Raw genomic sequence first — 121896 nt, forward strand, 5'->3', positions numbered from 1 at the left:
GTTTGATTTACTTGTTTTAAGGTGAAGGAGGTCTTTTTATCGTTACCTTACGGAGTTGGTGAGTTGAGGACAAAAACACTCAAAGTGTCCTTAGCTAAAATGAGATGTCTTCTCTTAAGCTATAACGATTATAGTTTGTAAAGATACAAGTGTTTAAGGTGTATGGTTTAGTTTTAATTATTGAAACAAATAAAAGGTATAAAGGTAAATCTTTACTCATTGAAAATGAGATATTAATAACGAAAGTGAATGAGCTTAAGGAAAGAAGAATCGAGAGAGAGAATAGATATTATTATATTATATGATCCTATTTAATTAGATAAGATATATATTTCAAATTGGATTGTGTGGACATTATTAGATCGGATACGATAATGGTGTATTTATAATATCCCGATTTTAATATATCATTATTTGATTTTAATTTTGGTATTAATTTTTTTTCTTTTATAACAGTAGCACCATTGTAGTTTTATATTTAGCAATAGCAAATGGATACAATTTTATATTTTTATACATAAATTAATATCATTACACTTATTTCCAAAATAATATTAAAAACATGCCAAATTTGAATAAAAATATTTTTAAAATTCGAAATTCACACAAAAATTAGAAAAATTATTGATGCATTACTTGAATGTTGTTGCCATATTGTAGTGAAAATCTAAGGTAAAATACATGATATTTATATTATTGCACTCATAATTTTACTTTTATAATAATTCTAAAAATATGATAAATCTGAATATAAATATTTCTAAACTCACACAAAAGTAATAGAAAAATAAGGATTCACAATTTGAATGTTGTTGCCCCGAACGACGTAAATATTCTATGATGAAAGTCTAAGGTAAATGGATAATATTCAGGTCATTGCTCATAAAATGAATTTTATTACATGCTTGTATGATCATAATGAAAAATATGGCAAATTTGAATGTGAATATCTCTAAATTCACACAAATATACTATTTCGATGGTGTTGTTAGTTGTTACTATATAGTAAAATTCTAAGGTAAAATGAGTAAATTTGTCCTTAACACTAATATATAAATGTTGTTATACTCATTAAGAATCATATTGAAAATATGACAAATTTGAATATAAATATTCCTAAATTCATTGAAATTTTTTTATAAATTTAAGGATGTTTTTAGCCCTGTTTGCAGAAAGCTTTAAGGAAAATTGACAATGTTTGTATCATTTCACAAACATATGAGTGTCTTTACACTCATTTTCAAGGTCATTTCGGTAATTCAAAATGGACAATTTTTATGTTCTTACACTTAAAAATGAATGCCATTACATCTATTTTCAGAATGTCCTTAAATTGACACAAAAATAAAAAATATCGATTCATTATTTCATTGTTGTTTCCCTCTATGATGAAAGTACGTACGAGGTAAATAGGTTCTGCTACATTTGTCCTAATATATCAATAAATTATAAATAATTATTTTATTTAAATTAGGAATATAGTTATTTAGAAATATAATTATATAGAAATATAACTATATTCTAATTCTAAATACAACCTATATATAGGATTACAACTTCCATATTCTACCAACACTACTCAAAGGGCACTCGTTCGAGATTCTCGAAAAGGTTGTACTCTCAGGTGAAATCCAAAAACCTAAGGCTATATATCTCCCCAAACTTTGGTCTTCGGATCATATTTCATGTTTCTACATGGATGAAAAACTTCGAAAGGATGGAAACAAACATAGAGCTGATGGCAAAGAAGAAGAAGAAGAAGAAGAAGAAGAAGAAGGGGAGAAAGTTGATTGGTTGAATCTTCATGTTGATATGCAGGAACTCATCGCTGATCGACTCACCATTGACATCATCGACTATATCCGCTTTCGTTGTGTATGTAAGGCATGGCGCTCTACCAACCACTGTAGTCGCACATACCCTCCCCAACTCCCATGGCTCCTTTTGAGATATGACGATGACATCGATCGTCTCTTCTTCTACTCCTTATCAAGTGCAAAAGTCCACTCAATTCAACTTCCAGTAATCGATGGAGAAAAAATCAGCGGCTCATTTGACGGATGGTTAGTTCTTGAGAATAAACTTTCTTGCACCATATCTATCTTAAATCCTCTCACGGGTGTCCATATCCATCTTCCGATGCTCCCAAGATATCTTTGGAACAATAAAAATTGCCCATCGCTTTGGAGGATGGCAACATCTTCGAACTCATCGACGTCCTACAAAGGTTGCATCATCGTTGTTATCCCCACCCAGTTCAATTTTCTCCTAGCTATCAACGAGGACCATAAATGGACAAAGTTGGACAACATGAGCGACTATACAGATGTTATCTACTTCAAAGAAAGCTTTTATGTTATAGATAGATTTGCACGAGTTTCCATTTTTGACTCATGCCTCAGGAAAGTGACTGTCATTAGTACTCGAGGGAATTTGAGATACGGGGCTTGTCAATTGGCAAAGTTATCTGAAGAGCTTATAGTCTTTAAAACCAAATATGTTAAGAACTCTGCTAGTCAATTAGTTTTGAAAAGGATCTATATCTTGAAGATGAACCATCGACTTCTATCATTTGAGGAGGTAAAGAGCTTAGGCGAGCACATGCTTTTCATAGGCAATACTTCTCGCTCAATCTCATGCTCAACTACTCGATACCCTCTTGGAAAACATGACACTATCTATATGTATGCTCAGCCTACTTGGAGGTACATCGAAAGTAAACCTATTTACATTAAGTCGGGTGTATATAACTTAGAGGATGGCTCTTTGAAGCCCCTACCATTCGACATCGGTGATAAAAGATGTAATGGCTATTTACCTTTGTGGCACGTACCATATCTATCTTAATATATTTCTTTTGACTATTTTTTGTGTAAACATTATTTACTCGTAATGAAGGGATTTAATAAAGGTAATCATTTGTGTTTTTATATTAAAATATTGCATGTGTTGAACATAGCTTCATGAGATTGAAACCCTTCAGACTCGGAATCTAATTTCTCCATTGTTGGCATCCCAAGCATCGCCTTGCAAACCCCAAAAAGCTGCTGCAGCTGCAGTTGCAGTAACACCGCATGTTGTAAGCTAAAGCCCAAAGAGCTATCGAACTATAATTGCATTAACACTGCATCTTGTCAGCATGATCCACCGATTGATTTGTTTGCGAGTCACAGCATGCTGTGGAGGACATGGTTGTTATAAGCACTATAAGAAACTTTATGGGATCGAGTCGTAGAAGGATGCCGGAACTCATGATCCCACCGATCAATTTGGGATGATACCTTCGAACTAAAAAAATACCAAAACTCTTGATCTCCGTGACCTATTTTGAGAATTATTTTTATTCGAGCTAATTATATGTTATCTGTTATAGTTATACCTTTTTAGCATCTCGATTTTTAATTTAAAAAATTTATATTAGAATCTTTATACGTATAAAATTAAAACACTTAACTTCATTTATCATAGTGTTATTGATTTTATCGATGGTAATATGAAAACAATAAGCAAAAATATAATTTTAACGTCTCATGTATGTTTTTGGTAGTAGCGGATGATAGTATTGCTGGGGGCTATGACAATTTCATCGGTGTCAATACAAAATGTAGAGCGACTAAAGGGAGATGGTCTACTACGAGTTGGACATGACCTTCCTTTATTCGTCTTGTGATATGTTTGTCTACGATGTCAACTTCCTCATGACTTGCCATGTCCACTAGGTCACTTGTGTTGCCTGCCATTCCCTTGAAGTTGCCTTCGCATCTCTGGCACAAGTCCGTGATGGATCCACCTTCTATGGGCTTCCTATAATCCCGATCCTCTTGCCACCCCTTCGCATTTTTTTGGCCTTCTTGTTGTCTCGCTCTTGCCTCTCCATCTCTGAATCCATGACAATGTCTTGGGTGAAGAAGCCCTAGGATCCTTGGTGGACGACCACAAAGCGATAATGCACAGTAGTTATAGAGAGGGTGGAGGCTACCATACTAGGATAGAGTCAAATGGTGGGGTTGCAGAGTGAACGATGGTGCGTGGAAGCAACGGCCCACGTGGTTGGCCCGCAGTAAAAAATGACAACGACCCTATCACTACGGGTGGCCCTTGTGGTTGGCCTGTAACAAAAAATGACAACGACCCTACCACTACAGGTGGCCCTCGTGGCCACATTGTGGTTCAACATCAAGCTCTAAGAGCATGATGTGACAACAAAAAGAGGTGGGTGCGCTTCGGCGATTGGAGGCGTGCTCTGGAGTGTCTGTGAGGCTAATCACCATCACCGCGTCGTGGGTCACCGAGCACAAAGCCTGAGTCACCAACGTAGTTATCGATTGACGCTGACATAGATACAAAGCGTCGGCATTTGCATCATCCTCTTCTTATCTCAACTCTCATCGTCAATCTCCCTCCTCATCCACAATAGTCACCCATGACCCCCCAACGACATCGTCATCTGTCACCACTAAAAAAATATATATATAATTAAAATTATCTTTTTACTCATCATTTTTATGTTTCTGTCAATAAAATCGATCAAGTTAGGGGAAATATAGCTAGATGTTTCACTTTTATAATTATTAGGAATTTTAATATAAAATTTTTAAATCTAAATATCGAAATGCTAAAGAAGTCTAACTAATATATAATTAGCCGTTTCTATTTTTATGCACACAAAATCATATTATTATACTTAAGACAAATTCTACATATAAGAAACAAACCAAACTAAATAGACAATATAATTAGCCCTTTCTATTATAATAAATGGATGTCTTTATACTCATTTACAATCATACTTGAAATATGATAAATTTGAATGTAAATAATTCTAGATTCATACAAAAATAAAAAAATAAATTAAAGATATTATTATCCTGTATGCAGAAATTTTTAAGGAAAATGGACAGTATTTACATCATTTTACAAACAATCGTACTCTCATTCTCGTGGTCATACCGATAATTTATAAATTTAAATTTAGATAAACCCTAGATTCACACTAAATAAAATAAAAACTATGGATTCACTATTTAAATAAAATTATTTGAAATGTGAGTTTGTGCAGTTTAGATTTTAATGTACTTAAATAACTATTGATTCACCATATGGATAGTTTTTCCACTATAGTAAGAGGCAACATGGATGGAATTTTGTGTTATCCTCACAAATGAATGTCGTTATATATGTTTTTAGAATCATGATAAAAGCATATCAAATTTGAATTTAAGTATCTCAAAATTTATATTAAAATGAAAATATTATCGATTCACTATTTAGATGTGTCCTTTTAAGGTGAAAGTATCAGTAAATACATAATATTTATATTGTTACATTCATTTTCAAATAAATAACTGAAGTAGAGAATTTCTATCCAAGGTTCGTTATACCGTATTGTACCGACGTTTCGATCCGGGCTCGATACGATACGATACCAGTGTACCGGGCGGTACATCAGAACGTACCGAGCGGTATGCCCTAATGTACCGAATAATTTTATATTTTTTTTCATGATGTAATATACTGTAGCACTGTAGTGGTACTGGACGGTCCGCGTACCGGTAACCTGTCGGATCGGTACGTATCGCCCGATACAGGCGGTACGCTTCGGTACGACAAATCTTGTTTCTATCATATTTGTTGTTTGTTTGCCAAGGCTTTTTTTCTTTATGCACACAAGTGTCTGATTAGAATATACTTCTTATAGAATAACTTGTTTCCTTCGTTACTTCATCATGAATGAGTATTCTAATTTATAGGAGGTATGTAAATCCAAAAAAAACAAAGAAACAACTACCAATGTTAGGTATAATGCCACACACGTTCTAATATAATAGTAATACAACTATATTATAGTTATCCTAATATATAGTAAATACTAAAAAAATAAATAATTTAATTTTAGAATATAGTTATTTAGAAATATAACTATATAGAAATACAACTATATTCTAATTATGAATACAAAAAAAGATGCTTTTTAGTAGTTTCTTTAAAAGGGGGGCACTCTCACATAAAATCTCATAACTTAGGGCTATATATATCATTGGATTTGGGTCTTACAACCATGTTTTATGTTTTAACATGGGTGGAAAACTTTCGAAGGATGGAAGCAAACAAAGTGTTGAAAGCAAAGAAGAAGAAGAAGAAGAAGAAAAAGAAGAAGAAAAAGGGGAGGCGATTGATTGGTCAAATCTCCAAGTCGACATGCTTGAACTCATCGCTGATCGACTCACCATCGATATCTTTGACTACACTCGCTTTCGTGGCGTCTGTAAGAAATGGAACTCTAGCATCCCTCATGATCGTGCGTACCCTCCCCAACTCCCATGGCTCCTTCTCAGACATGACGGCGACATCAATCGTCTCTTCTTCTACTCCTTATCAAGTGCAAGAGTCCACTCAATTCAACTTCCAGCGATGAATGGCGAAAAAATCATTGGCTCATTTGACGGATGGCTAGTCCTCGAGAACAAATTTTGTTGGACCATGTCTATCTTAAATCCTCTCACGGGTATTCATATCCATCTTCCGATGCTCCCAACGTATCTTAGGAACAATAGAGAACACCCATCGCTCTGGAAGATTGCAACGTCTTCGAACTCATCAAAGTCGAACAATAATTGCATTATTATTGTTATCCCCATCCAGTTCAGTCCTCTCCTATCTATCCGTTTCGGCGAGGATGATAATTGGACCAAGTTGGATGACAAGAGCATCTACACAGATGTCATCTACTTCAAAGAAAGATTTTATGTTCTAGACAGATATGCCCGAGTCTCCATTTTTGACTCATACCTTAAGAAAGTGATTGTTATCGTTCCTCAAGGGGATTTGAGACATGGGCCTAATTGTTTTGCAGAGTTATCCGGAGAACTTGTAGTCTGTACAAGCAAATATATAAGGAGTTCTATCAATATATTTCAGTATGATCTAAAAAGGATCGATATCTCTAAGTTGAATCATCGACTTATGTTGTTAGAGGAGGCGAAGAGCTTAGGTGAGCACATACTTTTCATAGGTAATACTTGTCGCTCCATCTCGTGCACAACTACCCTATACCCTCGTGGAAAACATGACACTGTCTATATCTATCCTCAGTATGCTTGGAATGGATATATTAGATCGGGGGTATATGATTTAGAGGATGGCTCTTTGAAGCCCCTACCATTCGACATCAACGTCGAGACTTGTAATGGGCATTTACCCATGTGGCATGTACCACATCTATCTTAATCTTCTGAGTCTGTTAATGTGTATATCTTTTAAGAGTAGTAATAATGAAGGGATATTAAATCTTGAATGTGTTTGCAAGTCTTCGAAGCCTCTCATGATATCGAAACCTTTTAGACTTGTAATAGAATTACTCCGTTGTTGGCATCGCCTTGCGAACCCCAAAAGCTGCTGCGTTGCAATTGCATTAACACTGCATGTTGTAAACAACAAAAACACCGAAAGCTAATGTACCACGATTGCATTAACATTGCATGTTGGCAGCAGGATCGGTCAATCGATTTGTTTGCGAGTCACAGCATGCTGTGGAGGACATGGTTATTGTAAGCGCCAAAAGAAAACCGAAACCCTCGGTCTCCTCCACCAATTTTGAGGAGCATTTCTATTCCCATTGCACTCCGATCGATTGAAGAACGTTACTTGTACAAAGTTGGCAATATGTATTATGTTGAAAGTGAAGGTAAATTTTCGGTAAGCAAGAAACAAAAAAGAGACAGCCACTTGTGTCTCTGCTATGTGAGACTATGTTTCTTCTGTGAGTTCATCGTCGCCGCCGCTACTGGAATTGTCATTGCTGCGGCTGAAGACTGGATTGCTTGAAATCAGCTGTGCTCTTGGCTTTCGCTCCCTTGGGTACGGATGAATGGCAGATATCTCCCTAATGCGTCGCATAACATATTGTGGTATGGGGAGTGTCACATGTTTCTTGTGTGGCCCAACCTAGAAAGATACTGTGTTAAGGATATCTCTAATGATATCAAAACCTCCACAAAACTGTAGCAAATTGATCATATTCTCGAACCAATTCAGAAAAATGATCTACTTCACCAGTAATTACGTTCATGAAAATTTTCCACCTGATTCAAATGCTTAACAATGACAGCATACATAATAGTGTCAGACGACATATAATTTATTAACACCAAAGCGCAAAATGATTATAAACAAATTGATGCCCAGAACGTAAAGAATAAATTTAAGAACTCGCAAGAAATTTTGCAATGCTTTGACGAATATAGACAGACAAGTTTCCATCAACAAATATCGGACACCTCCAAAGTGACGAGTCATTGGGGATAAAATGCAACTGGACAGTGTTACACTAGGAGATAAAATGCAACTGGGGTAAACTTCCTCGTGACTTGTCATGTTCACTAAGTCACTTGTGTTGCTTGCCACTCCCTCGAAGTTGCCTGTTGCATCTCTGGCACAAGTCCGTGATGGATCCACCCTCTCTGTGCTTCCTATCATCCCGATCCTGTTGCCACCCCATTGCATTTTTTGGCCTTCTTATCGTCTCGCTCTTGCCTCTCCACCTCTGAATCCATGATTATGCCTTGGGTGAAGAAGCTCAAGGATCCTTGGTGGACGACCACAAAGTGACGATGCACAGTGGTTGTGGAGAGGGTGGAGGCTACCATGTTAGGATAGAGTCGAATGGTGGGGTTGTAGAGTGAACAGTGGTGCGTGGAAGAGATGGCCCACGTGGTTGGCCCGCAGTAAAAAATGACAACAACCCTACCACTACGGGTGGCCCTCGTGGCCACATTGTGGTTTAACATCAAGCTCTAAGAGCATGATGTGACAACAAAAAGAGGTAGTTGGGTGGCGCTCTAGCGATTCGAGGCATGCTCTGAAGTGTTTGTGAGGCTAATCACCATCATCGCGTCGTGGGTCACCGAGCACAAAACATGAGTCACCAACGTAGTTTTTGATTGACGCTGACATAGATACAAAGCGTCGGCATTTGCATCATCCTCTTCTTACCTCAACTCTCATCATCACTCTCCCTCCTCATCCACAACAGTCACTCGTGGCCCCCTAGCGACATCGTCATCCGTCACCACTAAAAACATATCTAAGACATTGAAAGTACCTTTTTACCCATCATTTTTATGTTTCTGTCAATAAAACTAACAAAGATAGGAGAAATAGAGCCGGATGTTTCACTTTTATAATTATATGGATTGCAATATAAATTTTTTAAATCTAAAGATCGGAAAAGTCTAACTACATGGGAATAATATATAATTAGCCATTTCTATTCTTATGCACACAAAACCATATTATTATACTTAAGACAAATTCTACATATAAGAAACAAACCAAACTAAATAGACAATATAATTAGCCCTTTCTATTCTAATAAATGGATGTCCTTATACTCATTTACAATCATACTTGAAATATGATAAATTTGAATGTAAATAATTCTAGATTCATACAAAAATAAATTAAAGATATTATTATCCTGTATGCGGAAATCTTTAAGGAAAATGGACAGTATTTGCTTCATTTTACAAACAATTGTACGCTCATTTTCTAAGTCATGCCGATAATTTATAAATTTAAATTTAGATAAACCCTAGATTCACACTAAATAAAATAAAAACAATTGATTCACTATTTAAATAAAATTATTTGAAATGTGTGTTTGGGCAGTTTAGATTTTAATGTACTTCAATTGACACAAAAATAAAAGAACTATTGATTCACCATATGGATAGTTTTTTCACTATAGTAAGAGACAACATGGATGAAATTTTGTGTTATCCTCACAAATGAATGTCGTTATATATGTTTTTAGAATCATGATAAAAGTATATCAAATTTGAATTTAAGTATCTCAAAATTTATATTAAAATGAAAATATTATCGATTCACTATTTAGATGTATCCTTTTAAGGTGAAGGTATCAGTAAATACATAATATTTATGTTGTTACATTCGTTTTCAGATAAATAATTAAAGTATCAGCAAAGGCTTTTTTCTTTCTTTCTTTTTTCTTTATTATGCACACAAGTGTCTGATTGGAATATACTTCTTGTAGAATGACTTGTTTCCTTCGTTACTTCATCATGAATGAGTATTCTAATTTATAGGAGGTATGTAAATCCAAAAAAACAAAGAAACAACTACGAATGTTAGGAATAATACCACACACGTTCTAATATAATAGTAATACAACTATATTATAGTTATCCTAATATATAGTAAATACTAAATAATTAAATAATTTAAATTTAGAATATAGTTATTTAGAAATATAACTATATAGAAATACAACTATATTCTAATTATGAATACAAAAAAAGATGCTTTTTAGTAGTTTCTTTAAATGGGGGGCACTCTCACGTAAAATCTCATAACTTAGGGCTATATATATCATTGGATTTGGGTCTTACAACCATGTTTTATGTTTTAACATGGGTGGAAAACTTTCGAAGGATGGAAGCAAACAAAGTGTTGAAAGCAAAGAAGAAGAAGAAGAAGAAGAAAAAGAAGAAAAAGAAGAAGAAAAAGGGGAGGCGGTTGATTGGTCAAATCTCCAAGTCGACATGCTTGAACTCATCGCTGATCGACTCACCATCGATATCTTTGACTACACTCGCTTTCGTGGCGTCTATAAGAAATGGAACTCTAGCATCCCTCGTGATCGTGCGTACCCTCCCCAACTCCCATGGCTCCTTCTCAGACATGACGACGACATCAATCGTCTCTTCTTCTTCTCCTTATCAAGTGCAAGAGTCCACTCAATTCAACTTCCAGTGACGAGTGGCGAAAAAATCATTGGCTCATTTGACGGATGGCTAATCCTCGAGAACAAATTTTGTTGGACCATGTCTATCTTAAATCCTCTCACGGGTGTTCATATCCATCTTCCGATGCTCCCAACATATCTCAGGAACAATAGTGACCACTCATCGCTATGGAAGATTGCAACATCTTCGAACTCATCAAAGTCGTACAATAATTGCATTATTATTGTTATCCCCATCCAGTTCAGTACTCTCCTATCTATCCGTTTCGGCGAGGATGATAATTGGACCAAGTTGGATGACAAGAGCATCTACACAGATGTCATCTACTTCAAAGAAAGATTTTATGTTCTAGACAGATATGCCCGAGTCTCCATTTTTGACTCAAACCTTAAGAAAGTGATTGTTATCGGTCCTCAAGGGGATTTGAGACATGGGCCTCATTATTTTGCAGAGTTATCTGGAGAACTTGTAGTCTTTACAGGCAAATATTTAAGGAGTTCTATCAATATATTTCAGTATTCTCTAAAAAGGATCGATATCTCTAAGTTGAATCATCGACTTATGTTGTTAGAGGAGGCAGAGCTTAGGTGAGCACATACTTTTCATAGGTAATACTTGTCGCTCCATCTCGTGCACAACTACCCTATACCCTCGTGGAAAACATGACACTGTCTATATCTATCCTCAGTATACTTGGAATGGATATACTTGGAATGGATATATTAGATCGGGGGTATATGATTTAGAGGATGGCTCTTTGAAGCCCCTACCATTCGACATCAACGTCGACGAGACTTGTAATGGGCATTTACCCATGTGGCATGTACCACATCTATCTTAATCTTCTGAGTCTGTTAATGTGTATATCTTTTAAGAGTAGTAATAATGAAGGGATATTAAATCTTGAATGCGTTTGCAAGTCTTCGAAGCCTCTCATGATATTGAAACCTTTTAGACTCGTAATAGAATTACTCCGTTGTTGGCATCGCCTTGCGAACCCCAAAAGCTGCTGCGTTGCAATTGCATTAACACTGCATGTTGTAAACAACAAAAACACCGAAAGTTAATGTACCACGATTGCATTAACATTGCATGTTGGCAGCAGGATCGGTCAATCGATTCGTTTGCGAGTCACAGCATGCTGTGGAGGACATGGTTATTGTAAGCACTAAAAGAAAACCGAAACCCTCGGTCTCCTCCACCAATTTTGAGGAGCATTTCTATTCCCATTGCACTCCGATCGATTGAAGAACATTACTTGTACAAAGTTGGCAATATGTATTATGTTGAAAGTGAAGGTAAATTTTCGGTAAGCAAGAAACAAAAAAGAGACAGCCACTTGTGTCTCTGCTATGTGAGACTATGTTTCTTCTGTGAGTTCATCGTCGCCGCCGCTACTGGAATTGTCATTGCTGCGGCTGAAGACTGGGTTGCTTGAAATCAGCTGTGCTCTTGGCTTTCGCTCCCTTGTGTACGGATGAATGGCAGATAACTCCCTAATGCGTCGCATAACATATTGTGGTATGGGGAGTGTCACATGTTTCTTGTGTGGCCCAACCTAGAAAGATACTGTGTTAAGGATATCTCTAATGATATCAAAACCTCCACAAAACTGTAGCAAATTGATCACATTCTCGAACCAATTCAGAAAAATGATCTACTTCACCAGTAATTACGTTCATGAAAATTTTCCACCTGATTCAAATGCTTAACAATGACAGCATACATAATAGTGTCAGATGATATGACAAAAAATGGCAGACCCCACTCCCGGCAACATCCCCCGCACGTGGACAGGCGCGGCGCCCCAGGGGGAGCAATGAGGGTGACGGTCTGCGTCCGGACGACAGCCTCACTGAGCCCACAGTCCTCTCGGTTGACCCCGCACAGTCGGACGAGACAGAAGCAGGTAACGGTTGAAGCTCGCCCATACCCTGTGATCCCCCGATCCCCCACGCAACATCCTCGACGATGTCAGACGCCATCAGAGGTACGGCCCTGACCGACGGGATGGCGCGCCCGGTGATGCCGAGCCCCCCTATAAACGTCCGGGAGCCAGAGAGAGAGATGGGGGAACTCGGGCTCCTCTAAAAACTGCCCCCACATCATTATCTAACAAGATCATCGGAGGGGTCGGGTCGAGCACCCCGACCCGACCTTTGTGCAGGTACCAAGCCGAGCCCCCCCCGTCCGGACGTGCAGGCGAGAAGTCCCCGCCCGGAAGAACTCGCAGCATAGCCCCGAGTCCGAGGCCGCCCCCGACCACCTTAGTAGAGACGAGCAACGCCCCAGGGAGATTCCCGCCATTCGGACCCCCGAACGAGCCGAGACGACCCCCCGGGTCACGGCTAAGAAAAAGGTGTTTACATTAACATATTGGCGCTAGAAGGAGGGCCGGTCCGAATGTCAAGCGATCAACAGGCTCACTCCGACGAACCCCCAGCCGTCAGGTCGCACCCGACCGACGCAACGGAAGAACATCCCCAACAGGAGGGGGTTCGGGACGAGCGCCCCGCTGCGATCTCGGAGCGCTATTGGCGATTGTTCAGCGACCCGGGTCTATCGCCACCCATCGCCAATCCCAGCGGCCCGTCACCTATGCCGCCCGAAGCCTTCTACGACCTCACACACCAGGTCCGGGCTCTTACGGGGGTGATGCAGACCATCATCCCACTCGTCTCTCATCCAACGTCTTCACACTCAGCCCTACCTCCACCATGGCAACGGTCCGTCGCTCAGACCCCCGCACCGCTTCCCGTGTCCCCCGCTTCGCCTCCGGGATAATCGACCCGACCCGGGAGCCGAGGAGCGGAGGATCCAGCGGCGCATCCGACGCCCGTGGCCCCGCTTTCAGACTCGGCGGAGGGCTTATGGGCCCAGCTGCGCCTCGTAGGCCACCGACTGGACGAGGTGCAGCGTGAGGTTCGCCGGACCAGGGGAGACCCGGGGGCCGAGCAACGCCAGGGGTCCCCTTTCACCCCCGAGATTCAAGAGCAAGCGATCCCGCCGCATTTTCGGCTCCCTTCATTGGATGCCTACGACGGAGCCACCGACCCGACGGACCACGTAGCTGCTTTCCGCGCCCAGATGGCGCTATACGGGACGTCCGACGCCCTGATGTGCAGGGCATTCCCAACAACCCTACGAGGCCTAGCCCGAGCGTGGTACAGCAATCTGAAGACCGCGACCATCGCCTCTTTCGACCAGTTGGCCAAAGACTTGGAGCTTAACTTCCTGGCTCACGCCAGGCCGAAGCCGTCAGTGGCAATGCTCCTCGGGCTCAACCAGAGGGAGGACGAGCCCCTTTCTCACTTTGTGAACCGCTTCACCACACAAATTCGCGGGCTGCCTGATGCTCACCCTTCTTTGATGATGCAGGCATTCATGATGGGCCTGCGGCCTACTCGATTCTTTTGGTCTCTGGTGGAGCGACCCCCCACTTCGGTACCCGAAATGTTGCAGCGTGCGAACCAGTTCATCGCTGCTGAAGCATGGATGGTCGGGAGGCGCGACGAGCGCAAGAGGGTCAAGCCGGAGCAGTCCTGACAACAACAACCCACTACCTCCCGGCGTAGGGCCAGCGGCCTTAATGATGCGGTACCTAGGTCCCCCCCCCCCGGGCCTGAACTCCTCTCGGACCGAAATATTTCTCCACATTAAGGAGAAAGGCCTTCTCAAAGACCCCCACCCGATGAGGAGCCCGCGCGAACTCGCGGACCGCTCTAAATACTGCCGTTTCCACCGACAGCCCGGTCACGACACCGAGGAGTGTCGAGAATTAAAAAGGCAAATTGAGGAGCTCATCCGCCGAGGAACTTTCACCACGCCCGGAGGATCCCATCGAGCGGCACATAGATGTCATAACCGGCGGGCCCGCGTCCGGAGGAAACTCCATGGCGGGCGGAAAGGCACGCGCCAGGGCCTCCCGAGCCGAAGCTTCCAAACATGCAAAAGGACCCGAAGTCACCTTCCCGACCGGGGGACATGGGCTAGCCGAACATGATGATGCGTTGGTGATATCAGCCAGAATCGCCAACGCGCGAGTGAGAAGGATCATGGTCGACACTGGAAGCTCGGCCGATATACTTTATTGGGACGCCTTCCAAAAGCTCGGCCTGGTCAAGGAGAACATGAAGCCGGTATGCTCGACACTCACGGGGTTCACCGGTGCCTCAATCTCGTCACTAGGGGTTATCACCCTGCCCCTGACTTTGGGAGTTTTCCCGAAGACAAAAACAGTGATGACCTCCTTTCTGGTAGTCGACCTCCCCGCGGCATACAACGCCATCCTCGGACGACCAACCCTCAACAAGATCCGAGCTGTCATCTCAACTTACTACCAAACCATCAAATTCCCGACCCACGATGGGGTCGGGGAAGTAGCGGGGAACTCCTGGGAGTCCAAGCGTTGCTACTTGACTGCCATGTCGCTAAACAAGAGAGCGAGGGTCCAATCCCCGCTGGAAGACCCCCGGGAGGGAAAAAAACTGACTCCCCGCCCCGAGCCGAAGGAATCCACCATCGACTTGCCGCTGATCAAAGGCAGCCCCGACCAAACAGTCAAAATCGGGTCAGGACTGCCCGAACAGGAGCAGCGGCAGCTCGTCGGCCTTCTGCAAGCCAACGCCGACATCTTCGCTTGGACGCCATCTGACCTAGTAGGAGTCCACCCGGAAGTCGCGCTGCACCACCTAAACATTTCGTCCGACGCCCGTCCGGTGAAACAAAGGCCCAAGAGGCAGGCCCCAGATCGGAAACTAGCCATCCGAGAAGAGGTAAACCGACTTCTGGCGGCCGATTTCATAGAGGAGGCCAAGTACCCACAATGGCTCTCCAATGTAGTACTTGTCAAAAAGCCTAATGGAAGCTGGCGGATGTGCATTGACTACACCAGTCTCAACAATGCTTGCCCAAAAGATTGCTACCCCCTACCGAAGATCGACCAGCTAGTCGACGCCACGGTCGGCCACGCCCGTCTCTCGTTTATGGATGCCTTCTCCGGGTACAACCAAATTAGGATGGCACCCGAAGACCAGGAACACACAGCCTTCCTCACCGAACAAGGGGTATATTTTTACAAAGTCATGCTGTTCGGGTTGAAAAATGCTGGGGCCACCTACCAGAGGACGGTGAATAGGATGTTCGCCCGCCAGATTGGACGAAACATGGAGATATATGTCGACGACATGATCGTGAAGAGCCGAACAACGGAAGCTCATTCTTCCGACCTGGCTGAAACATTCGACACCCTGCGAAGGTTCGGCCTGCGCCTCAACCCTGCCAAGTGCGCCTTTGGCGTTACCTCGGGGAAATTCCTCGGATTCATCATACACGAGAGAGGGATTGATGCCAACCCGGAAAAGGTCCAGGCTATCATTGACATGCAGCCCCCTCGGACGATCAGAGACCTGCAGCGCCTTAACGGGAGGCTAGTCTCCCTATCACGTTTCCTTTCCCGATCGGGAGATCGTTGCCTCCCCTTCTTCAAGGCCCTGAAGGACCCGAAGAATTTCCGATGGACGACAGAATGTGAGAGGGCCTTCGAGCAGATGAATCAACACCTGGCCAACCTCCCCCGACTCGCTTCAGTCTCCCCGGGGGAGAAATTGAGTCTCTACCTCGCCGCCTCCCAGCATGCGGTCAGTTCGGTTCTGGTCAAGGAAAACTTCGGCGACCAACTGCCGGTCTACTATGTCAGCCACATGCTGAGCGGGCCAGAGGGACGCTACCCGCCAATCGAAAAGCTGGCGCTGGCGCTCGTCCTGTCAGCACGAAAGCTCCGCCCTTATTTCCAGGCCCACCCGATAGAGGTAATAACTGACCGGCCGCTTCGGCTTGTTTTGTCTAAATTCGACGTTGCAGGGCGTCTCCTCAAATGGGCAGTGGAGCTCGGCGAGCATGACATACAGTACATACCTCGGACCGCCATTAAAGCCCAGTCCGTGGTAGACTTTATCGCGGAGCTGACCCCGAGCACAGGCGAAGAACTCGAGCCACCGCGTGACACGTGGACTCTCCACGTGGATGGTTCGGCCAACGCAAAGGGCGCCGGAGCAGGGCTGGTGCTGGTGACACCTGACGGCCGCTCGATTGAGCGCTCTTTCCGCTTCGAGTTCAGGGCCACCAACAACGAAGCAGAATACGAAGCTCTCCTAGCGGGGCTCCAATTGGCACTGGAAATGCGGGTGACCGACATACACGTCATCACCGACTCACAGCTGGTGGCTAGGCAGCTCGACGGCGGATACGAAGCCCGGGACCCGACCATGGCGAAATATCTGGCACGGGTAAAAGGCCTTGCCACCAAGTTCGCCCATTTTGAGTTGTCGAATGTTCCCAGGAGCGAGAACCAGCGAGCCGACGCTCTGGAAAAACTGGCGTCCGGCTCGGCCCCCTGCGCTCGACCCGAGACCAAAGAGCTCCCTCACCGAGCCATAGAGGTCGTCGCCACAGTCACGGGTGGCGCGCCGACCACTTGGGTACAGGAGATGCTACGCTTCAAGCGGGACGGAACCCTACCCGACAATGAAACCACGGCTGTACAAGCGGGACGGAACTCTAAAGTAGGAGGAAGGCTGTACAAGCGATCTTTCTCGCGCCCCTTGTTACGCTGCCTAGAGCCGAACGAAGCCCGGACAGTTCTGTCCGACATGCATGAAGGGGCCTGCGGGAAACACATAGGCGAACGAACCCTGGCGCACAAGATACTCCGACAGGGATACTACTGGCCGACCATGCGCCAGGACACGAAAGCTTTCGTTCGGCGATGCAGCTCATGCCAGGAACACGCCCGCACCGCCCGACGGCCGGCGGTCCTGTTCACCCCTGTCGATTGCGCTTGGCCATTCGCGCAGTGGGGACTGGACATACTCGGACCTCTCCCACCCGCTTCCGGGCACCGAAAGTACATCATCGTAGGAGTGGACTACTTTACCAGGTGGGTCGAAGCCGAGCCCCTAGCAACCATCACGGAGTCACAAGTGGAAAAGTTCGTGTGGAGAAACCTCGTAACTCGGTTTGGCCTGCCCCAGTCCATCGTCACCGACAATGGACCTCAGTTCGCCGGCAGGAGGTTCCAAGAGTTTTGTGCCAAGCACAAAATTCAGCTGAGGTTCAGCTCGGTGGCTTACCCCCAAGCGAACGGACTAGCTAAAGTAACCAACCGGTCCATCATCAACGGTCTCAAGAGAAGAGTGTCCGCTGCCCGATCGGCCTGGATCGACGAGCTCCCGAGCGTCCTATGGGCGCTGCGCACTACCCCTAAGACCCCAACGGGGGAGTCTCCCTACAGCCTCACGTTCGGGACCGAGGCCGTATTGCCATCCGAAGTAGCTGTTCTGACTCCGCGGATAGCAGGCTACGGCGAAGAGGCCTCGGGTGAAGAGCTCCGATCCAACCTGGATTTGCTCGAAGAAAGACGGGCCGACGCGCACCGGAAAACCCTTTTTTACAAGAGAGCCGTAGCGAGGGTCTACAACTGGAGGGTACGACCCCGATCGATAAAGCTAGAGGACTTGGTCCTGCGCAAAATCGAGGTCAGCCACCCGACCCGAGCAAGGGGGAAACTGGCCCCGAAGTGGGAAGGACCCTATCGAGTCATCGGAGTGTCCCGACCAGGGACGTTCCGACTCGCAACAATGGATGGCGACCCCGTACCCAGGACTTGGAACATACAGAACCTTAGGAAATACTTCATCTGAAGATGTAGACACTACGCAAACACAGAAATCGGAAGAAAATATCATTTTATTTTAAAGGGGGGTACAGAAGCGTAACAGTGAGGAACAGACAGACCCCTCACACCCTCGACCCCGACTCCGACATACAAAAACCAAACTCATCACTCTCCTAGAGTCTTTGGCCGATCGTCGAATGGCACGTCCTCCGGCATGTCCACCTCCAGGTCCACGGCATGAGAAGCGAACGGGTCCCTTTCCACCTCGGAGCCAGGAGGGCATGAGCCAAAGCGACCTAGGGCGATTCTATATCCATACTCGTAGGATACTCGCCCCATTCGGGTCAGTCCGAGCTCGAAGTTCTCGGACTTCTTATAAGCTTCGACCGCCTCTTTATCCTTTGACGGGCGAAGGCGAACCTCCTCGGCTAGCGCATCGGAAGCAGCGCGGGCTTCAGCCTTGGCCTTCTCCGCCCTCTTGGTAAGGCCAAGCGCCTCCGACTTCAATAGGCGAAGCTCGGCCCGATCCAAACGAAGAAACTCTTGGAGTTCCTTGACCGAGTTGCCCGACTGCTCGAGCTTTGCCTTCAGACGCGCCACCTACTCCTCAGATTCAATCGCACGCTTTTCCGTGGCCGCTACCGCCTCTGGGCCCGACCCGGCCCGAACTTTCTCTAGCTAGCGGCACAACTCGAAGTTGTGCTCGCTGAGGTTCCAGATTACCTGGCCAGCGTCACGCACCCGGTCCATCAGCGCCGTCGAGTAGTGGAGGCCCTGCCACAGAGAAAGGAGGGTTAGCGCGCAGTCACAGGGACGCCCGAAGTTAGCAAAACACTCACCAGTGTCAGAAACCTCCCCGCCTTGTTGAGCATGGCCTCCGAGGGCAGGGTGTATAGGTCTCGAGCCAGGTCGGGGTGGAGCACGCCCCGAAGAAAAGCAGCCAAGGGATCTCCCCCGGCCCACACCTTGTCCCCTCGGGACAGCCCCTTCCAGCGAGCGACTAGCGGGTCGGAAGCCTCCCCCGGTGGAAGCTCGCCCATCACCGACGACCATAGGGGCTCATCGGCCCCCGTACGTAGCCCGCACAGGTCATCCACCGTAGGCAGGCTCGAGCTCTTCCCGGCCGCCACTTGGCTAGGCCCATCAACTCGGGAAGGCCCTTCGTCCCAAACGGTCCGCTTTGCGCCCACGGTTGTCGAAGGGGTGGCCCCCGCCTTGGCTTTCCCGGGACCAGCCGTCTTCGCCTTCTTTGACGGGCGCCCCTCTGGAATCTCTAACGGAGCACCCGCCAAGCCGAGTAATGGGTCGGCTGAGGGGCGCGGAGAGGAAGCAGCGGACGGGCGTGGGGAAGAAGCCGACGATGAGCGACCACCGCGGAGTGACAGAAGCTTCATCCCTACAAAGGAAACAAGCAGACCATCACAAACTGTGGAAACAAACAAGACACGGGGAACACCCGCTGTAAACATACCCCCGAAAGCCGGGCTAAGACCCGCCTCGGCCAGCCACTCCTCGGTCATAGCTCGGATGGCCTGAGAACCGGGAAGGGTTGCCCGAAGCCTCTTCAGGTCCCGACGCTCCTCGTCGTTCAAATCCGGGACTGTGTTATCTATCACCCTCGCTGCCCACCAAACTCCGAAGCCCCAATCCTTCGACCAGCTTACATAGAAAAACCGCCCCTTCCATCCTTTGTTGTTCGAAGGGGCTCCCCCGACGCGAAAGCCAACCCGAGCTGACACGAAATAGCCCCCCAGCCCCTTGAGAAGGCAGAAACAAAAGAGAAAGAGGCTTCGGGTAGGGGTGATATTAGCATAATAACATTCCCCTAAGAACGCTACTAGGTAACGCCATGAGTTAGGCGCCACCTGGGAAGGTGAAATCCGCCACAAAGAAAGACAGGAGACAATGATAGGGTGAAAGGGGAGGCGCAACCCGGCCTCTAGGGCATCTTGAGTCAGCGCGAAACCTCGGGGGATCGGGTCGTAGGACCGCTGCCCCGGATCAGGCGCAACCAGGACAAACTCCTCCGGGATGTGATAACGCTCCCGGAGCTTCTCCAGCAACGACCCACTCACCACCGAGTCAAGGTCGTGCGGCCACATTAGAGCCTCAAGGGCTCGCGCCGCCTCCTTGTCTGGGGAGGGCGGAGGCGTGCTCTCCCGGACTCTATCGAGGGACAAAGATGAAGAGACGGACAAGAGGGACATCCTTACCGGCTTTGAAACGAACAAGAGAGACGACGAGGGAGCGACTGGGGAATGACGGCACAGGAGAGGAGAAGGTGCGATGACAGAAAGGACGACAAGGTCCAAGGCTCAGCAGCAAGATTCATGAAACGGGCCGAGTGCGCCATTTATATAGGAAAAATCCCGCCAAGAGAGACGTCGCTTCATCTCCCCATAGCGGCCGACAGCTCATCCGCACCCTCACTCGTCGCATCAGGGAAGGCCAACGAACACCCTATCATAAATACGGACCTAAGGTCACGGCAAGGGAAGGCCAGCCCGCCCGAGACGTGCTCCTCGGCCGCATGTCCCCGAGACCACCTCCTCGGCGCGGCCAGCCCGCCCGAGACATGCCCCTCGGTCCTTCGACTTTACGCCACCCGAGACCACGCCTGCGCGGCCTGCCCGCCTGTGTCGTGCTCCTCGGCTCCTCGACTTTACGCCTCCCGAGACCACCTCCTCGGCGCGGCCAGCCCGCCCGAGACGTGCTCCTCGGTCGCATGTTCCCGAGACCACCTCCTCGGCGCGGCCAGCCCGCCCGAGACGTGCTCCTCGGCCGCATGTCCCCGAGACCACCTCCTCGGCGCGGCCAGCCCGCCCGAGACGTGCTCCTCGGCCGCATGTTCCGGAGACCACCTCCTCGGCGCGGCCAGCCCGCCCGAGACGTGCTCCTCGGCCGCATGTTCCGGAGACCACCTCCTCGGCGCGGCCAGCCCGCCCGAGACGTGCTCCTCGGCCGCATGTTCCCGAGACCACCTCCTCGTCGCGGCCAGCCCGCCCGAGACGTGCTCCTCGGCCGCATGTCCCCGAGACCACCTCCTCGGCGCGGCCAGCCCACCCGAGACGTGCTCCTCGGCAGCATGTTCTGGAGACCACCTCCTCGGCGCGGCCAGCCCGCCCGAGACGTGCTCCTCGGCCGCATGTTCCCGAGACCACCTCCTCGGCGCGGCCAGCCCGCCCGAGACGTGCTCCTCAGCCGCATGTCCCCGAGACCACCTCCTCGGCGCGGCCAGCCCGCCCGAGACGTGCTCCTCGGCCGTAGGTCCCCGAGACCACCTCCTCGGCGCGGCTAGCCCGCCCGAGACGTGCTCCTCGGCCGCATGTCCCCGAGACCACCTCCTCGGCGCGGCTAGCCCGCCCGAGACGTGATCCTCGGCCGCAGGTCCCCGAGACCACCTCCTCGGCGTGGCCAGCCCGCCCGAGACGTGCTCCTCGGCCGCATGTTCCCGAGACCACCTCCTCGGCACGACCAGCCCGCCCGAGACGTGCTCCTCGGCCGCATGTCCCCGAGACCACCTCCTCGGCGCGGCCAACCCCCGCCCGAGACGTGCTCCTCGGCCGCATGTCCCCGAGACCACCTCCTCGGCTCAGCCAGCCCGCTCGAGACATGCTCCCCGGCCTCATGCCACCCAAAGCGCTTCCGCAGCACGGCTTTTTCGCCCCGGACATATGTCTCAATCATGAACCGCGAAGAGAACCACCGCTTACCGATCAAAGCCACGCCTCGAATCCCCTCCATCCGATGCCGAGCCATGGCTTCCTTTGGGGGGGGAATATGATATGACAAAAAATGACAGACCCCACTCCCGGCAACATCCCCCGCACGTGGACAGGCGCGGCGCCCCAGGGGGAGCAATGAGGGTGACGGTCTGCGTCCGGACGACAGTCTCACTGAGCCCACAGTCCTCTCGGTTGACCCCGCAGAGTCGGACGAGACAGAAGCAGGTAACGGTTGAAGCTCGCCCATACCCTGCGATCCCCCGATCCCCCATGCAACATCCTCGACGATGTCGGACGCCATCAGAAGTACGGCCCTGACCGACGGGATGGCGCGCCCGGTGATGCCGAGCCCCCCTATAAACGTCCGGGAGCCAGAGGGAGAGAGGGGGGAACTCGGGCTCCTCTAAAAACTGCCCCCACATCATTCTCTAACAAGATCGTCGGAGGGGTCGGGTCGAGCACCCCGACCCGACCTTTGTGCAGGTACCAAGCCGAGGCCCCCCGTCCGGACGTGCAGGCGAGAAGTCCCCGCCCGGAAGAACTCGCAGCATAGCCCTGAGTCCGAGGCCGCCCCCGACCACCTTAGTAGAGACGAGCAACGCCCCAGGGAGATTCTCGCCATTCGGACCCTCGAACGAGCTGAGACGACCCCCCGGGTCACGGCTAAGAAAAAGGTGTTTACATTAACATCAGACGACATATAATTTATTAACACCAAAGCACAAAATGATTATAAACAAATTGATGCCCAGAACGTAAAGAATAAATTTAAGAACTCGCAAGAAATTTTGCAATGCTTTGACGAATATAGACAGACAAGTTTCCATCAACAAATATCGGACACCTCCAAAGTGACGAGTCATTGGGGATAAAATGCAACTGGACAGTGTAACACTGACAAATGATTGAACAAAACATGAGCAAACAAGTGTCTGCATCAACACTTTTGGGGTTCGTATTATAGATCATGAATGTATGCCTTACATATATGCAATGACAAATAATTGTGAATTCAGGATCTATGCAAATAGGACCATCTCAGAAAGAAACTTATACACAGTATTGAAATATAGAGACAGATACAGATACTCAGCTGTAAGCATAATAAAGCTCAGGTTATCAATATAAGCTCAATGTTAAGATACAGGCCTTCTACTCGAACCACCAATAGGTGCTTAGTGCAAGAATATTATTCCTTCTACCTAAAGCAACTATAAAAGTGAAAATAATGCTTAGACAATAAACTGAAAGAAGCAAGAAAGTTCGAGGAACATGTACAACAATCATCTTCCTCAAGAGTATAAATGAAAATAACAAACAGAATCTACCCAACTCTTTAGGATTGGCCACATGGGAGCAAGATGCGATTGTAAAAGAACAGCTTTCAATATGCATACACTGTTATGATTTTACAATTGCAATATACCAGGTTATAATTCTTATAGAGTGAGTGCCTCCAGAATTACACTTAACATGTTACAGTTGTTATGATCTAATAATATCTTTGTATGATACATTTAACATTTTTCTACTAAATCTATCAAAGGTTTTTTTAATTAACTGTTCCAACTATTCTAACTGTTACTTGTACATAAATCATATCTTTTACATTTTAGTATCATAATTCTCTGTGAAAAGTTTAACATCTTAACATGAAAGTAAAAGTATTTTTTACAATATAATACTGTCATTTTTTTCTTAAATTCTGTTCTTTTTTTTATTTTTCCAAGTGTTTTACTTCTATGATAATTTATATCTTAAAATTTTCAAATTATTTTTTCATTGACCTGATACTGTCAATCTCAATCCCAACCATATTAATCCCTAGGTGATCTTTTATCCCAATCTTGCAGACTCTGAACTTGCATCAATGTACATAATCTAACTGCAAAACATGCTTTTAGCAAGCCATGCTATCATCCTCTCTCCAAGAACACAAGTACAATTAACTAATAGATGTTCATAATTACCCTTTTAGTACTTAATTCAGTTTACTAACTGCTTATTTATTTCCAACCAGATAGTTCACAGAGACCAAACAACTTTGATCCCTCGTCTATGTAAATCATAAGTCTCTATAGTTGCAGAAGACACGCAAAGAGAGAAGTTAAGCACCTCTTATAAGCAAGGAACATTTATGTCATAAAGCATAGTTTTAGATCTCTTCTCAGACATTGGAATAAAAAACACAACTCATACCTGCTTTCTGTCATGTAACTGAGCAGCACTAGCTCTCGAAAGGTTTCTCCATTTATCCTGTAAAGTGAAGCAATTCTAAAATCAACAAAGATTTTCTTTTAATCAACAAAAAACTTTTCATTAAGAAGAATTGATCATATGATTGATTCATAAGGACCTTGAGATCCACAGATGTGCGGAAAGCAGATGTTGCGAATAGGAGCCTCTTGATATCTGTCCATCTGCCAACTCCATAATGGGAGACACCTTCAATGAGCTTCATCACTTCTGGAAGTGTCCAAAGTCTATGATGTTTCCTTCTAATCCCACTTTTCTCATTTCTAACTGTTCTGGTCCAGTCTTCTGATGCATTATTTCGTAACTCAGACTTTGGAAACCTTAAAGCATATGTTGCTCTAGATTCATCGGCAGTTAAGAATTCACCCTTGCTTATTATAGTCTCATTTCCCTGGATGGAAGGTTCTGATTAGTGGCCATAAAATAAAAAGCTACAAATAACAAAGGTACTTAACAAACAAATGTTTTGATTTCTGAGACCCCAAATATATGACATTGCGTATCTTCCAGTGCATATATATATGCAATTCAAAAAAGGTTGGGGTCTTGGGATCTTCAAATGCTACATGGTAATTAATATATATTGGATATAATGATTAGTAAATTTTGTGCTTAACTAAAAGCTTCAGAAAATAACTGCAATGAAATGAAGCATACTGCAAACCATGAGAGTTCAAGAGAATCACTAGTAATGCAGGAAGACTCGGCAGAGAATTTACCACTTCATGGAAAGGATATCTCACCATAACTGCAGCATTTTTCCGACGCTGAACTCTGGAGGCATGCAGACCTCTTTGTTTCTGAATAACTAAACCTGCATCGGACTCTTTGGTCAAACCATTGTCCTACCAGTTTCTACCAATAAATGATCAACTGTTCTAGCACAAGAAATTTTACCTCTAGTTTCTCTGCAGCATCTGGATTTCAAATCTGATGTTTCTTCAATATATCTTCGAGTAGGTTTGCGTAATCTCTTATTTGTTATAACTGCACTGTCTTCATCTCCCAAATGAGTCTTGTGTGCCTCAGAAAAATTTCCCACTCGAACATCCCTACCACACTGCACTGGCTTCTCAGCACCTATTCCAACCACCAGTTTGGTGGTATCAAATATACTTCCGAATGGACTAGACACTTCTTCAAAAAGATTTTTTGGAATCCATATTGTTTCATCATCAATCTCATTTGGCATAGAGCTGCATTGCGAGGGACTGGAAAATTTGTTAATTTCAGTCAGGTTCTGCAATTCAAAGAGTATATGATGCTCCAGAGACTGCTTGTCCTCCACTGATGTATCCCATCCCAAAGTGCTTCTGAACACATCAGGAAGTTGATCGGTGCTTACATCATCGAACAAAAATGCATCTCGATCAGGTGTAGCAGCATCATATGGAGAATTAAGAGCATTTGACAAGTCTGAGAATTCTCCAGCATCACTATGTATTCCAATGCTTTTGGTTTGCAAATCTGATCTGAAATTTCTAATACATGATGTGTTCTGGGAAGCACATTTAACCTCAAGGCTTTCTGCACAGTCATTATCTGAATAAACAAAAAAAGATAAGGGGGAAAATTATAAGCAGCAGCCTAATTTAAGAGCTCCAATATAACAAGAAATGTACCAAAAGAGAGGTACCCCAAAAAAGTTCAGGACAGATGCTGCAGAAATTGCTTTGTCCATGAAGATTCCCTTCATTAACTTCCTGGAGCATGCTATCAACAAACTGCAAAAAACACACTACCATGTATCACAAAATTTAAAATGTACAAGTGGAAAGATTCCTGGAACAATTAAAGTAGAGCAAAACCCAAGATTGCAAACTAATACAAACAAAAGGTATTTGCACTTCATCTCCCACAATTCTTAATCTTTATTCAAGAAAATAGTCTCAAGTGTAAACATCTTGAGCTAGGATGAACACTGAACACTTCACCTCATGTTTCTGAATCAGTGCAGCATCAGAATAAAATTTTCCTGCAAGGAAATTGCATATAAGTACACTGTACACATACATCAATACACATATAACGGAACTAGAGAAGAGAATAAACAGCAGAAGGGACTTTATTCGAGTGTTTCATCCTTAAAGCATTGATAACTAAAACCGTGAAGTTGGAGGAGGCACAGATTCTTGTTGCAAATTGTCACTGTGCAATGAAGAGATTGCCGACATCATGTAAAAAAGAAACAAAATTAAAAGGAAAAGGCAATTTAGAGCAGAATATAAGATGTAAAGTTACTTGCATCTACGCAGCAACTCAAAGCTAAGAAACCACATATAAAAACCACATGAAGTCACATGATTACAGGAAAACATAATAATTTACAAACACACAAAAATATAGAACAAACTGAAAAAAAGACTACTATTTAATAAAAATTTTAGCAATCACAAAAAAAAATCACTCCATCAAAACATAAACTAGGAGATAAATAAACTTTTAACACATCTAGCAATAATCATACCAAAATCTGCTTTTAACACATCAGCATTTCAGAATATATATATATATATATATATATATATATATAGTTGGATACCTCTGTCAGGAATTTTCCTTGAAATCTTTGAAGAAGTAATCGAGTTTGCACAGAATCAACACCTAAATTTGACAGGGCACTTTCAGCCATTATATACGAGAGAGAAAAAAAGGATTCGAAATGTTTGTAAATATGGACAATTAATAATTGCATGGAAATATTTCGATTTGATCCAAAGATAATATTTTAAGGAAATTAAGCTTAAATCCATTAATTTCCCAACAAAGTGGCCATGGAAATTATGTGTTAAATGCAAGATCTATCATACCGTATCGTACCGGAGTTTCGACCCGGGCTCGGTACGGTATGGCACTGGTGTACTGGGTGGTACATCAGGGTGTACCGCTTGGTGTACCGAGCGGTACACCCTGGTGTACCGAGCGATACACCCTGGTGTACCGAGCGATACACCCTGGTGTATCGATAATTTTATATTATTTTATATTATAGCAGTGCTATAGTATAGTATTATAGTACTGTAACACTATAGCGATACCGGACGGTCCGCGTATCGATAATCTATCAGACCGGTACGTACCGCCCGATACGGGCGTTACGCTTGGCAGACCTTGATTAAATGAGTTATCCAATGGGTCCTGATATTTATTGTTTTACTAAAAGTAAAAAACTAATATTATGTTAGAAAATCTAGTACAATATTCTCCTTTGATATTATAGCAGATTAACTTAAAAATAATCTGAGTCATTCTTTCCTCAAAAAAAAAAGAAGAAGAGGATTTTGATATTATAAACCTGATTATTTTCCCTATAAACCTATGTAATTTTTTTTATATGAAAAAAATTACCTGATATTTCAAAGATAAAATGTTTCTTCAAGTAGTAAAGTCCATGATATTTTAAATATATATTTTTAAAAATAAACGATGAAGACAGGTCTAATCATATGATCTTACTATATTATGATGAGTCAAGATTTTTACCAGATAAACTGGTTAATATTTTTAAAAATTTATTAGCTGAAATTTTAGATTCTCAATCTTTACTACATTAAGACTAATATTTTGAGTGTTAAAATTTGTAATATAAGATTTGGAACTTTCATCTTGAGACAATGGAGCACATTAAATAACTATTAGATGAAGTTTTTGAAATGATGTTGCTGTTCTTAAAATTTTGATTTCTTCTCCTACTATTTTATTATTCTTCAAATTTTTTTATTTCCTCTTTATATTTTATTTCATGATAAAGCCAACTGAACATGATGGATGGATGAATTATGCCTTGTCCTTGTAATATTAAATGGGAAAAACCAACAACAGGTCAGTTCAAACTAAATTATACTATTGATCATAGTTATCAAGATGCTAAACAACAATTACTGTAAAGACAAGACTATTCAAAGCATTTTATTTGACTCTTGATAATAATTTTCAATGTGTCCATATCAAATTAGACTAAAATAATGATTGATAACATTAATAGACAATCACCTCCCCAATAGTTAATTTAAACATGCTTTTCACCTGTTGCCTAATATTAGCAAATTCACTCGATATCTAAAATAATGCATGCATTCTCATAAGAAAATCATATGATATCTACTACTAATATACTTTTGGTTATCTTTAATATCTCAATTCTTATATTTTAAAAAATTATATTGAGATATCTATATTTTAAGAAAGTGAAACATTAATATCTCTGAGTTAAAAAGATAATTTTATAGAATTAAAAATCAAGAAAGAAAAAGAAAGTTGGAACGACGAATTAAATGTTTCAAAATATAAAGATGTAAAATTTAAAAATATAATGATGGGATGTTAAAGATAATTAATTAAATAAAAAAATATGTAATTAATATTAGCAAATCGTACGGAAGATCGAGATATAAACTTCGTCACGGAAGACGCAAACCCTATTCTAGGAAATTACGTAAGTGCATGCACGCATCGCTTACTTTATGCTGTGCCAAATGCTGACATAGCTGTGGTATTATATATGGGTAGCTAAATATGACCAACATCCGTCTCCGTGTAGCGCTTCACCAATGTCATCGCCACCGCAACTCCATCTGCTTCAGACATCTCAAGTCTCTCCCCCGCCCGGGACAGTATCCGAGTCCATTTTGCCCCTCACCTTCTTCGACATACTATGGTTGCGAGGTGGAGCCGTGGAGCGAGTCTTCTTCTACCGTCTCCCCTACTCCACCTCCTATTTCTGCGCCTCCGTCATCCCCGACCTCAATTCCTCCCTCTCTCTCGCTCTGCAGCAGTTCTACCCTCTCGCCGGCAAGATCCGAAGGTCCCCCGGGCCCGATGACGACAAGTACTAGATCCGTTACGTCGACGGCGACTCCGTGTCGTTCACTGTGGCTGAGTACGACGCCGACTTCGATGAGGTCTCCGGTGACCACGCACGTGATGTGGGCTCGCTGCTACCGTTGCTTCCCCGGCTATCGGGGTCCGACGACGACGGCGTGCCGGTGCTGGCCTTGCAGACGATCCTTTACGAGGTGTAGAGACATGGCCGGAGAGAATCAAGTCTATCGTGCCTCGACAACCATTAAGCGTGGCGGGATCACCCAGGTTTCGGGTGTACGATCTGGACTTTGGATGGGGAAGGCCGAAGAAGGTGGTGATAACCTCCATCATGAGGTCAGGAGCCATGTCTATGGCGGAGAGCAGAGAAGAAGAGGGTGGGGTGGAGATTGGTTTGGTGCTACCCAAGCATGAGATGGACCAGTTTGGGACTTGCTTCTCCGATGGCCTTGAGCAATTGCACTAAACCTTGTTCTAAATAGCAAATAAAGAACAGCATACAGAGTATAATGAGAGTTCTTGCCAGCCTTTTTTGCTGGGAAAAGAAAATTGCAGCTGAGAATAAATTAAAAGGCAAAATCGTGTAGGAATTAATATGAGTCTATGTTATGCTTGTTTGCATCAATGAATTTATCCTGCTTTAATAACAGATGAATTTTACTTTCTTTTTTGTTCTCTACTGACCGAACTTGATATTCTTTTTGGTTTTTTAAGTTAAATATTATATATTAAGATGAAAAATTCTATGCTCGACGAAGTAGCGCTTTGGTCAAATTGCAACTCTCGATCGAATCCAATGACATTCTTACATAAATTCAAACTTGCGACCTATCAACTATCAACTAATCGCTAAGTTGACTTAGAAGAAAAAGACAATGATACGATCATAAAAATAGAATCCTACAGGCGATGCTTGTGGCCACCATACTATTCCCAATACCTCTTTGATACGTAACTGACCAAGTCAAAGGTGTGCTGGACTAGTAGATATCTCATTGATTTTTTATTGGAGGATTCCATTCCCACTGATATTTCTAAGCTCTAGAACTTTGGACAGTGCCTATCATTTTGATTGGATGCTTGTTGATGAGCATGTCGACTTCTTGATCAATCTAAGCACTACAACTTTGTCGAGGAGACCGTATGTTTCAGCCAAAGTCACACCCGTCCATGAAGGGCGACGTGACAAAAAGGAAATTATTTGCCTAGAAGTCACCGATTCTTCCAGCTCCGATTGAAGATTTCAAGGTAGCTTTCAGAGAGATATGGAAACGCAATATTTCTTGATCCTCGCACCTCAAATTATGCATCGTTCCCAACTCATCCTACGATAATACTGGTGCATACCTGCAGGGACGTGGCCGAGGCAAGGATGAGGTTGCAGCGGCGCCCACAGTCAGTAGCAAAGCTTTGGACGGATTCTGAGATGATCCATCCATCGCAGGCCGGGAAGAGATGTCACACCAACCATATATAGATGGGGGGAAGCCAAACAAAGGTTAGAAAAACGTCGGGCTTCAATATCTGAAGAGTTTGACAGGTTGACTATGCCAACTCTTCGGAAGCCGTTCTCTCGGTCAGTGACTGAGACGGATGATAAGAAATCAACGACGCAAACACCTCTCTCAGTGCAGTGTGAGGCTTTGGTTGCCTTCGAAGACAATGATGCTCGTAGAAAAGGAAGATTCATTTAGTTTTCAGGACAGAAGGGTCGTTTGACTTGACAACACAAAGTATGCGAAGGAAAGTACTTACAATCGGTATTGTCATCTCAACCAAATAATTATTTAAACAACTTTGATTTTTTTTTGTTTGACGAATTCTTAAAAAAAATTATTCTTTTTAGATTATTTCAATAAATATTATTCGTTTAACAAGTTAAAAGGATCGATCGAAGAGCCGAATGATTGATCAAGACCTTTGTTAAGTAATTAGGCTATAATTAAGTTACAATTCGGCTAAAGAAGACCTTTAGTAGGTTAACAAAAGTGTAAGATAGTAGGCTATTTTGGACTCTTACTACTTTACATGTAACCTAGATGATGGTGCTACTTTGCATGTTTTAGGTGGCACTATTTCGATGATCGTACTAGTACTATTTGGAGCGATAATTGTACTGTCAATATCCATATTCTCAAATATTTTTGGTTTGATTTACTTTATGTTTTAAGTTGTTTAAGGCATTTTTATCATTACCTTACTGAGTTGGTGAGTTGAGGACAAAAACACTTAAAATGTTTTTGAGCTAAAATGAGAAGTTTATTTTATAAGAAGTCTTCTCTTAAGTTATAACGATTATAGTTTGTAAAGATATGAGTATTTAAAGTATATGGTTTAGTTTTAATCATTGAAACAAATCAAAGGTGTAAAGATAGTTGATCTTTACTCGTTGAAAATCAATGAGCTTAAGGAAAGAAGGATCGAGAGAGTAGATATTATTAGATTATGTGATCCTATTTAATTAGATAAGATATATATTTCAAATCGGATATCATCATGGTGTATTTATAAATCAAATAAAGGTATAATATCATGATCTTAATATATCATTATTTGATTTCAAGTTTGGTATTAAATTTTTTTTTTGCATAACAGTAGCACCATTATAGTTTTATATTTAGCAATAGCAAATGGATAAAATTTTATATTTTTATACATAAATTAATATCATTACACTTATTTTCAAAATAATATTAAAAACATGTCAAATTTGAATAAAAATATTTTTAAAATTCGAAATTCACACAAAAATTAGAAAATTTATGGATGCATTACTTGAATGTTGTCGCCATGTTGTAGTGAAAATCTACGGTAAAATACATGATATTTATATTATTGCACTCATAATTTTATTTTTAGAATAATCCTAAAAATATGATAAATCTGAATATAAATATTTCTAAACTCACACAAATGTAATAGAAAATTAAGGATTCACTATTTGAATGTTGTTGCCCCTAACGACAAAAATATTCTATGATGAAAGTCTAAGGTAAATGGATAATATTCAGGTCATTGCTCATAAATGAATTTTATTACATGCTTGTATGATCATAATGAAAAATATGGCAAATTTGAATGTGAATATCTCTAAATTCACACAAATATACTATTTGGATGGTGTTGTTAGTTGTTACTATATAGTAAAATTCTAAGGTAAAATGAGTAAATTTGTCCTTAACACTAATATATAAATGTTGTTATACTCATTAAGAATCATATTGAAAATATGACAAATTTGAATATAAATATTCCTAAATTCATTGAAAAAATTTATAAATTTAAGGATGTTTTTATCCTTGTTTGAAGAAAGCTTTAAGGAAAATTGACAATATTTTTATCATTTCACAAACAAATGAGTGTCTTTACACTCATTTTCAAGATCATTTCGATAATTCAACTATGAAAGTGAGGTTAAATGAATAATTTTTATGTTCTTACACTTAAAAATGAATGCCATTACATCTATTTTCAGAATGGTTTTGTAAATATATAAAATTTCAATTTTAATGTCCTTAAATTGACACAAAAAATAAAAATTATCCATTCATTATTCCAATGTTGTTTCCCTCTACGATGAAAGTGGGAGGTAAATAGACTATGCTACATTTGTCATAATATATCAATAAATTATAAATAATTATTTTATTTAAATTAGGAATATAGTTATTTAGAAATATAATTATATAGAAATATAACTATATTCTAATTCTAAATACAACCTGTATACAGGATTACGACTTCCATATTCTACTAACACAACTCGAAAGGCATTCGGAGATTCTCGAAAAGGGTGTACTCTCAGGTGAAATCCAAAAACCTAAGGCTATATATCTCCCCAAACTTTGGTCTTAGGATCATATTTCATGTTTCTACATGGATGAAAAACTTCGAAAGGATGGAAGCAAACATAGCGCCGATGGCAAAGAAGAAGGAAAAAGAAGAAGAAGAAGAAGAAGAAGAAGAAGAAGAAGAAGGGGAGAGAGTTGATTGGTTGAATCTTCATGTTGATATGCAGGAACTCATCGCTGATCGACTCACCATTGACATCATCGACTATATCCGCTTTCGTTGTGTATGTAAGGCATGGCGCTCTACCAACCACTGTAGTCGCACATACCCTCCCCAACTCCCATGGCTCCTTTTGAGATATGACGATGACATCGATCGTCTCTTCTTCTACTCCTTATCAAGTGCAAAAGTCCACTCAATTCAACTTCCAGTAATCGATGGAGAAAAAATCAGCGGCTCATTTGACGGATGGTTAGTTCTTGAGAATAAACTTTCTTGCACCATATCTATCTTAAATCCTCTCACGGGTGTCCATATCCATCTTCCGATGCTCCCAAGATATCTTTGGAACAATAAAAATTGCCCATCGCTTTGGAGGATGGCAACATCTTCGAACTCATCGACGTCCTACAAAGGTTGCATCATCGTTGTTATCCCCACCCAGTTCAATTTTCTCCTAGCTATCAACGAGGACCATAAATGGACAAAGTTGGACAACATGAGCGACTATACTGATGTTATCTACTTCAAAGAAAGCTTTTATGTTATAGATAGATTTGCACGAGTTTCCATTTTTGACTCATGCCTCAGGAAAGTGACTGTCATTAGTACTCGAGGGAATTTGAGATACGGGGCTTGTCAATTGGCAAAGTTATCTGAAGAGCTTATAGTCTTTAAAACCAAATATGTTAAGAACTCTGCTAATCAATTAGTTTTGAAAAGGATCTATATCTTGAAGATGAACCATCGACTTCTATCATTTGAGGAGGTAAAGAGCTTAGGCGAGCACATGCTTTTCATAGGCAACACTTCTCGGTCGATCTCATGCTCAACTACTCGATACTCCCCTGGAAAACATGACACTATCTATATGCATGCTCAGCCTACTTGGAGGTATATCGAAAGTAAACCTATTTACATTAAGTCGGGTGTATATAACTTAGAGGATGGCTCTTTGAAGCCCCTACCATTCGACATCGGTGATAAAAGATGTAATGGCTATTTACCTTTGTGGCACGTGCCATATCTATCTTAATATGTTTCTTTTGACTATTTTTTATGTAAACATTGTTTACTCGTAACGAAGTGATTTAATAAAGGTAATCATTTGTGTTTTTATATTAAAATATTGCATGTGATGAAAATAGCTTCATGAGATCGAAACCCAAAAGCTGCTGAAATCGCAGTAACACCGCATGTTGTAAGCTAAAGCCCAAAGAGCTATCGAACTACGATTGCATTAACACTGCATCTTGTCAGCATGATCCACCGATGGATTTGTTTGCGAGCCACAGTATGCTGTGGAGGACATGGTTGTTATAAGCACTAAAAGAAACTTTATGGGCTCGAGTTGTAGAAGGATGCCGAACTCATGATCCCGCCGATCAATTTGGGATGATACCTTCGAACTAAAAAAATACCAAAACCATTGATCTCGGTGACCTATTTTGAGAATTATTTTTATTCGAGCTAATTATATGTTATACCTTTTTAGCATCTCGATTTTTAGATTTAAAAAATTTATATTAGAATCTCTATACTTATAAAATTGAAACACTTAACTTCATTTATCATAGCGTTATTGATTTTATCGATGGTAATATGAAAACAATAAGCAAAAATATAATTTTAACGTCTCATGTATGTTTTTGGTGGTAGCGGATGATAGTATTGCTGGGGGCTATGACAATTTCATCGGTGTCGATACAAAATGTAGAGCGACTAAAGGGAGATGGTCTACTACGAGTTGGACATGACTTTCCTTTATTCGTCTTGTGATATGTTTGTCTACGATGTCAACTTCCTCATGACTTGCCATGTCCACTAGGTCACTTGTGTTGCCTGCCATTCCCTCGAAGTTGCCTTCGCATCTCTGGCACAAGTCCGTGATGGATCCACCTTCTATGGGCTTCCTATAATCCTGATCCTCTTGTCACCCCTTGGCATTTTTTTGGCCTTCTTGTTGTCTCGCTCTTGCCTCTCCATCTCTGAATCCATGACAATGTCTTGGGTGAAGGCTACCATACTAGGATAGAGTCAAATGGTGGGGTTGCAGAGTGAACGATGGTGCGTGGAAGCAACGACCCACGTGGTTGGCCTACAGTAAAAAATGACAACGACCCTATCACTACGGGTGGCCCTTGTGGTTGGCCTGCAGCAAAAAATGACAACGACCCTACCACTACAGGTGGCCCTCGTGGCCACATTGTGGTTCAACATCAAGCTCTAAGAGCATGATGTGACAACAAAAAGAGGTAGTTGGGTGCGCTCCGACGATTGGAGGCGTGCTCTGGAGTGTTTGTGAGGCTAATCACCATCACCGCGTTGTGGGTCACCGAGCACAAAGCCTGAGTCACCAACGTAGTTATCAATTGACGCTGACATAGATACAAAGCGTCGGCATTTGCATCATCCTCTTCTTATCTCAACTCTCATCGTCAATCTCCCTCCTCATCCACAATAGTCACCCGTGACCCCCTAACGACGTCGTCATCTGTCACCACTATATATATATATATATATATATATATATATATATATATATATATATATATATATATATATATATATATAATTAAAATTATCTTTTTACTCATCATTTTTTATGTTTCTGTCAATAAAATCGATCAAGTTAGGGGAAATATAGCTAGATGTTTCACTTTTATAATTATTAGGAATTTCAATATAAATTTTTTAAATCTAAAGATCGAAATGGTAAAGAAGTCTAACTAATATATAATTAGCCGTTTCTATTTTTATGCACACAATATCATATTATTATACTTAAGACAAATTCTACATATAAGAAACAAACCAAACTAAATAGACAATATAATTAGCCCTTTCTATTCTAATAAATGGATGTCTTTATACTCATTTACAATCATACTTGAAATATGATAAATTTGAATGTAAATAATTCTAGATTCATACAAAAATAAAAAATAAAATAAAGATATTATTATCCAGTATGCGGAAATTTTTAAGGAAAATGGACAGTATTTACATCATTTTACAAACAATCGTACTCTCATTCTCGCGGTCATACCGATAATTTATAAATTTAAATTTAGATAAACCCTAGATTCACACTAAATAAAATAAAAACTATGGATTCACTATTTAAATAAAATTATTTGAAATGTGAGTTTGTGCAGTTTAGATTTTAATGTACTTAAATAACTATCGATTCACCATATGGATAGTTTTTCCACTATAGTAAGAGGCAACATGGATGGAATTTTGTGTTATCCTCACAAATGAATGTCGTTATATATGTTTTTAGAATCATGATAAAAGCATATCAAATTTGAATTTACGTATCTCAAAATTTATATTAAAATGAAAATATTATCGATTCACTATTTAGGTGTATCCTTTTTAAGGTGAAGGTATCAGTAAATACATAATATTTATGTTGTTACATTCGTTTTCAGATAAATAATTAAAGTATCAGCAAAGGCTTTTTTCTTTATTATGCACACAAGTGTCTGATTGGAATATACTTCTTGTAGAATGACTTGTTTCCTTCGTTACTTCATCATGAATGAGTATTCTAATTTATAGGAGGTATGTAAATCCAAAAAAACAAAGAAACAACTACGAATGTTAGGAATAATGCCACACACGTTCTAATATAATAGTAATACAACTATATTATAGTTATCCTAATATATAGTAAATCCTAAATAATTAAATAATTTAATTTTAGAATATAGTTATTTAGAAATATAACTATATAGAAATACAACTATATTCTAATTATGAATACAAAAAAAGATGCTTTTTAGTAGTTTCTTTAAAAGGAGGGCACTCTCACGTAAAATCTCATAACTTAGGGCTATATGTATCATTGGATTTGGGTCTTACAACCATGTTTTATGTTTTAACATGGGTGGAAAACTTTCGAAGGATGGAAGCAAACAAAGTGTTGAAAGCAAAGAAGAAGAAGAAGAAGAAGAAAAAGAAGAAAAAGAAGAAGAAAAAGGAGAGGCGGTTGATTGGTCAAATCTCCAAGTCGACATGCTTGAACTCATCGCTGATCGACTCACCATCGATATCTTTGACTACACTCGCTTTCGTGGCGTCTGTAAGAAATGGAACTCTAGCATCCCTCGTGATCGTGCGTACCCTCCCCAACTCCCATGGCTGCTTCTCAGACATGACGACGACATCAATCGTCTCTTCTTCTTCTCCTTATCAAGTGCAAGAGTCCACTCAATTCAACTTCCAGTGACGAGTGGCGAAAAAATCATTGGCTCATTTGACGGATGGCTAATCCTCGAGAACAAATTTTGTTGGACCATGTCTATCTTAAATCCTCTCACGGGTGTTCATATCCATCTTCCGATGCTCCCAACATATCTCAGGAACAATAGTGACCACTCATCGCTATGGAAGATTGCAACATCTTCGAACTCATCAAAGTCGTACAATAATTGCATTATTATTGTTATCCCCATCCAGTTCAGTACTCTCCTATCTATCCGTTTCGGCGAGGATGATAATTGGACCAAGTTGGATGACAAGAGCATCTACACAGATGTCATCTACTTCAAAGAAAGATTTTATGTTCTAGACAGATATGCCCGAGTCTCCATTTTTGACTCATACCTTAAGAAAGTGATTGTTATCGGTCCTCAAGGGGATTTGAGACATGGGCCTCATTATTTTGCAGAGTTATCTGGAGAACTTGTGGTCTTTACAGGCAAATATTTAAGGAGTTCTATCAATATATTTCAGTATTCTCTAAAAAGGATCGATATCTCTAAGTTGAATCATCGACTTATGTTGTTAGAGGAGGCAAAGAGCTTAGGTGAGCACATACTTTTCATAGGTAATACTTGTCGCTCCATCTCGTGCACAACTACCCTATACCCTCGTGGAAAACATGACACTGTCTATATCTATCCTCGGTATACTTGGAATGGATATACTTGGAATGGATATATTAGATCGGGGGTATATGATTTAGAGGATGGCTCTTTGAAGCCCCTACCATTCGACATCAACGTCGACGAGACTTGTAATGGGCATTTACCCATGTGGCATGTACCACATCTATCTTAATCTTCTGAGTCTGTTAATGTGTATATCTTTTAAGAGTAGTAATAATGAAGGGATATTAAATCTTGAATGTGTTTGCAAGTCTTCGAAGCCTCTCATGATATTGAAACCTTTTAGACTCGTAATAGAATTACTCCGTTGTTGGCATCGCCTTGCGAACCCCAAAAGCTGCTGCGTTGCAATTGCATTAACACTGCATGTTGTAAACAACAAAAACACCGAAAGCTAATGTACCACGATTGCATTAACATTGCATGTTGGCAGCAGGATCGGTCAATCGATTCGTTTGCGAGTCACAGCATGCTGTGGAGGACATGGTTATTGTAAGCACTAAAAGAAAACCGAAACCCTCGGTCTCGTCCACCAATTTTGAGGAGCATTTCTATTCCCATTGCACTCCGATCGATTGAAGAACATTACTTGTACAAAGTTGGCAATATGTATTATGTTGAAAGTGAAGGTAAATTTTCGGTAAGCAAGAAACAAAAAAGAGACAGCCACTTGTGTCTCTGCTATGTGAGACTATGTTTCTTCTGTGAGTTCATCGTCGCCGCCGCTACTGGAATTGTCATTGCTGCGGCTGAAGACTGGATTGCTTGAAATCAGCTGTGCTCTTGGCTTTCGCTCCCTTGGGTACGGATGAATGGCAGATAACTCCCTAATGCGTCGCATAACATATTGTGGTATGGGGAGTGTCACATGTTTCTTGTGTGGCCCAACCTAGAAAGATACTGTGTTAAGGATATCTCTAATGATATCAAAACCTCCACAAAACTGTAGCAAATTGATCACATTCTCGAACCAATTCAGAATAATGATCTACTTCACCAGTAATTACGTTCATGAAAAATTTCCACCTGATTCAAATGCTTAACAATGACAGCATACATAATAGTGTCAGACGACATATAATTTATTAACACCAAAGCGCAAAATGATTATAAACAAATTGATGCCCAGAACGTAAAGAATAAATTTAAGAACTCGCAAGAAATTTTGCAATGCTTTGACGAATATAGACAGACAAGTTTCCATCAACAAATATCGGACACCTCCAAAGTGACGAGTCATTGGGGATAAAATGCAACTGGACAGTGTTACACTGACAAATGATTGAACAAAACATGAGCAAACAAGTGTCTGCATCAACACTTTTGGGGTTCGTATTATAGATCATGAATGTATGCCTTACATATATGCAATGACAAATAATTGTGAATTCAGGATCTATGCAAATAGGACCATCTCAGAAACTTATACACAGTATTGAAATATAGAGACAGATACAGATACTCAGCTGTAAGCATAATAAAGCTCAGGTTATCAATATAAGCTCAATGTTAAGATACAGGCCTTCTACTCGAACCACCAATAGGTGCTTAGTGCAAGAATATTATTCCTTCTACCTAAAGCAACTATAAAAGTGAAAATAATGCTTAGACAATAAACTGAATGAAGCAAGAAAGTTGGAGGAACATGTACAACAATCATCTTCCTCAAGAGTATAAATGAAAATAACAAACAGAATCTACCCATCTCTTTAGGATTGGCCACATGGGAGCAAGATGCGATTGTAAAAGAACAGCTTTCAATATGCATACACTGTTATGATTTTACAATTGCAATATACCAGGTTATAATTCTTATAGAGTGAGTGCCTCCAGAATTACACTTAACATGTTACAGTTGTTATGATCTAATAATATCTTTGTATGATACATTTAACATTTTTCTACTACATCTATCAAAGGTTTTTTTAATGAACTGTTCCAACTATTCTAACTGTTACTTGTACATAAATCATATCTTTTACATTTTAGTATCATAATTCTCTGTGAAAAGTTTAACATCTTAACATGAAAGTAAAAGTATTTTTTACAATATAATACTGTCATTTTTTTCTTAAATTCTGTTCTTTTTTTTATTTTTCCAAGTGTTTTACTTCTATGATAATTTATATCTTAAAATTTTCAAATTATTTTTTCGTTGACCTGATACTGTCAATCTCAATCCCAACCATATTAATCCCTAGGTGATCTTTTATCCCAATCTTGCAGACTCTGAACTTGCATCAATGTACATAATCTAACTGCAAAACATGCTTTTAGCAAGCCATGCTCTCTCCAAGAACACAAGTACAATTAACTAATAGATGTTCATAATTACCCTTTTAGTACTTAATTCAGTTTACTAACTGCTTATTTATTTCCAACCAGATAGTTCACAGAGACCAAACAACTTTGATCCCTCGTCTATGTAAATCATAAGTCTCTATAGTTGCAGAAGACACGCAAAGAGAGAAGTTAAGCACCTCTTATAAGCAAGGAACATTTATGTCATAAAGCATAGTTTTAGATCTCTTCTCAGACATTGGAATAAAAAACACAACTCATACCTGCTTTCTGTCATGTAACTGAGCAACACTAGCTCTCAAAAGGTTTCTCCATTTATCCTGTAAAGTGAAGCAATTCTAAAATCAACAAAGATTTTCTTTTAATCAACAAAAAACTTTTCATTAAGAAGAATTGATCATATGATTGATTCATAAGGACCTTGAGATCCACAGATGTGCGGAAAGCAGATGTTGCGAATAAGAGCCTCTTGATATCAGTCCATCTGCCAACTCCATATTGGGAGACACCTTCAATGAGCTTCATCACTTCTGGAAGTGTCCAAAGTCTATGATGTTTCCTTCTAATCCCACTTTTCTCATTTCTAACTGTTCTGGTCCAGTCTTCTGATGCATTATTTCGTAACTCAGACTTTGGAAACCTTAAAGCATATGTTGCTCTAGATTCATCGGCAGTTAAGAATTCATCCTCGCTTATTATAGTCTCATTTCCCTGGATGGAAGGTTCTGATTAGTGGCCATAAAATAAAAAGCTAGAAATAACAAAGGTACTTGACAAACAAATGTTTTGATTTCTGAGACCCCAAATATATGACATTGCGTATCTTCCAGTGGATATATATATATGCAATTCAAAAAAGGTTGGGGTCTTGGGATCTTCAAATGCTACATGGTAATTAATATATATTGGATATAATGATTAGTAAATTTTGTGCTTAACTAAAAGCTTCAGAAAATAACTGCAATGAAATGAAGCATACTGCAAACCATGAGAGTTCAAGAGAATCACTAGTAATGCAGGAAGACTCGGCAGAGAATTTACCACTTCATGGAAAGGATATCTCACCATAACTGCAGCATTTTTCCGACGCTGAACTCTGGAGGCATGCAGACCTCTTTGTTTCTGAATAACTAAACCTGCATCGGACTCTTTGGTCAAACCATTGTCCTACCAGTTTCTACCAATAAATGATCAACTGTTCTAGCACAAGAAATTTTACCTCTAGTTTCTCTGCAGCATCTGGATTTCAAATCTGATGTTTCTTCAATATATCTTCGAGTGGGTTTGCGTAATCTCTTATTTGTTATAACTGCACTGTCTTCATCTCCCAAATGAGTCTTGTGTGCCTCAGAAAAATTTCCCACTCGAACATCCCTACCACACTGCACTGGCTTCTCAGCACCTATTCCAACCACCAGTTTGGTGGTATCAAATATACTTCCGAATGGACTAGACACTTCTTCAAAAAGATATTTTTGGTATCCATATTGTTTCATCATCAATCTCATTTGGCATAGAGCTGCATTGCGAGGGACTGGAAAATTTGTTAATTTCAGTCAGGTTCTGCAATTCAAAGAGTATATGATGCTCCAGAGACTGCTTGTCCTCCACTGATGTATCCCATCCCAAAGTGCTTCTGAACACATCAGGAAGTTGATCGGTGCTTACATCATCGAACAAAAATGCATCTCGATCAGGTGTAGCAGCATCATATGGAGAATTAAGAGCATTTGACAAGTCTGAGAATTCTCCAGCATCACTATGTATTCATTCCAATGCTTTTGGTTTGCAAATCTGATCTGAAATTTCTAATACATGATGTGTTCTGGGAAGCACATTTAACCTCAAGGCTTTCTGCACAGTCATTATCTGAATAAACAAAAAAAGATAAGGGGGAAAATTATAAGCAGCAGCCTAATTTAAGAGCTCCAATATAACAAGAAATGTACCAAAAGAGAGGTACCCCAAAAAAGTTCAGGACAGATGCTGCAGAAATTGCTTTGTCCATGAAGATTCCCTTCATTAACTCCCTGGAGCATGCTATCAACAAACTGCAAAAAACACACTACCATGTATCACAAAATTTAAAATGTACAAGTGGAAAGATTCCTGGAACAATTAAAGTAGAGCAAAACCCAAGATTGCAAACTAATACAAACAAAAGGTATTTGCACTTCATCTCCCACAATTCTTAATCTTTATTCAAGAAAATAGTCTCAAGTGTAAACATCTTGAGCTAGGATGAACACTGAACACTTCACCTCATGTTTCTGAATCAGTGCAGCATCAGAATAAATTTTTCCTGCAAGGAAATTGCATATAAGTACACTGTACACATACATCAATACACATATAACGGAACTAGAGAAGAGAATAAACAGCAGAAGGGACTTTATTCGAGTGTTTCATCCTTAAAGCATTGATAACTAAAACCGTGAAGTTGGAGGAGGCACAGATTCTTGTTGCAAATTGTCACTGTGCAATGAAGAGATTGCCGACATCATGTAAAAAAGAAACAAAATTAAAAGGAAAAGGCAATTTAGAGCAGAATATAAGATGAAAAGTTACTTGCATCTACGCAGCAACTCAAAGCTAAGAAACCACATATAAAAACCACATGAAGTCACATGATTACAGGAAAACATAATAATTTACAAACACACAAAAATATAGAACAAACTGAAAAAAAGACTACTATTTAATAAAAATTTTAGCAATCACAAAAAAAAATCACTCCATCAAAACATAAACTAGGAGATAAATAAACTTTTAACACATCTAGCAATAATCATACCAAAATCTGCTTTTAACACATCAGCATTTCAGAATATATATATATATATATATATATATATAGTTGGATACCTCTGTCAGGAATTTTCCTTGAAATCTTTGAAGAAGTAATCGAGTTTGCACAGAATCAACACCTAAATTTGACAGGGCACTTTCAGCCATTATATACGAGAGAGAAAAAAAGGATTCGAAATGTTTGTAAATATGGACAATTAATAATTGCATGGAAATATTTCGATTTGATCCAAAGATAATATTTTAACGAAATTAAGCTTAAATCCATTAATTTCCCAACAAAGTGGTCATGGAAATTATGTGTTAAATGCAAGATCTATCATACCGTATCATACCGGAGTTTCGACCCGGGCTCGGTACGGTATGGTACTGGTGTACCGGGTGGTACATCAGGGTGTACCAAGCGGTACACCTTGGTGTACCGAACGATACACCCTGGTGTACCGAGCGATACACCCTACTGTATCGATAATTTTATATTATTTTATATTATAGCAGTGCTATAGTATAGTATTATAGTATTGTAACACTATAGCGATACCGGACGGTCCACGTATCGATAATCTATCAGACCGGTACGTACCGCTCGATACGGGCGTTTCGCTTGGCAGACCTTGATTAAATGAGTTATCTAATGGGTCCTGATATTTATTGTTTTACTAAAAGTAAAAAACTAATATTATGCTAGAAAATCTAGTACAATATTCTCCTTTGATATTATAGCAGATTAACTTAAAAATAATCTGAGTCATTCTTTCCTAAAAAAAAAAAGAAGAAGAGGATTTTGATATTATAAACCTGATTATTTTCCCTATAAACCTATGTAATTTTTTTTATATGAAAAAAATTACCTGATATTTCAAAGATAAAATGTTTCTTCAAGTAGTAAAGTCCATGATATTTTAAATATATATTTTTAAAAATAAACGATGAAGACAGGTCTAATCATATGATCTTACTATATTATGATGAGTCAAGATTTTTACCAGATAAACTGGTTAATATTTTTAAAAATTTATTAGCTGAAATTTTAGATTCTCAATCTTTACTACATTAAGACTAATATTTTGAGTGTTAAAATTTGTAATATAAGATTTGGAACTTTCATCTTGAGACAATGGAGCACATTAAATAACTATTAGATGAAGTTTTTGAAATGATGTTGCTGTTCTTAAAATTTTGATTTCTTCTCCTACTATTTTATTATTCTTCAAATTTTTTTATTTCCTCTTTATATTTTATTTCATGATAAAGCCAACTGAACATGATGGATGGATGAATTATGCCTTGTCCTTGTAATATTAAATGGGAAAAACCAACAACAGGTCAGTTCAAACTAAATTATACTATTGATCATAGTTATCAAGATGCTAAACAACAATTACTGTAAAGACAAGACTATTCAAAGCATTTTATTTGACTCTTGATAATAATTTTCAATGTGTCCATATCAAATTAGACTAAAATAATGATTGATAACATTAATAGACAATCACCTCCCCAATAGTTAATTTAAACATGCTTTTCACCTGTTGCCTAATATTAGCAAATTCACTCGATATCTAAAATAATGCATGCATTCTCATAAGAAAATCATATGATATCTACTACTAATATACTTTTGGTTATCTTTAATATCTCAATTCTTATATTTTAAAAAATTATATTGAGATATCTATATTTTAAGAAAGTGAAACATTAATATCTCTGAGTTAAAAAGATAATTTTATAGAATTAAAAATCAAGAAAGAAAAAGAAAGTTGGAACGACGAATTAAATGTTTCTAAATATAAAGATGTAAATTTTAAAAATATAATGATGGGATGTTAAAGATAATTAATTAAATAAAAAAATACGTAATTAATATTAGCAAATCGTACGGAAGATCGAGATATAAACTTCGTCACGGAAGACGCAAACCCTATTCTAGGAAATTACGTAAGTGCATGCACGCATCGCTTACTTTATGCTGTGCCAAATGCTGACATAGCTGTGGTATTATATATGGGTAGCTAAATGACCAACATCCGTCTCCGTGTAGCGCTTCACCAATGTCATCGCCACCGCAACTCCATCTGCTTCAGACATCTCAAGTCTCTCCCCCGCCCGGGACAGTATCCGAGTCCATTTTGCCCCTCACCTTCTTCGACATACTATGGTTGCGAGGTGGAGCCGTGGAGCGAGTCTTCTTCTACCGTCTCCCCTACTCCACCTCCTATTTCTGCGCCTCCGTCATCCCCGACCTCAATTCCTCCCTCTCTCTCGCTCTGCAGCAGTTCTACCCTCTCGCCGGCAAGATCCGAAGGTCCCCCGGGCCCGATGACGACAAGTACTAGATCCGTTACGTCGCCGGCGACTCCGTGTCGTTCACTGTGGCCGAGTACGACGCCGACTTCGATGAGGTCTCCGGTGACCACGCACGTGATGTGGGCTCGCTGCTACCGTTGCTTCCCCGGCTATCGGGGTCCGACGACGACGGCGTGCCGGTGCTGGCCTTGCAGACGATCCTTTACGAGGTGTAGAGACATGGCCGGAGAGAATCAAGTCTATCGTGCCTCGACAACCATTAAGCGTGGCGGGATCACCCAGGTTTCGGGTGTACGATCTGGACTTTGGATGGGGAAGGCCGAAGAAGGTGGTGATAACCTCCATCATGAGGTCAGGAGCCATGTCTATGGCGGAGAGCAGAGAAGAAGAGGGTGGGGTGGAGATTGGTTTGGTGCTACCCAAGCATGAGATGGACCAGTTTGGGACTTGCTTCTCCGATGGCCTTGAGAAATTGCACTAAACCTTGTTCTAAATAGCAAATAAAGAACAGCATACAGAGTATAATGAGAGTTCTTGCCAGCCTTTTTTGCTGGGAAAAGAAAATTGCAGCTGAGAATAAATTAAAAGGCAAAATCGTGTAGGAATTAATATGAGTCTATGTTATGCTTGTTTGCATCAATGAATTATATCCTGCTTTAATAACAGATGAATTTTACTTTCTTTTTTGTTCTCTACTGACCGAACTTGATATTCTTTTTGGTTTCTTAAGTTAAATATTAGATATTAAGATGAAAAATTCTATGCTCGACGAAGTAGCGCTTTGGTCAAATTGCAACTCTCGATCGAATCCAATGACATTCTTACATAAATTCAAACTTGCGACCTATCAACTATCAACTAATCGCTAAGTTGACTTAGAAGAAAAAGACAATGATACGATCATAAAAATAGAATCCTACAGGCGATGCTTGTGGCCACCATACTATTCCCAATACCTCTTTGATACGTAACTGACCAAGTCAAAGGTGTGCTGGACTAGTAGATATCTCATTGATTTTTTATTGGAGGATTCCATTCCCACTGATATTTCTAAGCTCTAGAACTTTGGACAGTGCCTATCATTTTGATTGGATGCTTGTTGATGAGCATGTCGACTTCTTGATCAATCTAAGCACTACAACTTTGTCGAGGAGACCGTATGTTTCAGCCAAAGTCACACCCGTCCATGAAGGGCGACGTGACAAAAAGGAAATTATTTGCCTAGAAGTCACCGATTCTTCCAGCTCCGATTGAAGATTTCAAGGTAGCTTTCAGAGAGATATGGAAACGCAATATTTCTTGATCTTCGCACCTCAAATTATGCATCGTTCCCAACTCATCCTACGATAATACTGGTGCATACCTGCAGGGACGTGGCCGAGGCAAGGATGAGGTTGCAGCGGCGCCCACAGTCAGTAGCAAAGCTTTGGACGGATTCTGAGATGATCCATCCATCGCAGGCCGGGAAGAGATGTCACACCAACCATATATAGATGGGGGGAAGCCAAACAAAGGTTAGAAAAACGTCGGGCTTCAATATCTGAAGAGTTTGACAGGTTGACTATGCCAACTCTTCGGAAGCCGTTCTCTCGGTCAGTGACTGAGACGGATGATAAGAAATCAACGACGCAAACACCTCTCTCAGTGCAGTGTGAGGCTTTGGTTGCCTTCGAAGACAATGATGCTCGTAGAAAAGGAAGATTCATTTAGTTTTCAGGACAGAAGGGTCGTTTGACTTGACAACACAAAGTATGCGAAGGAAAGTACTTACAATCGGTATTGTCATCTCAACCAAATAATTATTTAAACAACTTTGATTTTTTTTTGTTTGACGAATTCTTAAAAAAAATTATTCTTTTTAGATTATTTCAATAAATATTATTCGTTTAACAAGTTAAAAGGATCGATCGAAGAGCCGAATGATTGATCAAGACCTTTGTTAAGTAATTAGGCTATAATTAAGTTACAATTCGGCTAAAGAAGACCTTTAGTAGGTTAACAAAAGTGTAAGATAGTAGGCTATTTTGGACTCTTACTACTTTACATGTAACCTAGATGATGGTGCTACTTTGCATGTTTTAGGTGGCACTATTTCGATGATCGTACTAGTACTATTTGGAGCGATAATTGTACTGTCAATATCCATATTCTCAAATATTTTTGGTTTGATTTACTTTATGTTTTAAGTTGTTTAAGGCATTTTTATCATTACCTTACTGAGTTGGTGAGTTGAGGACAAAAACACTTAAAATGTTTTTGAGCTAAAATGAGAAGTTTATTTTATAAGAAGTCTTCTCTTAAGTTATAACGATTATAGTTTGTAAAGATATGAGTATTTAAAGTATATGGTTTAGTTTTAATCATTGAAACAAATCAAAGGTGTAAAGATAGTTTATCTTTACTCGTTGAAAATCAATGACCTTAAGGAAAGAAGGATCGAGAGAGTAGATATTATTAGATTATGTGGTCCTATTTAATTAGATAAGATATATATTTCAAATCGGATACGATGATGGTGTATTTATAAATCAAATAAAGGTATAATATCATGATCTTAATATATCATTATTTGATTTCAAGTTTGGTATTAAATTTTTTTTCTTGCATAACAGTAGCACCATTATAGTTTTATATTTAGCAATAGCAAATGGATAAAATTTTATATTTTTATACATAAATTAATATCATTACACTTATTTTCAAAATAATATTAAAAACATGTCAAATTTGAATAAAAATATTTTTAAAATTCGAAATTCACACAAAAATTAGAAAATTTATGGATGCATTACTTGAATGTTGTCGCCATGTTGTAGTGAAAATCTACGGTAAAATACATGATATTTATATTATTGCACTCATAATTTTATTTTTAGAATGATCCTAAAAATATGATAAATCTGAATATAAATATTTCTAAACTCACACAAAAGTAATAGAAAAATAAGGATTCACTATTTGAATGTTGTTGCCCCTAACGACAAAAATATTCTATGATGAAAGTCTAAGGTAAATGGATAATATTCAGGTCATTGCTCATAAATGAATTTTATTACATGCTTGTATGATCATAATGAAAAATATGGCAAATTTGAATGTGAATATCTCTAAATTCACACAAATATACTATTTGGATGGTGTTGTTAGTTGTTACTATATAGTAAAATTCTAAGGTAAAATGAGTAAATTTGTCCTTAACACTAATATATAAATGTTGTTATACTCATTAAGAATCATATTGAAAATATGACAAATTTGAATATAAATATTCCTAAATTCATTGAAAAATTTTATAAATTTAAGGATGTTTTTATCCTTGTTTGAAGAAAGCTTTAAGGAAAATTGACAATATTTTTATCATTTCACAAACAAATGAGTGTCTTTACACTCATTTTCAAGATCATTTCGATAATTCAACTATGAAAGTGAGGTTAAATGAATAATTTTTATGTTCTTACACTTAAAAATGAATGTCATTACATCTATTTTCAGAATGGTTTTGTAAATATATAAAATTTCAATTTTAATGTCCTTAAATTGACACAAAAAATAAAAATTATCCATTCATTATTCCAATGTTGTTGCCCTCTACGATGAAAGTGCGAGGTAAATAGACTATGCTACATTTGTCATAATATATCAATAAATTATAAATAATTATTTTATTTAAATTAGGAATATAGTTATTTAGAAATATAATTATATAGAAATATAACTATATTCTAATTCTAAATACAACCTGTATACAGGATTACGACTTCCATATTCTACTAACACAACTCGAAGGGCATTCGGAGATTCTCGAAAAGGGTGTACTCTCAGGTGAAATCCAAAAACCTAAGGCTATATATCTCCCCAAACTTTGGTCTTAGGATCATATTTCATGTTTCTACATGGATGAAAAACTTCGAAAGGATGGAAGCAAACATAGCGCCGATGGCAAAGAAGAAGGAAAAAGAAGAAGAAGAAGAAGGGGAGAGAGTTGATTGGTTGAATCTTCATGTTGATATGCAGGAACTCATCGCTGATCGACTCACCATTGACATCATCGACTATATCCGCTTTCGTTGTGTATGTAAGGCATGGCGCTCTACCAACCACTGTAGTCGCACATACCCTCCCCAACTCCCATGGCTCCTTTTGAGATATGACGATGACATCGATCGTCTCTTCTTCTACTCCTTATCAAGTGCAAAAGTCCACTCAATTCAACTTCCAGTAATCGATGGAGAAAAAATCAGCGGCTCATTTGACGGATGGTTAGTTCTTGAGAATAAACTTTCTTGCACCATATCTATCTTAAATCCTCTCACGGGTGTCCATATCCATCTTCCGATGCTCCCAAGATATCTTTGGAACAATAAAAATTGCCCATCGCTTTGGAGGATGGCAACATCTTCGAACTCATCGACGTCCTACAAAGGTTGCATCATCGTTGTTATCCCCACCCAGTTCAATTTTCTCCTAGCTATCAACGAGGACCATAAATGGACAAAGTTGGACAACATGAGCGACTATACAGATGTTATCTACTTCAAAGAAAGCTTTTATGTTATAGATAGATTTGCACGAGTTTCCATTTTTGACTCATGCCTCAGGAAAGTGACTGTCATTAGTACTCGAGGGAATTTGAGATACGGGGCTTGTCAATTGGCAAAGTTATCTGAAGAGCTTATAGTCTTTAAAACCAAATATGTTAAGAACTCTGCTAGTCAATTAGTTTTGAAAAGGATCTATATCTTGAAGATGAACCATCGACTTCTATCATTTGAGGAGGTAAAGAGCTTAGGCGAGCACATGCTTTTCATAGGCAATACTTCTCGCTCAATCTCATGCTCAACTACTCGATACCCTCTTGGAAAACATGACACTATCTATATGTATGCTCAGCCTACTTGGAGGTACATCGAAAGTAAACCTATTTACATTAAGTCGGGTGTATATAACTTAGAGGATGGCTCTTTGAAGCCCCTACCATTCGACATCGGTGATAAAAGATGTAATGGCTATTTACCTTTGTGGCACGTACCATATCTATCTTAATATATTTCTTTTGACTATTTTTTGTGTAAACATTATTTACTCGTAATGAAGGGATTTAATAAAGGTAATCATTTGTGTTTTTATATTAAAATATTGCATGTGTTGAACATAGCTTCATGAGATTGAAACCCTTCAGACTCGGAATCTAATTTCTCCATTGTTGGCATCCCAAGCATCGCCTTGCAAACCCCAAAAGCTGCTGCAGCTGCAGTTGCAGTAACACCGCATGTTGTAAGCTAAAGCCCAAAGAGCTATCGAACTACAATTGCATTAACACTGCATCTTGTCAGCATGATCCACCGATGGATTTGTTTGCGAGTCACAGCATGCTGTGGAGGACATGGTTGTTATAAGCGCTATAAGAAACTTTATGGGATCGAGTCGTAGAAGGATGCCGGAACTCATGATCCCACCGATCAATTTGGGACGATACCTTCGAACTAAAAAAATACCAAAACTCTTGATCTCCGTGACCTATTTTGAGAATTATTTTTATTCGAGCTAATTATATGTTATCTGTTGTAGTTATACCTTTTTAGCATCTCGATTTTTAGATTTAAAAAATTTATATTAGAATCTTTATACTTATAAAATTGAAACACTCAACTTCATTTATCATAGTGTTATTGATTTTATCGATCGTAATATGAAAACAATAAGCAAAAATATAATTTTAATGTCTCATGTATGTTTTTGGTGGTAGCGGATGATAGTATTGCTGGGGCTATGACAATTTCATCGGTGTCGATACAAAATGTAGAGCGACTAAAGGGAGATGGTCTACTATGAGTTGGACATGACCTTCCTTTATTCGTCTTGTGATATGTTTGTCTACGATGTCAACTTCCTCATGACTTGCCATGTCCACTAGGTCACTTGTGTTGCCTGCCATTCCCTCGAAGTTGTCTTTGCATCTCTGGCACAAGTCCGTGATGGATCTACCTTCTATGGGCTTCCTATAATCCCGATCCTCTTGCCACCCCTTCGCATTTTTTTGGCCTTCTTGTTGTCTCGCTCTTGCCTCTCCATCTCTGAATCCATGACAATGTCTTGGGTGAAGAAGCCCAAGGATCCTTGGTGGACGACCACAAAGCGATAATGCACAATAGTTATGGAGAGGGTGGAGGCTACCATACTAGGATAGAGTCAAATGGTGGGGTTGCAGAGTGAACGGTGGTGCGTGGAAGCAACAGCCCACGTGGTTGGCCCGTAGTAAAAAATGACAACGACCCTATCACTACGGGTGGCCCTTGTGGTTGGCCTGTAGCAAAAAATGACAATGACCCTACCACTACGGGTGGCCCTCGTGGCCACATTGTGGTTCAACATCAAGCTTTAAGAGCATGATGTGACAACAAAAAGAGGTAGTTGGGTGCGCTTCAGCGATTGGAGGCGTGCTCTGGAGTGTCTGTGAGGCTAATCACCATCACCGCGTCGTGGGTCACCGAGCACAAAGCCTGAGTCACCAACGTAGTTATCGATTGACGCTGACATAGATACAAAGCGTCGACATTTGCATCATCCTCTTCTTATCTCAACTCTCATCGTCAATCTCCCTCCTCATCCACAATAGTCACCCGTGACCCCCCAATGATGTCGTCATCCGTCACCACTAAAAAAAAAAATATATAATTAAAATTATCTTTTTACTCATCATTTTTATGTTTCTGTCAATAAAATCGATCAAGTTAGGGGAAATATAGTTAGATGTTTCACTTTTATAATTATTAGGAATTTCAATATAAAATTTTTAAATCTAAAGATCGAAATGCTAAAGAAGTCTAACTAATATATAATTAGCCGTTTCTATTTTTATGCACACAAAATCATATTATTATACTTAAGACAAATTCTACATATAAGAAACAAACCAAACGAAATAGACAATATAATTAGCCCTTTCTATTCTAATAAATGGATGTCTTTATACTCATTTACAATCATACTTGAAATATGATAAATTTGAATGTAAATAATTCTAGATTCATACAAAAATAAAAAATAAATTAAAGATATTATTATCCTGTATGCGGAAATTTTTAAGGAAAATGGACAGTATTTACATCATTTTACAAACAATTGTACTCTCATTCTCGCGGTCATACCGATAATTTATAAATTTAAATTTAGATAAACCCTAGATTCACACTAAATAAAATAAAAACTATGGATTCAATATTTAAATAAAATTATTTGAAATGTGAGTTTGTGCAGTTTAGATTTTAATGTACTTAAATAACTATTGATTCACCATATGGATAGTTTTTCCACTATAGTAAGAGGCAACATGGATGGAATTTTGTGTTATCCTCACAAATGAATGTCGTTATATATGTTTTTAGAATCATGATAAAAGCATATCAAATTTGAATTTAAGTATCTCAAAATTTATATTAAAATGAAAATATTATCGATTCACTATTTAGATGTGTCCTTTTAAGGTGAAAGTATCAGTAAATACATAATATTTATATTGTTACATTCATTTTCAAATAAATAACTGAAGTAGAGAATTTCTATCCAAGGTTCGCTATACCGTATCGCATCGGCGTTTCGACCAGGGCTCGATACGATACGGTACCAGTGTATCAGGCGGTACATCAGAGCGTACCGAGCGATATGCCTTAGTGTACCGAATAATTTTTTATTTTTTTTTCATGATGTAATATACTGTAGCACTGTAGTGGTACTGGACGGTCCGCGTACCGATAACCTGTCGGATCGGTACGTACCGCCCGATATAGGCGGTACGCTTCGGTACGACAAATCTTGTTTCTATCATATTTGTTGTTTGTTTGCCAAGGCTTTTTTTCTTTATGCACACAAGTGTTTGATTGGAATATACTTCTTATAGAATAACTTGTTTCCTTCGTTACTTCATCATGAATGAGTATTCTAATTTATAGGAGGTATGTAAATCCAAAAAAACAAAGAAACAACTACCAATGTTAGGTATAATGCCACACACGTTCTAATATAATAGTAATACAACTATATTATAGTTATCCTAATATATAGTAAATACTAAAAAAATAAATAATTTAATTTTAGAATATAGTTATTTAGAAATATAACTATATAGAAATACAACTATATTCTAATTATGAATACAAAAAAAGATGCTTTTTAGTAGTTTCTTTAAAAGGGGGGCACTCTCACATAAAATCTCATAACTTAGGGCTATATATATCATTGGATTTGGGTCTTACAACCATGTTTTATGTTTTAACATGGGTGGAAAACTTTCGAAGGATGGAAGCAAACAAAGTGTTGAAAGCAAAGAAGAAGAAGAAGAAGAAGAAAAAGAAGAAGAAAAAGGGGAGGCGATTGATTGGTCAAATCTCCAAGTCGACATGCTTGAACTCATCGCTGATCGACTCACCATCGATATCTTTGACTACACTCGCTTTCGTGGCGTCTGTAAGAAATGGAACTCTAGCATCCCTCATGATCGTGCGTACCCTCCCCAACTCCCATGGCTCCTTCTCAGACATGACGGCGACATCAATCGTCTCTTCTTCTACTCCTTATCAAGTGCAAGAGTCCACTCAATTCAACTTCCAGCGATGAATGGCGAAAAAATCATTGGCTCATTTGACGGATGGCTAGTCCTCGAGAACAAATTTTGTTGGACCATGTCTATCTTAAATCCTCTCACGGGTATTCATATCCATCTTCCGATGCTCCCAACGTATCTTAGGAACAATAGAGAACACCCATCGCTCTGGAAGATTGCAACATCTTCGAACTCATCAAAGTCGAACAATAATTGCATTATTATTGTTATCCCCATCCAGTTCAGTCCTCTCCTATCTATCCGTTTCGGCGAGGATGATAATTGGACCAAGTTGGATGACAAGAGCATCTACACAGATGTCATCTACTTCAAAGAAAGATTTTATGTTCTAGACAGATATGCCCGAGTCTCCATTTTTGACTCATACCTTAAGAAAGTGATTGTTATCGTTCCTCAAGGGGATTTGAGACATGGGCCTAATTGTTTTGCAGAGTTATCCGGAGAACTTGTAGTCTGTACAAGCAAATATATAAGGAGTTCTATCAATATATTTCAGTATGATCTAAAAAGGATCGATATCTCTAAGTTGAATCATCGACTTATGTTGTTAGAGGAGGCGAAGAGCTTAGGTGAGCACATACTTTTCATAGGTAATACTTGTCGCTCCATCTCGTGCACAACTACCCTATACCCTCGTGGAAAACATGACACTGTCTATATCTATCCTCAGTATGCTTGGAATGGATATATTAGATCGGGGGTATATGATTTAGAGGATGGCTCTTTGAAGCCCCTACCATTCGACATCAACGTCGAGACTTGTAATGGGCATTTACCCATGTGGCATGTACCACATCTATCTTAATCTTCTGAGTCTGTTAATGTGTATATCTTTTAAGAGTAGTAATAATGAAGGGATATTAAATCTTGAATGTGTTTGCAAGTCTTCGAAGCCTCTCATGATATCGAAACCTTTTAGACTTGTAATAGAATTACTCCGTTGTTGGCATCGCCTTGCGAACCCCAAAAGCTGCTGCGTTGCAATTGCATTAACACTGCATGTTGTAAACAACAAAAACACCGAAAGCTAATGTACCACGATTGCATTAACATTGCATGTTGGCAGCAGGATCGGTCAATCGATTTGTTTGCGAGTCACAGCATGCTGTGGAGGACATGGTTATTGTAAGCACCAAAAGAAAACCGAAACCCTCGGTCTCCTCCACCAATTTTGAGGAGCATTTCTATTCCCATTGCACTCCGATCGATTGAAGAACATTACTTGTACAAAGTTGGCAATATGTATTATGTTGAAAGTGAAGGTAAATTTTCGGTAAGCAAGAAACAAAAAAGAGACAGCCACTTGTGTCTCTGCTATGTGAGACTATGTTTCTTCTGTGAGTTCATCGTCGCCGCCGCTACTGGAATTGTCATTGCTGCGGCTGAAGAATGGATTGCTTGAAATCAGCTGTGCTCTTGGCTTTCGCTCCCTTGGGTACGGATGAATGGCAGATAACTCCCTAATGCGTCGCATAACATATTGTGGTATGGGGAGTGTCACATGTTTCTTGTGTGGCCCAACCTAGAAAGATACTGTGTTAAGGATATCTCTAATGATATCAAAACCTCCACAAAACTGTAGCAAATTGATCATATTTTCGAACCAATTCAGAAAAATGATCTACTTCACCAGTAATTACGTTCATGAAAATTTTCCACCTGATTCAAATGCTTAACAATGACAGCATACATAATAGTGTCAGACGACATATAATTTATTAACACCAAAGCGCAAAATGATTATAAACAAATTGATGCCCAGAACGTAAAGAATAAATTTAAGAACTCGCAAGAAATTTTGCAATGCTTTGACGAATATAGACAGACAAGTTTCCATCAACAAATATCGGACACCTCCAAAGTGACGAGTCATTGGGGATAAAATGCAACTGGACAGTGTAACACTGACAAATGATTGAACAAAACATGAGCAAACAAGTGTCTGCATCAACACTTTTGGGGTTCGTATTATAGATCATGAATGTATGCCTTACATATATGCAATGACAAATAATTGTGAATTCAGGATCTATGCAAATAGGACCATCTCAGAAAGAAACTTATACACAGTATTGAAATATAGAGACAGATACAGATACTCAGCTGTAAGCATAATAAAGCTCAGGTTATCAATATAAGCTCAATGTTAAGATACAGGCCTTCTACTCGAACCACCAATAGGTGCTTAGTGCAAGAATATTATTCCTTCTACCTAAAGCAACTATAAAAGTGAAAATAATGCTTAGACAATAAACTGAAAGAAGCAAGAAAGTTCGAGGAACATGTACAACAATCATCTTCCTCAAGAGTATAAATGAAAATAACAAACAGAATCTACCCAACTCTTTAGGATTGGCCACATGGGAGCAAGATGCGATTGTAAAAGAACAGCTTTCAATATGCATACACTGTTATGATTTTACAATTGCAATATACCAGGTTATAATTCTTATAGAGTGAGTGCCTCCAGAATTACACTTAACATGTTACAGTTGTTATGATCTAATAATATCTTTGTATGATACATTTAACATTTTTCTACTAAATCTATCAAAGGTTTTTTTAATGAACTGTTCCAACTATTCTAACTGTTACTTGTACATAAATCATATCTTTTACATTTTAGTATCATAATTCTCTGTGAAAAGTTTAACATCTTAACATGAAAGTAAAAGTATTTTTTACAATATAATACTGTCATTTTTTTCTTAAATTCTGTTCTTTTTTTTATTTTTCCAAGTGTTTTACTTCTATGATAATTTATATCTTAAAATTTTCAAATTATTTTTTCATTGACCTGATACTGTCAATCTCAATCCCAACCATATTAATCCCTAGGTGATCTTTTATCCCAATCTTGCAGACTCTGAACTTGCATCAATGTACATAATCTAACTGCAAAACATGCTTTTAGCAAGCCATGCTATCATCCTCTCTCCAAGAACACAAGTACAATTAACTAATAGATGTTCATAATTACTCTTTTAGTACTTAATTCAGTTTACTAACTGCTTATTTATTTCCAACCAGATAGTTCACAGAGACCAAACAACTTTGATCCCTCGTCTATGTAAATCATAAGTCTCTATAGTTGCAGAAGACACGCAAAGAGAGAAGTTAAGCACCTCTTATAAGCAAGGAACATTTATGTCATAAAGCATAGTTTTAGATCTCTTCTCAGACATTGGAATAAAAAACACAACTCATACCTGCTTTCTGTCATGTAACTGAGCAACACTAGCTCTCAAAAGGTTTCTCCATTTATCCTGTAAAGTGAAGCAATTCTAAAATCAACAAAGATTTTCTTTTAATCAACAAAAAACTTTTCATTAAGAAGAATTGATCATATGATTGATTCATAAGGACCTTGAGATCCACAGATGTGCGGAAAGCAGATGTTGCGAATAAGAGCCTCTTGATATCAGTCCATCTGCCAACTCCATATTGGGAGACACCTTCAATGAGCTTCATCACTTCTGGAAGTGTCCAAAGTCTATGATGTTTCCTTCTAATCCCACTTTTCTCATTTCTAACTGTTCTGGTCCAGTCTTCTGATGCATTATTTCGTAACTCAGACTTTGGAAACCTTAAAGCATATGTTGCTCTAGATTCATCGGCAGTTAAGAATTCATCCTCGCTTATTATAGTCTCATTTCCCTGGATGGAAGGTTCTGATTAGTGGCCATAAAATAAAAAGCTACAAATAACAAAGGTACGTGACAAACAAATGTTTTGATTTCTGAGACCCCAAATATATGACATTGCGTATCTTCCAGTGCATATATATGCAATTCAAAAAAGGTTGGGGTCTTGGGATCTTCAAATACTACATGGTAATATACATTGAATATAATGATTAGTAAATTTTGTGCTTAACTAAAAGCTTCAGAAAATAACTGCAATGAAATGAAGCATACTGCAAACCATGAGAGTTCAAGAGAATCACTAGTAATGCAGGAAGACTCGGCAGAGAATTTACCACTTCATGGAAAGGATATCTCACCATAACTGCAGCATTTTTCCGACGCTGAACTCTGGAGGCATGCAGACCTCTTTGTTTCTGAATAACTAAACCTGCATCGGACTCTTGGTCAAACCATTGTCCTACCAGTTTCTACCAATAAATGATCAACTGTTCTAGCACAAGAAATTTTACCTCTAGTTTCTCTGCAGCATCTGGATTTCAAATCTGATGTTTCTTCAATATATCTTCGAGTAGGTTTGCGTAATCTCTTATTTGTTATAACTGCACTGTCTTCATCTCCCAAATGAGTCTTGTGTGCCTCAGAAAAATTTCCCACTTGAACATCCCTACCACACTGCACTGGCTTCTCAGCACCTATTCCAACCACCAGTTTGGTGGTATCAAATATACTTCCGAATGGACTAGACACTTCTTCAAAAAGATTTTTTGGAATCCATATTGTTTCATCATCAATCTCATTTGGCATAGAGCTGCATTGCGAGGGACTGGAAAATTTGTTAATTTCAGTCAGGTTCTGCAATTCAAAGAGTATATGATGCTCCAGAGACTGCTTGTCCTCCACTGATGTATCCCATCCCAAAGTGCTTCTGAACACATCAGGAAGTTGATCGGTGCTTACATCATCGAACAAAAATGCATCTCGATCAGGTGTAGCAGCATCATATGGAGAATTAAGAGCATTTGACAAGTCTGAGAATTCTCCAGCATCACTATGTATTCCAATGCTTTTGGTTTGCAAATCTGATCTGAAATTTCTAATACATGATGTGTTCTGGGAAGCACATTTAACCTGATGGCTTTCTGCACAGTCATTATCTGAATAAACAAAAAAAGATAAGGGGGGAAATTATAAGCAGCAGCCTAATTTAAGAGCTCCAATATAACAAGAAATGTACCAAAAGAGAGGTACCCCAAAAAAGTTCAGGACAGATGCTGCAGAAATTGCTTTGTCCATGAAGATTCCCTTCATTAACTCCCTGGAGCATGCTATCAACAAACTGCAAAAAACACACTACCATGTATCACAAAATTTAAAATGTACAAGTGCAAAGATTCCTGGAACAATTAAAGTAGAGCAAAACCCAAGATTGCAAACTAATACAAACAAAAGGTATTTTCACTTCATCTCCCACAATTCTTAATCTTTATTCAAGAAAATAGTCTCTAAGTGTAAACATCTTGAGCTAGGATGAACACTGAACACTTCACCTCATGTTTCTGAATCAGTGCAGCATCAGAATAAATTTTTCCTGCAAGGAAATTGCATATAAGTACGTACACATACATCAATACACATATAACGAAACTAGAGAAGAGAATAAACAGCAGAAGGGACTTTATTCGAGTGTTTCATCCTTAAAGCATTGATAACTAAAACCATGAAGTTGGAGGAGGCACAGATTCTTGTTGCAAATTGTCACTGTGCAATGAAGAGATTGCCGACATCATGTAAAAAAGAAACAAAATTAAAAGGCAAAGGCAATTTAGAGCAGAATATAAGATGAAAAGTTACTTGCATCTACGCAGCAACTCAAAGCTAAGAAACCACATATAAAAACCACATGAAGTCACATGATTACAGGAAAACATAATAATTTACAAACACACACACAAATATAGAACAAACTGAAAAAAAGACTAATATTTAATAAAAATTTTAGCAATCACAAAAAAAAATCACTCCATCAAAACATAAACTAGGAGATAAATAAACTTTTAACACATCTAGCAATAATCATACCAAAATCTTCTTTACAATCTGTGTAATCAACTGCAAATGTAAAATCTTCGATAGCTAGGCACTCTTTAGAATGCTCTGAGCCCATAAGCATGATATTGTTGCTTAAATCTTTTTCAATTTGTGGCTCCAAAAGTAAATGTTCAACCTCCATTGCTTCATCTTCTGAGGCAGGAAAAAGTACACCATGAAATTCATCCTGTAATAGATTCAAGATGGAAAAAATAATTACAACCTGGTTGATTACAAGTTCAGAATTTAAGAAGGACAAAAGATCATACTAAACCTAGTATCAACATATCATTCTTAGCTGTGCTTTCATAAAAATACACGAGAAAATTCTCTAATTTCGAGTAAATGCTAGATATAGATATTGTTGGGATTGGTAAGTACTTGGATTCGTGGAGCCAGTGTCCCAGTGGGATAAGGAATTCCTGTACAAGAAAGAGTTCTCGTGAAGGAAGGGAACCCTACTAATTAGGGTTTGGTTCTTTTATAAATATATCATGTATCTCTATGTTTTAGTTTAAAGGGGGAGTGGGGAGTAGGATACGAATACTTTTAGAATTCTTAGATTTTTCTAGGGCATCTAGAGAGGGTACTCTAGAGTTTCTAGAGAGGACAAGAGAAAAAATATAAATTCTTCAAGGGTTTATGTGAGAGGGTCTGCAAAGAAATATATGCTTGAGTGGAGAAAGACTAAGGTCTTGTAATTGATTTCACATGGTGGATGTAAGCGGGAATTGTTGAACCACGTTAAATCTTGCGTTTGCCTTCTGGTATCTTCTTGATTGTTGATCTATACAATTTGGTTTGGTTTTCAGAATTCTCCACTCCCTCCCCAACAAGTGGTTTTAGAGCCAAAAAGATCCGGTGGTCAGAGATTCAATAAAGATGAACGACAAAGATTGAAAGGGGCATGGAGCAAAAGTATATTCTCTTCACAAGGCACAAAAGTAAACAAAATACTCACCAAGAGAGAGATGGTTGGGATTGACAAGTATTTTATGATTCCTAAAGCCAGTATCCCAATGAGATAAGGAATCCTAGTACAAGAAGGCGTTCCCGTGAAAAAAGAAAACCATTTACTTAGGGTTTGGTTCTTCTATAAATATCTCATGTATCTTTAGGTTTTAGCGGGAGAAGAGCAAGATGTGAGGAATACTTTTAGTACTCTTAGGTTTATCTAGGATATCTAAAGATAGTACTCTCTAGAGTTTTCAGATAAGAGAAAATGTGCAAATTCTTCGAGGTTTTATGCAAGAGGGTCTACAAGGAAATTTGTGCTTGAGCATGGGTAACTCAAGGTCTTGTAATTGATCTCACATGGTGAATAATTTAGTTTTTCTCCATGGATGTAGACAGGAGTTACCAAACCATATTCAATCTTACGTCAACTTTCTGGTATATTCTTGATTGTTGATCTCTACAATTTCTTTTAGTTTTTGGAATTCTCCTCTCCCCAACAAATATAAGATTCCAAAATCAATAAGCGCTATCAAGTGTTGGGCTTTTTTGAGAAATAATAAGAGATATCATTCACATGACTACTATTAAATCTCTAGATTTGAAGTTTATTAGCAAAACATATAGCAGTAAAGGCAAGTGTAAGACCAGGTGCAAGGAAGTGGTCATAGAAAGAATCATACACACAAACTCCCAGGATTCCAATTTAGCAATGAGTGTCACCCCGAGTTCTACAGTGGGCAAGCCAACTAGCAATCACAGATACAAGTTCCTATGATCCCAATATAGGAAATGAGATTCAAATCAAGTTCTAAGGGGGGCAAGGCAACTTGAATAAACCAGTCCAGCTACGAAAGGGTTAACAACTATAATTTTATTATTTAGAAATTCTCACAATAATATATAGTGCAGTAATCAAAATATTCCTAGTTGACTCCCAACCAAGATGTCAGCTATTTCTGAAAGCAAGAGAACATTGAAACAAGCAAACAGAATAAATCAAACAAGTGGAAACTTATTGACATAATAATTTTTTTCGGGAGTTCAATTAGGTGTGTATTGGAGATGTCAATTTTCAAGTTGGTCTCAAGTATATGAACTCAATTGGGTAAATTAGAAGTTGCAATTTCAGCCCAGATCTGAAATGCATCAGGTCTTATTTGTTTAACTTTGAGAGGGATGACAGTGAAATCAGAACATAATTTTCCAAAGGTGAGTCTACTCGAGACTGGAACAAAATCATTAAACTCCCCAAACCCAATGTGCCTGATCCTTGCCCTCCCTATCTCACATAAAAAAGCCATCCTAGTAGAATTATATAAACTACTTTTCCTTTTATATTACTATTATAAACAATATATATATACTAAATATATTTCCATTATTTATTCACATTTGGGCAGGCAAAAAATTAATACTATCAATTTTTGTATGGATCGGAGATGACATCATGTTCATTAACCCAGGTTGGAATCCACAAAGATGGGATGGGATTTACAAGTGGTGAGGCTGGGGCGGTTTTTCACTCAACCTGGCTTGCACCAGCCCTCTGAAATGATTTTTAAAAAAGCAAGCTCAAACTAAGAACTAAAGCACCTTCCTTAGGACAACCAGTCAGTTTTTCACTCAACCTGGCCTGCACCAGCCCTCTGTAATGATTAAAAATAGCAAGCTCAAACTAAGAACTAAAGCACCTACCTTAGGACAACCAGTCAGTTTTTCAGTCAACCTGGCCTGCAACAGCCCTCCACAAGCTCAAACTAAGAAGTAAAGCACCAAGCTTAGGGCAACTAGTCATGCAGAATAGCAATACACCATTAACCTCTTAGGAAAATGCAAGATATTATTTGTTCACATTGACTCCTTGGTTTTTGCTAATTGTTACACGACAAAAATATTATGCATACAATTCACATTTTTGCATTCGCCATTTCATTCTAAGACTAGATGAATTTTGGAATTATAGTCAATGCCAAAGGTTCCCACTTTACATCTTAGTTGCCATTGGTGATTCATACACAATCATAGTCATCTCTCAATCCAACCAAGTGTCCCAAAGAGATTTAAGCAAGGTATGCAATTTCGTACCGTACTGGAGTTTCGACGTTTGCTCGATACGGTACGAAACTGTATACCGAGCGGTAAACCGTTCGATAAATATATATATATATATATAAAGGCGACGTCGCCTTTTCCTTCTCCCACGCGGGGCGACATCGCCGAGGCGATGAGACGTCGCCTCGTATATATATATATATATATATATATAATATTTTTATAAAAGACGACGTCGCATCGCCTCGTATATATATATATATATATATATATATATATATATTTTTTTTTTTTTTTTTTTTTTTTCGTTCCGCTCGATAACGGGCGGTCTGTGTACCGGTAAGCTGACGAACCGGTATGTACCGCCCGTATCGGGTGGTATTATTCAAAATTGCATACATTGGATTTAAGTATGCAAACCTTTAACAAAAAGGTTAGTAGATCTCCATCTATGCATTTAAAAATCTTGACAAAATATACGAGAAGAATGTCAGATGAGACCTAAGATTAAGATTTAAAATCACAGAAACAATAAGACAAGAGGGAGACAATAAGTAGATAGAAGAAATGAAACATTCCTTATTGGTTTCAAGGACACTTACAAACCTGAACAGGCTTACAAGTGAAGTTATTTTGGCACATGCTTGGCTTCACCCACCCATTTTCTATGGCACATTTCACCATGCCATCCTTGCAATCATCATGCACAACTTCCACAATTTCCATAAATATGGAAGTGCAATTAGTAGTTCCACCAATCCTAATAAACTGCAAAATTAAAAAGAGAAATCACTCTAACAGCTAAACTTTTCATCATAACTACCACATGTAGAAATAGGTAATTTTGCTTATACAACACTCAGAATCATTGTAATGTTTTTAGGACACATATCCCATAAGCAAACATGTCCACATGTAAACCTCGGGAGCTAGTGGCGGCAATGGGTCTAGATTTGGTCAAGTAAACAGACTAAATCAGTTTGAGAGCTAAAATCACAGAAATAAGCTTAAAAGCCTGGATAGATCAAATGTCTTCATGGGTATAATGAGGAGAACATCCCCGTTTAGTCTATCATGACTCAATTTTGATATTCTCATCTATGTCTTAATTCCAACTGAATGAAGTATAAACACCCCTAGTTTAGTTTCATATCGAAAGTGGGAGAAACGTGAGTTGGTATATAAGTACTGCATGAGTGTACCATCATTAACACAGACAGATTAAGCATTTTGGATCACATAGTTATAAGACCAAGACAATGTGTCAATTATCCCATTCAATCAAATCATGGCAATTGGTATAAGGAAAGCCTAATATTAGATATGGTGGGTATCGCGATGAGTTTAAGTAGGAAAGGACCGACTAAAGGCACATCATAGTTTAGTAGGAAAGGACCAACTAAAGACACATCATGGACTGTAATACACAAAGTTCAGTTTCACATTAGAAGCAAGAGAAAAGTTGAATCGGTCTTCAAAGGTTGGATAGATGTACTAAATATTTTCTGAGCCACTGGTTCATACTTGTCATGTTAATGCATCAGTTATCTAGACAAATAAAAAAATTAAAATAACTAAGAGAAATTTTGTCATATTAATGCATCAGTTATATGGATGGATGAATTAGAAGAATTACGATAACCAAGAATAAATTTGTAAGTAGTAAAGACATTCCATGATAGCTTCCTGTTGAGCTTGACATGGCAGTAGCTTATCACACAAAATACGCGAACTGAGTAAATTAATCAAAGATAGACTACTCCAATACCCAGTCACAACAGAGGACTAGTGGACACACCTATATGAGACGACCATATGCACCAGAATTCAACATATTCCACCTTCTAAGCTACCACCCTCTAAGAGCCTAATCAGTATTAGTTCCACTTATATTCCAATAACATATCTGATGAAGAACATCCCCGTTTCTGGAAACGAAAAGAGGTAAGCATTAAAGAATCATCACGACATATTTCATTCTTTCATGTAGAATATCTGAACCACTATTTCCTCCAAAGCAATGATCAAACACATTCGACCACGAAAAAGAACGAGCATTACAAAAGCATGACATCCAACCCCACAACATTCTCAAAGAAAAGAACAAAACATGAGCAGGACAAAAATGGAAGAAAGAGGAACCAAGGCCGGCTCACCTCGAGGTACTTGCGATGGAAGCGGAGGACCGACGAGGGAACCGAGCGAAGCGACGGAGGCGAGAGGGAGAGGACGAAGACGCAGAAGGAGCACGCTCGGCGTTCGCCTTTGCTCTGCTCTGCGCTGCGTTTGCTTTGCTTTGCTTAGCTTCGGCAACGGACTCGAGGGGGCTGGGGGAAAGGCGGATTGGAATTATGGGACTGGGGTCCGAGAGGCACAAAGGAAGCATGGTGGCACGTGGACGGCAATCCCTTTTCGGGGGGCCCACGTGGGGTAGACGGTAGTGATACGCTGGCGACGACGGTCGCCGGTTCGATGTCACGTGCGACAGGGGGCGTGAGGCGGCGGTTTTTCCTGAGGGGGGAAAATATTTGCTAATTTTTTTAATGTTTATTTGCCTAATTATCATAACTAAACTATCATCCATTCGACTAAGTTTTGATACATCGAGGCATTAGTTGGTTTGATGAATCAATCTATCGAACAAATTATATAAAACACATAATAACATATTATATCATGTTCTCTCTTTTTCCTCACCTGCTATCTTCTCTCTTGTTTTTCTTCTTTTTATCCCTTTTGTTCTACTTCTGCTCCTCCATGTTTCTCTTCTAACCTGTTTATATCTATTGTCGATTCTTTGGGGTTTTCGTTTGACATCGATGCCATCTTCCTCACATCGAACTATGTGATTGAGAAAGCAAAAGACTGTAAGGATATTTTAATTTTTAATATTCGTCAAGCATATTCTTTTCCGATTAAACGTGATTTCAAAGGTATGTTAATCAGTCTTTTTAATATCTCGAAAATTTTACCCATTGTTTAACCCCATAAATTCTTACACTTCATAAAAGATCAGACCTATCTCGGAACCGATTCATAATTTTCTTCTGGCCAATCCGATCCAGTTCTAGTAGTTATGCTTGCTAATACTCCTAGATTTGATCAATTTAATATGATTTAACCAAACAGGACAGGTATTTGTATAAAAATTCAAATTTATCATCATTTGTAAATGATATGCATCTGTGGCGACCCACCTGCAAGTACAGCTGTGCGAAATCAACCGATTGGCCTCCATTTAAGCAACCTGGGTTTTCAGATACATACCTGTAAGTGACATTCCTAACCAGCTATCTTAGCAAACACCCGAAACAATAGCAACAACCTTGAGACACACAAGTACATCTTGCATTGAAGAATGCAGGAAACCTGTCGCTTTCTAGTATTTTATTTACGTGTGACTGGACTTTAATATCCAGTCAAAAAGGTTTAGCTTGATATATGAAAGCGATAATTTGGAACAGAGCTGAAAAGATTTACCTTGACATGGTAACTGATAAGGGTAAATATGGCAATCAGTCTAAGGACAGTGTCAACTGTTCCAAATGACGTCACTCACCTCGGAATTGATCAGAACGTTGACCGAGGCACATTAATATCCTGCAAAAGTCAAGTCCAACACGCTACGCCATCGCTACTGTCAGGAGTACCAGCCTGCCCCTGCAAGGGGCACATCAAGCACAGGAAGCAGAATACTCCCCTATAAATACCCTCTCATTCGTTTGAAAGGAAGGGGGGGACACCTAAGAGACACACGCCACACTTGTATGGAGGCATCTCTTCCTCCAAAACCCTCTCCACATCGCTAACTTGGCCGTCGGAGAGGTCGGGCCGAGGGCACTCGGCCCGACCTTTGTGCAGGTACCATAGGGGGCGGACTCTTCCAGGCGCTGCGGCGGACCTTCTTGCCGACCCGACATCCGGACCCCCGAACCGAGCCGCGTCGGCCCCGAGGCCACGGCTTAAATAGATGCCTCCCGCCTCGGCCCCATGTGCGGCCAGCTCGCGTCGACCCCACGGGCGCGACCAACCCGCGCGCCTTAGCTCCTCGGCCCCATGCGCCTCGACCCCTCGGTCCCACGCGCGCGGGCAACCCGCCTCAGTTTCTCGACTGACAGCGCAGCTTGCTGCCTCGACCCCATGTGCAGCCAGCCCGCATCAGCTCCTCGGCTAACGGCGCAACCCGCCCGTGTCGGCCCCACGGGCACGACCAGCCCGCGCGCCTCGGCTCCTCGGCCCCACGTGCACGGCCAGCCCACGCGCCTCGACCCCTCGGTCCCACGCGCGCAGCCAACCTGCCTCAGTTGCTCGGCTGACAGCGCAGCTTGCTGCCTCAGCCCCAAGCGCGGCCAGCCGGCGTCAGCTCCTCAGCTGACGGCGCAACCCGCCCGCGTCGGCCCCATGGGCACGACTAGCCCTCGCGCCTCGGCTCCTCGGCCCCACGCGCGCGACCAGCCCACGCGCCTCGACCCCTCGGTCCCACGCGCACGGCCAACCCACCTCAGTTGCTCGGTTGACAACGCAGCTTGCTGCCTCGGCCCCATGCGCGGCCAGCCCGCGTTAGTTCCTCGGCAACGTGTTGCCCGAGACCACCTCTGATCGGCTTGCCCGACAAAGTTGTGCCCCTCGGTTGCGTGTCAATCGAGACACGCCCACGCGGCCTGCCTACCTATGTCGTGCTCCTCAGCTCATAGCCCGAGTCGCTCCAGTTCGACCACCGACTTGCGACTCGTCGGCTTGGCTCATAGCCCGAGTCGCTCCAGTTCGACCTCCGACTTGTGACTCGCCGGCTCGGCCCATCACCCGAGACACGCCTATGCAGCCTGCCCGCTTGGTCGTGCTCCTCGCCCGCACGTTGTCCGAGACCACGACCTCTACTCGGCTTCCTGATTGAGATGTGCTCATCGGTCGCACTTTGCCCATGACCCAAGACACCCGCACGGCCTGCCCGCCTGCGTCGTGCTCCTTGGCGCATAGCCCGAGTCGCTCCAATTCGACCACCGACTTGCGACTCAGCGGCCCAAACCATAGCCCGAGTCGCTCTAGTTCGACCACCGACTTGCGACTCGCCGGCCCAAACCATAGCCCGAGTCGCTCCAGTTCGACCACCGACTTGCGACTCGCCGGCCCAGACCATAGCCCGAGTCGCTCCAATTCGATCTCCAACTCATACCATAGCCCGAGTCGCTCCAGTTCGATCTTCGACTTGCGACTCGTCGACCCAACCTGCCCACCTGCCTTATGCTCCTCGGCTCCGTAATACCCGAGACCACGCCTGTGCGGCCTGCCCGCCTGCGTCGTGCTCCTCGGCCCCCGACTCCCGAGACAGACTTGCGCGGCCTGCCCGCCTGCGTCGTGCTACTCGACCGCATGGCCCTCGCGACCACGCCTACGTGGCTAGCCCGCCTGCGTCGTGCTACTTGTGCTCATCGGTCGCACGTTGCCCATGACCCAAGACACCCGCGCGGCCCGCCCGCCTGCGTCGTGCTACTCGGCCGCATGGCCCTCGCGAACACGCCTGCGCGGTCTGCCCGCCTGCGTCGTGCTCCTCGGCTCTTCGGCTTTAAGCCACCCAGGACACACCTGTGCGGTCTGCCCGCCTGCGTCGTGCTCCTCGGCTCTTCGGCTTTACGCCACCCAGGATACACCTGCGCGGCTAGCCCGCCTACGTCGTGCTCCTCGGCCCCTCGGCTCCATTCTCCCCGAAATTGCGTCTGCACGACCAGCCCACCTGAAGACAGAAGCCATGCATCGGACTCCCCTTGGGTGACAACCGACGCATAGCTCCTTTCGGGAGGGAATATGATAAGGGTAAATATGGCAATCAATCTCAGGACAGTGTCAGCTGCTCCAAATGACGTCACGCACCTCGGAATTGATCAGAACGCTGACCGAGGCACATTAATATCCTGCAAAAGCCAAGTCCAACACGCTACGCCATCGCTACTGTCAGGAGTACCAGCCTGCCCCCTGCAAGGGGCACATCAAGCACAGGAAGCAGAATACTCCCCTATAAATACCCTCTCATTCGTTTGAAGGGAAGGGGGGGACACCTAAGAGACACACGCCACACTTGTATGGAGGCATCTCTTCCTCCAAAACCCTCTCCACATCGCTAACTCAACCCGACCTTTGTGCAGGTACCAGAGGGGGCGGACTCTTCTAGGCGCTGCGGCGGACCTTCCTGCCGACCCGACATCCGGACCCCGGAACCGAGCCGCGTCGGCCCCGAGGCCACGGCTTAAACAGATGTCTCCCGCATCATTTTTATGATAAGGGTAAATATGGCAATCGGTCTCAGGACAATGTCAGCTGCTCCAAATGACGTCACGCACCTCGAAATTGATCAGAACGCTGATCGAGGCACATTAATATCCTACAAAAGCCAAGTCCAAAATGTGACGCCATCGCTACTGTCAGGAGTACCAGCCTGCCCCCTGCAAGGAGCACATCAAGCACAGGAAGCAGAATACTCCCCTATAAATACCCTCTCATTCGTTTGAAGGGAAGGGGGGGACACCTAAGAGACACACGCCACACTTGTATGGAGGCATCTCTTCCTCCAAAACCCTCTCCACATCGCTAACTTGGCCGTCGGAGAGGTCGGGCCGAGCGCCTCGGCCCGACCTTTGTGCAGGTACCAGAGGGGGCGGACTCTTCCAGGCGCTGCGACGGACCTTCTTGCCGACCCGACATCCGGACCCCCGAACCGAGCCGCGTCGGCCCCGAGGCCACGACTTAAATAGATGCCTCCCGCATCATTTTGGCGCTAGAAGGAGGGCCCGGAATGACGGTACGTTAGCCTTCTCTTTGGTTGCTCCACTGCAGCCGACCTGCACCAGCAGTAGCGACTTCTGAGGCTGGTATCGGCTCCTCGACCCCACGCGCGCGACCAACCCGCCTCAGTTGCTCGGCTGACAGCGCAGCTTGCTGCCTCAACCCCATGCACGACCAGCCCACCTAAAGACAGAAGCCATGCATCGGACTCCCCTTGCGTGACAACCGACGCATAGCTCCTTTCGGGGGGGAATATGATAAGGGTAAATATGACAATCAATCTCAAGACAGTGTCAGCTGCTCCAAATGATGTCACGCACCTCGGAATTGATCAGAACGCTGACCGAGGCACATTAATATCCTGCAAAAGCCAGGTCCAACACGCTACGCCATCGCTACTGTCAGGAGTACCAGCCTGCCCCCTGCAAGGGGCACATCAAGCACAGGAAGCATAATACTCCCCTATAAATACCCTCTCATTCGTTTGAAGGGAAGGGGGGGGCACCTAAGAGACACACGCCACACTTGTATGGAGTCATCTCTTCCTCCAAAACCCTCTCCACATCGCTAACTTGGCCGTCGGAGAGGTCGGGCCGAGCGCCTCGGCCCGACCTTTGTGCAAGTACCAGAGGGGGCGGACTCTTCCAGGCGCTGCGGCGGACCTTCCTGCCGACCCGACATCCGGACCCCCGAACCGAGCCGCGTCGGCCCCGAGGCCACGGCTTAAATAGATGCCTCCCGCATCATTTTGGCCCTAGAAGGAGGGCCCGGAATGACGGTACGTTAGCCTTCTCTTTGGTTGCTCCACTACAGCCGACCTGCACCAACAGCAGCGACTTCTAGGGCTGGTATCGGCTCCTCGGCCCCACGCGCACGGCCAACCCGCCTCAGTTGCTCGGTTGACAGCGCAGCTTGCTGCCTCGACCCCATGCTCGGTCAGCCTGCGTCAGCTCCTCGGCTGACGGCGCAACCCGCCCGCGTCGGCCCCACGGGCGCGACCAGCCCGCACGCCTCGGCTCCTCGGCCCCACGCGCGAGGCCAGCCTTCACCATCAAATTCGTTTCTTGAGTCCCGAATGAGATCTAGTAAACATGAAAGATCTCCATAGTGCCACAGTGTGATGTCTGCTGCAAGGTCTGTGCAATAGCCTGGTACTTCCGGATGTCTGCAACACTGACACCGACGAGCAAACTTCATTGATTCTTCAAAATGAGCAGCTTTGATCTCTGATACTTCATCAGCCTCATCTTCCTCCATTGCGTCAGGATTCTCACTTTTCCGTCTTTCTCTTTCTATATCCTACATAATAAGATAACAAAGAGGTCAATTTCAGTCTAGTAGAAATGGAAATTTTGTACCATCAGCAATTAATGCTATTATAACCAAAATACACTTGGGAGGCAGAAGCTCTTGACCTTGTCAAAAGGTCTGGAAGCAGGCTTTCATGTTCTATCTCCAGTTTTTGAGCAAGGGTTAAGTATATAAAACAGCACAACAATCCACCAACTAATTATCATGTTTCAATCCGCAGACTAATGCTGATGGAAATTAGGCATAACAGATTTAAAATAAGTTGTGATATCCTTATGTAACATAATATACACAACTCATATTTTGACCAAGCATAAAACACACAATTAAAAATGTATATATATTGCTTAACCAAAAAAGAACTAAGATTAAAATGATGCTGTTTCTCACATGCTTTGCCAAGTGAATGTACACTATCAAGTTGATGTGCAACATATCAGATTCCGGAGCACATAACAGAAGAAAGCTACTGCTGCAGCTGTCATTTTTAATATACAATATCAGAAATATCTATCACACACAAATAATTATATTCCATGGTCAAAACAGAAAGGAAATGACAAATACAAAAAAAAAAAAAAAAAAAAAGCCTACCTTTTCAATGTTTTCTCTAATGGCAAAATTGCATGCATGTTGGCAAATATCTGTAATATCTGCACCACTAAATCCTTGAGTGTACTTGGCAAGAGCCCTCAAGTTAACATCTTTAGACACAGAAGACTTCCTCAAGCAAGCTTTAAATATTTGGTATCGAGAGGCCTTATCTGGTAAAGGTATATAAATCAATTGGTCAAGACGGCCTGGCTTAAGCAAAACAGGATCTATAATGTCAGGCATTTTAGTTGCCCCAATAATGAACACTGTTTTCTTGCCATTCATGCCATCCATCTGTGTCAGTAGCTGATTAAGAACCCTATCAGCAGCACCTCCTGCATCGCCAACAGTGCTGCCTCTCTGCAGTGGCAGTGAAAAAATTATGATCAAGAATAGAAAATACAAGTGAATGACACAAGTTAGACAGAAACAATGGATAGATAACCTGGGTTGCAGTGGAGTCAAGCTCATCAGAAAAGAGAACACAGGGCACAGATTGACGAAGCCTTGTCAAAGATTTCACACACATTTGCTTCACTCTCACCAAACCACATAGTCAATAATTCAGGACCTTTGATGCTGATGAAATTCACTTGGCATTCATTAGCAATGGCCGTAGCTAACAAGGTCTTTCCATGACCGGGCGGTCCATAAAACAATACTCCCTTGAAGGGGGACATCCCAAACTTTTCAAACTTCTCAGGATGCTCAACCAGATATTGCACAGTCTGTAAGAAAAAGGAGAAGAGTTAGACAAGCAACACCATCAGGCATTTTGCAAAGGCAAAAACCATAACTTATTCACCAAACTACCTCTTGCAGCTCCCTCTTAACATTGTCCAACCCACCAATATCATACCAGGTAACATTTGGCACTTCAACAACCTGATAAAGAAACCATCACATTTCAAGTTAAAATATCTCAAGGACAAACAGATATTCCAGCCCTAATTGCATAAGCCTGTCATGACATAGAGCATGTAGGGCTCTTTTTGGGCTTTGGATACCAGGCCAAATCACACATCTTTATGTACCAATTTGAATGTTTGAATGCGTAGAAGTTAATTGAAAATTTCAACTACAATAAGAATTTCTAAGTGTCAAGGTTTCTCATCCTCAACCCTTCAAACAGCCAGCAGCTTAAAAGATATCAACCCTAGAATTAACATACTCAAAGAACAAGAAAAAATATAGTCTTTAAGACTTAAAACAACTAAAAAGTGGCCTTACAGTTTCTCGGAGTGCAGATGGATTACTTGATCCAAGAGCAGTCTTAAAATGTTCGTTTGTAACAGCCATTGAGTTGAGAATCTCAGCATCAATCGATTCATCCTCTAAATATATTATGCCCATCTTCTCACGTCTACACTGGAGAGCTGCCTCAGTGCATAAAGTGGCAAGGTCAGCTCCAACATACCCACGAGTGTCCTTAGCTATCCCTTCTAAATCAACCTGCATTACATGAAATACTGTCATCAATGAAAAATTAAGATAAAATGTATTATTATTCAAAAGAATAATGGTCAAAAGAAATAATAAGAAATGGTCAATTACATCTTCAGCTAACTTCATGTTCTTAGTATGGATTCAAAGAACCTCCAAGCGACCTACTTCATCTGGAACTCCAATGTCAATTTCTCAAACAAACCTACCAAATATTCTAAGAGCTGGATCAATACTGTTTTAGCCCATTCATCAGCGTCAGCAATTGAGACACTATACGTCTCTCAACTTATCCATTAGTCTTTTCTCTCTTAGGAGCAATGGAATCGATCTCATCGATAGAAATAATTGATGGTGCATTTTTCTCTGCTTCTTCAAAAGCCTTCTCAAATTGTTCTCATGTTCACCAGCTAGCTTTGCCATGATCTTTGGACCATTAATGCAGAAGAAAAAGGCTCCCATCTCATTTGCAACCACCCTAGCTATCAGCATCTTCCCAGAACCAGGCGGTCCATAAAACAAAATACCTTTCGGTGGCTTGACACCAATTGACTTGAACAATTGAGGGTGTCTAAGAGGTAGCTCTACTAGCTCTCTTATTTGAGCCATTAGTTTCCTAGCTCCTCCAACATCATCATAACCCACCTCATCAAGTCTGTCCTCATACTCCCTTTTTACAGGTTCCCCCTCACAGAAAATCTGTGTCAGCAGCAACAATACAATACTCTGCAGGATCGGTTTCCTTAACTTTAAATTCAATACTCCTCATACCTCCTCGGACAAGGAAAAGATCCCCTTTTCTAACAGGGCGTATGCCTCCAGAAAATATGCTGCAAATAAACAAGTCAATAAGTTAGCTAAAGCAACCACAAATCATGAAAACAGATTATAACCCATTAATAGGGATCGGACAAACTTCACTCCAAGAAACTTCTTTAAGTTGCCAACGACACTCAGGTGGTTCCAATGAATTGCAATTCTAAAACAACCTACAAATTTGCAGTGAAAATATTGTAAAAAAATTAATGTTTAACTACAACATAATGTGGCTGTGATGTGTAATTTATCAAATAATAGAAGGAAAAAAAACTCACACTTCAAATATGCATCAAAGAGGTTTTCTGTAACTCCTTAGATTGTGTCATCAATAGGAAGAATACGAACACACTTCACACACTTACATATTGGCACTGATGGACTGAGATAATATTTCCCAGCCTCACTCTGAGATTCAGTCTAACAACCTTATTCATCTTGATCTTTGGTTCATCACATGTATCATCAGCTAGAGCAATGCAAATTGTATCCCTCCTCTTTTTTCCCTATAGAAAAACATTGAAAAGACTGTCTTAGATTAAAAGCCTAAATTTTCAATTGAACACAACCTAAGTCTAAGATCTCCAAAGAATTCTGGAAATCCCCATTTCCCTCAAGAAAATAAATGAATAACAAATGAAAAAAAGAAAATGAATCCACGAATGAATTTTAGTGATTGCAATTGAAGCTCATATAATTAAGAGCCGGAAATTATAACTAACAAAACAAATTGCCAAAACCAGATGCAACCATAATCAAACATTGCCTATTCGAACCCTAATCTTTTTCAAGGCCGTCAGCCGGGTTGAGTTACAATCATATCCCTTCACAGTAACTCTATCTTAGCAACCACACAAATCCTATATCTATTGAGTAGGACAGCAAGACTACGATACGAAATATCACCACGAAATAGCTGCAACTTCTGCATCCTCTCAAGATTCTTCGATACCACCGAATTATCACCATTGATCGCCTCGCCTACGATCAAACGAATGGGCGACTTCTTCTTCTCCAGGATCGCCGTGTTATTCTTACCCTTGCTGCATCAATTTCCACCCTAAGAAATCCAATCGAAACCCTCGAGAAACGGATGACAGCCTCTCATTCATGCAAAACACCTTCGAGAAATCCAATCGACAACGCCAAGAAATACACGCGGAAAACAAAAAGAAACAATGAACTTACGCATCGGAAGCAGAAGACCCGCGTGGGTTCGCCATTAAGATCGAGGTCCAAGAACGAACGAGATGATAAATGGGAAAGAAGGCGAGCTAACGAGGCGGGAGAAGGGAGGCCAATTTTTTAGACGCCGAAGCGGAAGAGTGACGAACCGCTCAGTGAAGAATGATCTGCTTTCTCAAGCGGTTGAGATCCGCCGTTCAACCATGCATCCTGAGCCGTCGGACGCGGACATGGGCGAGGTTTCGCGCATCTTCAAGCAGAAGAGCAGATCGGGTGCAAAAGGGCCCCAAGTCGGGTCGGAGAACGAAGCGCGGATTCTGGCTAGCTCTGGAAACTTCTAGACCGGGAGATGGGTAATTTGATGATAATAATAATAATAACCCATTAATTATGATTAAAATATAATAATAAAACCATTTATAAAAAATATTGAGACTGGAAAACCACTGACTGGGTAAGGAAGGAAATGATGCTTTGGCTTCGATCTTGATTTGTGATCAAAGTTGATCAAACTCGATTTGATAGAGTCGATATAACATAAATATGATATGAAAATTTACGATCCGTAAGTTAGAAAGCAAGTCAAATAAAAGATAAAAATGGAATTGCACACAAGTTTCTTCCGTGTATTCGTCGAGCATTTCGTAGCTGCATGCTCTTCTCTTCATGCATCTGACCAAGTAATATTGTAATCCCCTCTCTGCAGCTCCGGTATGCCCAACGCGTCCCACACCGCCGGAGATGCATTGACAACGTTGTTGGGACACGGTGGTGTGTAGTTCTGCTCGGCTTCGCAGCCTTCGACGGAGCTGCACTCGTCGACGACCTTCGCCAGCAAGGACCGCCCGTTGGCGCTGATTCGAATGCTCCTGTTGCACCGGCTGCCGCCGTCGAACCATCCGGTGGACAAGGCAACGGCCATCTCGGTGTCGTTATGGTACTGACCGTCGCACGCCCCTGGGCCTCCGCCGTCGCCGTTGATTGCGAAACTGACGATCATCATCTGGGCCGGCGTAGAGCTGGTCACCGGCGGCGAGCACTGGTACTGGGGGTACATCTCGCCATCTTTGCAGCATTCTGAGTAGTTATCGGTGTTGCAGCTGTGGGACTTACCACGGAGGTAGCCACTGGCGGTGCATGGAGGCTCGGTGAGCGAGCAGCGAAAGCAGCTGCCGGCGCAAACATTTAAGGTTATGGCCAAGGAAGCTAGAGAAATCGCCATGCTCAAGTGTATACAGATTGGAGCTATATATAGAGAAATACACCTCAATGGCTAAGGAACATAGAGAGTGAGAGAGAGAGAGAGAGTGGTCGCACACAAAGATGCGATAGAGGGAAACCAACTCAACCATCGGTCGCGTAACCTTTGGTTGCATTCAATGAATCCAAATTAAAGAGATTATTTCCGTGCGTTGTTAATTTGTGATTGGTTTCCTTTTCCCTCATAAACATGGCACAGACATTGACTTTGGTCAATGCCTTTGTCGTTGATTTGGTCAATATATTTGACATTGACTTTGATCAATGCTTTCTGGAAGCTAATTATATATTATCCCTTCTAGTTAATTATCTTTAGTATTTTAGTTTTCATACTTTAAAAAATATACTGACATCTATGTTCATTTAGACATCAGTTTTATCGATGAAAATATGAAATAAAAAATATATATAATTTTAATGTTCGATGGTGTCGACGTCAATACAATTGCTTGATCGCCTCTAACGATGATAAGATCCGCTCTTAGCGTGACACCACCCACCTCCATGAAAAGTGCGTCATCAACCTCATCATTACCCACTCTGTTGTCACGGACAAAGTTCTAAACATGATGTTTGATGTAGTACTTATGTATGTCCGTGTCTTTCTGTTTGTTCATTCTTTACACAGCATGTAGAGGAACGGTCGAAGGCTTAACAATCTCATTTTAGTTGGGTTTGGTGGCCTTCTTAGGCTTGTAAATAAAAGTCATGTCATGTAGACACTTGTAAGAGATATTCGATCTGTAATGGATCATTTTGATCCTTTATTGTGTAACCGTTCAAAGAAGCTTGTATGTAACATCCTCCATTTTTAAAAATTTAATAAATGCATGTTTGTAAATATGATGATTATTTAATAATTTTTTAATTAAATAATATTATATTAAAAGTTTATGGCTATGGACCTAAGAGTGAATATTAAAATTTTGATATGATTTATGAAAGATTCGGATTTAAATTAAATAAAAAAATGATGGACATATGTCATTAGCTAACCTAAAGTTGGTGTCGCTTATGTTTGCTGATACCTAGCCCTTTTCATATATGCATGACACCTTACAACTCTTGTACTAGCCAAACCCAAGTAATTAAAGTAATTAGAAGAAAAAGAAGAGGAAGAGGAAGCTTTGCTTGAGGTTTTGCATCAACTCCCCATATTTGGGAATCAAACTCTTCTAAGACAAGTATTCTAATCTCATCCCATAGTAATCCTAATTTCTGTTTTCATTTTAATTCTATATAATTCGAAAGATTTCAGTTTAGCACCAAATCTTTCTTTCGTTTTGATACAAAGTCATGAATCTATAATTTTTCGGTAATCTAACCTCTATGCATTGTTTCAAACCTAACTTTTAGCACTGGACTCTGATTTAGGTAAAGTCTAATTCATTTGAAAGTAGACTTAAAGATCTTTATTTTGATACTAAGATCGAATGATTTAGAGTTTAGATGCCTACTCAGACTTATGTTTTAATTAACTATATAGATTCTATAAAATATGGAATGTAATTTCTGACCTCTTGTTGCTTAATTGTTTATAACTTCCTATTGGGAACTAGACTCAAATATCTTTCTATGTATATCTAATTTAAAATTTTTGGAATACAAATGCAAGCTGAAAATATCTATTTTTCTCGACCCTATGGATTCAGTAAAACAGAGCTGATGTTTTTAGATATTTCACTACGAAATTATTTGTACCTCCCTATTGTAAACTTCAATTCTAGCAAAACTTAATTTATCTAAAAATAAATTAACACATATTTCGAATGACACCTATTTTATATAAATTAGAGCATAATTGGTTATCTAAATAATTTATGAAATATATCTATTAAATTATGTCGAGCTTTGATCGATTTTGCCTCATCTTCTTTCTTCTTTTTGGAAATCAATTTAAGTAAAAACCCTTACTTAAATTAAGTTTTACATTATTGCCTTGAATTCTTGTATACTTTTGTCCTTCAATTATTTGTATACTTGTATTTATTATATAAAGTTCAAGTTTGTATTGCAATGTTTCGTATAGTCACATGCATTCCGTTGTTTCCGCATGTGTTTCTGATATGTCTCAATTTTATTGTTCACTATCCTTTTGTACTTTGGTATTTGTAGGATAAATATGAACATTTGCCAGAAATGGTAAAGGGAGTTATGCTTGGAGCCCGTGATGTTATGTCGGCCCCCTATGACTTCACTCAGACGTGGGTGGATGGAGCTCTCAAATGTGGGAGACTTATGTTTGGTGGTCATTTAGAAATGGATGGACTATATTATGTTATGATCCCACTTTACCTTCTATTATGTGTTTGACATGATATCCAAGACTTTGGCTGTGTTTCTATATATATGCTTTAGATAAGAATGAAATAAATGCAACATCATGTGACATTTGAGCTTTTATTCATGTTTTGTTCTTTGATATGTTTCCAAAATATTTATATGTCTTTGTTATACCTTAAAATATACCATATGTTATGGATATACTCCTTATGCCAATGATATGCTCCAGTTATCTTTTCTCAATTATATGAACAAAACATGCTTCTAATGAAACGACATCGTAATTCTGCATTCAAACAGAATATGCCTCTGTTTTCATCTTGTATCTCTGTCTTATATTTTTGATACCTTATTTGTTTGAAAATCGTCCTCTTTGTTATAGATATGTTAATCACTTGCTGAGCTTTATATGCTTATCCCGTTGCTAGATAAAATTTTCAGGATAGCTTATCACTCACTAAAATGTGTAAATTGGATTGAGGTAGAGGAAAGCTAGAAAATTTTGGGGCAAATATTTCGTATTTGATAGGTTGAAGTTGTATATATTCCTTTTGTGTGTAATGAAATATCAATGACAAATCTAGATCGATGTATCTTGTAAATATTTGGAAAGTACCTCTCATGTCGGAATTTTTGGGAATGTTAAGCTTAAGATGTGTAATGATATAAACTTATTATATATTTTAGTCATGTGATTGTATAGATTGCCACACTTTTGGATTTATGATGTGGTTATGGTTTAGTTAAGTTGGCTTTTGATTTTGTGAATCATTAAGTGATACGATGGTATGTTTATAAACTGCACGGGTTTTATGAATTATGGATTATATAAGTAAATTTTGACCCTGGGTGTTTTCTTAGTAACCTCAAATATGTGATTGGATCCTAAATTGTTTGTGGAATTATAATATAATAAATTTAGGGGGGCATGACATTGTAAAGTCTGTTTATAATTTGCATTGTCTATGAAGTATTTCCTGTAATGTTTGCTTGTGGATCCCGAGTGAGGCGCTTTCTCTAACCCATTTTCTCTTTTGTAGGTCCTAAGGGACCATGGGAGGTTTCGATGAGGCTGACCATTACGGACGGACACGCAAGGGTGTCGCACGACTTAGGTAAAAGCAACTAAGTCCGCGACAGATGGTATTAGAGCGGGATAAGCATTCATAGAAACACTTGGCATGCAAACGTAGGGGACCAAGCGGGGCTGCGTTGATGGCAGTCAGCACACGCGTGACCGTTTGGGGGAAAACAAGCATGGAGATGTAGGGAAAAGGAGTCGCTCGGAGGAGCGGGCATTTGAGATTGGCATTCAGAGGAATGGCCAACCCTTCGCACAAGAGGCACCACGAGAACAAGCAAGCTTGGAAGAATCTGGAACACACAAAGGTTAGGATAGCTGAGTCTGAGCTACAGCTCGACGTTGACAACTATACTTGATGATGCTCAAGGCAAGTGAAGTGCTTGGTAAAGGATGAGACCATGCAATGTGGAATGAGTTGCTCAGCGACCGAAAGAGTTGTGCAAAACTCATAGAGGTGAGGTGAATTGCTAACTCAAAGAATTCGGTACTCATACATGAGCTTGTATGCAAATGATGGAATGTTCGCGGCCATCCCAAGGCGACCGAAACTCGGCGCCATGGAGCATTGAAACTTTCTCTTCGGCATGTGAAGGATACGTTCGTAGGAGGCTGAAGTGTGTAGCGAGTTCAACATGTTGCTAGGCCTTGAGTGGTGCAGTGGAGGTTGTATTGACGTGGAGTCACAATCTAGCAACTGTGTTTATAGGAGGCAAAATAATGCATAATTTGTTCAACAAATCGGAGTAGTCCAAGGGGATGGTGGTCTCTGAAACGAAGAGAGATGTTGCTCTAGCGGGATAGATATCCAAGAGGGATAAGTCCTTGCTCTCTAGAAGGAGAATCATGTGTAATAGACCGTATATGTTAAGGAGGAGTACCTCAAAAATAACAACTTCACGAAGCTCAATGGACCAAGCGAGCGGCGAGGAGTCATTGCATGATCTCGCTTGAGAGAATGCATTGGTGGATGCATTGCGAGATCAAGTGGGGAAGCAACTGAAAGCAACACAAATGAAGGCACACTTGGAGTCGATATGAAGATCGGACTTAAGGGAGGGTTGACCCGTGGAATGGTAGGCGCGAGAGCCACCATCAACTCAATGTAAAAAAACGAGGAGCGGAGAAACTTGGGTATAACTTGGCGAGGTGCCCATACTGCATAAAGGGAGCCAACATAGAAGATAGAATATGAAGCAGAGGCACAGTGCTTTCCTTGGATAGAGGCCAAGGACATGAACTTTTATAGAGGCAAGAGCAGGATCATGTTGTTCCATGGGTCCTTCATTCTGACGGAGCGGACTCATCTTGCATGGTGCCAAAGACGAAGGGAGCTTCTGGGCACATGCACCTTATCTCGGAGAAGCATTTGATGGAGGAATTAAGGCGGATCAACTTGCGGAGGCGAAGTTGGGTTCAAAAGGCCCTGACATAGGGCAAGAGGACGCAGAGGCGGGTACTCTTGAAGAATATACCACAGTGTTGTCATTCAAGTTGCCACGAAAGAAGCGATGCGCAGTGGAGATTGTGCTAGTAGGGGCAGAGGCCCAGGATCCAGACAATAGTGCACCATTTCAAGCGAAGTCGGTGGAATTCGGGGGCTATTAGGTGACAGACTATCCTAGGACAGTGCTTCATCTATGTGTGACCCAAGAGCGGGTGGATAAAAGTCGATTGCCAAAGGAGCGAACAAAATTGAAGGTGGAAGAGACCCTATGATGTATTGGCAGAGGCCACACATGGAGGGATTACAATTCGAGTTCAATCTCATTAGAATCAGAATGCAATAAAGATGTCACTAGGAGGCGACATGGTGCAGCGAATCATAGTGGAACAGCTCGTGGCAATGTGATACACATGACAAGTCCCGTGAGGGATTATATCATACGGAGATATGATCGGGAGCTACTGGAAGCTCCACTTTGGTGAACAACATACGGCAAGAAGAGCTATGGATTCAAAGAGTGAAGGTCGTGGTACCGCAGAGGCGGGTCTTCCATGCGTGCATTGAATTTTACATCGAATGAAAGCCTTGGTCATCAGCATATGGGGGTTGTGTTCCACCAAGAAAAAAGTCCAAATGCAAGTACCAGAGTCCCATGGGAGGGACTTGATCATGCAGAGGTATAATCGAAGCAGCTAGAGAGTTGGACTGCTTCAGAGTCCATATTCGTTTAAGGGAGCCCGACAAATCAGAAGACAAGGTCGAGTAAGCGAACGTTGCTACCAAGGAAGCTAAGGAGAACAGAATTGGTACAAATCCTATAACGTGATGGTAGAGGCCATGCATGAGAGTTGCAGTATATTTTTCCATCGACCAAAGGGAGCTGCTTGGAGAATACAAAGGTGTTGAAGCAGGGGGTTGAAAGGGGCGAGGAAGCGACGACGAGTCCAGAGAGACTTAACTACCTAAAATCAAGCATTAGTTAGAATGGAGGTGGACTCGGAGGAGTGCCATAGAGACATATCTACTGATCATGAAGAAAAGGGATGCAGATGCGAGGCGACGGATAGTAGGGCCATAGGCATGGCAGCGCCATGGTACCGTAGAGGTAGGACTTCCGTGAAAGTCATTAATCCTTTGCTCTCATGGAGGGAGAGTACATGGTCGTGAAAGGGACCGAGGAGGTAGAGGATGCAGAGGCAAACTCCAAGTACCGAGACAAGGCTGAAGGGCAGAGGCCAAGGAACTTCATAAGACCGGTGTCAACGAGCTTCTCATCAAGATAGCCTAAAGTGAAGGACTTCGGGTCATGCAAGAGCACATGACCAAGGAACGAAGCAGATAGTATGTGATGTTGTACCTTTGCTACTCAATGGAGTAGGCGGCCGGGTTGATGGAGAAGACGGTACAATCCCAGAGGCGACCAAATCTATTAGAGAATTACTCCAAGTTGTGGTGAAAACTTCCTGAAGTTCGATGACATTGAGAAGGTGAATCACAGTAGCTAACTCAATGCAAGGAGTGCAAACATTTCGAGTGCTTTAGAAGTGTGAGCGAAGAGCAAGCGAAGATTAGTAACTAGCTCGATGCATGGAGTACAACTCTTGAGGAGGTGGGCGAAGTCAAGTAACCATTGTCTTCTCAACTCTTAAGAGAATGGGCGAAACCGAGTACCCCAATGCTCTTATCTATCCAGTAGATGAGCTATGTACATATTCAAAGACCATTCAAAGATATTAGAAGACAATAGTTGTCAAATCCTCACCAATGATGATCAGTGCTACTGAGAGTAGATTATCCACTTTATTTCCCAACAGAATGTCAATCAAAAACGGAAGTGATGCGAATCTACTTGAAAGTGACAACTAAGTGAAAGAAGAGTCAATAAGCAACTTTTGTGGAGGAATGACCCAAAACTTTAGAAGTTTACGAGGCGATGCTCGTTAAAGCTCCAACAAGCATCCACCGAGTTCAAGCAGCATAAGGCATTTAAGAGACTGGTGCATATTAAAGATGGTCTTTTCCTTTATCTGGAGGATCCGTAAGAACCAACAATGATCAACAAAACTCAGCCAACCCCACACTAGAGAGTCATTAGTGAGTTGAAGCAGCATGGCGGATCAAAGGTTCGACTACTTAAAAACAACAACAGAGAGCAGGGTAGGAGCCAAGAGGTGCATTGCAGCTGGAGCAGAAGATTGAAAACTCAACAAAGGTGAGGTGTTGCAGTGTCAGCAAAGGCTTCGACGAGAACGTCGAAGGAATAAGTGGGGGAGAATGTCACGGACAAAGTTTCATGATGTTTGATTCAGTACTTATGTATGTCCATGTCTTTTTGTTTGTTCATGCTTTGCACAACATGTAGAGGAACGGTCGAAGGCTCAACAGCCCCATTTTTAGTTGGGTTTGGTGTCCTTCTTAGGCTTGTAAATAAAAGTCATGTTATGTAGACACTTACGAGAGATATTCGATTTATAGTTGACAATTTTAACCCTTTGTTGTGCAATCATTCAGAGCTTATAAAGTCTATTTATAATTTGTATTGTCGATGAAGTATTTCCTGGAATGTTTACTTGTGGATCCCGAGTGAAACGCTTTCTCTAACCCGTTTTCTCTTTTATTGGTCTTAAGGGACCATGGGAGGTTTCGGGGAGACTGACATTTACGAACGGACACACAATGATACCACACGACTTAAGCAAAACCAGCTAAGTTTATGATACTGCATCACTCTGCATTTATATTAATATTGATACAGTTACTGAGCAACAACTATGTTAACATTAAGATAAATAGTGGTGGTCGTCACAACGTCTAGAAGATGGTCAACCTCAACCTAAAGCTATAATTGTCGAAGCTCCTATTGGTCCCCTTGTTGTTGCTTACATCTGCATCGACCATGATGTCGCTCAACATAAAGGACGTGGGTTGAATTCATCCCACAAAAATAAATTGAATTAAGTTTGATCTAAATATATTATGAAATTTATAAAAATAAATTGAATTCGTTCCACGAAATTTTTTTTTGCTTGGTTGGTACACGTTACTAATTAGTGATATGTGATCAAAATCTTGCTATTAGCAATTTAGGCTTTTAAAATGTAAGCTAACACCTTCTAAATTTGCAGGTTTGGATCATCAAGAAACCAATTACTCATGTGTAAATATTTATTTTTTTTATTCAAGATTGTTTATTTTAATTTTTTTGTATTCGAATTCGTTTCGGATAATAGCGCAAATTATAAAACCAATTAAATTCAATGATACCAATTATTTTGTCATCTCCTTTCCCGCAATAATATTTTACATAGATTATATATTTTGCCTGATTGAAATATAATTAATAATTAAGACCTTACGATTAAGGATCCAAGTCTTTATAATCTAAACTAGTTTATGCTTTTTAATCTTGTAGGAGAGGGATTTGGATCCTCAATCTAAAAAAGTGAATATTGTATATTATTACCAGACTAATCTTCTTTTTATGTAACCTATACTTATTTTAGGCGTAAATATGTATTTTTTATTCAACCAAAATTCTATTTGAAACATATATTTTTTTTTCTATTTGAACTCGTTGTTCAGATTATTATCTAAACTTAAGCTTGTTAGATTAGGAGTCAAATCCTATATAGACCAATGTTTGATCATTCTCTTTTACTCGTGAATATTTTCATAGTAATCATAAATTTTTTATGCATAATATATAATGCAATGTTATAGTTAAAAAAAAACTATTAGGTGATTTAACACATTATAGATGTTGTTTATGACATTAAATGAAAAGCAAAAAATATAAAATATAAAATAATATCTTCATCTAGAATTTACCGGCTCAATAAACAAGAAATGTGTACTCTGTTGGAGCAAAATATAATTGGAAAATTCAGAAAACTTGATGCAATCAAAGTCCCTAAGAACAACATGACATGTGTGTTTTCTCACAGCATTAATATTCCTCTAGCTAAATCCGATGAATTCCAAACGTCCATTTCCAACACTGACACCCTTTCCTTGTGTGGCGATCTTCGCCCGCCATCTATGGCTTGAGATCCAAAAGTCAATCGCTGTGATTGTTGGACCGTGCGTGAGAACATCATCAGGAGAATGGAAAGAACATGGTCGCTCGTTTTGACTTTGACTTCTTTTCGTTTGAATCGTGAAGCATTTCTCCTCCTTATATATATATATATATATATAATTGTTTTTTCCTTTAAACAAGGAAACGATTCTCCCATTAATATTGCTATAATTTGATTCTTGTTTAAGTATATATTCGATCGAACTCGATTCGGATTATGACTCCCGCCGTGTTTGAATGGCGACCTCTCGAATCATCTATTGTGGAGGACTTCTTCCACGTGGACGGGAATAGCTGGTCTTACAAATTTGCGTCGAATGAGGAGTTGCCTCATCGTCTCTTCTTTCCTCTGTGCTCATCCCCCGCTTTGTCTGTCTCCCCATTGCAAAAGATAACGAAAATGACTAGCTCCGGCAGCGCCACCGGGCCCCACGCCCTCTTCGTGACCGCTCCCTACCAAGGTCACTTCGCCCCGGCCGTCGACCTCGCCATCAAGCTGGCCGCCAGGGGCTTCGTCGTCACGTTCGCCTGCACAGAGGCCTTCCAACACCAGCGCACCGCCTCCGGTGCCTCCTCCGCGGACCACCGCGACGTCTTCGCCGGCGCACGCTCCAGGGGCCTCGACATCCGCTACGAGCTCGTCAGCGACGGCCTGCCGGTGTCCTTCGACCGCCATTCGCACCCCGAGCAGTTCTACTCCGCCCTCCTCCACCTCCTCCCCTCCCACGTCGACGAGCTGATCCGGAAGCTCCTCCTCTCTGAGGCCCCCGTCGACTTCATCCTCACCGACACCTTCTTCTCGTGGGCGTCCACCCTGGCCAAGAACCATGGCCTGCCGTGCGTCTCCTTCTGGACCAAGCCGGCGCTCGTCTTCACCCTCTACTACCACATGGACCTCCTCATCGCCAACGGCCACTTCGCTTCTCCCGGTAAGGAACGATCGCCATGGCGTTTGTTTGTCTCGTTATTGACCGTTACGTTGTTCGTGGTGTGCGTTTAGAGAATCGCAAGGACACCATCACCTACATACCGGGCATTCCGGCGATCGAGACGACCGACCTCGCGTCGTACCTTCGGGAGACGGACACCACCACGCCCTTACAGCAGATGATCGCCAGGTCATTCGAGGAGGTCAAGAGGTGCGACTTCGTGCTAGCCAACACCGTGCAGGAGCTCGAAGAGGAGACCATCGCCGTGCTGCAGCAGGAGCAGCCGTTCTACGCCGTCGGGCCGGTCTTTCCCGACGGCTTCACCGGGGGCACCGTCATGACCTCCCTCTGGCCCGAGTCGGATTGTTCGTCGTGGCTCGACTCCATGCCGCCGAGCTCCGTGCTCTATGTCTCGTTCGGAAGCATCGCCTCTGTCAGCAAAAAAGATTTTGAGGAGATCGCCTACGGGGTCTTGAACAGTAAGGCCAACTTCGTATGGGTGCTTCGACCGGGGAGCTCGAGCTCCGGCGCCGCCAACCCACTTCCTCAAGGGTTCTTCGAGGCGAGCCGCGAGCGGGGGATGGTGGTGCCGTGGTGCCGCCAGCGAGAGGTTCTGCAGCATCCTGCGGTCGGCGCCTTCTTGACGCACTGCGGGTGGAACTCGGTGGCGGAGAGCATGTGGTGCGGCGTGCCGATGCTGTGCTTCCCGCTGTTCTCGGACCAGCCGCCCAACCGGAAGCTGGTGGTTGAGAATCTGGGAATAGGGATGGATCTCGGGGAAATCGGTGAGGTTAGCAGAGGCAAAGTGTCGAGCAGAATCGACGACCTGATGGGAGGGGAAGGCGGTGCAGAACTGAGGAGGAAGATGAAAGAGGTGAAGAAGGCCGTGCAGGGTGCGGTGGCTCCGCATGGTTCGTCGCAAAAGAACTTGGATCAATTCACCGCCGATCTACTCGGACTTCTCTCACAAAAGAAGGCATCAGCTGTCACAGAGACGAAGAGGAGTTAGGCATACATAGCCAAGTTTTTAGAGCGTAATTTAGAATAACATGTACCCCTTACAGGTACTTTAAATTACAGCTATTTTCTCCAGTAAATGTGATGTATTATTATTCAGCTCACAAAAAATTGCAACTCAATGTAACTTTATGGTCATAATTTTAAGATTATGATAAATAAGTGGCATCATTTGTGTCCAACCTTTAATCTAAATTAATTCATTAATTTCGTTTGATCTAAATTATTGATCAAAATATTTTGATTGAAATTGATAATAATATACTTAATTTTACAGTTTGAGAAATATGACCACTTTACTCACTCTCATATCTTGCGGCATCGAAAGCAACACGAATTACGCAGTAGAACAGAGAAGACACTTCAAACACAGTAGCTGTTTCAGAACCTCAAGAAGATCGCAAAGGATACATGGGTGGCGGAGACGATGGCCGAGTGGTTCAAGGGCACTGGAACTCCTTGGGGACTATCTTGCCACAGTAGTTGAGGAGCAGGCTGAGGTCGACGAGGACGTTGAGGTTGATGCCGAGGACCTTGGCCTTGAGTGTGGTGCAGAGGCACACCGCCGCCTCGAGGTCGACGAGGCCGTCGATGAGAGTGCAGCACTCGCACGGCTGCTCGGGGAACTTGCCGACGCCGACGGTGATGAGGCCGTTGAGCACGTTGGCGCAGGCGACCAGTTTGAGGGTGTCGATGGGGCACTTGCCGTAGGAAGGCTTCGGGGTGGGCTAGGGTGGCTTGGGGGTCGGGGTGGGGCAGGTGCCGCAGGCACTGGTGAGGGAGAAGAAGAGGAGGTTGAGGGCAAGCAAGAGGCCGAGTGATGCTTAGGCTTTGGACAAAATGAGAAGCATACGGATCATCCGCAGCATACAAAAACAGGGTTGCGAGCTCTACCTAAACCAGCTAGAGAGTGGCTCATCACATTAGCAGATCTACAGAGGTGAGAGACTTCCACCACTCTAAGTCTGTCAAAAAGGTGGAAAATATCGCAAAAAAAAGGACAAAGCGTCTGTCTTGATCCGTAAATGTGTTCATTGGAGGAGTTCAGCAGCCTCGAGTCCTTCCCACAATGCCAACACCGCAGCCATCAGACGGCTTTCTGCCTTTGCACGGGCCACCACCGAGCCAAAGGGGTGTGTTCGCCGAGTCCTGAACGGAGAATCCAGTACCGGAAGGGTGGTCAATAATAATGAATGAGCCATCAAAAGTTAGACAGTAACACAAACTTACCTGTAGGACTCCTGCCCCATCCCCTCTAGTCTCTACATAGCTCTCGGTACCTGGGAGCTGCATATGGGGTTACGTCGCACAGTTGTTGCAGAGAAAGATGACGAGGGAAGACATGTGGACGATGAATCCGGTGGGCAAAGAGTTTTAGCTGGCATCACATGTCGGCTTGTGTCGTACCTACTCCACGGGATGAATCCGGTGGGCAAAGAGCTTTAGCTGGAATCACATGCGGCTTGTTTCCTTCCTGCTCTGCGTGATGTAGCACGCATCGCGATAACTTGTTCTCATCTGTTTATTTCCTGGCAATCTCATCGCTATAACTTGTTCTCATCTTTTGATTGTGGTCTCTTATGTACTGTTGCTATGAAATAAAGGCTACTGTGTCTCCTGTAAACTTACCATGGAGATCCAGAATTATCGAAGAAGAAGAAGGAGCCCACTGGGTGTGAAGAGCAGAAGAAAATAACTGTTGTTCAGACGAAGCAATTCCCTGCACAAGAACGAAACTCCAGTTATTAAGATGGGTTACGTGAGCCATGTGATACCACCGCAGCTTCTCAAGCACGAAACCAAGTTGTCCTTCCTCAGGCAATGCCCTGCATCGTCATGCGTGGTGACAATTAAGTACGTCAATGCCGATATGGTTGACTGCGCTGCTTGTGGGGTGTTTGATGAATTGTCAACCCTGCAGATGAGACCATGTGGTGAAACGGCTTCGTAGTATGTGCGCAGTTGAAGAAGCTGTGGATGGAACGGACAACGGTATTGTAAATAGTTAGAAAATCCTTTCTTAGCCACACTGGTCTATCAATCACTATTGTAATCGTTACCATCATGATCGTGATCATATTTCTTGTAATATTCAATTGTGAATGGGATGACCGTCCGTCGTGAGGCGCGGCGTACCGAACAGGTTTCCTGGTCAAACAGCGCGCAGCGGCCATATTTGCCTGCCTTTTCCAGAGTTGAAATCACCTGCTCGGCTGACCATCTCAACACTCAAAAACAGCATCCTTGATTTTTCTAAAGGAAAATTGGGTATCAAATACTTTTTATTGTCAGTGTATAACTAACTAATACAACATTTTATGGATCAAACACAATCCCAACTCTCCCCCACTGGATGCTAAAGAGGACGTAAAAGCTACCACTCTGCAAGTAGACCAATTTGTGGGTTCACATAATGAGAGTTCATCAACGGGAAAGGACATATCGCATAAAAAGCAGTGTTTTCCAAAGAGCAATTCCACTGCAAGTGCAATCATGGTGCCGATTCCCACAAGACAAATTCTACGGCCACAGAGAAAAGGTAACTACTGTTCTTCAACATAATTAAGAAAATAGCACGCATATGCATCCATGTCGAGAAGAGAGCATAAAAAAGAAGCATTCAGAATGCGTATATATTATTCCAGTTGCAGGATCACCAAATAAAGTCAAGGAACCGATGTAAAGAAGCATCAGCAGATTGCCCGGTTGCTCTTGAGGCTGTCACAAGACCTCGAACAATGTCTTATGGTTCCCCACCAAGCTCCACCCGCAGATTGTCATATGGATAAACTTTGGGTGCCTATGAATAGCAGCAAAATAACATTAGGAAGACGCCACAAGTTAAATAAAGAATCCACTTTGGCTATTGTTAATAAGCTCCTCATTTACAAATCAGCCTACTCTTGTAGCCAAATGAATGTTGTCCTCAAGTCATAAATGCATGATTTGCACTAAACTAAAATGTCAAGAAAGAAAATGAAATATAAACAATGTGCTCATGAGGAACAAGGCTGTAACACCAGATGCTTATCAGACGTAATAATCTGATAAAAGGTTAGTCAGGACAAAATACAAATCTTCACTTAATACATTAGAATCCAGTGCAATAAACTAAAATGTCAAGAAAGAAAATGAAATATAAACAAAGTGCTTCTGAGGAACAATGCTGTAACACCAGATGCTTATCAGATGTAATAATTTACTAAAAGGTTAGCCAGGACAAAATACAAATCTTCACTAAATACATTAGAATCCAGTGCAATATACCCAAAAGTATTTCCAAACCAAATTAAAGGTGTTTAGTTTTCAGAATTTTAAACTCAACCAAGCGGAACTACGGAAAAGGCTGAACCAAAACCAACAGGAAATTATTCTGCTCAGTTTGGTTTCACAATTACTGTTTCCTAGAATACATATGAACACAAGCATAACATGCCAGTTTGGTTGATTTTCTTGGTTTCATCAACTCCTGCACAACCCTACCCAGAACCTTGCTCCAAGAAAATCTGATTATCAATGAAAAAATAACATATATATCGTCTGGGCACAAAATCATTAATTTTGATACCTACTAAAGTTGCAGTCGCACAACATGGTGCCCAATTTGCAAGTATCCATGCTACAGATCCTGTATAGGAAATGAAAGTTAGCTTTGACTATGCCGTAAAAGATGTACTTGGAATTGTCTACTGCTCCTATTGAGCACTGCTGATCCAATCTTAATGAAAAACGACATTATCAATTGCATCATTTGGGAGATTTGGGTACACAGACATATGGTTCTTCTGGTGTACTTGTTTGGTCATTGTAATATTAATTCATTAATAACCAGTGATATAAATGTCAGAGCCTCTTCTTGTTATCTTCAAAGGGAATGAAGAGAGTTGCTAGTCACTAAAATAATCGAACCCTCATCATACATGCATGATCAATTCATCAAGTGAGTTACTTAAGTCAAGGCAATCCTTGGTACCATGTAATGGTTGGACCTTTGTGCGTTGGTGACCAGGGTAAGTCGCACACATTAACTGATCCCAAACCTCGCTGACGGTAGCCTAGTACACTGGACTGTCCTTTCTCACTCCTATTTAGTCATGTCACGATCACAAGCAAGATGGAATTACCATTACTAATAATTGATTGTAATACTATATAGCTCCGATACTATACAGCTCTGTAAACAAAGAGTTGAGTCACTTCTATCAGGACACACCATATACCATTACATTAACAATAATACTGTAATAATGGTGGCACCAAGTAAACAAGGAAAGGATGTTTCTAGCCACTAACACCTGTGGAGACCATATTTGCAATTTATTTAAGTGTATGAATTATCAGTACATACATGTACAATATGTATTAAGGGGACAAGAACATATGAAACTTAAGTGAATATACGCATAAGGTTCACAACCCAATTATAAGCAAGCTTGGGTACAAAACTTGGGCGGGCCCTAAACCAAAAAAATATTAACCCGACTAGATCTTTGGTCATACTCAGGTTAAAGCCTAAGCAACCCAACCAGCCTTTTCCAATCTAACACAGCTATATTGGGAAGAACATGACCATACTTTAGCTTTCGATGTCGAAGAACTCCAATCCCCAAATGTTCTTTTTCTTCTATGGCCTCAAAAGCATTTGATCATCTTTTGCTGCAACTCATGGAATAGCCTGCTCTGAACTTAGGTCAATGGAACTAGGACAACAATAAGGTCAACTCACGGATTCAACCACGGTTAGAGTTGTCAGGATAGTCCTCTGTTTACATCTAACCTGCTCCACCTTTCCCAGATTGCAGCCCTACATTCAATAAGCAGTCTAGAACAAGACATGATATAATGAAAATATAATCATCTATAAACTACTCTATAAACCAACTACAGAAATATAATGATCAACTCATCAACCATCTATAGTCTAGGCATTTAAGGGTGCAGATTCCACCTATGTAGTAAAGCACCACCCAAGCAGCTGTCTCGTACAAAAAACACTCCAACTCCTTGATAAGACTGATACACGAAAAGGAATTACAAGGACAACAACAAAACCTCAGTTTGGCCCTGATGTTGTTTCTATGTGGCATGGTCTGTATGGTACTTTTTTTCCTGTTTGTGAAGATTCAAGCTGAGCCCTCCGCACAAAACCAACTTCAGGTTTTGTGTTTTTACCAAACTTCAAGATGTACTTTCACATTATTGTTAAAACTCAAATTGTACATGAAAAGTTCTAGATACGTGGTTCTTTATTTATTTTTTATCCCTTTGGTCATCTTAGTCCTCCAAACCTTCTTCAAGATTATATGACACGGAGAAGGATAACTGTGGACAGGGACGCTATGCTGCTCATGGAATCTTGAGATGCATGAGGGTAGCAACAATTATCTATTCTTTCAATTCAACAGATACTAGTAGTCTTCTGATGCTTTTATAAGGTTCCACACAATAATAATGTTTGCTTTTAGTTCCAAGTCTTCCTAATATAAGTAGGAGTCGTCCTGAAACTCCGGAAGACAGAAAGGGATCCCCAAGTTTCCCAGTGAACATCAATAAGACTAGTATAATGCCATCGATAGGGTTAAAATTTGACTCTGATGCTCGAGAAAATCTAATTGATGTAAATAATCAATACTCGAAACTGGATGTAGATGCACACTGGAATCCAAGGAAAGCCAAAGGACTCACATAGGGTATCTTGGACGCTTTGTCGTTCCAGACAGCAAGCAAACCGAGCGATGCGAAGAAGCTGAGCCCTCCGCACAGCCATGCCAACGCTTCGTACTAATTAAAGTGTCACAGAATGGCATACACATCCATTTCGCAATAAATCAAGAATCAAATCAACAACAAGAAACAAAAACCCTAATTGTTAGGAGGATGAGCGCACCTTTCCTACGGTGGGGGCGATCCGATCTATACAGGGTTCCGGGAAAGGGGTACCGTTGTCCCAAAGCAGATCGTGGTCAGCCGGCAGCTATCAAGCCAAGATCGAGAATTTGATGGGGAACAAGAGAGAAGGGAAAGGGAAACAAAAAGGATCGGGGGCGAAATTTTACAGGCTTGTCGGGGACGATGTGCTTGCCGAGGGGGAAGCCCATGCCGGAGCGCGACCGGAGGGCGGAGGCGGCGGATCGGGCCGCCACGCCGTTGCCGCCCATGATGCGAGACGCGACGCCGCTCAGTCTCCCGGCCATTTCTCCCTCGCGAGCTTCTCTCCTTGCTAACGACTGGGATTTCGTTTCGATCGCAGAGGCTTGCATACCATGGGTGTCTCGCGACGGTATTCATACTCGGGTGCCGCAGGTAGGGCTTTACCGGATCCGTTGCGCACGTAACACGAACCGATAAAAGACCACGGGGTTTTCTCGACGTGGATCCGGATCTGTAATTTCGGGTCGGGTACCGGACATTTGCCAGCTTAACGGGTCTATTTATTTTAGCGGGTCCCTTGGCACAGCAAGTGCGACATCGCCGGTATTTAATGGAAGGGAGTACACATAATAGTGTATTATTTTTTTCATATCCAAATTTATTCGACTTCCTTAAAGTAATACTTTTACGATAATTCAAGACAAATTGAAGTAGAAAAAATAGATAATCAAATCGAATGTGAATTTGGATAGAGTTAAATTAATCGATATGCTTACTCATTGATAAATAATAATAACATCTTTGTCTACCTTATTTTTTTTATTTTCACAATCTGAGATATGAGTCGAAAAATCGATATCTTGATGAAAAAAATTAATATATCCAGTCTTATCTTTATATTTAGAAAAATTATTTTTAATATTTGAAATGTTCTCTTCCTCAAGAAAAATCTACTTCGAATTAAATAATAATAATTTCTCTAAAACTTTTGGTATGATTTCTCTAATCAAGTGAATTAATTAACAAGAGAAACTGGTTAGTGAGAATAGAGTAGAAAAGCAATTAGATTTTATCACCATGTCTTCATCACAGGTGACCTCTCAACCACGCAAAGTCATGTAGAAAGCACATTATAAACAGCAAGCAAAATCATTGGAAGAAGAGAGACTCTGAAGACAGTACAGACGAACGTGGCCATAACCTAAGAGTTCACCTCAAGTTCAACTCGAAGAAACAGTAGAGCAGCAAACAACCAAGCACTTCAGTGGTCACACACACATGGAAAGTTCAGAGAGACACATCGGGTCGTACTAACTCTTAACACCTCCAAGTTAGAGTCAGGCTAAGCTTCTTCAGCATATGCCGGTTCAAGGATCTCGGACTCGGCATCCTGCACCTCCTTCTCTGTCTTCTTTCCTTTCTTGGACTTGTAGTACACACTCATAAAAGTCCCAACTGCACCATACTTCTGACGGCAGTGCTCATAGTGTGACCCATCGAACATCCGCCAAAAGTTCTTCTCGGTGAGCTCAGATACGGCATACTGAGGCTGGAAACTATGGTTCTGGATCAGCCACTCTTCAAGATTGCGGACTGCTTCGGCACCATTGAACTCCTCACCCCTAAACACAGGACCCGGGGCATAGTACACACCGATGTCTGTGAACATTTGGGCATAGCTCGTGTCCCCCTGGCGGTGATGATGCTCGAAGCCTGGCTCTGGGTACACCATCGTTTTCACGGGAAGCTTAAACAATCGATGGGGACATAGCCATATTGGATAAACCTGCATAACATCAAAAGAAAGCCAATTTAAGTTGTCTGTATGTACTATGTAGCATGCATCAACAAAAAGAAGCTTGAATTTTTTGTTTTCTATACATAAACCAGTTTCTTAGGATTAAAGATTGAATAGCATGATGTGGAATTCCTTGAACACCTGATCTAGGAGTAACATTTAATATGTGTTTGGGTTCAATCTATTAGCAAGACTAAAAATTTATACTATTCATCAATCATTGGCATTAGTTCTGAGACTAAACAAAATCATATCAATGGTTGCTGAGTCACCAATAGGTACCTCCATTTCATGATGACAATACTCGAGAGCCTCCCCAACTTTGTAGAGAGGAACCAAGAGATCCTGGATCACATGCATCTCATGGTAATAGTTTCTGATTGATTCACCCTGTGTGGCCTTAAGCAAAGAAACCTTTGGTGGCATCATCCAGCCCAAAAGCCATCTGAACCACCATTGGTCTCCGAATGGCAGAATCAACTTGCCTTCCCAATACAAGCATCTTGTGTGCCTATGGTAATACTCTCGGGTGGGAATGTACTCCACAAACTCGCCCCTCTTGAGTGCCGTCTGTGCATGCTGATAAAACCAAGGTTTAAACCACCACCCTACATTGTTGATGACATTCCCCTTCTTCTTTGCTTCTTCCTTGGAGGCATACCTACCAGTCATGTGCACAGCCTCGGTTGGAGTGTAGATCATTCCCTCGACAAAATCTGGAACTTTTGACGGATCCCCATCTCTGGGTGCAAAAGAATCAGCGTAAGCCTGTGCAAGTTCCTTCAGGGTTCCCCTGTGCGGGCTATAGGTAAGCCTCATATATTCCTTAATGGGAATTAGTTTTATCTCTGCAGAAACTAGGAGACCAAGAGTTCCTTGAGACCAAGGAATCCCATAGAAAAGGTCAGAGTACTCGTTGTCCTTTGTACACCTCACAACTCGGCCATCAGCAAGAACAACTTCCATGGCAACAACTGTGTCAGAAAAGAGCCCATAAATGTGTGAGCTCCCCTCGATTCCATAACCATTAATAAGTCCACCTACAGTGAGATCATCAAGTTCGGCAACTACCGCAAGTGCAAGGTTCATAGGAACTGTATATCTAGTTATCTGACCCATATTAACAAGAGGCTCCACCTTAGCAACCATTCGCTCTTTATCAACCTCAATAATGTTTCTAAATGCCGAGAGATCAACTTCAAAATGTCGTACACGTTTATAATCAACATTGCGCATGCCAACAGCAATATACGGTTTCCTGGCCGTGCACACAAGACCATCTTTCTTGGGATCTCTCTGCTTGAGGCGATTCACAACTTTCTTAACATTCTCCTCGTGTTCCTTCTGGCGACGCTTTTCTGATCTCATAGCAGATTTCACATCACCTAGAAATAATTTGAAGTAGATAAAGCAAGAAACTGGAAGCACAACAAAAATGACAACAATCCATCGGAACTGGACCAGATAGTCCACCAAAACTTTCTTCCTTTTGGGTCGCAAAGGTGCTTGTAGATCAGACATGCTTCGAACCTGAATTTTGACAAGACAAAATGGTGAGCAAACCGTTTGATATTCTGTCACATTTGAGATTGAACTGCAAATTACAGACAAGCAAGAATTCATAAAGTAAACTAAAAAAATTGCATTCAGAATAACCAGTGAAAGGAAAGAAAGGGACTGTCATGCAGCTGAAAAGTCCAACTTGGCTCTTCTCCTTATCACAAAGTTTGTCTTCTTGATATTTCCTTTAGGATAAACATTGTCTAGTAAACTCAAAGCAAGGAAAGTCCTAACAACCAACATAACACAAGAGTCTGAAAGTGCCCTTTCAATAAAAATCCCAAAACTGTATCATGAGCAAGAAAACTATTTGATTATCTATACATTAATAAGTTTTAGATAGTGGGTCATGGAAAGTCCTTTACTGCTTCATGTATCATAACTCAAAATAATGTAGAAGCTTCGGAATTTAAGGAGACTAAACCTGAAAACTTCAGACCCTTTCTACGGCCCATAATGGTTGGAGTTAAAAACACCAGACCACCCAACTTTTCATACACCAGTAAACATTAACCGAACTTTCCACAATTGTAATTGATATACACACAAGTAAAAGGATGATACATGTATACGGTAAAGAAGACTCATTAACCTAATCCATATCTTTGTAGGGTGTGACTGTTGAGAATATAGATCAGGAAATATGAGCACAACAATGTGAAATCATGCATCGGTTCGAAGAAGCCACCAGGTGTACTGGATAACTCAAATAAGCAATCTCATTCAACCAAAGGAAATAAAACCCACAGTGATTACTTGGAAAATATCCACTTAAAAAGCTGGCATCAAACGTTCTGCTTTCTCATTGATAGATGGGCATAATGGTAACTATGAGTGATAAGCTTGCCACTGACCATGCAAGAGGTTCTTAGATGCCTGCCCGTTTAATCTACAAATTGCTCCAAACGAAAAAAAGGGAGCAAGAACCAATTGTTCATGAACGGTGAAGGTTCATATCAGAATGAACATAGAAGACCCTGGGGAAACATACAAAATAAGAGAACATCTAATCATCATCACATTTTGCTAGTGTGTGCTAGAGTTTTTGCAAGTGTTGTGGTCGATCAAAAGTAACACAAGTCTTTAACAACCACATCTAGATGGACTTTTTCCTACTCACAGGTTAAAAGACATGAACTGGATCAAAGTGAACAAGACCCAGCAACATCACGCAGCGGACAAAGATTTCCAACAAGTGCCACCTAGAAAATAAAGAGGAAAAAAACAAAACCACTTGAATAGCTGCCACACTTGATGTCTCTAGCAATTGAACGTTGTACTAGAAGTTAAAAAACAGTGTTTTTGATCTATAGATCTGAGGGATGACCACTGATCTCGCAAGGGAAACTAAGATCTTGACAAAACCACTTAAATCCCTCCGTCAGCTACCTTACTTAGTTGGTAAGACCTTGACAGTTTATCGCAAAGTACTTACTCGAATCTCACAATCATCACTTCCCCTTTGCAAAATAATAATAATGATGATGAGCTACCCAAATTTTCACCTTTTTTTGGAGGAAAAAATAAACAAACTACTACAACATTAGCATGAATTGGTAGACTAGCAACTATATTTACTGAACTATGCACAGAAGGGGGTAAACAACAAGTATCTATGGAAAAAGAAATGCTTACCAAATCAAGGACGTTCAAAGAAATAAATGATGCCGGATTCAGTTACTCAAACAAAAAAGAAAAACAGAAAAGGGCAGAACTTTTTTCTTTTGCACAGAAGAAGAAACTAATTAAGTAAATCGATAAACTTTGACAGATGAAACAAAGTTGAAATTTTGATCATAGCGTGAGACACTACGAAGCACGAAACCAAGATTCTACTCTTGCCAGCGACAATTACGCCACAGGAAAGTAGTAACAGAAAGATCCACACACACACAAAGAAGCAAACAAAAAGGCAAGCTTTTTCGCAAGGTTTCTTCAAGAGGAGGAGCAGGGGGACCTGATGGACGACGGACGAGAAGGGAGCGAGGTACGGCCGCCGAGGCCTCTGTGGAAGTAGGGATGGGGCCGGCCAACGCTTTTGGAGATGAGGTTAATATAACGAGAAAAGAAGCTCATACGTTGCGCTCTGCAGGCTTTTTAACGATCAAATTTCAAATAGCGGATGATATCCTCAATGATATGTCTTTCGATTTTTATATTATTTAAAAATTATATTAATTTTTTTATATTTTTATAAATATTTAATCTCAGTTGTAACGAGTAAAATATCTAATGGTAAACCGAAGTAAGATAAAATATACCCAATAATAAATCTTACAATATTTCTATCGGTAAAATCGACGATGTAAGGATAAATAAAATTAAATATTTTATTTTTTATAAATATAAATATTTTAATATAGTTTTAAAAGTATATAAACTGATATACTAAATATAACTAATTATAAGGGAAATCTATAATTAGTCTGATCAATATGATCCTATGGTTAGAATATTCCATGTCTGTTGAGACATTTTATTTTTTATTATTATTATTCATATTTTTAGAGAATAAAATAATGTTTTTTTATAAGTTGAATTTTTTTTTTGATAAGGGGTTATTCCCTCCTTAATGACACTTTGGGCTATGTTTTTTTTTGTTCTATTAAATAATAAATATTTTTAAAAATTATAATTAACTTAAGTCTAAGTATTTAAATTATTAATATCAATATTAATTTAATATTGATCTTGACGAGAGACTCGAATAAAAAAAATTACTCTTGCAAAGATGACTTGAATAGATTTATAAATACTAGATAAATCTACTATTGTTGACTTGAATTTAAACATTTTATATTAGTGGATTGAGATTCACCATATATATATATATATATATATATATATATATATAAGTTATTCATTTTAAGTGGAGTATATATTTTTGCCTGTGATTTGGGCAAGAGCATTAAATGCTGAAAATACATATATTAATAGGGTGTTATTAGAAGATCATGAGTTTGAGAGAGAGAAGTTGTTCCGATCCATATGAAAACAGAATTCATTGATAAGATTTGTCATCATTTTTGTTGTTTACTTAAATCCAGATCTAAAAAGGCAGGATATTCTCTGAAATTATTATCGATCAAAAGTATTAATAGTTTCCCAAACATATTATATATATATATATATATATATATATATATATATAATCGACATCTGGGTAGCATATATATTTTTATATTTTTATTAATAGAATCGACATATATATATGTATATATAAGAATGGAAGACATCTGGGTAGCATGAGATTATTTTTATTTATTCTCACTCCTAAACCTTTACTGATAGTGATTGTAATTTAATCTAACATTTCTATCTGTCAATCACAAGCACCTTGATCATGCTTCATACCCTGTATATAAAGATACTGTTTTGGTTAAGAGAGTTAATTACCTATTAACTCTTATAATTAGTTGTTATCTTTAATACTTTGGTTCATATATTTTTAAAAATTATATTGAGAACTTTATATTTATCAAAGTGAAAGATTTAATCTCGTTTCTTCTTATATCGTCGGATTAAAAATACTATACATAGTTAATGATAAATTAAAATGAAATAAAGTCTAAGCATACGACCAATGATAAATCATGTGATGTTATCATCGATAGAATCGATGAGTCAAAACGAGAATAAATATTTTACGACTTTTAAATGCATATGAATGTAAATTTTAAATATAACTAATTATAAAAATAATTTATAAATTTATATAAAATTAAATAGTAAAATAAGTATAGATCTGCTTTTACTTAGATCTTCTATAGTATTATAATACAACCACTCCAAAGCAGGATCTATCTTTATGGTGAGTGCAGAGGTAGGTATCATCTCTCTATCTCCTACTGTACTCCATATTATTTATCCCACAGAATGTGGAGGAGGAGGAGCTCAAAAAGAAAAAGGTTTGCACCATTAGTGGAGTTGAAATATGATAATGTTAGAGTAGTAGACCTTCTACTGAATAATGTGTACTCCAATGTGGCTCAGCTGAATCAAACCTCAGCAAAGATACTCACACGGCAGCTTGGCATGAATAGGTCGTGAACTGTTATGCCAGGAGAGAGAGAGAGAGAGAGAGAGAGGGGAGCATGCGCGGTGGAGAGGTGCTGTCCGGCAGATGTTGTCGGATCTGACGATGGGTTTTGAAACTCGAGTTAGAGGATGCCATGTGAACTCTCTGCCTTCAAACGAGGACAGTACTCCTCGGCATTCTTTCAGATCTCTTTCTCGAGCCGATCACGTCGTCGGAATCAATCGCAGCGCCATTTCCGGCCTTGAGAACGAAGACCCGTGACCGGCTTTGGATCTTCCATCCATCTGGTTATGTAGTTCCTGCAGATGCTTGCGGGTTTAAGAGCTTGTTTTAGTGTGCCGAGGAATAAATCTATGGATTCAAATGGGGATCGGTCAAACTAGATCTGAAACACTTGCACTCTTTTACTCCGTTGTTCCCTCTGCTGCCTCACCTCTCTGTGTCGCTTCGATGAGTACTATATGTCCTGAAACATCATCCCCATGTGTTGAAACCTCCTCGGTCCTAAGTTCATGCTGCATGTGAGATTATATTGATTTTTAGCACACGATCTCTCCACTGCATTTGAGGAGACAGTGACTACAGTGTTTGAATCAGATCAGATTAAATCTTGTTGAAATCACAAGTTGTAAAAAGCATTCACTCTAGGAGGAATTGGCAGATCAAACTACTGAATTGTCTTTTCTTTGGATGATGCACACATTGTTTTCTCTCTCTCTCTCTTTCTCTAGGAAAAGCATACTTAAAAAGCATTCAACAACAAAGGAATGGTGGGTGGGTTCTTTCTACGTATTTAGCATTACTGATCATCAATCTAACGATGATAAAAAATCCATGAGTTCGGATTTTGCTTTTTCTCCTCTTTTTCTAATATTCGAGAAGGAATATTATCAGTTCTATATTTGCATTGTATATAAAGAAGATCTCCGATAAGGGATCTATGTAGCCGATACTAAAATAGTTAGGATTTACAAATTTATCAGAACATAGAATTTGTCGTAAGGAGGAAACTGAGACAACTCCGCCAAAGTATTTCCATTCGAGACTACGTGAAGCAATTTTCTACATTAATACTGGACATATAAGAGATGTCTGAGAATGATAAACTATTCAGCTTCCTCGATAGTTTGAAATCATGGGCTCAACAAGAACTGCATCGAAGAAATATTACCAATGTGATCGGGACAATTACGGTCGTAGAAAGATTCATCGACTTTGTTTCCTTAAGGACTTTTCTTTGTATCGTTTATATAATACTCCAATTCATTTATACAAAAAGAAAAAAAAATCATGATCAAAGATAAATATGATATTTAGCTCAATCATACCCGACTCATGAACTCAATCATCAAACAACCTTCCCCTTCCAAGGTGATGCCATTGACGGTCCGGTGAGCCCAAAAGCCACACCCAAGTCCTGCAAAGACCCCCACGGCTCATTCTCGAATCTATCCACACAAGCATCGAGTGGGAGGAATGCAACTATGAACGATTCGAGAAGTCACCTATCAACCCTTACGTCAAAGAAACGTGACCACTGACCAAATTAGATCGAGCACCTCAAGAACATGCGTTACAACCGAGTCAGAAGGGATTCATGAAACTTGGTAGGTCATATGACATCGAACGCCATAAGAGAGAGTCTTACGTTAGGATGAAGTCAACCATAGCATGTACTTTGTACCAATATAAAAGGCATAGTGGATGTGTCCATTCCAACCTGTTTGTACTGCAGCGTGCACACAACCACCAACCTCGTTAGACTTCGCACAGGGTTTCGATTGCTTTACGTCAAGACGTGATTAGTTCTCTGGCGACGTTTGACGCCTTCAAGCTTGCTGGCTCTCATGGCCGCGACTGCCTGGCGAAGACCATGTCAAGACGCACCCTAGTGGACATGGCAAGTACGAAGAAGGAACGAGAGGAGAGGAAGGAAAGTGTTTGTTGGCTTTCAAATGAGAAAAATAATATATATATATATATATATATATATATAGTAGAAAAAAATGAGAAGCATTTTCAATTTACAGTACTTTGAATTCATCTTAATCAAAAGGATAAAATATACAAATTTTAAATAAAAAAATCAAAGCCCAACAAATCACCTCATCCTTATCTATTCATCAAAAAAATCAATTACTCATCTATTTATTTTAATCTAATTCATTATCTAATTCTAACTATTTGAATTAATTTTATGATATCTCTTTAATAAAAATAGTTATAATTTAAAATTATCTTTGAAAAAAATAAATAAAAAATTATTTCTCTAAAGCTTTTGTAAAAATATTGGTAAGCTAATATTCAATGTTGTTTTTCCTTCATCAACAAGTTTACGAATGAAGTAATATCAAACTTTGATGTGTTTGGTACACTCGTAGAAGATACGATTCTTAGTCATTACAATGATAGACTTGTTGTTACAATAAATTTTAGTTAGTTCATCTTCTTTTATCATAAATTTGTTGAGATACTTTACTATTCTATTTTACGTTTTTAGTCATTACAAAGAAACGATTATTAGTCATTAGACTTATTGTCACAATAAATTTTAATTGGTTCATCTTCTTTTATCATAAATTTGTTGAGATACTTTAGTTCTCAAGTAATACTTTACTACTGTATTTTACTGAGGAGTATAGCTTATAGTTTTATGTGAATATCTATATTCTTATAAAAAATTCTTTGGAAGTGAATTCACCCCCTCTATCACTACGTAGAGTTTTAATAAAGTAACTATTTTACTTTTCATTATATGCTATGAAAATTTTGAAAACACATAAGGCTTCAGTTTTATCTTTCAAAAAATATACCCATATCTTCCTTATCCAATTATCTGTAAATAACAAAAATATTTACTTTCACTTTGTGCGACAACTTCTATAAGCCCGTAAATATATGTATATGTAAGTTTCAATTATTTTTTTGCTCTCCAATAATAAAAGGAATTTTTATATTTTTATAAAAAAATATAAGATTCATATATAGTATCTTTATTCTTAATTTTAGATAAATCAACTATCATATTCTTTTGATTTAATAGTTTTAGTCCATCTTAATTCAGATGATCATATTTTTTATGCTATAATGTTAATTCATTAATAACAGTAATAGTAAATGCAATAAATTAAAAAATAATAAAGGAAATATATATTTTTTGTCATCCTTACTATCAAACTTTTAGTTTTCTTATCATAAATTAAATATTTTCATCATAAAAAATAGTGTAATATCATTTTCTTGTCAATTGTCTTATACTAATGAGATTATATTTTAAACTAGAAATAAACATCATATTATCAATATTTTTTTATCAGATTTAGTATTCACAATAATCGTTCATTTCCTTTCCATCTAAATCTTATTGATATTTTATATTTGTACTATAGATCTGATTAAATCATTAGGCCTTTAAAATAAATTTTTGTTCCTTGTTATATCATATCATTAGTGCTCGACTATGCAAAAACTAAATAGATCTAAAATATTCTTCATGTCATAAAATAGATCTAAAATGTTACTCTTATTTTCTTTATGATAATTTATTTGATTTTTGTTTCAACAATCTTTTCCAAGATGACCATATTTTTTATAATGAGAGTAAAGAGAAATATTTAGATTTTTATTTTTATATGAATAATCTTTTTTTAATATATCTATTTTTAAAAAATATTAACAAATTTTATTGTTACCTTCATTAGAGTTCTTCTAACTCTCAATTAATCGATCTCATCCCCTATCTTGAACATCAAACAGTCCATGGCTTCTACCATTCTAACCTTTTTTTTTTAATCTTTCTTTTGATCTATCTTTATTTGAAGAGAATATTCTAAAATTTGATCCGAAGATCTATCTATTTTTTGTTTATGAACTAAAAGTGAATACATTACTTCATTAATAAACAATATACTTTTATCTTTAACTTTTTCTATAACAATAAAAATCATATCAAATTTTAATAATAAACTCTATAATATTTTTTATAATTTTTTTGATCTTTTATGTTTTCATCATAGAACCTGATTCATAATAGAAAAGACTTTTAAGAAAAACATAATGATAGATTTAGAATCTTTCATCATAAGAGTTTCAAATTAACGTCTAAGAATTCGAAGCTTTGAGGTTCTTTCATCATAAGAGTTTCAAATTAACCTCTAAACATAGTTTAAATATATTTTTTAACTTTTTTTTTATGTTGATATCGATACAATTTAGAAAAATATGAACTTATCTATTGCTTGTTGTAGCATTTTAGAGAGTTTTTATATCTGTTTACATATTCTCATTTATTTGATATTTTTTATTTTTAATAATATTAGAATCCTATATATTATACTCAACAAAATTATTTCTTATCAGATTTTATAATCTTATGAAATAAATAGAGTTCTCACCTTCACAGTTCAAAATGAATAATTTTCACATTTAAAGATAAGAAGAATTTAATTAAAATTACTTACTATAATGTCTATCATTTTTTGGATTATAATTTTTAATTAACATACTATTAAATATCTAATTCCTTAGATTTATCGAAGAGTACATATTTATATTACTTAGAAAGATAAAGTATAAATTTTAAAATAAAAATAAATCAATGATCCTTATTTATAATAAAAAAAATCAATTACTCATTTATTTATTTTAATCTAAATCCTTATCCATATTTTATTTTATTGTGTCTAATCAAATTATTTGAATTAATTTTATCAGTGTTTACATCCGATAGAACTCGTCAAAGAGAAGTGTTTACATCCAGCAGAACTTGTCAAAGGGAAGGATAAGATATCTCAATATTTCCCCTTCTGCTTATTTATAAGCATGCTTAATGGTGCTTTCATGCCCACACCCTCCTTCCTTTCTTCTGCGGAGAGGTGGTGCTGGTTCTGTTTGGAGTAGGGACGTTGGATGTGGGGAGAGATGGGGAAGAGGCGGGAGGCGCTGCTGCGGGTGGTGGCAGTGGCGGTCTTCGTGCTGCTGGCGACTGCGGCGGCGAGAGCGGAGGAGGAGGGCCGCGGTGGGGGGCGGCGCCACGCCTACGCGGCGATGATGTACATGGGGACGCCGAGGGACTATGAGTTCTTCGTGGCGACGCGAGTGATGATGCGGTCGCTAGGGAGGCTCCGCGTCGACGCCGACCTCGTCGTCATTGCCTCCGCCGACGTCCCCGTTCGTTGGGTTCGAACCCTGTAAGAGTCTATGCCTCCTCCTCCTCTCTCTCTCTCTCTCTCTCTCTCTCTCTCTCTCTCTCTCTCTCTCTCGCTCTCGCTCTCAATCGTGGATCAAACGGTGGAGGTGGAAATAAATGATTATCGAACGGCGAGCATAAGAGTATCGATCGGATATTTTCGAGCTTCGTTTTCGGGCTGGCTTTTTTACTTGGTTAGCACGAAGGCGTTTGACTTCCGGTTCGTTCACCTTGTGGAAGAACGCGTCGTTGTTTCTGATTCTTTATGTTACCCCTACATCTTCTCGAAATTAACGAAATTACCAGACCGTGGAAATCGTCATGCCATCCTCTCATCTTATTCATCACCAATAGAAGCACATTAAAAGAAGTCAACGTATCCAATCTTGCATTAACTTGCTTGGGTCATTGATCTGACTCTATAGATTTGTGCATGTTCGGCGTGAATAAACAACAGTAAGGAGGAGGACGCGGTGAAGGTGGTGACCGTGGAGAACCTGAAGAACCCGTACGAGAAGCAAGGCAACTTCAACACCAGATTCAAGCTGACGCTGAACAAGCTCTACGCATGGAGCTTGGTGTCGTACGACCGGGTCGTCATGCTCGACGCCGACAACCTCTTCCTCCAATCCACCGACGAGCTCTTCCAGTGCGGCAACTTCTGTGCCGCCTTCATCAACCCCTGCATCTTCCACACCGGCCTCTTCGTCCTCCAGGCACGATCCTTGCACTGATCCAGCTACTAACTCTTGCAGATCTTCCAAGCTCAGCTCTCTCAGTAACTCATTCATTCTTGCATGGATTGCAGCCTTCCACGGCAGTCTTCAAGGACATGCTTCACGAGCTACAGATCGGACGTGAGAACCATGATGGCGCAGACCAGGGGTTCTTGGTCAGCTACTTCTCGGACTTGCTCGATCGGCCGATGTTCCACCCGCCCGCCAACCACACGAAGCTCCACGGAACCTATCGACTCCCGCTGGGATACCAGATGGATGCCTCCTACTACTGTGAGTTCGATCGGTCACCCTTCTATATGAAATCGTTCTCTTCTTGAACGATCGGATCTGCCTGTTCTTATCATAGATTTGAAGCTTCGGTGGAGTGTGCCATGCGGACCCAACAGCGTCATCACCTTCCCCAGTATGCCATGGTTGAAACCTTGGTACTGGTGGTCTTGGCCTGTTCTGCCACTGGGTCTCCAATGGCACGAGCAACGACGAACCAGTCTCGGGTACGATGCGGAGACGCCGGCAATGCTGATTCAGGCCGTGATGTACCTCGGAATCATAGCGGTCACACGAATGGCGCGTCCCAACTTGCTGAAGCTGTGTCACAACCGGCGATCGGAGAAGAGCTTCATCCCCTTCCCCTTCCTGCACGCCATGGTGAAGGCGACGGCGGTGTGTTCCATCGTCGTAGCGCACGTCGTCCCCTTCTTCCTCGTTCCCCGGACGGCGCACCCGCTTCTTGGCTGGCCGCTCTACCTGCTCGGAGCAGCCGCGCTTTGTTCCATTGTGATCAGCGTCTTCCTGCTTCCGCCTCTTCCGGTCCTCACACTGCTGCTGGGCATAGTTGGCTCCCTGTTTGTGATGGCATTTCCTTGGTATTCAGATGGCATCACCAGAGCTCTGGCTTTGTTCGGCTATGCCTTCTGCTGTGCTCCATTTCTGTGGGCATCACTGACGAGAACTGTGATCTCGTTGCAGAGTCTTCTGGAACGGGAGGCCGTCTTCCTTAGATTGGGAGAATCCATGCCGCTGTCCGAGTCCAATAAGCTGTATTAAGTATTAAGCTGCAGCAGAGAGAGACTCGATACTGTAAAGATTTGAGTGGATTATCTTATTCATTTTATGATCTCATTCTTTTATATACCTCTATCAGTTGTCTAATCTCCCAGTAAAACTTGAAATGGAACTTTTTCCTATACAAATCTCATGAAACAAGGCAGTCGACAATAATTTGCTTAGATGAAATCAGCAAAAAGAACAGAGCGGGCTAAATGCACAAGTGAACTGAAATAAGAGATTTCACCATAACATATTGGAGGAAGAGATGACAGCCATGATCAAAGAACCATGATCCTGCTTTTGTTGAACCTTCAGGTCTCTACATATGGCGAGGAGGAGGAGGAGGAGGAGAAGCCAAGGTACAATTTTGATGTGTCAAACAGACAATAATAGTCCATAATTGAAGGATAATTGAGAAGACTTTTGGATGCCACATTGATCAAGCTGCAAGGTATTCATTCTCAGCGCTGGACTCAACTTTGACATCAATTTTTGGCAGAAGAGGTTTATCATCAAGAGATACTCCGGATTCGGAAACAGCAATTAAGTCTTCAGAATCGGCAAAAGCAGAATTATGTTCTGTACCTGCAGTGCCCATGCTGGTGGCCTCCTCAAACCTAGACGAGGAACATTTATATTCAGGTTGTTCCGAGGCCTGCTCAGTTTGAGACTCCAGAGCTGTATTATCAGCTGTTTTACCTTGTTCGGCTTGATCACCTTGCTGAAGTCCATAACCTTCCATTTGAACAGCACCTAGCTCATACACCGCATGCTGCAGCAACTCATGACACTTGAGGCCATAAAACAATGGCTGTGGAGCTTGAGGTGGATAAGCTGATGGCTGGTTGGGAGGAATGTAGAGGCTAATTTGCCCATAGACAGAGTGTTGACATTGGAACCTCTTGATCCGAGAAATATGTTTCTTACCAGACAGATGACACTTGAACACCGCTAGCGTATCACACGTTACGTTGCAGAGTGTGCAGACCCTGGGCTGTTCCTTGGGGTGCATCAGAGGCCGGCTTCGGACTGGTTCAGGTCTTCTCAACCGCCTTCCATCATGTCCAAACCTCATCGTCTTCCACTTTTCGCCATACCTCTTGTCATACCTGTCAAAAGCATCCATTCTTGATCTCCTTGTTCGTCCCTCGATAGATGATGCCATGATTTCTTGTTCATCAAACATCAGTGCCTCACCTCTGGCTTCCTCCTCCTTTGAAGACTCAGATTTCCCTGATAAAACAAGGACATTATCTGATCCGGCATTCGCTACTTCGATTGCTTGATGAAAGACATTTTTTGCTTCACCCAAAAGGGGATACTTGTTCTCTTCCATCTTTTGAAGGTCTATTTCTGGCTTCGAAGCAACCTTTGCCTCTAATTCTGCCATGACTTTCTGCTGAGCTTCGATCTCTTGAATTCTTTGCACTGTCTTCTTATGTCGCTTTCCATTCTTGTGCTGTTCTAAGTTTTGAAAACTATTGCAGTCCACCCTACAAATATCGCACCAAGCAAGCAGGAGGAGAGGTTGCCATGGTAACATTTGTGTTGTCTCTGTGGCCAGTGCTGTTACCTTTAATGGTGTCTGCCCTGATGCTATCCCTGGCTCTGCAACTGATGATGATTCCATAATTGGTGCAGGTGCAGAATCAAGCAGTTGTCTTTCAGGAACAGACCGATAGTATCGCCTACCACCACCATTACCTACTCGACCTCGACCTCTACCGCGGAAGGAACGGACACTGTTGTCATACTTGGAAGGGTGATAACTGGAATTGCCTCTGACAGCACCACGAATAAAAGGCTCGCAACCTCTTCTACCTCCACATTTGTATGAAGATGTGCCGCCATCAGCGACCTGCAAAAGAGCTCCAAAATAATTTGGAGTATTGCAAATCTAAGAAAGTATGACTTATTCTGCAAGATTAACTTTCCTACACACAAAACCAAATCTAAGAAGAACACAAGCAACAAGTTAATGGAAGGAGATAGGAGACAAGTAAGGAGTTGCATGGCAACAATATCCTAGTACAACTCAAATAATTCAAAACTATGCATTATGAGCTCGATAAAAGAATTTAGATTTTATTGTAATAAACACATGGAAGGAAAGTAAGGCCGACAGATTTTATTGACAACATAGCAACACAGGGAAGAACTCATTTTTCCGACAGACACAAATGTAGACAAAAGTAATAGCTAGAAGATGGAAGATCTATCAACTCAATTGGGAATTTGGTGTGCAACGAAGGACCTTATTGGTGAAGAGGCAGAGACAAAGAGTTTCTACTCTCGATCAAAGCGTGAAATTGGACAAGAACAAAGAAGATAAAATAAGATGAAATAGTGCATACCCCTGGACGCACCCAGACTTCCCTGTGGTAGCCGCTCGGCTGGTGGTGTCGAGGCCGACGTTGGCGACGATGTTGCGCCATCGACAGCTGTGGCCCGCCCTTGGGATGCCACCGCCGCTCCTGCTTCCCAGCCATTGCACGCTCCGCAGCCTCCATGGTCCCGGCGAACTGCGTGAGCTGCGAAAATGCGGTCACGGCCGCGGCCGCCGAGGGGTTGGGCTCCGGGGCCACGTGGTACCCCGAGGACGACGGCCCCGCCGGCTGTTCGTGCAGCGGCGGGTTCGCATGGGCAGCCTGGTCGTGGTTGTGCTGGGAGGGGTCATGGGACGGTGCTGCTGCCGCTGCGACGGTGGAGGCAAGGTCGGGATGGGCCAGCGCCGGCAGGGAAGGCGGGAGGTAGGCGGTGGCAGAGGAGTAGTCGTGGGGGTAATAATGGGAGTAGTAGTGGTGGTGGTGGTAGGCTGCGGCGGCGGCGGAGGAGGGGTCGTAGTCGTAGTGGTAAGTGTAGTAAGCTTCGTGCGCGTGGGACTGCGGGTCGTAGGTGGACTGGGGTAGTTGTTGAAGGTGGTGGTAATCTTGGTACACCAATTGTTCGTGGCATTGCGGCTGTTGCTCCTGCTGCTGGGCTTCGGCGACGGCGGAGAACACCATGGCCGAGGACGCCATGAATGGAGCAAAAGACGTTCGCAAGTCACCGATGAATAATAATAACAATAAAAATAGGAGTCCGATCTTTTACCATTCACAACCCCATTAAAAATTTAATATAAAAATATTTTATTATTTACGATCATCCTGATTTTAATTTAAATTTTTTCTTTTTCTCGCAACCCTAATAATTAGGCTCATCCTAGCACGCTTCTTGTGATCGATCCTCATCTTCATAATCTAACCTTAACTTATGCTTTATATTGATCATTACTCTCTAGCCTGCCCTCCAATCTATATTACGCTTCTTGTGAACACTAGGCCCAACCCACATTTCATATCATCTATCTTTTTCCTTCCGTCGTCACCCATGTCATCACCATTGCTACTAAGCTATGGACATCATTGTCATCAATATTCTCGGACGTTGATGGCGATCCCCTCTAACATCTCTTGGACAAACAATAAATAGATGTTAGAGTGAAAAAAATATTTTATTAAAATTAAGTGATAAATTATATATATATATATATATATCTATTTACAAAGGAATATCTTAGAAATATTAAAAATTCTTAACATGAGATTGTAACTAAAAATAATGGACTATAAACCCTAATCTCCAACGATTTTACACTAACATCCTCCGCCAGTTGGGAAATAGCATATTTACTCCTAATTTTATGTTATCACATACATCCCTATATAGTCCTTCAAAATTTTAAATTTTAGTACCTCGACCAATTACTATTCGTGAAATAAACTTAAATTAATTAATAAGTCTCAAAATATTAAAATTTTGAATATAAAAATATTTTATCTTAATCACCGATTATTTAGCTCTTTATAAGAAGCGCTTTATTTAGGCGTCTCGAGGAAGCCTAAATAAGATCACATGGACGGAGTACAACATGGTCCAGGGACGCGACACCACGCTTGTGATTGCGCGTGAGCATTTTGCGTAGAAGGGACGGCGTGCGGGTAAAGATCGCAACTCATCGCCTCGGGGGCGTGGGATTCCCACGTCAGCCTCACCTTTGTCCGTTTCTTTCTTTTCGTGTTGACGACCGCTGGCACAGAAAGAGTAGCGAATCCGATGATCAGGACCGTTTATTCCATGGACCCTTTGATGGGACGGGCGTAAGCACACTGTTCCTTTCTTCTCGGATCTGCACCGTCCGATCCATGATATGTGGGTTTACCAGCGGCCAACAACGGACCCGATTAGATGAATCATTTCATCTGTCCTATTCCCTGTTACTGCTACTGAAGAATTGAATCATGCAACACCAGCTATTATCTCTTGAAGTGATCAGTTGCTCAGGACCATTTCCTATGGAATCAAACCAAGAACATGAAAAGGAATTCTCTGCTTTAGAAAAGTAGTGATTGAATCTACTTTTCATCTGAAGTCAAGACTCTGGAATGAAAGTTCTGTGCTTTCTTATCAGAAACCTCGGTTGATGTGAGCTGCGAAAGGAATAGCAGGGAAAAGTGTGTCATGGCTATACTCAGGTGAGGATGGAGCCATGCATGTCATGTGGGTGGCCAAACTTTTTCTTAGATAGATAGTAATTGCAAGTCACTTTTCATCGCAGTATTTTTCTGATTTCGAATACCATTTACTTGATTTAAGATTCCAAAGTCACTTTAGCTGTCATCTAGAAGATCTAAATGCCAAACTCTGTCGATGTTGAATGATTTTACACAACAGAGACAACTTAGAAGATAAGATTTTTTCAATCAAGGAAATTTCTCTATTTTGTTGAGAAAAATTTTTTATTGAAAATTTCTCTATTTTGTTGAGGAAAATTCTTTGAAACAATTTTATTTCTTCAATAAATTTTTTTTACTTTTTTAATAATTATTCTTATCTTCTATTATTTTTATTATGATAATATTTCTCTAATATTTTTATTTTGTTGAGAAAAATCTTCTATGAAAATTATTTCTCCTAATTTGTATAAATAGGAGAGGGAATATGTTAATATATTAAAACATTTTTATTTCTTCAATAAAGAATATAAACATAGTGTAAGCTAACTTCCTTGATAATTGTTTCAAGATAACAATATTGAAGTCACCAGCAATAGAAGTAATGTAATCTTAAGATGCACATGAAATGAGTTAGTATACTGCAGAGAGCCATCTACATGAAATCTAGGCATCAATTAAGCACCGCAAACACAAATTTGACTTGTTGTCTTTGACAGGAAAGAGATAAGAGGTTCGGTTTCAAAACCAGCATCAAAAGATCATACCTTACAACAAGATATTGCATTTTCCATGACAGTGAGTTTACAGTGAAGATCTGCATTCACTTAGTGCTGAGCACAGGAACAATTGAGTAAAATGGATTTCCATAATGCATTGGTTGCAGAGAATGCTTGGTTGACTTTTGATTGCCATGATGTCCATGGGGTAAACATGCCAGGTAAGTTTGCTGGACTTTTGACTGATCTAATAAGGTCCATCTTCTCTGCCGTCACAGAACACCATAGCTACTGCCATAATCAGAGTTTGGCAGTGATTTCAGGTTCCTAAAACCTACTTGTCTATCCATACAATTCGCTGCATGACCTGTTGCATCATAGAAGTAATTCTCAAAGAAACAGTGATCATCCCACCCATTGGTTCAGGTTTTCACATGTTGTCTTGTATAAACTTGCTCCTGAAGGCATCCCAATGAATTCCTGTAACCTGGCTGTAGTGGCCATCAGTAATGTATTGCTCAAATCGATCAACCCCATTGTTTCAAATGGAATCTTCCTTCATGACCAAACCATTTAAAAATGGCAATTCCAGGTTCAGCTGAACATGTGTAGCACCATTTCTTGCCTGAATCATCTGAGTGTATGCTCCAAGTGTGTGTGTGCCACTGTTGGGGGCATCAGTGCCATAATACCTCCCAGTCACTGAGCATCTAAAACCATGTCAGGGAACCCTGATTCCAATTGGAAACACAGCATGCATGTGGTACTGTCCTCAGCCACATTTGCCACTACTAAGTTAGCAGATTGTTGCAAATAAGAAACATTGTTGTTCTTCCAATGCGTTGTCTTGTTGTTCTTCCACTACCAAGTTGTTCTTCCAATTTCTGGACCACAATAATACCACCAGCAGCCAAAACATCGTCTTGATGATATTGTTGTTCCTCCAATGCATTGATCTTTTTCTGATTCAGCAATTGCTGTTGCATCAAAATCATTGATTTGATTTAATACCACTGCCCAGTGGTAGCATCAACCTTCCAACCTGCATATGGATTCTCCCTATATCGAGTCATTCACATCCGCAAACAGCTCACAAGTCGGCCTATGATAGTGAGCATTTGTTCCTCGAAAGAACCAAAATATGAACACACCAGCAATCGAGTTTTCTGCAGAAATCTACGTCTCCTACTTCTTGTATAACCCAACTTCTTTGCTGGTCGAGAAGTCCATATTCGATCCAAACCCGTGCAAATCAAACTGATACCACCATCTCTCTTTGCTCGTTACAGCCCCGGAAGCAAATGAATCAGTCGATAGCATTGATGGTTTTCATCTGTTGCGGCAAATCCGGAATCCCCTATCCTCGTCTCTCATAGCAACACCGACATCTCAATGGCTACATTTCAGTGACGAAGGTGCCGACGAAGCCCTCATCGGTTTGATCCCCTCCCCAACAGAAAAGGAAACGTCGCTTCAACATTCCCTCAGATGTTTCCATCTCCACAACACCTTCGCAAATTCGACAGCGAAACACCACCAAATCAAGCTTATATATATATATGTATATATATATATATGTATGTATATGTATATATATAAATATATACATATACATATATATATATATATATATATATATATATATATATATATATATATCAATCGATTGGTGGTATAGAAAGATATAAAAATAGATTTATTTTTTTTAAAAAAATTAGATTATGATTTTTTAAATAAAAATAAAATTTTAGTAAAAAAATTTAAATTAAGAAAGAATAATGATCCATTTTTTTTGGAATTAGAGGAATAGCTTTATAGTACATTATAGATAGGCCTTTCATTGATATCAAATTATCTAAAAATAATAATTGTTATATCATTTGTTAAATAATTTAAACGATAAGATTCAAATGAGTTAAGTAATTGATCAATGGGTATACCTAGTTTTATCACAAAAAACATAATGAGACTCTATAGGTAATGAATCAGGATCCTTGAACCTATGTATTTATATATCATTTTGATATGTTTGTTAGACTCAATCCTAAAATTGATCTCACAACATAGTATATTAATACACCGTATATTATTAGTGTATCAATGTGATGATGATTATAGTTTGATCATCATGAACAATGCGTGTCCGAGGTATATCTTGAGATAAATACAATTATGACATATATTGGTGTAGAGTACGAGAAATATCAAAACTTTTATTTTCGTCACTAATCTACTTCTTCGTATATCATCGTACTAACGACTAATTATCATATCAAGCTTTATTCTCTAAAACTTGGATAGTATACATAAAATACTTTTGAGTCAATGCCTCACCTTCAAATTATATAAATAGGACCATCGACTCACTAGCATCGTCATCACTATCTATCAAGGCAATGTTATCAACGTTATTGTCATATATTTGGATTGAGCAGGTTATTTACAAATTATACTTGGATTAGCAATGTTATCAATGTCATTGTTATTTACAAACCTTTGATTTTAAAATTGGTCCGACCATTAGAAAGGGTAAGATATGAATTGTATGCCAACAATGATCAAAATTAGATCGATTAATATAGGTTGGTAATGAGAGGATTTTTACCGTTGCCAAGTGGTACAAGCCCGATAAGACAATATAAAGCTTCTTAGTAGATATCATTTAGTACTAGATGGTCCATGTACCGATCTCCTATCGTATGTAGCAAGTGATATATATATATATATATATATATATATATATATATATATATATATATATATATATATATATATATATGGTTTCAAGCAAAATGCTAGAATAATAGTGATCTAAAGAGGTTTTGCATTTGGTTAAAATTCTTTATTGAGAAGTATATTGCTATCTTTTATTATTTTCACGAAAACTATGGCTTTTACTTGATTGAAAGGAGGAGATAAAATTTTGGAAACAAAAAGCAAATTTAGATATTAGAAGGGAAGATACAATAATGAGAATGAAATATAGCATAAAACTATATACTGCATCTTCTCTTATACATTCCACATTCAATGGCACCAACTAACTATTGACCTTTAACCTAATGACACATATTTGTCATGTTGATGCCCTTCCAGTTTGTCATGGGCATAAAACATTACTCGATCAAGAGCAGGAGAGAATACAGAACATGAAATGTCAAAACATCAATCCTAATACTTTGAGGTGGATGAGCTATTGATCTTCCAAAAACCGAAAGAATCCACCACAGATGAAAATTTTCTTGACCATCTGTAATATGGAAACAATATAGCACAATTCCTAAAGGTTCAGAAGAAAGAGGAAATACCATCTTCTTTATGCATGATTCACTTGGTAGTAGTGACACACAATAAACAATGCATGTGCCTCTGAATTGAGCTCCAACACAACCTTTAGATATGCTTGTGGGTAGAACAGTATCATCATTGTGGCAGCTGTGGTTTGTGCAAGTTCAGCAATCACAGTCCATTGATGGACAGTACTGCCACAAATGTAAAAGATTGCCTTCTCTTTTGAGTTCCAATTTTTAGGAAACCTTCACTTCACTCTGCACACAGAAAACATCATCATGATAGCAGCTACTTAAAGCACTGCAACTTGTCCTGGCTTCCACTGAAAACTAATCAACTATGTTCAATCTGTAGATGCTTAGTGGATGATACCTGACCTTTATACTCCTATTCAAACACTAATTGTTCTTTGATATTTGAAACATCTTTTGACAGGTTGGCTAAGAACCTAATTCCATCAAAATGTAGATTTATAGCCCCTTCCATTGCCAGGGATCAACTTCAGGTTGTCATTGTGAGGACTGCAATATAAGATATCTGAGATATATTGTTTGTTTAGATGTCAAATCTGTAACTAGAGCTAGTGCTACATGTAATATATATATTTAATATTCTGAAAATAATGTTAGTGTTTGATAGCTAAAAGTCTTTGCCTTGGGTGGTTACTTAGACCTACTTGGGCACATGGAATGCAAGTCAAGGAGGCATCAGCTTGAGCAACATGAAGATTGTGGGTTCCCCACCTAAAGGTGTTATGGATTCTTTTGGACTATCCACAGAACAGTTGCCATCAGATAAATTATTTTGTCAGATAGGATTCCTTCCCATATATGCATTATGGCACTCCATAAACAGGACAATTCCAATAAATTTAACAAGAAGCTATTCTGAATAGCCAACTAAATGCTTTGATTGATTCTTGTCAGATCATGAAAATTTAGCATTTATGTTTCCCAAAATTTTCTTTCTATCACAGGCATTGCCAAACTCCAAGTGATGTGGGGCTAACTTCAAAGGTTTCCTTACAAAAATGTAGTAGGTTATGAACTGCAACATGAGAGAGAATGAGTGGGTGTATGTGTTTGTGAGAGGGAAAGTACTTGGATATTGACCTCTTCGACATTTGGGTCTTGAAAACGATGATCAAAATGAAGCTTCCCTGTGGTTCCCCAAAGGAAATGCCATGTCAGTGATGCTTCCACACAACAAGTTCTACCTTCACCACTAAGATCTATGTGTTTTGGTCCAATGCACTTGACCTACTCGATAATGATTGAGGAGGTATTCTCTTTGGTTGCTGATGAAGATTGATTCCATGATCCCTTATTGAATTCGACATTAAGGCACTTATGTTGTTTTGCATTCACTTTGTCAAACACTTAGTGGAGAAGCTTAAGGACACATCCTGTGTTCTGAGAAGTAATAGAGGGTTCAAGGGGCATAAAGGTACCCTAAGCTTGCTACTTAGCAAAGATATATTCTAAATCAATCCATCACCAAATCCAAGCATATCATTCAATCTCTTCTTCCACACTCCAGCCTTGTTTCCGTATTGTGCTTCTGTAGTTGAGATTCCTTGTGCAAATGAGATGGCAAGAAGGAAAAGAAAGCTTGGCAACTAGTCACAGTGAGTAGCTATTGAGTTGTTCCTTTGGTCACTCCAATGTGCACTTCAAACCTGTGTGTGAAGAGTGGAAAGCTCCCGACCTCACACCCAATGCTCCCTCTCTGTTTTGTTCCCTTCTATCTAAGCCGACAACCACCAACTCATGGAGCACAAGACTGCCCCGCCCTCTCTCTCTCTCTCTCTCTCTCTCTCTCTCTCTCTCTCTCTATCGTGATATATGTTATTATTCTTTGCTCCCTACTTTATTCCTCCCCCCCTGCCACCCTCAAAACACATTGCCAATTTCCCATTCACCCAGTGAATTGTGGTAGAAGCATCCGCAGCAGACAACGCATTTTGATGCTTATGTTGCAAGAATCGAAAACAATGCCATGAGTTACTACTGACAACACTAGAAGGCCTACCCACCGTGTGATGACGACTTCTCCCAGCGTATACTATACAATCTAGTTTAGTTCACTTTGCAGCTGAAGTCTCCAGTAATCTACTGGGCTGCTCATATGACCAATCACTAACATTAATCAAAGTCTTTGGTATCTTCACATCTTGATTTGGATAAACAGGAGAGTTCAACCATCGCTGTATCATCAAACAAAAGTGAGAATATGCAGCAAGAAAGAAGAACAGGATGAGCAAGGTGGCGAGAGAACAGTTGGATGGTCAAAGGGGAAGTGCATAAAAGGCTTTTGTTATAAAGTAGAGGGAGGGAGGGAAGATATGGGAATCTGCTTTGCATTCCATCACAGGATTCTGACCCGCCTCCCACCGGCCCTCCACCCTCACGCATCTTTCTCCGCCGCTAATGCTGCTGTTTCTGCTCGTCGCAACAGTTGAACAACCGGTTCGAACCCGTCCATTTGAGCCGGAGCAGTTGGTTCGCTTCTGCATACGGATAGTTCGAGAACCGTTCCAGATTACTTCTGAACCGGCTGGAAAATAAGTAGACCAAATCGGACCGGGCGCGATGTGGAGGTGCTTCGTAACTGAAACAGCGAGGGTCTCTCTCCACAGGTGTCGCATGTTCTACACGCGACTCGCTCCGAGCCAAGCACAGAACGAGAGACCCGCAGAACCGTCCATCACAGCCGTCCAACGTGCATCGGACGTGCCTCCGTGAAGACCACGCTTTGGCCCACCGTTCCGCATCTTGACCGTGCGCTCCGACGCCGCGGTTTCGTTGTGGAAGAGTAATTAGCCGGAGGAGGATAGATGACTCCAATGCGAGGCCAATTAATACTCGCCCACCACCGCAAGCGTACGCAATCCCGGTTCACCAACAGCACGGCCTCGGTTGGACCAATCCAACAGTAACAGCGAGGGCGGATGGAGAAGGTGAACGTGGAAATGCTGAGGCGCCGTGTACCAGAGGAGTATCAGTGAAGAAGCGAAGCAAAGGTTGAAGAAAAGACCAAGTATCAGAGGGAACAGATCGGATGAAGAAGAACGATAGCAGCTGCCAGCTGCTCTGCTCTTCTCTCACTGGCTAATTTAATTCACTTTGTATAGAAGATGAGAAGAAGAAGAAGAATTGATTCTAATTTTATTGAAGCAGTTGCTGAAAGCCATTGATGTCACCTACTGTTCATCAGCTGTTACAGTAAGCAACAGCTGCAACTTGAACACCACAAGAAACCTGTGAACTTATGTCAGCAGAAGCAAAGAGGAGCAGAATCATACAAACAAAATCATCAAGACACCAGCTTTATCCGATATCAGTGCGGAAGGAAAAGGATTTGATGCTGCATAATTTACTTCAAAGGGGCTACCTTTTTTGTGCTTCTTTGTCTCTGAGGGTCTTACCTCTGCTTTGGAGTTTGGACTTGGGTATCGCATGCTCCGGTGTTAGAAGGCCTGCTCAGATTGCATGCTTTCGACGTGCCGGCTGTGTGGGTACAGATTGCGTGCTTTCGACGGCCGACAGCTCGGCGTCGTCTTCCTCTGGCGCTGGCAAGTTGAGATCGATAAGACCGAAGTTGCCTCCGTGCTTGGTGGCGGCGGGGACAGGGGACGTGCTCGGCGGAGAGCATGGCGGCGGAGGGGCTGCCAACGGCGAGTTGCCGGCGACGGTCGTGGCGGAGGACGTCAAGTGCGACCGCTTGTGGCTGCCAAGAGCTTGGCCGGAGCTGAAGACCCTGAAGCACAAGGGGCACTCGTGGACCTTGGCATCGGCATTGGCGTCGACGGAGTCGGCTTCGCTGTTGATCCGGGGCTCGGTGACCGGGCGGCAGCCGTTGGTCCTCTTGTGGCTTGCTCGGTGGCCGCCGAGAGCTTGGTACGACCGGAACACCTTCTTACACGCGCTGCACTGGTATCGACTTCGCCCCTTCCTTGGCGGGGGCCGCGATCGGGCGGCGGGCCGGCGGGTGTCCTCGTCATCGGAGCCGTCCAACGGGCGATCCTCCACCGTAGCGGCCCAGGAGTCGCGGGAGAGCATCATGAGGCAGAGGGCGATGTCCTCCTCAGGGGTCGCGTCCGAGACGGAGCTCATCGGCTCCCCCTCCGGCTGATCCAGCGGAGGGGCGGTGGCCCTGCAGGGGCGCTTCGTCGGGAGGCGCTGGCCGCGGGGGGACTCGGTCTCGCTCTCCCCGTCCTGCACGACGTCGCAGGAGCCGGCTGCCTCCACAGCCGCGAAGGTGGAAGAGGAGAACTCGGGATCCACGAGCCGGAAGCTCTTCCGGGGATTCATGCGGAGGCCGTAACAGAGTCCCACCTCCCTCTCCATCTCCACCACCACCACCTCCTCCTCCTCAACTGCACGCTCCGCCGCACGTTGGGCGGAGGAGGTGGAGTCCGAAGAGTAGCCGTGTGAGCGCGGCCTAGCCAGAGGGGCGGCGGCGATGAAGTGCGAGCGCATGTGCCCCCCGAGAGCGCGGCCGTTGGAGAAGCGGCGGAAGCAGAGATTGCAGGTGTGCCTGTCCATCGAATCAACTACTAAACGGCAAAGGTTTTCTTGCGCACTCACTCGATCATTCTTCTTAACAAGTAAGAGAAGGAAGGACGGGAAGTGGGAGCTAAAAATGAGTAGGTGACAAGCATTGCTCGACCAAAAGGAGTCACGCCCCACCACGAGAACAAGAACAGCCGCAGAGAGAGAGAGATAGAGAGAGAGGAAACCGAGAAGGGTGTTTGGTAAAAGGGAACTCGAATCATAAATGGCATGTATCTTTCGGCTTGGAGGTCAATGGGAGAAACCAATTGAAGTAATTCTGGAGATGCATCTCTGTAATCAATCTTTTAGCTTCTATAGCAGGTATTTTCTTAAGAAAACATTCCCAGTCCATCTCCTCCTGTCATCCTAATAATTCTTAGCATCATAAGGTTGATTTAACGGAATCAAACATACAATAAAAACATAATACAATACGATTCGATATACATATATATACACACACGTGTCAGGGGTACGTGCGAAACGCAACTACCTTGACCTGAGCTGTTGCACAATTAATCGTGGTTGTGCCGTTTATATCGGCCCACGAATCCATGGCTAATCTGTTGACAGGACCACCCTAACCGGCACACACTTTGAAGTGCTCCTTATGCTTTGAGATTGAGAAATTGGCCTTGTGCTTTGAGATTGAGAAATGTCTTCTCTTCTTCCGAAATATTAATTAATAAGAGCATTTCCTACATCATTTTATTTGTTTTCTTTCTTTGTGCCAAACTAAGAAATGTGTACCACGTTGTCCAACATGCAAATTAGTTGAATATTCAATTAATTAATTAATTAACTTATATGAGAGCTATTATTGATTTTGGTACATTAGTCTACGTCATGTGAATCCGAAGTTACCGTATCTGAAGTGGGTGGGTTTATATTACCGTATCCAAATTCAAATAATAATACCAGAAGAAGAGAACAAAATAGCAAATGCATATAATTCTCATTTTTTTTAGTTGGGTGGGTTTGTATTATCGATTCAATAAAAAGGAAGGCATGCAAGGAGCAGAAGTTGGACCGAAACAGGACGCCACCTATGACTATACCTCCCTGGCAGCCAACGTGTTTCCCAAGGAATGCGTGGCCCCCACTTGTGTTCTGGAAAGAACTCGCCTCGTGAGTTTGAAGATTACGCGATTAGTGGGTAGGATGACTTGGCGCTGATGTGAACCGTGTTGTTATTTTTCGTCAATAAAAATTTTCTCTTTTCTTTTAACTCCCATCAAACTTCCATACAAATAGTATAAATATAAATAAATATATATATATATATATATATATATATATATATATATATATTATGCTATAGTTAATGTTAAAAAAATAAGATTACAATGGAATATACGAATCAGTGTATTTATGGTTGAATCGATGAATCAAAAAATATATATCATTAAATTTTAATTTTAACCACCATCTTCCT

The 121896-nt window shown here is 40.8% G+C and overlaps 12 protein-coding genes and 1 pseudogene across 16 annotated transcripts; 4 read left to right on the plus strand and 9 right to left on the minus strand.

Moving 5' to 3' along the window:
* Window positions 1-13169: 13169 nt before the first annotated feature.
* On the plus strand, window positions 13170-13550 carry LOC135639172 (uncharacterized). The gene has a single exon (XM_065152967.1). It carries the CDS (start codon window positions 13170-13172, stop codon window positions 13548-13550), a length of 381 nt encoding a protein of 126 aa, XP_065009039.1.
* Window positions 13551-14896: 1346 nt separating this feature from the next.
* LOC135639173 (uncharacterized) lies at window positions 14897-18466 on the plus strand. The gene has a single exon (XM_065152968.1). The coding sequence runs from the start codon at window positions 14897-14899 to the stop codon at window positions 18464-18466; it is 3570 nt and encodes a 1189-aa protein (XP_065009040.1).
* A 4468-nt stretch (window positions 18467-22934) lies between these two features.
* On the minus strand, window positions 22935-26167 carry LOC135639175 (uncharacterized). Its single transcript, XM_065152969.1, has 6 exons — window positions 26059-26167; window positions 25320-25964; window positions 25166-25236; window positions 24523-24813; window positions 24366-24422; window positions 22935-23060 (listed from the first exon to the last, which is right to left on the minus strand). Exons 1-6 carry the CDS (start codon window positions 26165-26167, stop codon window positions 22935-22937), a joined length of 1299 nt encoding a protein of 432 aa, XP_065009041.1.
* A 12513-nt stretch (window positions 26168-38680) lies between these two features.
* Window positions 38681-42777, minus strand: LOC135586356 (uncharacterized). Of its 2 annotated transcripts, none has more exons than XM_065150417.1 (7): window positions 42715-42777; window positions 42417-42504; window positions 41673-42322; window positions 41519-41589; window positions 40874-41164; window positions 40717-40773; window positions 38681-39041 (listed from the first exon to the last, which is right to left on the minus strand). In XM_065150417.1, the coding sequence occupies exons 3-7, from the start codon at window positions 41959-41961 to the stop codon at window positions 38844-38846; spliced, it is 906 nt and encodes a 301-aa protein (XP_065006489.1). In that variant the 5' UTR covers window positions 41962-42322; window positions 42417-42504; window positions 42715-42777; the 3' UTR covers window positions 38681-38843. The 2 variants fall into 2 exon arrangements, with proteins under 2 accessions (XP_065006489.1, XP_065006488.1); XM_065150416.1 differs by having other exon boundaries at window positions 41495-41589; window positions 42715-42776.
* Window positions 42778-55349: 12572 nt separating this feature from the next.
* Window positions 55350-65266, minus strand: LOC135638297 (uncharacterized). 3 transcript variants are annotated; one of them, XM_065151367.1, is made up of 10 exons: window positions 65089-65266; window positions 63539-63700; window positions 59915-60110; window positions 59383-59423; window positions 59084-59171; window positions 58345-58989; window positions 58192-58262; window positions 57555-57845; window positions 57398-57454; window positions 55350-55710 (listed from the first exon to the last, which is right to left on the minus strand). In XM_065151367.1, exons 2-10 carry the CDS (start codon window positions 63656-63658, stop codon window positions 55513-55515), a joined length of 1707 nt encoding a protein of 568 aa, XP_065007439.1. In that variant the 5' UTR covers window positions 63659-63700; window positions 65089-65266; the 3' UTR covers window positions 55350-55512. The 3 variants fall into 3 exon arrangements, with proteins under 3 accessions (XP_065007439.1, XP_065007438.1, XP_065007440.1); XM_065151366.1 differs by having other exon boundaries at window positions 58168-58262; XM_065151368.1 differs by lacking the exon at window positions 65089-65266 and having other exon boundaries at window positions 58168-58262; window positions 63535-63660.
* Window positions 65267-66174: 908 nt separating this feature from the next.
* Window positions 66175-75180, minus strand: LOC135638518 (cell division control protein 48 homolog E-like; annotated as a pseudogene).
* A 412-nt stretch (window positions 75181-75592) lies between these two features.
* On the minus strand, window positions 75593-76280 carry LOC135639176 (putative ripening-related protein 4). Its single transcript, XM_065152970.1, has one exon. It carries the CDS (start codon window positions 76278-76280, stop codon window positions 75723-75725), a length of 558 nt encoding a protein of 185 aa, XP_065009042.1. The 3' UTR covers window positions 75593-75722.
* Window positions 76281-85424: 9144 nt separating this feature from the next.
* LOC135638199 (UDP-glycosyltransferase 86A2-like) lies at window positions 85425-87321 on the plus strand. The gene is made up of 2 exons (XM_065151216.1): window positions 85425-86136; window positions 86208-87321. The coding sequence occupies exons 1-2, from the start codon at window positions 85425-85427 to the stop codon at window positions 87143-87145; spliced, it is 1650 nt and encodes a 549-aa protein (XP_065007288.1). The 3' UTR covers window positions 87146-87321.
* A 2363-nt stretch (window positions 87322-89684) lies between these two features.
* On the minus strand, window positions 89685-93466 carry LOC103984842 (NADH dehydrogenase [ubiquinone] 1 beta subcomplex subunit 8, mitochondrial). 2 transcript variants are annotated; one of them, XR_001977842.2, is made up of 5 exons: window positions 93210-93426; window positions 93041-93127; window positions 92839-92934; window positions 90722-90781; window positions 89685-89953 (listed from the first exon to the last, which is right to left on the minus strand). XR_001977842.2 is itself a non-coding variant. In XM_009402402.2 (4 exons), the coding sequence occupies exons 1-4, from the start codon at window positions 93411-93413 to the stop codon at window positions 89897-89899; spliced, it is 444 nt and encodes a 147-aa protein (XP_009400677.2). In that variant the 5' UTR covers window positions 93414-93466; the 3' UTR covers window positions 89685-89896. The 2 variants fall into 2 exon arrangements, 1 of the variants encoding a protein (XP_009400677.2); XM_009402402.2 differs by lacking the exon at window positions 90722-90781 and having other exon boundaries at window positions 93210-93466.
* A 688-nt stretch (window positions 93467-94154) lies between these two features.
* LOC103984843 (delta(24)-sterol reductase) lies at window positions 94155-98472 on the minus strand. Its single transcript, XM_018826683.2, has 3 exons — window positions 98340-98472; window positions 95105-96352; window positions 94155-94810 (listed from the first exon to the last, which is right to left on the minus strand). The coding sequence occupies exons 2-3, from the start codon at window positions 96341-96343 to the stop codon at window positions 94367-94369; spliced, it is 1683 nt and encodes a 560-aa protein (XP_018682228.2). The 5' UTR covers window positions 96344-96352; window positions 98340-98472; the 3' UTR covers window positions 94155-94366.
* Window positions 98473-105278: 6806 nt separating this feature from the next.
* Window positions 105279-107479, plus strand: LOC135638271 (putative glucuronosyltransferase PGSIP8). Its single transcript, XM_065151331.1, has 4 exons — window positions 105279-105610; window positions 106067-106325; window positions 106418-106619; window positions 106696-107479. Exons 1-4 carry the CDS (start codon window positions 105330-105332, stop codon window positions 107394-107396), a joined length of 1443 nt encoding a protein of 480 aa, XP_065007403.1. The 5' UTR covers window positions 105279-105329; the 3' UTR covers window positions 107397-107479.
* A 141-nt stretch (window positions 107480-107620) lies between these two features.
* Window positions 107621-110442, minus strand: LOC135638270 (uncharacterized). The gene is made up of 2 exons (XM_065151330.1): window positions 109754-110442; window positions 107621-109257 (listed from the first exon to the last, which is right to left on the minus strand). The coding sequence occupies exons 1-2, from the start codon at window positions 110417-110419 to the stop codon at window positions 107839-107841; spliced, it is 2085 nt and encodes a 694-aa protein (XP_065007402.1). The 5' UTR covers window positions 110420-110442; the 3' UTR covers window positions 107621-107838.
* A 7986-nt stretch (window positions 110443-118428) lies between these two features.
* LOC135638356 (zinc finger protein ZAT9-like) lies at window positions 118429-120671 on the minus strand. Its single transcript, XM_065151462.1, has one exon. The coding sequence runs from the start codon at window positions 120450-120452 to the stop codon at window positions 119388-119390; it is 1065 nt and encodes a 354-aa protein (XP_065007534.1). The 5' UTR covers window positions 120453-120671; the 3' UTR covers window positions 118429-119387.
* Between the last annotated feature and the right edge of the window lie 1225 nt (window positions 120672-121896).

This window comes from Musa acuminata, chromosome BXJ3-5 (assembly GCF_036884655.1).
Source record: "Musa acuminata AAA Group cultivar baxijiao chromosome BXJ3-5, Cavendish_Baxijiao_AAA, whole genome shotgun sequence".
Classification (NCBI taxonomy): Eukaryota; Viridiplantae; Streptophyta; class Magnoliopsida; order Zingiberales; family Musaceae; genus Musa; species Musa acuminata.

Bases quoted from the DNA above. Each gene is read 5' to 3' on its own strand.
- LOC135639172 (XM_065152967.1), top strand. From the start codon at position 13,170: ATGTCAAGCGATCAACAGGCTCACTCCGACGAACCCCCAGCCGTCAGG.
- LOC135639173 (XM_065152968.1), top strand. From the start codon at position 14,897: ATGAAGCCGGTATGCTCGACACTCACGGGGTTCACCGGTGCCTCAATC.
- LOC135639175 (XM_065152969.1), bottom strand. From the start codon at position 26,167: ATGGTAGTGTGTTTTTTGCAGTTTGTTGATAGCATGCTCCAGGAAGTT. The intron at 24,423-24,522 runs GTCCTTATGAAT...TTCACTTTACAG, and splicing joins GCACATCTGTGGATCTCAAG to GATAAATGGAGAAACCTTTC. The intron at 23,061-24,365 runs GTATGAGTTGTG...ATCATTTGTCAG, and splicing joins AGTTACATGACAGAAAGCAG to TGTTACACTGTCCAGTTGCA.
- LOC135586356 (XM_065150416.1), bottom strand. From the start codon at position 41,961: ATGAGATTGATGATGAAACAATATGGATACCAAAAATATCTTTTTGAA. The intron at 40,774-40,873 runs GTCCTTATGAAT...TTCACTTTACAG, and splicing joins GCACATCTGTGGATCTCAAG to GATAAATGGAGAAACCTTTT. The intron at 39,042-40,716 runs GTATGAGTTGTG...GTATCTTTCTAG, and splicing joins AGTTACATGACAGAAAGCAG to GTTGGGCCACACAAGAAACA.
- LOC135638297 (XM_065151366.1), bottom strand. From the start codon at position 63,658: ATGGAAATTGTGGAAGTTGTGCATGATGATTGCAAGGATGGCATGGTG. The intron at 57,455-57,554 runs GTCCTTATGAAT...TTCACTTTACAG, and splicing joins GCACATCTGTGGATCTCAAG to GATAAATGGAGAAACCTTTT. The intron at 55,711-57,397 runs GTATGAGTTGTG...GTATCTTTCTAG, and splicing joins AGTTACATGACAGAAAGCAG to GTTGGGCCACACAAGAAACA.
- LOC135639176 (XM_065152970.1), bottom strand. From the start codon at position 76,280: ATGGCGATTTCTCTAGCTTCCTTGGCCATAACCTTAAATGTTTGCGCC.
- LOC135638199 (XM_065151216.1), top strand. From the start codon at position 85,425: ATGACTCCCGCCGTGTTTGAATGGCGACCTCTCGAATCATCTATTGTG. The intron at 86,137-86,207 runs GTAAGGAACGAT...GTGTGCGTTTAG, and splicing joins CGGCCACTTCGCTTCTCCCG to AGAATCGCAAGGACACCATC.
- LOC103984842 (XM_009402402.2), bottom strand. From the start codon at position 93,413: ATGCAAGCCTCTGCGATCGAAACGAAATCCCAGTCGTTAGCAAGGAGA. The intron at 93,128-93,209 runs GTAAAATTTCGC...TTGGCTTGATAG, and splicing joins ACATCGTCCCCGACAAGCCT to CTGCCGGCTGACCACGATCT. The intron at 92,935-93,040 runs GTGCGCTCATCC...CACTTTAATTAG, and splicing joins TCGCCCCCACCGTAGGAAAG to TACGAAGCGTTGGCATGGCT.
- LOC103984843 (XM_018826683.2), bottom strand. From the start codon at position 96,343: ATGTCTGATCTACAAGCACCTTTGCGACCCAAAAGGAAGAAAGTTTTG. The intron at 94,811-95,104 runs GTACCTATTGGT...GATGTTATGCAG, and splicing joins ATTGTCATCATGAAATGGAG to GTTTATCCAATATGGCTATG.
- LOC135638271 (XM_065151331.1), top strand. From the start codon at position 105,330: ATGTGGGGAGAGATGGGGAAGAGGCGGGAGGCGCTGCTGCGGGTGGTG. The intron at 105,611-106,066 runs GTAAGAGTCTAT...AATAAACAACAG, and splicing joins GTTCGTTGGGTTCGAACCCT to TAAGGAGGAGGACGCGGTGA. The intron at 106,326-106,417 runs GCACGATCCTTG...CATGGATTGCAG, and splicing joins CCGGCCTCTTCGTCCTCCAG to CCTTCCACGGCAGTCTTCAA.
- LOC135638270 (XM_065151330.1), bottom strand. From the start codon at position 110,419: ATGGCGTCCTCGGCCATGGTGTTCTCCGCCGTCGCCGAAGCCCAGCAG. The intron at 109,258-109,753 runs GTATGCACTATT...GCTCTTTTGCAG, and splicing joins AAGTCTGGGTGCGTCCAGGG to GTCGCTGATGGCGGCACATC.
- LOC135638356 (XM_065151462.1), bottom strand. From the start codon at position 120,452: ATGGACAGGCACACCTGCAATCTCTGCTTCCGCCGCTTCTCCAACGGC.